At 44.3% G+C, this 143,577-nt stretch overlaps 2 protein-coding genes across 4 annotated transcripts; both read right to left on the bottom strand.

The window, feature by feature from the left end:
• Positions 1–37,736: 37,736 nt before the first annotated feature.
• On the bottom strand, positions 37,737–112,337 carry ATF2 (activating transcription factor 2). Of its 3 annotated transcripts, none has more exons than XM_075284027.1 (12): positions 111,981–112,337; positions 102,747–102,817; positions 100,029–100,125; positions 98,895–99,013; positions 96,380–96,508; positions 95,304–95,479; positions 93,133–93,247; positions 89,183–89,269; positions 77,304–77,453; positions 75,378–75,584; positions 48,831–48,936; positions 37,737–38,504 (listed from the first exon to the last, which is right to left on the bottom strand). In XM_075284027.1, exons 2-12 carry the CDS (start codon positions 102,792–102,794, stop codon positions 38,278–38,280), a joined length of 1,461 nt encoding a protein of 486 aa, XP_075140128.1. In that variant the 5' UTR covers positions 102,795–102,817; positions 111,981–112,337; the 3' UTR covers positions 37,737–38,277. The 3 variants fall into 3 exon arrangements, with proteins under 3 accessions (XP_075140128.1, XP_075140130.1, XP_075140129.1); XM_075284029.1 differs by having other exon boundaries at positions 37,737–38,501; XM_075284028.1 differs by having other exon boundaries at positions 112,191–112,337.
• Positions 112,338–124,103: 11,766 nt separating this feature from the next.
• Positions 124,104–128,376, bottom strand: ATP5MC3 (ATP synthase membrane subunit c locus 3). The gene is made up of 5 exons (XM_075284026.1): positions 128,269–128,376; positions 127,972–128,065; positions 127,378–127,455; positions 126,856–127,049; positions 124,104–124,359 (listed from the first exon to the last, which is right to left on the bottom strand). Exons 2-5 carry the CDS (start codon positions 128,008–128,010, stop codon positions 124,245–124,247), a joined length of 426 nt encoding a protein of 141 aa, XP_075140127.1. The 5' UTR covers positions 128,011–128,065; positions 128,269–128,376; the 3' UTR covers positions 124,104–124,244.
• Positions 128,377–143,577: the final 15,201 nt, after the last annotated feature.

Raw genomic sequence — 143,577 nt, 5'->3', positions numbered from 1 at the left:
GACAACTGCATGCATAGTAATTCCCCATGGCCGCTATTATCTCCCCTTATGTCCTGGTCATTGCACTATACCATAGTCTGATAGACAACTGCATGCATAGTAATTCCCCATGGCCGCTATTATCTCCCCTTATGTCCTGGTCATTGCACTATACCATAGTCTGATAGACAACTGCATGCATAGTAATTCCCCATGGCCGCTATTATCTCCCCTTATGTCCTGGTCATTGCACTATACCATAGTCTGATAGACAACTGCATGCATAGTAATTCCCCATGGCCGCTATTATCTCCCCTTATGTCCTGGTCATTGCACTATACCATAGTCTGATAGACAACTGCATGCATAGTAATTCCCCATGGCTGCTATTATCTCCCCTTATGTCCTGGTCATTGCACTATACCATAGTCTGATAGACAACTGCATGCATAGTAATTCCCCATGGCCGCTATTATCTCCCCTTATGTCCTGGTCATTGCACTATACCATAGTCTGATAGACAACTGCATGCATAGTAATTCCCCATGGCCGCTATTATCTCCCCTTATGTCCTGGTCATTGCACTATACCATAGTCTGATAGACAACTGCATGCATAGTAATTCCCCATGGCTGCTATTATCTCCCCTTATGTCCTGGTCATTGCACTATACCATAGTCTGATAGACAACTGCATGCATAGTAATTCCCCATGGCCGCTATTATCTCCCCTTATGTCCTGGTCATTGCACTATACCATAGTCTGATAGACAACTGCATGCATAGTAATTCCCCATGGCCGCTATTATCTCCCTATTATGTCCTGGTCATTGCACTATACCATAGTCTGATAGACAACTGCATGCATAGTAATTCCCCATGGCCGCTATTATCTCCCTATTATGTCCTGGTCATTGCACTATACCATAGTCTGATAGACAACTGCATGCATAGTAATTCCCCATGGCCGCTATTATCTCCCTATTATGTCCTGGTCATTGCACTATACCCTAGTCTGATAGACAACTGCATGCATAGTAATTCCCCATGGCCGCTATTATCTCCCCTTATGTCCTGGTCATTGCACTATACCATAGTCTGATAGACAACTGCATGCATAGTAATTCCCCATGGCCGCTATTATCTCCCTATTATGTCCTGGTCATTGCACTATACCATAGTCTGATAGACAACTGCATGCATAGTAATTCCCCATGGCCGCTGTTATCTCCCCTTATGTCCTGGTCATTGCACTATACCATAGTCTGATAGACAATTGCATTCATAGTAATTCCCCATGGCCGCTATTATCTCCCTATTATGTCCTGGTCATTGCACTATACCATAGTCTGATAGACAACTGCATGCATAGTAATTCCCCATGGCCGCTATTATCTCCCTATTATGTCCTGGTCATTGCACTATACCATAGTCTGATAGATAACTGCATGCATAGTAATTCCCCATGGCCGCTATTATCTCCCTATTATGTCCTGGTCATTGCACTATACCATAGTCTGATAGACAACTGCATGCATAGTAATTCCCCATGGCTGCTATTATCTCCCTATTATGTCCTGGTCATTGCACTATACCATAGTCTGATAGACAACTGCATGCATAGTAATTCCCCATGGCCGCTATTATCTCCCTATTATGTCCTTGTCATTGCACTATACCATAGTCTGATAGACAACTGCATGCATAGTAATTCCCCATGGCTGCTATTATCTCCCCTTATGTCCTGGTCATTGCACTATACCATAGTCTGATAGACAACTGCATGCATAGTAATTCCCCATGGCCGCTATTATCTCCCCTTATGTCCTGGTCATTGCACTATACCATAGTCTGATAGACAACTGCATGCATAGTAATTCCCCATGGCCGCTATTATCTCCCTATTATGTCCTGGTCATTGCACTATACCATAGTCTGATAGACAACGGCATGCATAGTAATTCCCCATGGCTGCTATTATCTCCCCTTATGTCCTGGTCATTGCACTATACCATAGTCTGATAGACAACTGCATGCATAGTAATTCCCCATGGCCGCTATTATCTCCCTATTATGTCCTGGTCATTGCACTATACCATAGTCTGATAGACAACTGCATGCATAGTAATTCCCCATGGCCGCTATTATCTCCCTATTATGTCCTGGTCATTGCACTATACCATAGTCTGATAGACAACTGCATGCATAGTAATTCCCCATGGCTGCTATTATCTCCCTATTATGTCCTGGTCATTGCACTATACCATAGTCTGATAGACAACTGCATGCATAGTAATTTCCCATGGCCGCTATTATCTCCCTATTATGTCCTGGTCATTGCACTATACCATAGTCTGATAGACAACTGCATGCATAGTAATTCCCCATGGCTGCTATTATCTCCCCTTATGTCCTGGTCATTGCACTATACCATAGTCTGATAGACAACTGCATGCATAGTAATTCCCCATGGCTGCTATTATCTCCCCTTATGTCCTGGTCATTGCACTATACCATAGTCTGATAGACAACTGCATGCATAGTAATTCCCCATGGCCGCTGTTATCTCCCTATTATGTCCTGGTCATTGCACTATACCATAGTCTGATAGACAACTGCATGCATAGTAATTCCCCATGGCTGCTATTATCTCCCCTTATGTCCTGGTCATTGCACTATACCATAGTCTGATAGACAACTGCATGCATAGTAATTCCCCATGGCTGCTATTATCTCCCTATTATGTCCTGGTCATTGCACTATACCATAGTCTGATAGACAACTGCATGCATAGTAATTCCCCATGGCCGCTATTATCTCCCCTTATGTCCTGGTCATTGCACTATACCATAGTCTGATAGACAACTGCATGCATAGTAATTCCCCATGGCCGCTATTATCTCCCTATTAGGTCCTGGTCATTGCACTATACCATAGTCTGATAGACAACTGCATGGATAGCAATTCCCCATAGCTGCTGCACACAAATGCCGCCATAGCAGTCAGCCAGGTACAAAATACAACAGTGACTGACTTGGCTGCTATAGGTAACGGCACCTACCTCCTAAGTGCCCCCCTACATTGTCCCAAGACCCTCTGTCCTTCTCTGCACCTTCCCTGTACGCCACACAAGAGCGGTCCGCTGCCGATTTTCAGTCACGAGGAAATAGTAGATTTGCTGGAGTTCCAAAATGGCCAAAAAAAGCAAAAAATGGGGGAATTCAACAACACATCCACGTTACACTGGCCCTCTCTTGCGCCAAAGATGCAACACATCCCCCATTCTGCACTTTGCTCGCCATTTTCCGCAATAGTGGGAGGAGGACACCTCAGCCCAATATATTTATTATAACATAGTTGGGCTGAGGCCCCACATTGCAGAAATGCAGATTTTTTTGTTGTTGCAGATTTTGTTGCGTTTTTTTGAGCCAAAGCCAATGAATGGGAAATACGTAGAGACTAGAGGGTCCTTATAGTTCTCCCTTCTACTTATTCCATACCTCCCAACCGTCCCGATTTCTGCGGGACATTCACGATTTCGGTGACGTGTCCCGCGGTCCCGGTTGGAGGGATGTCCCGATTTCAACTCAGATCTGCGTCCAGAGGACGCAGATCTGAGTTGAACACATACGCGGCTAAAGCAAGGAGCTGTCACAGTTCAGCTCCTTGCTTCGCCGCTGCACGCCGGCTACTGGCTGTGTAGACGCGATATGATGACGTCACATTGCGTCTACAACTGTGTGCGAGAGAGAGAGCGGCGGGGGAGCGAGGAGAAGGTAAGTGTAATGTGTACACTGAGGTGGAACGTGAAACTGGGGGCAGATGAAGGAGAGGACGGCATGACACTGGAGGCAGAGATGTGGGGACATGAATCTGGGGGCAGAGATGGAGGGGACATGAATCTGGGGGGAGAGATGGAGGGGACATGAATCTGGGGACAGAGATGGAGTAGACATGAAACTGGGGGCAGAGATGTGGGGACATGAATCTGGGGGCAGAGATGGAGGAGACATGAATCTGGGGGCAGAGATGGAGGGGACATGAATCTGGGGGCAGAGATGTGGGGACATGAATCTGGGGGCAGAGATCGGGGACACGAAACTGGGGGCAGATGAAGGGTGTATATGAAACTGGGGGAGAGATAGAGGGGGGACATATAATTTACGGGTGACTGTAGGAGGATTATACTGTGTGCAGGCACATGAAAAATTAATGAGAATGGGCAGAGTCAACACAAAAGTGGGTGGGGCTAAATTTGTCGCGGCGCGCTACGTGCGCCATACATTTTGTCCCTCTTTCAGTTCTTCAAAAGTTGGGAAGTATGTTATTCCATTCCTGGCTTTGGTTCAAAAAACCGCAGCAAAATCTGCAACTAAAAAAAAGGTGTTTCCCCAACGTGGGGCCTCAGCCTTATATAGGAAATCTACACCAGTTCCTAACTGCCTAGATTTCCATTCTGGCACATGGGCGTGGGCCTGATTTATTGAGAGGTTACATACTCTTGGTAAATCAGCACATCCTCGTTGCCCAGCGATGATGATGTCAGGCCCACCCTTCTGACAGTGGAGCTTTGATATCTCCCTACCTGCATTTTGAAAAAATAAACCTTTATCCTTACCTAGAGATGAGTCCATTAAGTCTCCCTGGCCTCATCTCTGGTGCTCCCAGTCCCAGCATACACTGTACAAGTGCCGGAGGTGTACCCTCTCAACAGCAGCACAGTGCGTATAAAGCTTTTTTTTTTTTTTTTTTTTTTTTAATTCTTATTGTGGGTACTGATTTCTTTGTAAAAGTCCGATTTAGGACACAACCTGTGGTCCATGAGGACGTGTGGGTTATTTAAGTGTCCCCAATCGCCCTGACAGATTTTATTTAGTAAATTTTCCCCTTTGTGTACTTTCTATGGAATTTCAGATGTACAATCTGCACAATGTTACTGAATTGGTTTTAGAAAACTACAATTGATTACAATGTATAAAAGCTGCTCCGAATTCTGATCTGCTGCAGATTGTACCTTATTTGTTACAGAAATGTTGCAGATTTTTACACTGGATTTTATTCAGAAAAATATAAATTTTGAGTGTAATTCATTCTCCACCAAAATTAGCAACAAAATCTGTGTGTAATTTGTGGATTGCATTAAAGATTTTGTTACATATATTTAGGATATGTTCACATTTAGGGCCCATTCACACAGAGTAAACGCACGCTAATTTTGGCAAAATACATGTGTAAAAAAAAGACTCCCATTGACTTCAATGACATTTTACACGTGTATTTTGATGTGTTTTTTTACACGTGTAAAAAATGGCAATAAAGTCAATGGAAGTCTTAATTTTACACTTGTATTTTTTACACGTGTATTTTGCCAAAATGAGCGTGCATTTACTCCGTGTGAACGGGCCCTTAAGAATTTCCAGTTTTCTCCATTATATCATATCAGCTAATCCACCTACTATATCAGGGAGAACTGACAATTTGAGATATAACCTAGAGAGGTTCCACTTATAATGCAGAATGAATGCACAGGAATAGTTGCTTGAAAGTTTAGGTCTGTATTAAGTAAAAATATGAACATCTTTACTTTATTACCAGTTTATATGACTATATTATATTGTATATATTATATTGTATTAGGGATAGCATTGAGTACAATAGTTTTTCTTACAGATTTATATCCCCTATATCTTTTATTAATGCTAGGACATTAAACGGAAAGTAAACCTTTTATACAATAAAGTAAAGGGCAAACATCCTTAATCTGCTGAAGATGTTACTGTGCTGTGATAAATCCCTGCAGCTTTCCTGCTGTAGTGGTAACTATACCATATTTAGTCAGGCTATATGACATTCAATACACACACAACTCTTTACCTTTTACGACATGGCTGCAGTACAATAACGTTAATAGCAATGATTGTTGGAAGATGATACCGTGCTGCTCATATAGACAGTGACACATTTTACTGGCCATATGAAAATCTGGCATGGCTTTTAAGGAAGGGAGGTAACCGTTCCAGGAAAAATTACTGTATGAGCAGTGGCCAGTGCCAAAAAGATTGTACATAAGTTCCTAGAAGATTATAAAAACATCTAATCATAACATCTTGTGAAAATATGACTTTGTTCTGCTGGAAATGACTTAGTGTGTTCACCATCAGAGCACAATGGTGGGCGTAGACTCTTCATGAATGAGCTCGCAGATATAATACAGAAGATTAAACCTATAAACTTGGTAATAAGGCATTGACAAATGTATTTCATGTTTCTTATATATGAGCCAGGCCGTAACGCTTTTGGAAATTGTAACATGTCCGCTGTGCATATTTTTTTGCAATGTATGGATGGGATTCGCTATCAGGGGAGCCTTAACACGGAGTAACGCGCCGTTGATTTTGTCCCAAATACACGTGTAAAATCTAGTAAGCCATTGAGTTCAATGTTTGTTTGTTTGTTTTTTCGTAAAACGCGCATAATTTTGCATGGACTGCATGGATTGTTTTTTGCCGCAACGTTTATACCACATGGGGCCCCGGCCTATGGATGACTTCACATACAACAGATTGTTGCAGATTTTTCTGGAATTGGATTGTTTTGGTAGCAAGCACATGAAATCTGTATTCCCATTTAGATGCATGGATCTGATTTTTCAGTGGCAGACATTTCAGCAACAAAATCTGTGATAAGTGTGAAGATAACCTAAAGCTTCATGCACACAACAGTGGAAAAACCGTCCACTGTGTTTTTTTAGAACACAACAGGGAGAATTTATTCCCTATCGTCATACCAGCAGCACAAAGTGGGGTATTTCTGCCCCTCTGTGCTGGTAGGACAGGGGGAATTTTTGATTAGCAATTAATTATACAATGCTGGACTAGGCCCTATAAGAGGGCAAGAGACCTCCCCCCCCTGTGTGTTTTTTTTCTGTCCTGTGGCCGGGTCAAAACTTGTGTGTTACCTTGTTCCCCGCTCCTGCTTGGGGGTCCCGGCCTCTTCTTCTTCTCCTTTGGCAGTTCTCTCCTGTGGGAGAGAAGAGGTTAGTGGGCCCTATAACTGGCCCTTTTTTCCCCTTTTTTCCTTAGGGGCCTGCTGACCTGCTTGGCGGCTTAGCTCCACCCCTTTGGGTTCACGCCAGCCACGCCATCTTGTTTGGCTGGCCAGCATTCTCGGGCATGCGTTTCAGGTGAGCACTTTCCCCGCCCCTTCCGGCCGCGCCCTCTTGGCTCCGGTCAGCTTCTGGAGGCGGGTGCGCTCTGGGGCACTTAGCCCTGCAACTTCCGGCCACGCCATCTTGGGGTGGCTGGCGGTTGGGGTGTGTGCGCTCCAGTGAGCGCTTAACCCCGCCCCTCAGGCCTCGCCATCTTGGATGGCTGGCTTGTATTCTCTCTATGTGTCTTAGGGGTGGGTGCGCCTTAGTGTGCGCTTGGCCCTGCCCCTCCGGCCCCACCATCTTGGGGATGGCCGACATCCTTTCTGGGGGAGTCCTAGGGGCGGGCCCGCTTTAGCTTAGCCCCATCTCTCCAGCCGTGCCATCTTATTGGTGGCCGGCCGGTATCCCTAGTGGGATTCCTAGGCTCCACCCCTTCTGGGCGGGATCGCCCTGCCGGAAACTCGGGCTGCTCTCCTGTGGGGGGAGGAAGTTTAGGGGCACGCACGTTTCTTTATGGTTTTTTCCCCACTGTAGGCCCTTAGTGGCCATCTCTGCTCTGCGGCCACCTAGGGTGGCAGGTATGGCACTCCTTTTCTTTAAAGGTTGTCTTTATCTGCGGCAGCTGGGTCCCCGCCCACTTCCGGGCGGCCTTTTTAAAAGGGGCAGAGGCTGATCACTCTGGGCCTTACTAGTTTCTGGTTTTCCTGTTACAACAGCTATTGCCTTGTTATCAAGCCAAAGGCTTCTCCAGTGTGTGTCAGAAGTCTGCCGCTCGATTCTTCCGTAAGTAGGTCTTGCAGTTTGTTTGTTGTTCCTGTGGTCTAGACCTAAGGTCTTATTTATCCGTAGAGTCGAGTGCACTAGTGACTTCAGAATGTCATCTACTACCCCTCCTCCGGATGACCACAGAGGACAGAAATCGTCTTCTAAGAGGAGACATCTATTGTGCGCAGATTGTGACATACCTCTTCCTGATGGTAAGATGTGTATTCATACTTCTGCAGTTTTCAGGTAATGGAGAGAAACAGGGAAACTGTGTTTTCTTTATGTTTCAGACTACCAGTGGTCCCGCTGCCGTGGTTGCAGAGGTCCTCCCCCTGAGGAAGTGTCCTCCCAAGATGTTATACTCTGGGTAAAGGACTTTGTGGTGAGTTTGCCTGAGGAGTTTTTTTGTTCCTCGAAAAAAAAAATTAGGAAGGTCGGATAATGGTATCCTCCATCTTTTCTAGGAGGATTCCCTAAAGGACTTTAAAGAGTCCTTCTTCCAGGCCTCCAAGAGACGTCATTCAGAGAGGCGCTCTTTATCTCTGCCATCGCTTGAGCGTCTGCAGATGGAGGATTTACCTGTCTCCTCGGATGAAGAGGACTCTAATTCCAGCAGACCTTTGTTCGCCGTGGACAAAATGGGACGTGTGCTGAAGTCCATCCGGTCAGGCGACCAGGATGTTGAAGGGGAAGCCTCCCCATCCACCTCTGGGGGTCTGAAGGCCTTTCATGTGGATGCAGCCTTGGCCAGGCTGATGCAAGCCGAATGGAGACTTCCCGAGAGAGCTCACCTCAACACCAGAATGTTCAAGACCGTGTACCCTATTTCTCCAGCCCAGATGGATCTATGGGGTTTCCCCCCTAAAGTTGATATGACAGTCGCCAAGCTCTCTCAGTATACAGTGGTTCCTCTGGACGACGGTTCAAACCTGCAAGAACTTCTGGACAGACGTGTGGACGGGACCCTGAAGAAATGCTATTCTGTGGCCTCTGCCCAAGCCTCTGTGGCTATAGCCTCTACATCAGTTGCAGATAGCATTCGCTCACGCCTTGCCCAACTCGAGCAGGACATTAATTCTGGGGTCCCTAGGGATGATTTATTATTGTCCATGTCCTCCCTGTTTCTGGCAGCTGTTTCATGGGCGAAGCATCCCGCCAACAGCTTAGCATTGCCTCCAAGAAAATGGCTCTCTCCATAGCGGCAAGAAGACCCCTCTGGCTCAAGCCCTGGAGGGCGTTCTCATCATCCAAATTTGCGCTATGCGCACTGCCGTTTGAGCCTGGAAGACTGTTTGGGCGTGGATTGGATGAATTGATGGAAGGCCTCGCATATACCCAGGGGAAGTCCTTACCTCAGGCTTCCAGAAGTAGACGGCCCTCTGGTAGGGGGCGTGGTTCCACTCGCCCAAGGACCCAATCCCAGAGGCGCACAAGATCCCGTCAGCGAGGCCAAGGTCGTGGTTGCTCCAGGGAAGACCCCAAAAAGAAGTCAAGTTTTTGACGGGAGGCCGCTCCTTGTGGCCGATGGTCCTGTGGGAGGTTGTCTGTCTCAGTTCTTGTCCATGTGGCGCACTCACATTCAAGACCAGTGGGTATTGCAAGTCATAGAGCAAGGGTATGCGATCGAGTTTTTCCAGCTTCCTCCCGATCGCTTTGTCTCAACTCGCCCCTTGCCTGCGGAGCGTCAAACCATCTTAGAGTCATCTATCCTCGAATATATCGAGAAAGGAGCCTTGGAAAAGGTCCCTCAGTCGGAGGAAGGAGTAGGGGTCTACTCCCCAGTTTTTCTGGTGCCAAAGGCATCTGGAGGATGGTCATAGATCTCAGGTTCTTGAACCGCTTCATAAGAAAAAAGCGCTTCAGGATGGAGTCTATCGACTCAGTAACCTCCTTTCTCCAGCGAGACGAGGTCATGGCTACTCTAGACCTCAAAAACGCATACTTGCACGTACCCATCTTCCGGCCACACAGGAAGTATCTTCGGATAGCCATCCAGATTTCCGGTAACAGGGAGCATTATCAGTTTGCCGCTCTATCTTTCTGCATATCTTCCGCCCCTCACACCTTTACCAAGGTGGTGGCTCCCGTCGCCGCCGCCCTCAGACTCCAGGGTCTGTTTATCGTTCCCTTTCTAGACGACTGGCTCATAAAAGCTCAGTCCCCTCAAGTCCTCCTGCAGCATCTGCACTTAGCCATCTCCTTCCTTCAAGCGTTAGGCTGGCTAATCAATTGGGAGAAGTCCGAGGTAGTTCCCTCCACCCAGAGGAAGTTTCTAGGGTTCCTGCTGGACTCAGAGAACCTGCAGATCTCGCTATCCGTCCCTCGGAGGCTGAGGATAGAGGCGGCCGCGCGTTTCCTCTACAGAACACGGAGCGTGTCCATCAGAACAACCATGAGAGTCCTAGGCCTAATGTCATCTTCTGCCAGGGCAGTCCCCTGGGCTTTATGGCATTCCTGTCCCCTCCAGACGGAAGTATTGGCGACCTGGAATAGGTCTTTGGAAGGACTCCACAAGAAGATCGGCCTTTCTCCAAGTACCCGTCTTTCCCTCAGATAGTGGATACACCTGAAAGACGGAAGGTTCTTGGTCCAACCAGTTTGGAACCTGTTGACAATGGATGCATCCCAGACTGGATGGGGAGCCCACATAAACGAGAGGACTGTGCGAGGTCATAGGAAAAACCCGGAAGCAGAATCTTCCAACGAGAGGGAACTCAAGGCGGTATACCGCCTCTATATACAAAACAGAGCAGGAGACGGAAAGCTGCAGGACTCTTTCAAACCCATTTATTTGAATGGATTTGAAAGGTGTCCGGCCGTGAATGCCCCCCATCAGATGTAGCAGAGCCGAGTGTGCATAAGGGTTCTAGTGCACCCTCGGCTCTGCTACATCTGATGGGCTGACCGGCACACGGTGTAGTTGAGCAGAACTGGCTCAGCACTGCTAAGTCTCTGCATACCCATAGGAATGCATTGGCCAGCCTTCGGCCAATCAGCGCTGGCTCTGCTGGAGGAGGCGGAGTCTAAGGTCGGACCTGAATGGAGACTGGTGTGGAGCGATCTTAGACTCCGCCTCCTCCAGCAGAGCCAGCGCTGATTGGTCGAATTCCGTACTCTGGCCAATCAGCGCTGTCCAATGCATTCCTATGGGGAAAAGTTAGCTTGCGAAAATCGCAAGCGGACAGGGATTTCCATGAAATAAAGTGACTTTTATGCCCCCAGACATGCTTCCCCTGCTGTCCCAGTGTCATTCCAGGGTGTTGGTATCATTTCCTGGGGTGTCATAGTGGACTTGGTGACCCTCCTGAGACGGATTTGGGTTTCCCCCTTAACGAGTATATGTTCCCCATAGACTATAATGGGGTTCGAAACCCGTTCGAACACTCGAGCCGTGAGCGGCTGTTCGAATCGAATTTCGAACCTCGAACATTTTAGTGTTCGCTCATCTCTAATAGCGACGTGTCCATAGTCTGTGAGGGGGGATGGGAAGCGTGGAGCATAACACCTGACACCTTTTTATGTTAAAGTTTTTTGCGGGATAATAAAGCTGTAGCCGCCCCACAAAACCCACTCATAGGTGTTCTTGTGAAGTTATTTACAGGGCACATTATTTGGTGCTCTAAGAGTGCAAGGGTCCTGTGCAAAGCTGTGCTAGGCAGTGTGGTAAAGTCAGCTTGTAATACATGCAAATCTTGTGGCCAGATCTGCAGCAGAAATTATCCACAGTCTGGACACTCACAGTATACAGCAGGAGGTCTGGGCATAGAAATTCTACTCCTAAGAGCTTACTGTTTAATATGCAATAAAAACTCTGCTGACATGAACTTACACTTTAATATTTAATAGACATTTTGCCCATAAGAGATTCAATCTAATCCTATCCTATGTGTTTGGATGTTTGTTCCTCAATCACACCTGAACGGCTGAATGGATTTCATAGAAATTTCACACACACCTACATATTGACCAGGAAGGAAAAATAGGCTACTTTAAAAATGTCTCACTCACCCCAAAACACCACCGCGACCCTCAAAGGTTGTCTCCTGCTCCGCTGTCGGCCTGGGCATGACGTCAGCGCAGGTAGTTACACGCCACTCCTATTGGTGCATGGCTGTGTTTGTGCGGGATAGGGAGCCAGCACAGCAGCCCATAGGTTGGCGTCGACTTGTGGGTGTGGCCAGTGCGCGGGGACCCTTTGCTCAACATGGCGGCTGCACGCAGGGGGGAGGGGGGCCAGATTGCACATGTCAAAAGGGGGGGGGGGGTAGATGTAGGAGGTGACTGTAATCTCTAAAGGGGAGGAAGGGGGCCGGAGGCGTGGGTGGGGTGAAAGAGGAGGGCCGGAGGTGCAGCAGCGGGGCTGTGGGGTCCCAAGGAAAGGGTCGTGGGGGGCCACGGGCTGCGCTTCAGGTGGTTCGCGCAAGGGTGAGGGGACAGTGGATGAAGTCGCGGGTTATAGCTAATATATATTAAAGGCACTTCATGTACGGCTTCCAGGTTCGGTTTTGTTCAGGATTTTTTGTTTTTGAAGCCAAACCAGGATTGGATTGGTTTTGGCTTCGAAAACAACACAAATCAAATGTGGAAACAAACCTGAGGCTGAGACCCCAAGTTATGGAAACGCAGCTTTATTGTTGCAGATTTTGCTGAAGGAAAATGGGAAATATGTAGGAAGCTCTTATATCTTCTGCTCAATACACTAATGGCTTTGGCTCAAAAAAACGCAGCAAAATCTGCATAAAAAAAAGCTGCGTCTCCGCAATGTGGGGCCTCAGCCTAAGGGGACAGAACTTACCAGGATTTTTTTTTAAGAAAACGACAAAAGCAGAGAAAGGTGGTAGCTATTGAACAGTCTTAGACACTAAATCACGTTTTCTTACATATGTTTCACGAATGCAAAAAGCAACGCAAATGGATGGCCTTCCACTTACATAGACATCAATGTTAAAAAAAAAAAAAAATCTGATCCATTGCTGCCTGTTTTATTGGATGGACAGAAAAGTAGGGTATACTACGTTTCTGTGTCCTTAACCCCCCCCCCAAAAAAAAAAAAAACGTCAGCTACAGATTCAACAAATAGTCAACAGGAATTTTAGCTTTGACAAGCTGACTGATCAATTTCCCTTTATTTGGTGTCTTCCAAGTCCAGAAGCTTGGGGGGGGGGGGGGGGGGGGTTCAAGAGCTTGGAAGTATCATAATGGGCTGCCTGTGCTTGCTGATGCAAACTGGGGTCTTGCTTGCCCCTACTGACTAGGCCTTAGGTTGACACACCAGTTGACAAGCGTCACTCAAACCCACCACTAGCTAACTACCAGGCAGATAGTTAGCTCATTACTCTCATCTGTCCTTTACTTTCTCCAGCTCTGTGGTATTCTCCGGGTGCTATTGAGTGACTTTGAGGGGTGTCATGTGGCTTGTCCATAACTTTGAAAGTTGAGCGTAGCAACTGATAGAGAACACCGTGAGAATGCAAAAATTACTAGTACATCTCAATAAATTAGAATACCATCAAAAAGTTCTGGACTGTTGCTCAGTGGTCAAAGTTGTTTTTAGATGAAAGTAAATTTTGCATTTCATTTGTTTGGTCCCAGAGTCTGGAGGAAGAGCGGAGAGGCCGCTGTACACAATCCAAGCTGCTTGAGGTCTAGTGGGAAGTTTCCACAATCACTGATGGTTTGGGGAGCCATGTCATCTGCTGGTGTAGGTCTACTGTGTTTTATCAAGGCCATAGTCAGCAGAGCCGTCTGTCAGGGAATTCTAGAGCCCTTCAGGCTTCCCTCTGCCCATAAGCTTTTTGGAGATGGCAGTTTCATTTTCCAACAGGACTTTTTTCAGTTGTTCTTAAATAATATTCTAATTTTCTGAGATAATGATTTTTGGGTTTTCCTTGGCTGTAAGCCAAAATCATCAACATTAATAGAAAGAAACACTTGAAAAAGTTCACTTTGTTAGTAACGACTCAATATAATATACGGGGTTCACTTTTTCAATTGAATTACTAAAAAACCTTTTTAAAAATTACTTTTTGATGATATTCTAATTTATTGAGATGCACTAGTATCTAAAATAGCTGAGTCAGGGGTAAATATGGGAGTGGGAATGCTCCGTGTGCTAATCTTTTATTAGGATATAATGTTGTTTAACAATTTTACATTGGCAAACACGAGGGCTGTAATTTTAGAAAAGACTCGCCAATGTCATGCCATTTTCCTTAGAATAGTATTTCCTGATTCTGAACACTAGATGGCAGACTTGTATGCAGGACCACATTTATTATATTGTACAGTAACGACTTTGCATTACAGCTCAGTAAAGAATGTAATCCTGTTTTTGAGACATTTCTTTAAATCCTATAGAGTAAAATGTATTTTATAAAAAGGAATGCAGATGGTTAAAATCATTATGTTGTATCTAGAGTCAATATGGCAGCATCTTTGTCCCTGTTTAACACATTGTGCCTTATCCTCAAATACATTATGGATACCCTGGCTGCATAGAAAAGATTCCATGTTTTACCAAGTGGCTGACTGGATGGATGTAGTACAAAAAAATATATATCTATAATAATAAAAAATTATTCTTCTGTAACGTCCCCTGCCATCTTCCCTTACATGTTAGCAGGGATAGCATACTAATATCTATATATATCATTATGTGAGTGCTGCTGCTAATCTCTGGCCTATTTCACACACGACTAAGGGCTCATTCACATCTAAGCCCGGCACTCCGTTCTGCAGGTTTCCGTTTCCTGCATAAAACAGAGCAGGAGACGGAAACCTGCAGGACTCTTTCTCACCCATTCATTTGAAAGGGTGAGAAAGCTGTCCGGCTGTGAGCGGCAGTGAGCGTTTTATGCTCTCCGCCGCGAAACCAGGTGTTTTAATCCGGACACAGAGTCGGACATGCAGTACTCTGTGTCCAGATTAAAAAGAACCTAGCGTAAGGGTTTCAGCAGCTCTCCTGTCTCCTCGCCACTCCCCTTCCTGGTTTCAGTGATAAATTGGTGGGCTTAGCCTGTGAGGTGGACAGGTCAGTGCTCTGAGGCTGTGTTTGTCTATACTGTACATTTATCTCTGGTTTTACATACAAAGATAAGAGGAACTGATCAATCCTATTGTTCTAGTGCTTATCAAGGTTTGGTAGCTAAGTTTACTCTCCAGAGCTGACATTAAGGCTAGGTCTTACACGACCGTAATTTAAGACCACAAATGGTCCGCAATTGAGGGTTTTCAATTGCAAACCATTTGCGGACACATTATACTCAATGCGGCCTCTTATACCACTGGATATTTTATCCGTGGTGTGGCCGGGCCGCAACCGAGGTACACACTTTTTAGAACATGTCCGTAATGGCCGCAATTCACGGCACTCCACGGACTCACCCATAGAACTCTATGGGCGAGTGCGGCAGTTTACGGGCATCTGCGGAGTGTATGTTGATGATCAGCAACTAGTGTTGCTGATCAGCAACATGCGGACCGTAAAAGCATTACGGTTGTGTAAGACCAGCCTAAGTAGGAATCATAGTGAGGAGAAAGAGGGACTGATATCATCAGCCCAGCCACTGCGGCTAGATAGCTGAGGTGGTCTGAAACCTAGACAATGAGCAGAATACTGAATACTAAATATTCAGCAGTAGCCTAAACAAAAACTTTAAAGGGGCCCTATCAGCAAAATTTTGCTGTATGAGCTCCACATATGCGTGAATAGCCTTTAAAAAGGCTATTCAGGCACCGCTAATCTTATTTTAAACCCCGATCCCATTTTAAAATAAAACTATAAAAACATATATGTAAATGATACCTTTGCATGCACGGGGGGCAGTAGTGCACGATGCGATGTCATCTTCTGGCACACCTACCTCTTCTTTCTTCTTCTTTTGGTGACGCCCTCCGGTCCTGGCTCTTCCTCGGATTCATCTTCATCTTCTTCCGGCAGTTCAAATTCGATTGGTTGAAATCTGGTGCGTGCGCAGTAGCGCTCCCTCCGGAGCTACTGCGTACACTCCGGCGCCATTTTTCTCAAAGGCAGTGCTGCCAGAGTGTGCGCAGTAGCTCTGAAGGGAGCGCTACTGTGCACATGCCAGATTTCAACTAATCGGATTTGAACAGCTGAAAGAAGATGAAGTCCGGGAAGAGCCAGGACCGGAGGGCGTCGCCGAAAGAAGAAGAAAGAAGAGGTAGACGTGCCAGTAGATGATGTTGCATCGTGCACTGCCACCCCCTGTGCATGCAAAGGTATCATTTACATATATGTTTTTATACTTTTATTTTAAAACGGGACGGGGGTTTAAAGTAAGACTAGTGGTGCCTGAATAGCCTTTTTAAAGGCTATTCACGCATATGTGGGGCTCATACAGCAAAATTTTGCTGATAGAGCCCCTTTAAATATGAGCCTAGACAAGGGAATACTCCTTTAACCAGCACTGGTCAATAACTAGTTGAACCTGTGTGTTGCACTGCAGGAGAAGTTGCTTGTTGCTCCCCATTGATGTCAGACATTGCACATGTTACCCAGTGTGATAATGTTTCTCTATTTAAGGGCCCATTCCAGAGCTTTTGGTGAGTGGGCTGGCTAGGAGGACAACCAGAAAGGAGGATTGCTTGAAGACATCGAGGATACCTTGGAATGTCACCAGCTTGTACAACTTGAGAAGAAAAGACTCCTCTTAGTCAGAAGACACCAAGAACAGATGGGTTGTCTGGTGACAGGTAATGTATCTCCCACAATGCCATTTGTCACCACTCCCGCTATCTTGCCCACTGGGACTGCTACTCGCTACTTATTGACTATTTGCCACTGAAGGATTGTATTCTACATCAATGAGAGGTGGAGTGTCTCTCTGTTTCATCGTTGGTTATTTGCTTTGGGTAACTTGCAGGGGTCAATGTCCGAGCTGTAGCTTAGGGGGGCACAGGCTGCATATTGGTGGTGCATTGACCACAGAGGGGTGTGTGGTTGGCTTTCGGTGGCTTGTAGAGGTCAGTGCTCCTATATTCTTAGGTGCCATAACATAAGCCTCTGTGGCCTTTCTCTTGTCCGCCAGTCACAGAAGCAGCCCTCTTATCAGCCAGTCACAGTAAGCGAATCTTCCCATTCCTATAAGTTATTTGGGATTTTAGGACCTATATGATGTCTACTAGTGACATCAATGCAGGTGGAAGGATCTTCCTGCTTTTCCTACTTTGGTCCGTGATCCATATGGTTCATCAGCCGGGTACATAACTACATATAGAGAAAAGTAAGATGTGGGATTTTCAGCAGTTTTAATGGCCACTCATAGCCTGAGCTATTTTGTGTTTGAGTCTTTAGAGACGGGCTATAAATCACTTCACCCTGAGAGCAATGCTTCTCCAAGATGTGGTAAGAGGAGATTAGCAAACAGTTTGTCATTGTCATTGCCCAGCATTGTTTGCAATGATCACCTTCGTCCTCCTGCCTACGCAACCAAAGGTAAATGAATAGATCTCCCTGGATAGCTCCAGATATAGGCATGGGGGATAGAGAACATGTCCCTCTATATCAGGGGTAGGGAACGTACGGCTCTCCAGCTGTTGCAAAACTACAACTCCCAGCATGCATACTGGCTCTGCTGTTCTGGGAACTCCCATGGAAGTGAATGGAGCATGCTGGGAGTTGTAGTTTCACAGCAGCTGGAGAGCCAAAGGTTCCCTACCCCTGCTCTATATCCTAAGGAGACCAATTAATGTGCTATTGACAGTTTGGGTGGAAAGCTAAAAGGGAGCAGTTCTTTTTATATTTATACCAACTGGACATTTCTTAAAGGGGAATTCCAGCAACAATGTATCGCCCACTGACTAAATGATAAAAAGTTAGATCTGTAGGGGGTTCAACCCTCATTGATCAATAGAGCAGGGACACTGGAGCGTGGGTCCCACACACAAGACGACCACACAGTTGAGAAGCTTCCTATGTGGCATGGGAACCTTCAGGGCTACACTAGGAACCAGTGCATGGGAGCAATTGCAAACTCCGTCCCCCCTATAGCTATTCCCTTTAAATGTATTAGGTAATATTAACCCCTTAAAGACCAAGCCAATTTTCATATTTGTGTATCTGTTTATTCCTTCTCTTTTTTGGTCCACACAGTCACATGATGGCTTATTGTTTGCAGGAGAAATTGCAAATTGTACTTTGTAATGGCAGCATTCAATACCCTGCACAATGTACTGGAAAGCTGGTAAAAGAATGTGGTGGAATTGGGAAAAAAATGCATTTGTGCCAATTTCATATGGGATTAATTTTTATGGCATTCACTATGTAGTACAGATGACAAGTTATATGAGTTCTGTGGGTCAGTACGACATTGGTTATACCAAATTTATATAGTATTGCTAATGTTTTGATATCTTTCAAAAAATGTAAAACTTTGGAAAATAGAAAACATGTTGCGTCGCCATGGTCTGACACCTGTAACCAATGTTCCCTCTAAGCCCTGGAAGCTGCTGAGCGGAACAGCTAGTGAGCTGGGCAAGGCTCCATCAATGATGGGCGACCTGATGGCCAAACAGTACCACCAGTAGTAAACAAGAAAACGCTAATCTAGTGTATAGATAGTATAATGATCCTTCCTTAGTCACCCCCTCCCCCACACACAGATTGGTGCTGAGGAAAGTGACGGGCCAACCCGGCACTCAGGGCTCAGGAGGACAGACAGCAATATGGCGGGTGCCATATTAAACAACCGGTGGTTGCTGCCTGTCCTCCTGAGTGCATACCTCCCAACTTTTGAAAAGTCGAAAGAGGGACAAAATGTGCTGCGCGTGCCACAGCAAATTTAGCTCCGCCTACTTTTATGTTGACTCCGCCCATTCTCATTCATTTTTCACGTGCTCCCACACAGTATAATCCTCCTACAGTCACCCGTAAATTATATGTCACAGCTCCTTGCTTTAGTCACGTTAGTTAGAGGCCTTTGTTTTGCAATGATGCTGGGATTATTACCTGGTATAGTGTCTCAATCGAGGACAGCCGTTTCGATGTACTTGCATCTCGTCAGCTCGATGTAGAGAGGACTATAACCTGGTAGAGGTGAGAGGCTTAGACAGGGTTAATCCCAGCGTCATTGCAAAACAAAGGCCTCTTGGAAGGTCAAGCATGATGCTACAGGGAGCAAACCTTTATTGGGTTATTTCACTGAAATTCTGTCTTCCTAATTACATCAGGGAAGACAGGCTTGCACATTCCAGTGAGCGCCCTCTATTGGTTTCCAACACTGAGGCAGCAGCTGACTTCCTAATTACATCATGGAAGATAGATTTTCATATTCTTCCCATACTTAAAAGTACGGAGCTTGGTATGGCGTCTTTTTATGTGGGACAAGATGGCGTTTTTATTGATACCATTTGAGGGAATTCATATATATACCGTATTTTTCGGACTATAAGACGCACTTTTTTCCCCCCAAATTTGGGGGGGGGGGGGGGGAATAAAATAGTTTAAAAAAAAAAAAAAAGCTTTAAAAATATAAAATAAATAAAAGTTATAAATCACCTCCTGTCCCTAGAATATATATATAAAAGTAGAAAATCATATATAATAAACCACCGGGTTTTTTTTTCAATAAAAGGTGATCTAAGCAATAGATATTCCCCAAAATGGTATAACTAAAAAGTACTTCTGGACCCGCAAAAAAAAAAACACTCTATGCGTCCCCGTACAGCTGCAGGGTCACCTGTCAATGTGGCCTTGCAGCTGTTGCAAAACTACAACTCCCATATATTAAATATTTTACCAGTTTTTGCTTCAAAAATTTTTTTCCCTATTTTCCTCCTCTAAAACCTGCGTCTTATAGTCCAGTGCGTCTTATAGTCCGAAAAATACGGTGTATATATATATATATATATATATATATATATATATATATATACACACACACACACATATATATCATCCAAGTTACATCCACAAAAAGACTTTTTAGGAATCATGAGAGACTATAGTGTTTAATGTTTTTTTTTTTTCCTAATAGACTGTGTGGAAAAATAGGTCCATGTGCACTCTCCTGTATACATGGCCAGCAAATGGACCAAAAATATGGCTGCGCGAATTAGGTCCAACAGAAACTGCATGTCAATACAGTAGACTTGCAACTTGCATTTCTGTCCACTAGATGGCATACTACACAAACATACTGCATTTCCTTGAGACTTTCTCTTGAGTTACAATAATATAAATTCAAAAATGACAAAGCATAAAAATACATTAAATAAGGCTTTATTTTTTTAGTCAATGCACTTGTAGTCACAAAATAAAAATATATATTGTGAAAAGGTGATAGGCAGGGTGCTGGAGTCACAGTATATCTTCCCCAGATTCCTGACCTATGTGTGGTCTCAGTACTTCCTTTGTATTTCCTAAAGGTAATGTAATCATTGACAAAAATGTAATGTGTCATGCGTGGTCTGCTTATACACCCTGGTCTTGCCAAAAGAAGGTGTAAAAGCGTTTCTGCCCTATAAAAAGGTTCTCAGAGGCAACTTTTGGCTAGTATACCTCTTGGTGAGGGATCATTGACTGTTAGATATGTTTCAACACCTATGAAGACATTTTGCCCAGTAGACAGACTTTGAGAGGAAGTGGGTACATCACTGGACTGAGAGAAACAGGAAGGTTATTTTGACAAATTAGGCCATTTTTTCCTAGATGTTAGAAGTTCTTGAAAGCAATGGTTATGTGACGGCACACAGTGAACGGGCCAAGCAGACCGCCAACAAGCCAACAAGTACAAGAAGCTCCCACAGTTTATCGGTCCACCATCTCGGCACAGGTATGATCTTCATTACATATCCCTGTCTCTGCGCAGAACTACATTTGGTGTCACGTAACCCATTACAAGTCCTGCCAGCCATTCTCATCTTCATTTGCAGTGATGTTCTGAATGAGAAATCTGGACTGACATGGACTGGATCCGTATCGTCTTAGCAACAAATTCAGGTTCTGTCTGGGACCTGATGGTGGTCAGGTTCATGTATGAAGTCACTTCCAGCCTGCCGTTGTTGTGGAGCAACACACTGCCCTAGCAGCTGGTGTGATGATCTGGGGAGCCATTGTTTATTACAGTCACCCCTAGTAGTGATAGGTGGGACACTGACAGCTCGGTGATATGTCCAGGACGTTCTGGACAGCCACAAGTGTTACTTCTCATGGCAAGGCTTTTAGTTGGCATTTTTCAGTAGGGTAAGGGTTTCCCAGGAAAGTCTCCACCAAATTGTGACACTTCCTTGGTTTTCCTGGTCAAATTTATCGCCAATAGAGAATTTATGGGACCTGCTGGGATGCCAGCTTTGGCAACATACAGATGCAATATCTGTGGGCTTAGGTAGAGAACCTGTATACCTCCATGCCCAGCCATATCTCATCTTGTATCCAGGCTACAGAAGGCCCAACAATTGTAGAGCTCTCCTCAATAACGTCTCCTTTCGCTTTAATATTGTAATCACATACAGTGTTGGCCAAAAGTATTGGCACCCCTGCAATTCTGTCTTCCAGAAAATGATTGCAATCACAAATTCTTTGGTATTATCTTCAATTAATTTGTCTTCAATGGAAAACCACAAAAAGAATTGTCAAAAAGCCAAATTGGATATAATTCCACAGCGAACATAAAAAAGGGGGTGGACAAAAGTATTGGCACTGTTTGAAAAATCATGTGATGCTTCTCTAATTTGTGTAATTAACAGCACCTGTTACTTACCTGAGGCACCTAACAGGTGGTGGCAATAACAAAATCACACTTGCAGCCAGTTGAAATGGATTAAAGTTCACTCAACCTCTGTCCTGTGTCCTTGTGTGAACGACATTGAGCATGGAGAAAAGAAAGAAGACCAAAGAACGGTCTTAGGACTTGAGAAGCAAAATTGTGAGGAAGCATGAGCAATCTCAAGGCTACAAGTCCATCTCCAAAGACCTGAATGTTCCTGTGTCTACCGTGCGCAGTGTCATCAAGAAGTTTAAAGCCCATGGCACTGTGGCTAACCTCCCTAGATGTGGACGGAAAAGAAAAATTGACGAGAGATTTCAACGCAAGATTGTGCGGATGGTGGATAAAGAACCTCGACTAACATCCAAACAAGTTCAAGCTGCCCTGCAGTCCGAGGGTACAACAGTGTCACCCCGTACTATCCGTCGTGTCTGAATGAAAAGGGACTGTATGGTAGGAGACCCAGGAAGACCCCACTTCTTACCTAGAGACATAAAAAAGCCAGGCTGGAGTTTGCCAAAACTTACCTGAGAAAGTCAAAAACGTTTTGGAAGAATGTTCTCTGGTCAGATGAGACAAAAGTAGGAAAAGGCATCAACATAGAGTTTATAGGAAAAAAAGAGGCCTTCAAAGAAAAGAACACGGTCCCTACAGTCAAACATGGCGGAGGTTCCCTGATGTTTTGGGGTTGCTTTGCTGCCTCTGGCACTGGACTGCTTGACCGTGTGCATGGCATTATGAAGTCTGAAGACGACCAACACATTTTGCAGCATAATGTAGGGCCCAGTGTGAGAAAGCTGGGTCTCCCTCAGAGGTCAGGGGTCTTCCAGCAGGACAATGACCCAAAACACACTTCAAAAAGCACTAGAAAATGGTGGTGAGAGAAAGCCCTGGAGACTTCTAAAGTGGCAGCAATGAGTCCAGCCCTGAATCCCATAGGACACCTGTGGAGAGATCTCAAAATGGCAGTTTGGAGAAGGCCCCCTTCACATCTCAGGGGGGACCTGGAGCAGTTTGCCAAAGAAGAACGGTCTAAAATTCCAGCAGAGCCTTGTAAGAAACTCATTGCTGGTTACCGGGAGCGGTTGTGCGCAGTTATTGTGTCTAAAGGTTGTGCTACCAAGTATTAGGCTGAGGGGGCCAATACTTTTGTCCGGCCCATTTTTGGAGTTTTGTGTAAAATGATCAATGATTTGACTTTTTTTCATTCTCTTTTGTGTTTTTTCAATGCAAGCAAAATAAATGAAGATATTATCAAAGAGTTTGTGCTTGCAGTCATTCTCTGGAAGAAACTGAGTATCATCTGACAGAATTGCAGGGGTGCCAATACTTTTGGCCAACACTGTATATCATCATTTCATTCACACAGAAAGTTTCATTTCATTCTGACAACTACTTCTGGTGCGGTGTCAATAAGTCTATACAGGATAAGGAGTTTATTGGTCCTTTATTGTGTATCGGACGGGCGCCGGTCACCTATAGTGGATACACTGCAAATTTTCTATTCAAATTCCCAAGTGAAAAATCTACATATCACAGCAGCAGCAGCAAACTGAATCAGATCTTAACAGAATTTGACACGCGGCGAGGATTTTTATGTTACTTTAAGCAGGGGATTTCCACACGGTGAAATCTATGGCAAAGTCAAAGGATCAATATCCACAAGAAATTTGTGCAGATTTTTCCACAGACTTACCTTAAAATCCGTAGGAATTGAAGGAATAGAAGTAACCTTAGCCTTCCTAATGATAGCATGCGGCCTGCATAAGCAGTGTCAGCATGTCAGCCAGTCTGCTAATGAAATGCATGAGGATTCATTATTATACAGGAGTGGACGCTCACCAGCACATCTCCAGGCCTGCTGCTACAATCTCCCACATGTACATGCAGTGAATACCCGAATCTGACAACAGACAAGTCACAAGACAACAGGGCATGGTGCTGAGGAGCAATACAAGGTCTGGAGAACAATCAAAGACGTCTTCTCAGTGATGCGTCAGAACCTTCTTTTTTAATGAGGCCTGTAAATAGGTATAATATAGGGTCTCATATATCAAAATGATCTCTAAGGTAATTTATTGTAAGTCAGGGCTCGCTCACATTTGCATTTTGCAGACATGGGGTGTTCATATTATTCACAGACTATACACATATCCAGTAGAGATGAGCGAACACTAAAATGTTCGAGGTTCGAAATTCGATTCGAACAGCCGCTCACTGTTCGAGTGTTCGAATGGGTTTCGAACCCCATTATAGTCTATGGGGAACATAAACTCGTTAAGGGGGAAACCCAAATTCGTGTCTGGAGGGTCACCAAGTCCACTATGACACCCCAGGAAATGATACCAACACCCTGGAATGACACTGGGACAGCAGGGGAAGCATGTCTGGGGGCATAAAAGTCACTTTATTTCATGGAAATCCCTGTCAGTTTGCGATTTTCGCAAGCTAACTTTTCCCCATAGAAATGCATTGGCCAGTGCTGATTGGCCAGAGTACGGAACTCGACCAATCAGCGCTGGCTCTGCTGGAGGAGGCGGAGTCTAAGATAGCTCCACACCAGTCTCCATTCAGGTCCGACCTTAGACTCCGCCTCCTCCGGCAGAGCCAGCGCTGATTGGCCGAAGGCTGGCCAATGCATTCCTATGCGAATGCAGACTTAGCAGTGCTGAGTCAGTTTTGCTCAACTACACATCTGATGCACACTCGGCACTGCTACATCAGATGTAGCAATCTGATGTAGCAGAGCCGAGGGTGCACTAGAACCCCTGTGCAAACTCAGTTCACGCTAATAGAATGCATTGGCCAGCGCTGATTGGCCAATGCATTCTATTAGCCCGATGAAGTAGAGCTGAATGTGTGTGCTAAGCACACACATTCAGCACTGCTTCATCACGCCAATACAATGCATTAGCCAGTGCTGATTGGCCAGAGTACGGAATTCGGCCAATCAGCGCTGGCCAATGCATTCTATTAGCCCGATGAAGTAGAGCTGAATGTGTGTGCTAAGCACACACATTCAGCACTGCTTCATCAAGCCAATACAATGCATTAGCCAGTGCTGATTGGCCAGAGTACGGAATTCGGCCAATCAGCGCTGGCCAATGCATTCTATTAGCCCGATGAAGTAGAGCTGAATGTGTGTGCTAAGCACACACATTCAGCACTGCTTCATCAAGCCAATACAATGCATTAGCCAGTGCTGATTGGCCAGAGTACGGAATTCGGCCAATCAGCGCTGGCTCTGCTGGAGGAGGCGGAGTCTAAGATCGCTCCACACCAGTCTCCATTCAGGTCCGACCTTAGACTCCGCCTCCTCCGGCAGAGCCAGCGCTGATTGGCCGAAGGCTGGCCAATGCATTCCTATGCGAATGCAGACTTAGCAGTGCTGAGTCAGTTTTGCTCAACTACACATCTGATGCACACTCGGCACTGCTACATCAGATGTAGCAATCTGATGTAGCAGAGCCGAGGGTGCACTAGAACCCCTGTGCAAACTCAGTTCACGCTAATAGAATGCATTGGCCAGCGCTGATTGGCCAATGCATTCTATTAGCCCGATGAAGTAGAGCTGAATGTGTGTGCTAAGCACACACATTCAGCACTGCTTCATCAAGCCAATACAATGCATTAGCCAGTGCTGATTGGCCAGAGTACGGAATTCGGCCAATCAGCGCTGGCCAATGCATTCTATTAGCCCGATGAAGTAGAGCTGAATGTGTGTGCTAAGCACACACATTCAGCACTGCTTCATCAAGCCAATACAATGCATTAGCCAGTGCTGATTGGCCAGAGTACGGAATTCGGCCAATCAGCGCTGGCTCTGCTGGAGGAGGCGGAGTCTAAGGTCGGACCTGAATGGAGACTGGTGTGGAGCGATCTTAGACTCCGCCTCCTCCAGCAGAGCCAGCGCTGATTGGCCGAATTCCGTACTCTGGCCAATCAGCACTGGCTAATGCATTGTATTGGCGTGATGAAGCAGTGCTGAATGTGTGTGCTTAGCACACACATTCAGCTCTACTTCATCGGGCTAATAGAATGCATTGGCCAGCGCTGATTGGCCGAATTCCGTACTCTGGCCAATCAGTGCTGGCCAATGCATTCTATTAGCTTGATGAAGCAGAGTGTGCACAAGGGTTCAAGCGCACCCTCGGCTCTGATGTAGCAGAGCCGAGGCTGCACAAGGGTTCAAGCGCACCCTCGGCTCTGATGTAGGAGAGCCGAGGGTGCACTTGAACCCTTGTGCAGCCTCGGCTCTGCTACATCAGAGCCGAGGGTGCGCTTGAACCCTTGTGCACACTCTGCTTCATCAAGCTAATAGAATGCATTGGCCAGCGCTGATTGGCCAATGTATTCTATTAGCCTGATGAAGTAGAGCTGAATGTGTGTGCTAAGCACACACATTCAGCTCTACTTCATCGGGCTAATAGAATGCATTGGCCAGCGCTGATTGGCCAGAGTACGGAACTCGACCAATCAGCGCTGGCTCTGCTGGAGGAGGCGGAGTCTAAGATCGCTCCACACCAGTCTCCATTCAGGTCCGACCTTAGACTCCGCCTCCTCCAGCAGAGCCAGCGCTGATTGGCCGAATTCCGTACTCTGGCCAATCAGCACTGGCTAATGCATTGTATTGGCGTGATGAAGCAGTGCTGAATGTGTGTGCTTAGCACACACATTCAGCTCTACTTCATCGGGCTAATAGAATGCATTGGCCAATCAGCGCTGGCCAATGCATTCTATTAGCGTGAACTGAGTTTGCACAGGGGTTCTAGTGCACCCTCGGCTCTGCTACATCAGATTGCTACATCTGATGTAGCAGTGCCGAGTGTGCATCAGATGTGTAGTTGAGCAAAACTGACTCAGCACTGCTAAGTCTCTGCATTCGCATAGGAATGCATTGGCCAGCCTTCGGCCAATCAGCGCTGGCTCTGCCGGAGGAGGCGGAGTCTAAGGTCGGACCTGAATGGAGACTGGTGTGGAGCGATCTTAGACTCCGCCTCCTCCAGCAGAGCCAGCGCTGATTGGTCGAGTTCCGTACTCTGGCCAATCAGCGCTGGCCAATGCATTCTATTAGCCCGATGAAGTAGAGCTGAATGTGTGTGCTTAGCACACACATTCAGCTCTACTTCATCAGGCTAATAGAATACATTGGCCAATCAGCGCTGGCCAATGCATTCTATTAGCTTGATGAAGCAGAGTGTGCACAAGGGTTCAAGCGCACCCTCGGCTCTGATGTAGCAGAGCTGAGGGTGCACAAGGGTTCAAGTGCACCCTCGGCTCTCCTACATCAGAGCCGAGGGTGCGCTTGAACCCTTGTGCAGCCTCGGCTCTGCTACATCAGAGCCGAGGGTGCGCTTGAACCCTTGTGCACACTCTGCTTCATCAAGCTAATAGAATGCATTGGCCAGCACTGATTGGCCAGAGTACGGAATTCGGCCAATCAGCGCTGGCCAATGCATCCCTATGGGAAAAAGTTTATCTCACAAAAATCACAATTACACACCCGATAGAGCCCCAAAAAGTTATTTTTAATAACATTCCCCCCTAAATAAAGGTTATCCCTAGCTATCCCTGCCTGTACAGCTATCCCTGTCTCATAGTCACAAAGTTCACATTCTCATATGACCCGGATTTGAAATCCACTATTCGTCTAAAATGGAGGTCACCTGATTTCGGCAGCCAATGACTTTTTCCAATTTTTTTCAATGCCCCCAGTGTCGTAGTTCCTGTCCCACCTCCCCTGCGCTGTTATTGGTGCAAAAAAGGCGCCAGGGAAGGTGGGAGGGGAATCGAATTTTGGCGCACTTTACCACGTGGTGTTCGATTCGATTCGAACATGGCGAACACCCTGATATCCGATCGAACATGTGTTCGATAGAACACTGTTCGCTCATCTCTAATATCCAGGGATTTTAATGGGTGTATGCTAACCTCCAATATTTTTCCATGGACCAACAGTGATAAGAGAACAGAGATGTTCTATCTTGGTCCTTTATGCTGACCATGCAGTGGTGGGCCTAGAGGGGTAGGGGACATGTGGCCAGCATTGACATGGCCAGGACCATAGGTTATAAGGCTTTCTCCAACCATTATCTCCGCTACACATCTCAGGCAGCAGACATTGGCTCTCAATTATCTCTGCTACACATCCGCACCACTAATGGAAAGGGGCCTGGCGTTATGTGGTGTGTGTGTATATATATATATATATATATATATATATATATATATATATATATATATATATATATATATATATGTCACCAGACCCCTTTCCCATAGAAACCTGATCAGGAGAGTTGAGTAAAAATAACAAACACTTATATTTACCTCTCCTGGACGTCTAAGCTTGCTCTTCATGTCTCTTCTGACCTGAGAAAGACGTCACGTGCCCTGGGGTCACCAAAGGGGCTTGTGTTTGGGTCTCAGTGGCCACATGGAAAGTGATCCCAGAGGTCTAACATAAATTTCAGGATTTTGCTAAAAATTAATATTGTGCGTCTTTGAAACAGTGAATTAGTAGATTTAATTTGATTAATGGCTCGGCTCAGCTCTGACTGGAGTACAATAGAGGTGAACATTCCTATTCTAGCAAGTTCTGGAAAGGAGGTGTGTTAGGATAGAACACTGTCACACCTATAGATCGTGCTTCAGGCTGTGTTCTGCATGCTTTCCGTTTTAAGCACAATGTGGCGGGAACACTATCAATAGGAACGTTTCTATACCTTTTTGGATTTAAGGTGAAACCAGCTTACGCTAGGTTCACACCTGCGTTCGGCACTCCGTTCTGTGGTTTCCGTCTTCTGCATGCAAGAAGACGGAAACCACAGACCGGGTCCGGCCATGAGCGGCGGTGAGCGTTTTATGCTCTCCGCCGCGAAACCGGTTTTTTTAATACGGACACAGAGTACTGCATGTCCGACTCTGTGTCCGGATTATAAAACCCGGTTTCGCGGCGGAGAGCGCAAAACGCTCAGCGCCGCTCACGGCTGGACATCTCTCTCACCCATTCAAATGAATGGGTGAGAAAGACTCCTGCAGGTTTCAGTCTCCTGCTCTGTTTTATGCAGGAAACAGAAACCTGCATAACGGACACCAGGGCGCAGATGTGAACGAGCCCTTAGAGGAGGCCATAGTTGTCCTGGGTTGGATCTTCGGGACCCTGCTGTGAAAGTTATCAGTGTGATTGTTGATAGCTTGGGGTAGCAGAGTTGGTGCGAGCTTGGCATCCAACACCAAACAGGAATGCGGTGGACGTCTCTAGTGGCTTTGCGAGTCTGATGTGTCCATTGCGACTGAGTCGCGTCACATCAGGAGGCACTTAGGGTGAGTAGGGCACTGATGTACACCATTGGGTTAGTTGGCGTGACAAGAGACATACCCTGTGATTTAGTGCATTCCGTTTATTATGAGAGTCAATCATGGCCAGAGATATCTTATCAATCACATAGTCAGCGAACACCTTATACGACACTATTTATACCGCTTGTTTGATAACTGCAACACCTGTAAGTAAACCATGACTATCTGCTACCGTAGGAGTAGCTGGTGACATATGAAGACAATATATCTCTACCATGAAATTAAAGCAGCCAGATGAGTGCTTTATGTCTAAACACAACCACGCTGACATCATATTCCTGCCAAACCAGCGTGTCACACTCCAAGTGACCACAGAGACGGTCTGATTCTTGGCAGGGCGCACACACAGCACAGTCTATGACCAGCACTAGAAATAATTCACTTTCTGGAGCTTACACTGAAGAGTTATAGTAGTCTGAAATAAAGTATATGACCTCATTCAGTGCAATGGTGAAAAATAATACACAAGCCATCTCATAACACTAAACTATGATATTAAATCTGACCTCAGTATGAAGTGCTCGATTGATTTCTTCTATTAAAACAGATTACAATATAAATTCTCTACCAAAGAAAGTGGGCAGGAAATTGGAAATATGAGACTTGCTTTTTCTTACTATAGCCCAGGAGTGAAAAAAAACATGGAGGGACTATAAAGAGGGCCAGCGCCGGATCTATGATCAATGCTGGGCAAGAAGAGAAAACTAAATGTGATGAGCACGTACAGTAGGGCTCAGTATGGTGCAGAGACATCACTGGAGCTTGGGAAGGTGAGCACCCCATGGAGACCTAAAAGTGATGACATAACAAAACCCCTACATAAGTATGGTAACCCCATAATTAGAATGACCTACTGACAAAACTAATGACTATTGTGGGCTGTTATTATGCAGATGCCCTCAAAACATCATTAAACGCTATATAAAATTACTATATGTACCCCAAAATTGTGTCATCTAAAAATACAGCTCATCGCACAAAAAAATAAGTCCTCATTGTAACTGTTTAATTTCATGGCTGAAAAATATGGAGTTGGCCAACGATCCATTGTAGGTGGAGGCCTCCGACTGACCATTAGCATCTGTGATATAGAAAACACAAATAAATTAAGGCATACATACCCTTTTTCAATGATTTTTTTTTTTAGGGTAAGGAGCTGCCCAGGATGTATACATGAGGATCAACGATTTCCAACCAATATATGTTACTGTACCTTGTATGTTTAGCAATTCCCCCTTTGCAGGCTCTGTTTCTAATTGTCGGTTCTCCCTGAGCTGGTGAGTGAAGACTATCTGCTATGGTGTGGACCATAGAAAAACCTTGGAGATAATAGGTGATTTTGTCTTTTACTCAGAAACAACAGGATCATCTAAAATATTACAGAAAAGTAATGAATAGTGTTGACATGAATAGAGCACTTACTGGTATCTGCAGCAGCTTCTGTCTGTGCCTTTGCTTCTCTCTCACTTGAGCCCTCCTCTCCATAGACATTCTCAGCTGTGTTTCACATCTTGCACACCGACCCATTATATTCTAATGATCCCTTACAAACTGCCAGTGGCGTAACTAGGAATGGCAGGGCCCTGTGGCAAACATTTGACATGGGGCTTCCCGTGACCGATGCCAAAGACCCCAACCAACCAACTGACCCACTCCCCCCCCGCATTCCTGCACGCACTAGTATGCCCCAAAGTGGCCCCTGCACACAGCATTAAGCCCCATAGTGGCCCCTGCACGCACTATTATGCCCCACAGAGGCCCCTGCACACAGTATTATGCCCCATAGTGGCCCCTACGAACACTATTATGCCCCATGGCATACAGTATAATGACCAATAGGGCCCCTGTACGCATTATTATGCCCCATAGTGACCCCTGCATGCACTTTTATGCCCCATAATGTTCCCTGCATGCACTATTATGCTTCATAGTGGCCACACACTATTATGCCCCATAGTGCCCTCTGTACACAGTATTATGCCCCACTGTGGACACCCATGAAAAATTATTATACTCCGAGTATAATAATAGTGGTTGTGGGGCCACTTACTGATTCCGGCCCCTGCCAGGATTGGTAAGTAAATAGGGCCCATTGCTGGCTGGAGTAACTCCAGCCTGTAATGGCCTTCTAAAAAAAAACAAAAAACGCAGCAGTAGCGGCTGGCACCAGGCCCCTATGGCAGCTGCTACCCCGGTAGTTACTCCCCTGCACACTGCAAAGCTTAGAACAACTCTATTCCTGTCCATTTTGCAGTCCAGGGCTCATTGAAGTAAATTAAAGGGGTTATCCAGCTTCCAAAAATTATCTGCAAATACACCCACAGCAGTTCTAAATCCTCATTGTTCTCTTGTGCGCCCTTTGCTTGGCTTTAATTTACTTGTTGTTCTTTGTATCAATGTTAACTTACATGCATGAAACTGGACAAACTACAATTTCCATGACTCTTCTGTCTGCTCTCACTCTGTATACCCATCCCTTCTCCAATCTCCCCTGCAATGAATCGCTGGTAATAAAATCCCCCTCACATCCTAGCTCATGAGCTGCTGAGATGTTTCATTTGCTGGCTGAACTGCTCACGGGGAGGGGTAAGTGAGCTTGCAAATGAAACGTCACGGCTGACGTCAATGAATCGAAAATAAATCAAATAAACGATGCTGAATTTAAACAGGAAATAGATTAGGAAGTGTTTTTTATTGATGCATCCTTCTATTTGGCCCACATTTTTATGTTTATTTACGCCAAAATAATTGAATTAAAATATTACGTAGAAAAAAAATTCACAAGTGGTGCGATTTTTAAAATGTTTATTTCAATGTACATTTATGTGCTTGCCTTCTAGACAGATCATAAAGACATTTTGTAAACAATGGAAATACAGTAACTGAATAAGATTATTAAAAATAAAAAAAAAACAATTTTAAATAATGTCTTATTTATTTTATACATAATTTACTCATGCAAACTGTACCAAGAAAAATGATGGCGTACAGTTTGTGAAATGTTAATTAAATCCAGAGATTAGAAATTGCTACGCATAGACTTGTCGACAAATTGCAAAATGGATTTAAGAACAAATCATTTACTCGCTTATTTTCAGGACACAGATGCACATTGTTTTTTTTTTTTCCTAATATTGAAACTAACACCATTCACCAAAACACATTTTCTCGCCATACTTACAGAATGAGATCTTAATTTACAGCTGCGACAATATTATAATACAAAAAAAATGAAATGTATAAATAAAGTGAGAAGTGTCCGCGTGAGAGATTAAGAACCGAATGGTCACAAATCATCTTTAAATTCGACAACAAATAAAAGATAAAGCTTTCCTGCAGAATTCACATTTGATACAGCCGAGGTTAAATGGCATTAGAAGAAAAACGCGTTGTGTATGCCCCTACAGCTGGAAAAAGAAAAATGAATAATAAAAAAAGGTAGTGCATTGTCTTTACCCTGGATTACTGCAGCTTCATCCAGTGCGTAATTCGTCTTGATTTACATATACCCCAAGACATGACAGATGAAAATCAATTTAAAAGTGTAGGTTTGCTTATAAGATAACTTTAAGACACAACTCCTAGCTACAGTCTGGCTGCGTGGTCTGGACTTTCCCCGTGACAGTATCTGGGCCGCCTTTATACCGGTAATGTGGCTGTGTAGTCTAAGGCGAAGTTCACACAGGGTTTTTTTGGGCATTGTCAAAACCGGACCGGAAAACACGTGAGCGTTTCCTGAGGGGTTTTTCGAGGAGTTTCCTGATCCGTTTCCTCTTGGGATGTGGTCATGAATTATATTTTTAAAAACCGCCTAGCATTTCCTGATCAGGTTTGTGCCAAAAACGCTTCAGGTTCTGCTTCAGGTTTCTGAGCAAAAAATGTGAGCAGGAAAAACCGGCTCAGGGCTCGTTCACATCTGTGCCCGGTCTCCGTTCATGCAGGTTTACGTCCACCCCACCCCCACCCCCGGCTATATGGACTGGTTCTCCCCCTTATATTAGTAGTCTGGCTATATGGTCTGGTTCTCCCCCTTATATTAGTAGTCTGGCTATATGGTCTGGTTCTCCCCCTTATATTAGTAGTCTGGCTATATGGTCTGGTTCTCCCCCTTATATTAGTAGTCTGGCTATATGGTCTGGTTCTCCCCCTTATATTAGTAGTCTGGCTATATGGTCTGGTTCTCCACCTTATATTAGTAGTCTGGCTATATGGACTGGTTCTCCCCCTTATATTAGTAGTCTGGCTATATGGTCTGGTTCTCCTCCTTATATTAGTACTCTGGCTATATGGTCTGGTTCTCCTCCTTATATTAGTACTCTGGCTATATGTTCTGGTTCTCCCCCTTATACTAGTACTCTGGCTATATGGGCTGGTTCTCCCCTTATAACAGTAGTCTGGCTATATGGACTGGTTCTCCTCCTTATATTAGTAGTCTGGCTATATGGTCTGGTTCTCCCCCTTATATTAGTAGTCTGGCTATATGGTCTGGTTCTCCCCTTATATTAGTAGTCTGGCTATATGGACTGGTTCTCCCCTTATATTAGTAGTCTGGCTATATGGACTGGTTCTCCCCTTATATTAGTAGTCTGGCTATATGGTCTGGTTCTCCCCCTTATACTAGTACTCTGGCTATATGGTCTGGCTCTCCCCTTTAAACAGTAGTCTGAATATGTGTTCTCTTTATAACAACAACTAGCCAGGTAGTCCAGCTAGCACCTTATAAAACTAGTCTGACTGTATAATGTGGACCATCACCCTATAAAAGCAGTTTGCCAGTGTATCTTGGAGTTGTCTGAGGTCTATACACATGGAGTTATTATTAGGCTTTCCAGCTATATATTACATCACTGTTACAGATAACCTACACTTTATATCTGATTTGCATATAAAAATAACAAAAACAATAAATTATGTTAGTTTAATATATATATATATATATATATATATATATATATATATATATATAGTAACCATTGTTTCAATTGTTTTAGTTCTGGTGTGGGGTGGCGTGTGGGGAACATTTTTGTAATATTGTTTAACTAGCTAATTTTGCTTCCTCTCATTAAAAAACTGCCCTGAAATTCTCTACTCCGCGTTGCTCTTAGTGTTGCAATGGAGAGCTCATCCCATGCACAGTGTGCACAGCGTATACTATACACACTGCCTACACATCTAGTATGACTTGTAGTGGCAGACTCCTTATCCTGCCTCTGCAGTCCCTGCCCTCATTATATCGTATAGTAAAAATAAGACCTAATGGAACTTGTATTCCTCTGTCCCTGCCTTACACTGCCTGTACTTAGCGACAAACCTCTTTGCCGAGTCCCACGCCTATCTTTCCAGCCGGCTAGTTAAAGAAACGGACGTGGTGTGAAGTGAGACAGGGGTGGAGCTTAGCACAGTGATTAGGGCTGAGCCGATCTTGAGATTTCAGGATCGTTTTTAAAATCCGATTTTCGATCAGTTTCCAGCCGATCCCGATCGTGAAATTTGCTAGTTCACCGATCAGGATCCGATCTTTCCCGATTGTGAAATTTGCTTGTTCGCCAATCAGGATCTGATCTTTCCCGATCGTGAAATTTGCTCGATCGACGATCGGGATCCAGTCTTTCCTGATCGCTCAACCCTAACGTTAGCTTTTCCCATAATGATTGGCCAGTAGCCAAGCATTGTGGGAACTAACCTCTGACCTCGATCCCGCCGGAAAAGATCGGGATCGGAATTCCGATCGCGGTTGTGAAATTTACTCGATCGGAATCCGATCTTTTCCGATCCCTCAACCGTAACAGTGATGTATCGCTCAGAACAGGCAGTGATACAGAGAGACAGAGAAATGTAAGTTATAGCATGAGCCTCATGGGGGTTTTTTGCCTTCCCCTGGATCAACACCGTAGGGGACTGTACGGTTATAGGTTGGACTTCATGGACTGATGTCTTCATCCAACCTCATCTACTATGTAGCTATATATTAGGTCTTCTATTCACTAAAGGATGATATAGAGAGGGTAGGGACTGTAGAGGCAGGCTAAGACATTTGCCTCTGCAAGTAACAGTATACATAGGCAGGGGGTATAGTACACACTATATCCAGTGTGTGCAGAGCGGACTCTCCATAGTAGCTCTCAGGAAGACACTTTAAAGCCATTTTTTAAATAAAATAAAGCAAAAATGTTCCCCATACACCCCCTACACAATAGAAACATAAAACAAGCCACGGTTACGCTTTCCGTTGGGTCCGCAACCACTGAGAAAGTAATATTGTCAAGAGAAAATGACGTAACCCCTACTTGTCGCAGGTATGTTACCAAAGTAACAATTGTATATACATAAGAATTATGAAAAACTGATTCATAGTCAAGTAAACACTTTTCTCTTTCCCAGTGATCCTTGAAATATTGCATTGTGAATGAAAATACATAATGGCACATTGAGAGGACTCAATATCCTGCAGGCAACCTCGATAATGAGAATGTGTACCTTACAATCATCTCCTCCAACACAAACTACCTCACATCATGGAATGTTAGTTATCAATCATTACACACATAAATATATATAGATTTATATACATATACTTTTTATTTAAACCTGCAGTCTTCTATAAAGCCAGCATCACATTGAAGGCATCATAAAACATTCAGGCATAGATTGCTGGCAAAATCTATGGGTTCCACTCTCCCCAGTTCCCTTACACTCCGACTCACACATTACAATAATATTAAAGGGGTTCTCTGACAATATAAAAGAGAGGTAAATAACAAAGCATTGCATGGCCTATAAAACGGTCTCTGCCCTCACCGTTCCAATTCGCTGGGTATATCCATGTATAGGTGTGTCATGAGATGACCAGTTTTTCAAAACAATATGTTTCCATGATATTCTGTCACAAGATGTCTATCCTATATGTGTCTATTATGCAAACACCCAATAGTTTGTTACACTATTATACTGAATTGGTTTAACCAAATTCGAGCTAGGGTAAGGGTGGACACACCTGTGACTGTATTTTTACAATAGTATGATGGGATTTTCCTCTATTTTTGGCAACATGCCAGGCAACATGAAAAAATATAGGGGCAGTTATCCAACAACACACACAGAAAGGAGGTGACAATGCCAGAGCTCCTTACACCTGTTACCACTGGTGGTGTATACTGATGGACCATAAGCTCCTCTACCCCCAGGGGCCAATTCTTCCTACATTTCGGCCACACAAACTAGGTCACGTTTCATAGGAAGTCAATTAAAGGGGTTGTTCAGGGATTACAGCGAAGTCAGGGTTGGCCAGATAGACTGAAAAAAACAAGCAAATAAAGCCATACTCACTTGTCCTCAGTGCTCCATTGTACAGGCCATGGTCCATCTTCCTTCGTGTCCCTAGACATGCAGCACCGCTGTTGAGTGATTGGTGGGATTACTTAAATAAGACACCAGTTCCTTACCAGTGACCACTGATCGGTCTTAGCAGTCATTTGACCCTCTCCGCTTCCGGCTCGGTATGTCCTGCTACAGGAGGGAAAGAGGACCAGGACCGTGCAATGGAGTGTTAGAAATAGGCAAACTTATTGTTTGTTTCTTTTACACTTAGCCCGCCTGCCTCGAGATTCCTACAATTCCTGTGCAACCCCTTTAACTTATCAGTAGGCTTAGAAATCTTAGGCCGGGTTCAGACGGGGTTTTTTGGTCCAGAACCTGAGGCGGAGGCCGCCTCAGGTTCCGGTCCAAAATACGGGTAGTTGCAACTGGATGCCGATGCTGTGAAACAGCATCTAGTCGTGCGCTCCGCTCCAGATTAGGCCCAAATGAATGGGCCTAGTCAGGAGGAGAGAGTGTCTTCAGGTGGATTCGCGAGGCAACTCCACCTGCAGAATGAGCATGCCCGTTCTTTTTTTCCGGGAGCTGGAACAAATGGTAAAAGAACTGACCGGCTTCCATTGATTTCAATGGGAGCCATCTTTTTTTGGTCAGGATTTTGAGATGAGTATGGCCTCAAAATACTGACCAAAATACCCCGTGTAAATTCAACCTTAGAGGAACCAGAGAACCCAGAAGAAACCAACGCAAATACTAGGGAAATGTATAAACTCCAAGGAAAAGTTGCTCTTTTAACCCAGGATCTCAACACTCCAAGGAAAATAGAGCTAACCACCCAAGCCATGTGTTGTCTCCATATTACCACTCATGGGGTCAAAATTGGCAACTTAGTATATTAGGTGGTGAGGATACATCTGGTGCCTTGCTATATACTACATACATATATTGCCAAAGAACGCCTTCCAGACAACCCAATGGTTGTCTCTTCACAAGAAACGTATTAGAGAACCGCTAGAGAATAATGATAGTGCTTACACAAGAGGTTAGTACAACGTAGCTCCCAAATACAATGAAAACGTATGTTGTCTAATGTATGTGTGTAGGTCTTTAGGCTCTTCCTGACCATCAAACACAGTAAATAAAAGCCTGTGGGGCCAGTGGAGCATATACAGAGGTGCACTTCCCGAAACTATCCTGCTTGCTACAAATAAACTAGTGCTCCATGGGGATGGGGGATTCCTTCACTATTTTCAGTAGGCGTGCCAAAAGGAAAAAAATAAAGGCAACTAAAGAATTATTGCACTTAGACTACAAACTTCTGCAAATTTCATATTTCCAAAGTAAAATTGAGGCGATGTACAAACCACAAAGATTTTGTGCAATTAAAAAGTGAAGAATTGAAGAAGTGAAAAGATTGTAAAGAATATCCTTCACTATTCTCCCTTTCTGACTGTGCAAATTAAAAAGAAAAACAAAAAAAAACAGAAAAAAAAAAAAAAACGGCAAAAAGATTAAAAAGCAAAATCGATTTTTGTCTTTCTATCTCACGCCTAGTGCATCATGACCTTAAGAATTAAGATCAAAAGGAACTATGCAACTTTGGTATAAAGGTGACATAGTAATTATTCTGAGCATAGTTTCTGCCCCGGGTCTCAGAAAACCATCCTAATATTGTAACAGGGCTACGATTTTTTTTTTTCTTCCTATAGTCAAACATATGATACATATGTCTTTAGAGAGGAAGATAACACATTAATCCAGTGAAAGCAAAAAAAAAATTACTTTAAAAAGCTATTACAATAAATTAAGAGACACTTGATCCTGAAGAAGGGCAGAACGTGTTCCATAGTGGCTACAATGCAAAACATAAATTAAGAGTTTACGGTATTTTCACCTCTTAAGATAAAAACTGGCCTTTTGCTGTTTTTCCCCCTCTATAGTCACCAATCATCTGCTAAAAACCTGGCATGGGACGTGTTTCTAATCAACTTCCTGAAGGTTGCGCAGGAGGAGGGGCCAGAGTGGCGTGTGAGGCAGCTGGTTCTGTACTCTGGTCTGCCATCTGGGTGAGAACAGATGTCGCTATTGCTTCTGCCACCGAGGTGGAGCTTACGCCATTGGAAGTGCTGATTGAACTGTGCTGGATTGCTTCAGTCTGTGGGCTGCCAGGCATTGAAATGTCTTCTGAGCTTTCATCTTTTTCAGTATCTACTAAAAAATACAAAGATACATAATATATGTTAGGAGCCAAATATACTAAATAATTATACTACTCTGTCTACCATAACATCTATTATATCCATGACCGCATTTTGCCTGTTTGCCCAAAAAAATTACAACTAGTTTCTGAATGTTAGGCTCTAAATCGGGCTTTAAAGGGGTTGTCTACGTTAGGTAACTCCTTTTCAAATGACCTACTAATATATTCTGAGTTAAAAAGGATGTTTCAAAACCTCCACCGATTCAAGTTCTTAGCACCTGTTAATAGTCACTGCTCAACTGATTCCAGCTCAGTTGGAATTTTCTCTCTAGTCCCCACCATTCCTGAGCAACAAGCACAGTTAGTTTTGCCGCCTGATGTGCTATTTAGGCTGTATAATGTCAGGTGGGTAGTGTCAGACAAGGGGTATGATTCAGAGCTCTAATCAGAAGCAGCCAGTGTCAGAGCTCAGAATCACACCCCTTTGTCTGCTCCTGCCTGACACCGCTCTTCTGACAGTACAGAGACTAAATAGTATATCAGGTATCAAAACTAACAGCATTGATTGCTCAGGAACGATGGGGGCTAGAGGAAAAAATCCAACTGTGCCAGAATCACTGGAGTAGTGTTTATTAAATGATAATAAGCTGGACTTGTTGGATATAGTGAAATATCCTCTTTAATAGACAGTATTCCATGACAAATTACCTCCATCATGCCGCCTCTGTAGAAGATACAAAGAAAATCTCTCCCTTTGGAGGACCCAGCATGACTGTGCATTACATGGAATGTTCATTGATGTCAATGAGAAGGAACCTTGTAATGCTTTATTTCCCCTGTGGTGGTGCTGCAGTAAAGCTGATCACTGGTTGTTTTTGGCACAGACTATAGCTGATTTTTGGGTATCCAGATAATGGGTTAACCTATGAGTAATTTGCTTTTGGGAGGCCTTCTAAGAAAATAGGATTCTAAAAAAGCAGAAAATCTAAGAAATCTTGTAGCCTATAGCCTTCAACCCCGACTCCATCATAGAAATGCAGACATTAGCCTAATGGGCATGTTATTATTGTGGCAGGAAAAAGACCCCTGGAAACCACTTTCTTTTCACTGGTGCACATAGTGACTGATTTAAAGGATTTGTACTACGTTTAGCTGTCGTTCCCTATTGATAAGATGGGGGATAACTTCATGATCAATTGGGGTCTGACTGCTGGGAACAATAAAATGGATGTCCAAGAGGGTTCCACTCTGGCAGAATTTGTCTGCCTATTACATGGATGGCTTTCACCTCACTTCCCAAGCCAGATAGCTATCTGCTGAAAGTCCTGGGATCTAGACCTGCCGCAATCTGACAGCTTTAAAGGGGTATTCCCAACTCGCCTGTTCACCAACTTACAGGCTGTGTGCTCTGTTCACTTCCTGGTTTTCTCAGTAAATTGGTGGGCAGGGTTTCACTTTCTGTCTCCCAGACAAAGCCAGCTCTGCTAGCTCTCTTCATAGCAGTACATGTTTGCAGTCAGTAATGAGGGATGGTTGTAAATAAATTAGTATAGTATCACTGGAAGATGTACAATATGAAGCTGATGTAACAGAGCTGGATTTGTTAGGTGATGAGAATCCCAAATTTACATGCTACAGGACCAAGAGTCAGCTTGCAATAAACTCAATTTTAGGTCTGTGTTCACATATAGAGGTAACAGACTCCCGGTCTCAGCCCTTATCAGCAAATTTCAATTAGCGGACTGATAACTGGAAGAGGGAGATAAAGAGCTCAAAAATACAAGCTGCTCCGAGCACTCAGCTCCCCCTCCCCTCCTGAGAGTAGGGAGCTACGTCACTTTTCCTGGCCATAGAGATAAGACCATCCCCAGGTCCGTGGTAATGGAAACTCAGTGTAAACAATGAAGTGAATAATCTCAGATAGCAGCCAAACAAAGCAGTTTTGCTGAAGCAATGTATATATATCTACACGCACACCCTTTCCCGTTACCACCCTCCTACCGGCCCCACCCCCTAGTTTCCACATCTCAATCAGTCACAGGCGGCGTACGCCTTTAAGCCGGAACGCCAGTAAATGAAATCATTTGCCGTGCAGCTTCATTAACGTCCCCCCGGCATCTGACATTTCCTGCTATCAAATTCAGATCAAATCCTGCAGAAAAACAAAACACGTCAACCGCGCCAACCTTTGCAGATAAACGCGCCGCAATGTTGTTCTTGAAAATTTCTACTGTAAAGCGGTTTAATTGAAGTAATGGCGTCTAATTATAGATGTGATGTAAACACACCTTGCGATGATTCCATGGCAAATAAAGATTATTTTTCACATTTATGGGGATGCCTTTCCATTAAGTGCAGCAAGTGATGATGCCGGCACCTGACTGTAATGGTGTGCACTCAGGAGAATAAGCAGTATTTAGAGTCTAAATGCCACCAGCTGTTCCAGAGATGCACAAATTAATTGGGCTCAGGGCACCGAAAACATCCACTATTCCGCACGCTGAATCTAATAATTCAGTCCTTCTGAGCGAATCCTAAAAAGATAATTAAGAAGCCAATGAAAATACATCACTGTAAATTGTAGATGGCAAATGTGCAAATTGCTTTGCTAACCAACAAACATTTATAAATGGTAAGGTAATGATGATGATGTTTTAACACATAAAAGAGTTAAGGCGAGCGCTGCTATGTTGTAAAGAGACCGGCAATCATGACGCCAGCCCATAGCGCTGGCTTATATCGCAACAGATTTTACAGTAATGCTGCGGCAAGGACGCCCCAAAGTAACTTTGCAAACATGTTTCCACTTAATGATTCTTTGGAACTGAAGCCGAATAGAACATTACAGTCAAACGGAAAAATACACTTTATTCTAATCCCCAATTTGGAGATGTAGAAAACGGATGTCTTTGTGGATCATCGCTGAGATATGTAAAAACAGCAAAAATTATTCCCTTATACAAGGTCATTACTGGACAAAATTCCAGGAAGTAAAGACATTTAAAGGGAATGAGCCAAGAAAATGGCCTAAGTTTTTTTTTTTATGTGAAACAGATTTTTAATATTCAATTATTTTATTTTTCATTTTACGTGTTAAAAAAAATTAATAAAAAAGTACTAGATCGTGCAATTTTTACTCTGGCCACTGAGCCTAATAATAGATTGCCACTTGTCAGGTTTCCTTTGCAGCAGTGGCCTCATTTACATCACTATCAGGATCACAATAGAAGATAATACCTCTACAGATAAACCATAGTGTCCCATGACTACATCCACTACAATAGATGATGTCACAGCTTAATTATCCCCCTCAGCCTCCTGAGCATGCCTAGAAAGCTCTCCCATAGACCTCAATGAGTTTGCACCAGTCTACTGCTGACTATGGCCATGATTGTGCTGTAAAGCATATCACTAAATGTTGTTAGTAGAGCAAAGAAGGTCAGGCCAGATTTTAGCCCCCATAAGCACGTACATAAAGTCGAATGAAAAAAATATACCGTATATACTCGAGTATAAGCCGACTTTTTCAGCACATTTTTCATGCTGATAAAGCTCTCTTCGGCTTATACACGAGTCAGGGTGCACGGAGCACAGAAAACTGGAAGGACCTGGAAGGGGGAGGTCCTTTAGTGCTACTGCTCTGTGGTTGGCTTGTCATGAGGTCACGTGACTGTGATGTCATCAAAGGTCCTGTAGCCACTGGTATGTAACATCTGCAGATAAGGTTGAGTCTAAATCCTAGTAGCTCCGCCCACACCAGAGTCTGATCACATGGTCATGACGTCATCAGAGGTCCTTTAGCACACTAGGATTTAGCATCTACCCTGCAGATGAGTGGCCAGGATTCATTGTGTCTTATGGAAGATGTCTGTTGTATGGAGGAGAGGAAGCTCCAGTAACGTGACACACACAGGTCCCTTCCTTTAGTTACTCTGCCTAGTAATGTCAGGCATTTGGGGTTATTCATTTAGGTTCAGTAACTCCATGTGCCTCACATTAATAACAGTTACCCCAACATGTCCCTCATATTAACCCCTGTGTGCCCCATATAAGGGTTACTAATATGTGAGACACATGAGGGAACTAATGAAGGACCTTAATTATGAAGATACCTAATTATTATCTCCATATGTCCCACATATCAGTAACTCTTATGTGAGGCACACAGGGGGTTAATGTGAGGGACATGATGGGGTTAACGGCTATTACTATGGTCCCCATGGGGTTACTAAGCTGCAATGCACATGACCAGACTTTTTATATGCAATGGTGGATTTCCCCCCTCGGCTCATACTCGAGTCAATAAGTTTTCCCAGTTTTTTGTGGTAAAATTAGGGGTCTCGGCTTATATTCGGGTCGGCTTATACTCAAGTATATACGGTAAATATAAATCGGAAAATAAAAAAAAAAAAAAAAATGATAGATTTCAGTAGTTGTCTTTAATAAATAAAGAAATTGGTGATTTTAAAAAAAGTAGTAAGAAATAAAAATAACATACATAAGAATGTTGAGAATCCTGGTTCCCCCCCCCCCTTCTCCAATACACATTTTACTTTGCCAGGAGAAGATGTAGCCAGCTATTTCTTTTCCCTACAGTGGCCACTACAGGCTAAATGAAGTATTACATGTGGACATCCAATTGTATAGACTTCTATAGAAATCCGATCTGCATATGGAAAAGGATTATCATGAGTCATGTGCTTTAAAGACAATTATACCTAAATGTGATATTCTGTTGTGTAAATGAGAAAATAAGTGAAGTGTTTGAGCCCTATGCTGATGTCCAAAAATAAAGAGTACCCAAACCCTTTGGAGCTGCTTCGTCACTTCACATCATCACTCATGTAATTTGCAAAAAAGGATCCTATAAAACAATGAAGCTAATACCACCAATAAACTGGGACCCAACATAGAATCTCTTTAAGAATGTAGAATAATCTTTTGCACTAATATTTAAATATTTTTAATAATAAAATTAATACAGAACCTTAATATTAACGGACTAGAACTTTGTGGCCAGACAACCCAGCAATAGAAATGCCAGGAAATTGGCTGAAGATCTGGCAAGCACCAATTTGTGATATCTTTTATTGTATTCCTTTCTGTGATGTAATTGAGGTGACTGCTGCAAAGAACCCCTACAGTATTTGCAAGGTGGTAACTGTAGACTGTGTCATGGAAGTTAAAAAAAATAATTAAAAATTCTTAAAATAACATTAAAAAAAACTTGGTAAAAGAAAAAAAAAATCATACTCATCCCCCAATGCTCCAGAGTCCTCCCAACGCAGTCCGGTCCTTCTGCTCCTGCGTCTTCTCTTCCTCACGGATTCCTCTTGCTGAAGCCATTGATTGGCTCAGTGGTCATGTGATGCTAAGGCCAATCAGCAGCCTCAGGAAGAGACAGGTAGTGACATCCCGTGCCCTTTGCTGAGGCTGCTGACTGGTCTCAGTGGTCACAAGTGGCAGGGACTTCCACCAGAAGACAACAATGGACTGGGGGGACCAGACTGTGCTGGGGGGGCATTGAAGCACTGGGGAAAGGGGTATGTTTTGGTTTTACCACCCCCTTTAAGTCCTTTGTGATCAAGTTCTTTAGGATTTTCTCAGCACCAGTGGTCAAGCAACTTTGGATGGTTTATGAAACTAGGTCGCAAACATCCAAACCTACAGGATTAACAGAATAGATATAGATACATGTATAGTATTGCACTAGTATCTATCTATCTATCTATCTATCTATCTATCTATCTATCTATCTATCTATCTATCTATCTATCATATATTTATTACACACACATATACATATATACAGTATATCCACAAACACACTTTGTTTTCTTTTTCCGAAATGACAAGTATGTTGAATGAGCAAATTTCAGGAATGATTAGATCATACCGCAGAATTGCACAATATGACAGCACATTTAGCCATCATAATTGCACAACACCGGGGCCTCATTTACTCTGCAGATGAATATACATGTGCCACGTTTACAAGGATATTGGGAAGACATGAAAGGCGAGCCCAGCACACAATGCCAGATATTGGGAGCGTCTATGTGACATTATGTGGGTTTATCAGATGTAAAGGATAATAGCCTCATCCTCCCCGCAATCATTGTTAATACCGCTCTCCCAACATATGCCTATGCCGATCCAATTTACTGCAAAATGTTATTCTCTAGCCCTGTCAAATGACTGTGCCTCCGTGTAGTAAGATTTATCAGATCAGAAATGACAAAATCAGCTCCCTAAATATATATGGCAATGGAAAGTTGCCTTTACCGCTCAATTCTTTTAAATTAAAAAATATTGCCTGTTCTGATAAAACCGCTTAAAATGACTACAAGTAAAGATGGAGGCTATTAAGTTTTATCGCGAGCACCTGAGGAACTGTTTGCCTGCAATTCAGAATGTTTCTTTATCCTCCTGAATTACTGACACTGGCAAATTAAAATGAAGTGGCTGCATATGGCGGAGACAATCTTCACATTTACAAATATCCTGGAATATCATTAAATCATAAAGGAGAAAGCTGTGGGTTATATATTATGAATGTTGCCTAATGCATTCCCAGCTTTGTTATTTGTTACAAATTTGTGTACCAGGGACAAAATTGGCCATTTATTCAGCGGCAGCAGCTGGTTGGAGGGCTGTATATCACAGCCAAAAAAAGAGAGAGGCTCAATTAACCTTCCAAATGCCAAAGAGGTGACTAGTCACATTGTGATGGACAGGCGTTGCGAAGCATCCGCTGTCATGAGCTGTGCATCTCGTAACGTTAACGGTATACACATAGACATGAATAATTAGCACTCGCCGGGATACGTGGGCAATTTTTATCCCAGGTACGGTGCAGTTTTTTCTCATTAGGGCTTACCCTGACATATCCACCATGGTAAATCTAGTGGGGTTATTTTTTAAATAAAAAAAAAAGGGTTTATCGTGTTTTTCCCCTTTAAAGATAATATATCACGTGTAGTTTTTTTTTACTTATTTACTTTAATCATTCTTAATATTTCTAATAATAGACTTTGTCTATTTTCTGTACACAATTATGTACGGTATTAGTGTAGCATGTCTCCACACGTTTTTGCTCTAGTGTAGCATGTCTCCACATTCGAAAAACGAATTTTACTTAAAAAATATCGGATGATTTTGCTCCAAAAAACTCATAGTCAAGGGAACTGTTGAGCAATTTCAGCAATGATGTTGCGAAACAGAGTCTCTCGATGCCACCAGTATTCAGCCAAATGTCCTGGCAACAAATTCGCGAAGTACCACGCATCTTCTGCAGAATTTCCATTTTGACATGACCCCAATTTGCCTCTATTCTCTGGGTGTTGACGCCGGTGAAAGGGTTTACAAAATTTTGTTGATGATTTACAGTACGATGAGTGTACTGAAAACCAGGCCAATTTGGAATATTTGCATAAGCTGCCCACTCGTCCGACCAAATTTACGATCCAGGAGCGATGTGATGCTGAATAATGGCCCGAAGCGTCGGCTCATTTCGGCGTAGGACATGAAACATCCTCAATTTGGATCCAAAGCCATGTATCGCGTTGTTACTAAGCCTGATATTTATACCTACTCTGCACTTTCATGATGTGGAGAATGACAAGGGACCCCCAAAGCAGGCATGGCGGCATGGTACCCCAAAATGTGTGGTAAATTAATAAAATACACTTTTTCTCCTCAGGTTCACTCAGGGAAGTAAAGATAGTGTAAGCTGTGCACTGTAATTCAAATTTCCCGCCTTTTTTCACTTACCTCAGCTGATGTGTAGTTCAGGGTCAAAGGTAGATTTCACTGCTTCTTCTGGAAGATGTGAAGAATGTGGAGACATACTGCACTACGGTACACATTATGTGGAGACGCGTCTAATCATTTTCGCGCGCTTTCGTGATGTGGAGAATGTGGAGACATGCTACACTAATACCATTATGTACTGTCCCACTGAGAGTACAACTAAAGGTTTACGTACGTGTGAAGGTTGTAAATATATGATCACAAAAATATTGTTATCCCTAAAACTAAATGCAGTCTAATTATTTATGTTTCAAACTGAATATGATATTATGTGATAAGATGACGCCAGCAATATCTGGATGTAGCTATAAGATGCCTTTTTGTCCCAGGTTGAAACTAAACTCATAAGTCCATGCTGGTATCTTGTAATCCATTATTGAATCTTTGGAGACAGTAGTCCTCCCCCAGCTGATTTGAGCCGTCTCCATTTGGTTGGCGAGAATGAAGATCTGTCTCAAAGAGCCATCTCTAAGCAATGGTGGAAAAACCAGTTAGGATGTCAAAGCATGAAGAGATAAAATTCAATGAACCCCCAGCCCTCACACATCTAGTGGATGGAGTTCAGAGCTAAGCCAGAGCTGTATACTAGGCTGTATGTATATACTGTAATGCACACATGGGATTGTGAAGATTGAGGCTGCAAAGACATTCCTGTGTGTTATGGGCTTTTGACAATGTACCAGACATCATGACAAAATGGCCTCTATTGTGTCCTCAGGTGTAGGCCCGAACATGCGGACACAAGGAGATTATACAGGGTTTCCCATGAGGAGGACCTGGCACTCCCACAGAAAGTGACATCACAAGAAGTGACATCACAGGAGGCGGATACCTCAACCAACCAATCAGACTCATGATAGAGCTTGCTGTTGTTTACTTCTTGTATTTGGATATAAAAACCTGCACGTTCTGTAATAAAGGTGTCTTTGTGTGCAATGCTGAGGCTAAGGGCTCGTTCACATCTGCGCCCGGTCTCCGTTCTGCAGGTTTCCTGCACAAAACAGAGGCAGGAGACGGAAACCTGCAGGACTCTTTCATACCCATTCATTTGAATGGGTTTGAAAGATGTCCGGCTGTGAGCGGCAGTGAGCGTTTTATGCTCTCCGATGCAAAACGTTTTTTTTTAAACCGGACTTAGAGTCGGACATGCAGTAATCTGTGTCCGGTTTAAAAAAAAACTGTTACGCGGCGGAGAGCATAAATCGCTCACCGGTGCTCACGGCCAGACCTAATCTGACAGGTTTCTGTCTTCTGCATGCAGAAGACAGAAACCACAGAACGGAGACCCGAACGCAGGTGTGAACCCCATTGTAAGTAAGAAGTTCTTATACCAAACTCCTGTGTGGTGTGGAACCTTCATGACTGCTAGCAACTTAGTCTTTGAATTTGGCCAGCCATTGTCACTCACAATGGGCGGAGTCAACGGAGAAGTGGGTGGAGCTAAATTTGCCACAGCGCGCATGGACCTCTAGAACCGTTACAATTTCTCATGTGGCCCATTGGGAAAATTAATTGCCCACCCCTACTCTAAAGCCTCCTTGTGAATGGTGTGACAGTATGCTTGCCTAATCGGCGCTCCATTCACTTCTATGGAGATGCTGGAGCTGTAATCTACGGCAGCGCCCATAGAAGTGAATGAAACACCAGTCAGGCAAGCACTATGTCCCTCCATTCACAAGAAGTGTTTAGGAGGAGTCTCAGTCTCCCATCCTCCTCATCACTGGGGGACCTGGCAATTGGGACCATGTCTTGTAGATAGGGGATAAATGTCCATAACAGCACAACCTATTTACACACCTTATACACATAGTTTACATTTGTTATCTATATCAACAGCAACCTGTAGATTCACAGTAATGACACAGAGGCCATGCTGAGACTTTTAGTCCTACACCAGCAGTGGGGGCACGATCTAGGACAGGCGAACCCCAGGCGATCTACCCGTGACGCACATTAACATTCCAAACACAAGCCGCCAAACAGAAATATTAGACATTTAATTCAAGATGTGGAAATCAATTCTGTCTGCAGCCGGGATAAATCCCATTACAATAAAATCTGTCAAAATATACATACATATAATTTTTTATGTGTTTATTTCACACACTGGAGAAACTTACCCGAGTCTTTTGCATATGTTTATCCTACTGTATATGCGAAAACAGGAGCACAATAGCTTTAGGGATTTTCCGACATACAGTACTAATTAAAAACCGCTTGGAAGGAAAAAGAAGGGAAAAAAAAAACAACTAAATCTGCAAAATGTTTTAAAGCTTTAAGTGCCAGAGAGACTTACACTGAAGTTAATCATGTGCAGCAAGAAAATATTTCACGGCGAGCAGCGCGGAGATTAATCCTATTGAAACAACATCTGAATGCACGAGCGCTAACCTTCCCTTATTTTCTATATTTAATGTTAAACACTAGAAGTGCATACGAGCCTTCCTATATTAATAGTGGCACGGTTCATTTTGGCAGTATTTCACTATGTAGCCCAAGGCCATGGGTAATGGAACATTACTCACTATGATAGCCAGATTTCTTCTGCATGGCGGTTACAGGGCAATCTTTATGAGCCAGAAGAAGCTGTTTCAGCTGCGCCACTTCATTTCTCAGCAGGGTGACTTCATTCTAGAGGTAAAGGGGAAACTTTCTCTTTAGAACCAAATGGAATAAGTTCTCAAAGTTCATAGCAAAGTAATAACATCCATGCAAGTGCTCTATCAGTTTTGGAGGGGAGCGATACACAACGCGCTGACGGAAACCTGACAAAATGGACAGAAGTCAATAAACAATGAACATACAATACACTATTAATATTACATTCTATTGATATATACGGAATAACATGGTGCATATTTCAGTGTTTCCATCTGCATTTGCACTTACTCTCGAGGTTTCTGTCACTTAGCACTTATTCTGACAATAGGGCCATGTACTCGACCATGGAAAAAGTACTAGTTTTATGGCCGAGCGTACATCCGAGGTTAATCCATTTTCATGCATCCCTTTTAGACTTGAATCTAAGGCTTATCCTTCATTCACATCTGCGTTCAGTATTCCATTTGGGGAGTCCGCATGGGGACTCCCAAATGGAATACCGAATGCAACTGCAAGCGGTGTGCCAGTGAAAGCACATGGACTCCATAGACTATAATGGGGTCCGTGTGCTGGCCGCGCGCTGCCCGCACGTATCATGCGGGTAGGAAAGTAGATTGTTAACTACTTTCCTGTCCACATGATCCCTGCGGAGATCTGGCGGCAAGCACATGGACCCCATTTTAGTCTATGGGGTCTGTGTGCATTCACTGGCACACCGCTTGCAGTTGCTTTCGGTATTCCGTTTGTTGGGGAGTCCTCATGCGGACTCCCCTGTATGGAATACCAATGCAGAGTTGAACGAGGCCTTAGTGATTATGACCTTAATAAAAAGTAATAAAATAAAAATTAATTAGGAATTTTACCCATATTACGATTATTTGGGCCAAGTCCCTTTTAAAGGCTACACCCCCCAGAGCAGATTATAGTAAGGGCAAAATGGGTTCAGCCCTTTCGTCCCCATTATAATCCAATCGATAGTCTGACTACTGTTGTGGGGCATGTATGTCTACAAGAGGCTCGTCCAGTGGCTTCGTGCGGACCAAACATGTCCAGGAACAGGAACTGCTATTATTCTCTTCAGACTCTAGAGCAGTGATGGCGAACCTTTTAGAGACCGAGTGCCCAAACTGCAACCCAAAACCCACAAAATTTTCGCGGAGTGCCAACACGACAATATAGACTTAATACTATGCGGATCCACAATTGCGGACAGTTACTGACCAAAAATTACAGTCATGTGGGGCTTTACAGAGCTTTCAATAATACAAACAACGTTGTACTGAAATGTAAAGGTCTCGGCATTTGGTACTTTGAACAATTAATTTTCACTATTTACATCGCACAGGATCTGTTTTATAGTTACCGTGTAATATTCTTACATCCTGTACTAATATCACGTCTGCTATAAAACAGATACTGTGTGATATAAATAGTGAGGGGACCCCAGACAGTATTATATGCTCTGCAGTGGGCCCACCACACAATATTATATTCTCCACAGTACCACAGTAGCCCCCCAGTGTTATATGCTCCGCAGTAGGTGTCCCCCCCCACAGGATTATATGCTCCACAGTGGCATCCACACACAGTATTGTGTGCTTATAAATAGGCCCCCCCCCCCCAGTATTATATGCTCTTTAGTACACCCCCCAGTATTATAAGCCACCCCAGTATTATAAGCCCCCCCAGTATTATAAGCCCCCTCAGTATTATACACTCCCCCCAGTATTATACACCCCACCCAGTATTATAAGCCCCCCCCAGTATTATACACTCCCCCCAGTATTATAAGCCCCATCAGTATTATACACTCCCCACAGTATTATACACCCCACCCAGTATTATAAGCCCCTCCAGTATTATACACTCCCCCCCCCCAGTATCATACACCCCACCAAGTATTATAAGCGCTCCCCCCCAACATCATATACACAGTGAGCCACTCTCATACTCACCCCTGAAGAGCCGCCGGCATCCACCTTCTTGTCACTGGCGGCGCTGATGACGTCATCGCGCCCGCGTCGGGGCAGAGGTCGAACTCTGCAGCCAGTGTAGGCCGCGGTCGCGCGATCCGCGGCCTACCCTGACAGCTTTCAGCTGTATGTGCATTTGCACATACAACTGAAGGCAGTGATCGCTCATCAACGGAGAATCCTGTACCGGATTCCCTGTTGGTGAGCGATCCGGGCGACCGCACGCGTGCCAGCATGGAGGGCTCTGCGTGCCCTCTCTGGCACGTGTGCCATAGGTTCGCCATCACTGCTCTAGAGTATAATAAGCTGGAGGCCCAGGGGAGGTGATCAAACGAAAAAAACAGTGTTACTCACCTGTCCTGGGCTCCGGCACGACTTCCTGTTCTCTTCGGGCCTTCTGAGTGATGTCAGGATCGCTGAGGTCTGTGAGTCTCAGAGGTCACGTAGAGTCTTGATGCTTGCATCAGGGTGCTATGTATCGGTAATTGGCCCTCAGCGGTCCCTGATGTTAGTCATGAGGCTGGAAGAGAACAGGGAGCCGCGCAGGAGCCCAGGAGAGGTAACACTAATTTTTTTCAGACTTCCTCTCCTTCCTTGGGCCTCTGCCTTTTGAAGAGACCCAGAGTATAATAACAGCAGTCCCAGTTCAGACTGAACTGAAAATGAACTGAAAATTCACCCAAGAATCCCGCAGCATGCCGCACATCCTGGTTGTAAAAAAGATAGAAATCTTGAGAGATCCCTGAAAGCCACAAAGCAGATGTGAACAGAGCCTAATCCTAATCTCACATACATATGGATGTTCACCAATATCTGAATGAAGTTCTTCCAAAACATTGGATTTGATACTCTGGAAATACCAATTCACCAATGGTGTACTGGGCTGCATGATCACTAGACCTAACTCCTGGGACTTCATTCTGTAGAACTACATGAAGGACTCCCTGTATCCGCCCCACAACCACAAAATCTGAACAACCTATAACAGTGGAGTCCATATACGAGGATATGACAGCAGGACAGAACTGGACTACCACCTACACATCTGCCTTGTCACCGATGGAAATGATGTTGAACATTTGTAGCGTATAGAAACTTGGATAGATAGTGTCTTTCTGTGTTAATAAAATTGTGTTATAGTCGCTGGGGTATGAATACTGAGGCTAGAATTGTGTACCACCCTGCTTTAGATAAAAGTCGGTTAAACCCAGATTTTTTTTTTTTTTTACTTTATTTATTATGCTTACTCATATAGCGCCATCATATTCCGCAGCGCTTTACAGACATTAACAGTCACTGTCCCATATAGGGCTCACAATCTACATTCCCTATCAGTAGGTCTTTGGAGTGTGGGAGGAAACCAGAGCACCCAGAGGAAACCAACAAACTCCTTGCAGATGTTGTCCTTGGCAGGATTTGAACCCAGGACTCCAGCACTGCAAGGATGCAGTGCTAACCACTGAGCCACCGTGCTGCCCAGATTTCAATACTATCAGTTAATGGTCTATGGCAACAGTATATGGGGCCACCCAATTTTACCACGATGGCAGATGTTGGGGAAAAGATGGATGGGGAAGTCAAAACCATGCAATATCACAGTTATTTTCCAAAAAGCTGTAATTGTGCAATAAGAATGGAAAGCGAAGAATGCCCCTTGGGCCACCAGGGGGGTCTTTCCATGTATGGTTGGGTCTCATTTGAAAACATTTCCTAATGCAAAGGGAGAAGAAGGTTAGGTCATTTTGGATTCTAACATACTTTATCCTTTGATCCTATGGATAGATAAGCCACTGCTGGACGGCTTGGCAGAGACTTATTCCCTTCCCCCAATTAAAAAAAAACATGCACACTCGGCTGAATGTGGATATATATGAAGGAGTTGGGAGAAATAATTGCAGTCAGCAATGATTTGATATGTATGGCCACCTTCTAAGTAGTGGTCGAAAACCCACCACGCACTTATCTTTTATATCTAGTAGACCAATCACATACAATATAAGCACAACAAATACTGTACAGCTCCTGCAGAAAGGACAATATGTCGTAAGCTGTTTTGCCGCCAATATATACCGTAGTTAAATAGGGGTCTGCTAGTTCAAGTCAATATGTAGTAACCATGGTCATACAAGCTCAGGACTAAGCAGTAATTCTAAGGAAGAATCTGAACTAAGGATCACCCATAAATTCCATGTTGGTTAACACCTTATGAGTAGAGATGAGCGAACAGTGTTCTATCGAACTCATGTTCGATCGGATATTAGGCTGTTCGGCATGTTCGAATCGAATCGAACACCGCGTGGTAAAGTGCGCCATTACTCGATTCCCCTCCCACCTTCCCTGGCGCCTTTTTTGCTCCAATAACAGCGCTGGGTAGGTGGGACAGGAACTACGACACCGGTGACGTTGAAAAAAGTAGGCAAAACCCATTGGCTGCCGAAAACATGTGACCTCTAATTTAAAAGAACAGCGACGCCCAGCTTCGCGTCATTCTGAGCTTGCAATTCACCGAGGACGGAGGTTTCCGTCCAGCTAGCTAGGGCTTAGATTCTGGGTAGGCAGGGACAGGCTAGGATAGGAAGGAGAAGACAACCAACAGCTCTTGTAAGAGCTAAATTCCAGGGAGAAGCTTGTCAGTGTAACGTGGCACTGACGGGCTCAATCGCCGCAACCCAGCTTTCCCAGGATCCTGAATGGAATACACTGTCAGTGTATTCCCGTATACCCGATATATACCCCGATACCCGTTCCAACGGTGTGCCCCCCCACCTTCACCCCAGAAATACCCTGCAAGTCCCCTAGCAATAGAATTGGGGCTATATACACCCACAATTTTTACTACTGGTATACAGTGCCATTGTCTGACTGGGAATTCAAAGAATATATTGGGAATACAAATACCCTCATTTCTTGCTACTGCCATATAGTGCCAGTTTCTGACTGGTAATTCAAAGAATATATTGGGGTTACGTGCACCCACAATTTTTACTACTGGTATACAGTGCCATTGTCTGACTGGGAATTCAAAGAATATATTGGGAATACAAATACCCTCATTTCTTGCTACTGCCATATAGTGCCAGTGTCTGACTGGGAATTCAAAGAATATATTGGGGTTACGTGCACCCACAATTTTTACTACTGGTATACAGTGCCATTGTCTGACTGGGAATTCAAAGAGTATATTGGGAATACAAATACCCTCATTTCTTGCTACTGCCATATAGTGCCAGTTTCTGACTGGGAATTCAAAGAATATATTGGGGTTACGTGCACCCACAATTTTTACTACTGGTATACAGTGCCATTGTCTGACTGGGAATTCAAAGAGTATATTGGGAATACAAATACCCTCATTTCTTGCTACTGCCATATAGTGCCAGTGTCTGACTGGGAATTCAAAGAATATATTGGGGTTACGTGCACCCACAATTTTTACTACTGGTATACAGTGCCATTGTCTGACTGGGAATTCAAAGAGTATATTGGGAATACAAATACCCTCATTTCTTGCTACTGCCATATAGTGCCAGTTTCTGACTGGGAATTCAAAGAATATATTGGGGTTACGTGCACCCACAATTTTTACTACTGGTATACAGTGCCATTGTCTGACTGGGAATTCAAAGAATATATTGGGGTTATAAATACCCTCATTTCTTGCTACTGCCATATAGTGCCAGTTTCTGACTGGGAATTCAAAGAATATATTGGGGTTACGTGCACCCACAATTTTTACTACTGGTATACAGTGCCATTGTCTGACTGGGAATTCAAAGAATATATTGGGGTTATAAATACCCTCATTTCTTGCTACTGCCATATAGTGCCAGTTTCTGACTGGTAATTCAAAGAATATATTGGGGTTACGTGCACCCACAATTTTTACTACTGGTATACAGTGCCATTGTCTGACTGGGAATTCAAAGAGTATATTGGGAATACAAATACCCTCATTTCTTGCTACTGCCATATAGTGCCAGTTTCTGACTGGGAATTCAAAGAATATATTGGGGTTACGTGCACCCACAATTTTTACTACTGGTATACAGTGCCATTGTCTGACTGGGAATTCAAAGAGTATATTGGGAATACAAATACCCTCATTTCTTGCTACTGCCATATAGTGCCAGTGTCTGACTGGGAATTCAAAGAATATATTGGGGTTACGTGCACCCACAATTTTTACTACTGGTATACAGTGCCATTGTCTGACTGGGAATTCAAAGAGTATATTGGGAATACAAATACCCTCATTTCTTGCTACTGCCATATAGTGCCAGTTTCTGACTGGGAATTCAAAGAATATATTGGGGTTACGTGCACGCACAATTTTTACTACTGGTATACAGTGCCATTGTCTGACTGGGAATTCAAAGAATATATTGGGGTTATAAATACCCTCATTTCTTGCTACTGCCATATAGTGCCAGTTTCTGACTGGGAATTCAAAGAATATATTGGGGTTACGTGCACCCACAATTTTTACTACTGGTATACAGTGCCATTGTCTGACTGGGAATTCAAAGAATATATTGGGGTTATAAATACCCTCATTTCTTGCTACTGCCATATAGTGCCAGTTTCTGACTGGTAATTCAAAGAATATATTGGGGTTACGTGCACCCACAATTTTTACTACTGGTATACAGTGCCATTGTCTGACTGGGAATTCAAAGAGTATATTGGGAATACAAATACCCTCATTTCTTGCTACTGCCATATAGTGCCAGTGTCTGACTGGGAATTCAAAGAATATATTGGGGTTACGTGCACCCACAATTTTTACTACTGGTATACAGTGCCATTGTCTGACTGGGAATTCAAAGAGTATATTGGGAATACAAATACCCTCATTTCTTGCTACTGCCATATAGTGCCAGTTTCTGACTGGGAATTCAAAGAATATATTGGGGTTACGTGCACCCACAATTTTTACTACTGGTATACAGTGCCATTGTCTGACTGGGAATTCAAAGAGTATATTGGGAATACAAATACCCTCATTTCTTGCTACTGCCATATAGTGCCAGTGTCTGACTGGGAATTCAAAGAATATATTGGGGTTACGTGCACCCACAATTTTTACTACTGGTATACAGTGCCATTGTCTGACTGGGAATTCAAAGAGTATATTGGGAATACAAATACCCTCATTTCTTGCTACTGCCATATAGTGCCAGTTTCTGACTGGGAATTCAAAGAATATATTGGGGTTACGTGCACCCACAATTTTTACTACTGGTATACAGTGCCATTGTCTGACTGGGAATTCAAAGAATATATTGGGGTTATAAATACCCTCATTTCTTGCTACTGCCATATAGTGCCAGTTTCTGACTGGGAATTCAAAGAATATATTGGGGTTACGTGCACCCACAATTTTTACTACTGGTATACAGTGCCATTGTCTGACTGGGAATTCAAAGAATATATTGGGGTTATAAATACCCTCATTTCTTGCTACTGCCATATAGTGCCAGTTTCTGACTGGTAATTCAAAGAATATATTGGGGTTACGTGCACCCACAATTTTTACTACTGGTATACAGTGCCATTGTCTGACTGGGAATTCAAAGAATATATTGGGGTTATAAATACCCTCATTTCTTGCTACTGCCATATAGTGCCAGTTTCTGACTGGTAATTCAAAGAATATATTGGGGTTACGTGCACCCACAATTTTTACTACTGGTATACAGTGCCATTGTCTGACTGGGAATTCAAAGAGTATATTGGGAATACAAATACCCTCATTTCTTGCTACTGCCATATAGTGCCAGTGTCTGACTGGGAATTCAAAGAATATATTGGGGTTACGTGCACCCACAATTTTTACTACTGGTATACAGTGCCATTGTCTGACTGGGAATTCAAAGAGTATATTGGGAATACAAATACCCTCATTTCTTGCTACTGCCATATAGTGCCAGTTTCTGACTGGGAATTCAAAGAATATATTGGGGTTACGTGCACCCACAATTTTTACTACTGGTATACAGTGCCATTGTCTGACTGGGAATTCAAAGAGTATATTGGGAATACAAATACCCTCATTTCTTGCTACTGCCATATAGTGCCAGTGTCTGACTGGGAATTCAAAGAATATATTGGGGTTACGTGCACCCACAATTTTTACTACTGGTATACAGTGCCATTGTCTGACTGGGAATTCAAAGAGTATATTGGGAATACAAATACCCTCATTTCTTGCTACTGCCATATAGTGCCAGTTTCTGACTGGGAATTCAAAGAATATATTGGGGTTACGTGCACCCACAATTTTTACTACTGGTATACAGTGCCATTGTCTGACTGGGAATTCAAAGAGTATATTGGGAATACAAATACCCTCATTTCTTGCTACTGCCATATAGTGCCAGTGTCTGACTGGGAATTCAAAGAATATATTGGGGTTACGTGCACCCACAATTTTTACTACTGGTATACAGTGCCAATTTCTAACTAGGAATTCAAAATGCGCAAGGCTCCCGGAAAGGGACGTGGACGAGGCCGTGGGCGAGGTCGGGGGAATGGTTCTGGGGAGCAAGGTAGCAGTGAAGCCACAGGGCGTCCCGTGCCTACTCCTGTGGGGCAGCAAGCATTGCGCCACTCCACAGTGCCAGGGTTGCTTGCCACATTAACTAAACTGCAGGGTACAAACCTTAGTAGGCCCGAGAACCAGGAACAGGTCTTGCAATGGCTGTCAGAGAACGCTTACAGCACATTGTCCAGCAGCCAGTCAGACTCTGCCTCCTCTCCTCCTATTACCCAACAGTCTTGTCTTCCTTCCTCCCAAAATTCCGAAGCTTTACAGAACAATAACCCAAACTGTCCCTGCTCCCCAGAGCTGTTCTCCGCTCCTTTCATTGTCCCTCAACCTGCCTCTCCACGTCACGATTCCACGAACCTAACAGAGGAGCATCTGTGTCCAGATGCTCAAACACTAGAGTCTCCTCCATCTCCGTTCGATTTGGTGGTGGATGACCAGCAACCCACCCTCATCGACGATGATGTGACGCAGTTGCCGTCAGGGCATCCAGTTGACCGGCGCATTGTGCGGGAGGAGGAGATGAGACAGGAGTTGGAAGAGGAAGTGGTGGATGATGAGGACACTGACCCGACCTGGACAGGGGGGATGTCAAGCGGGGAAAGTAGTGTGGATGTTGAGGCAGGTGCAGCACCAAAAAGGGTAGCTAGAGGCAGAGGCAGAGGTCAGCAGCTTAGGCGAAGCCAGGCCACACCCGGAATCTCCCAAGATGTTCCAGTTCGTACCCAGCCCCGAAAAACTCCCACCTCGAGGGCACGTTTCTCGAAGGTGTGGAGTTTTTTCAAGGAATGCGCCGAGGACAGATATAGTGTTGTCTGCACAATTTGCCTCTCGAAATTGATTAGGGGCTCTGAGAAGAGCAACCTGTCCACCACTTCAATGCGCCGTCATTTGGAATCCAAGCACTGGAATCAGTGGCAGGCAGCAACGGCAGGACAAAGGCCGACTGCCGTTCACGCCACTGCCACTGCCTCTGCCTCTGCCTCTGCCACTGCCACTGCTGACTGTGCTGGCGATGCACTCCAGAGGACGAGCCAGGACACCACTTCATCTGCCTCCGCCACTTTGTTGACTTCTACCTCATCCTCCCCTGGTCCTGTCTTATCTCCTTCTCCTGCACCATCAAAGGCACCATCAGGCGTTTCTTTACAACAACCCACCATCTCTCAGACATTGGAGCGGCGGCAGAAATACACTGCTAACCACCCACACGCGCAAGCCTTGAACGCCAACATCGCTAAACTGCTGGCCCAGGAGATGTTGGCGTTCCGGCTTGTTGAAACTCCCGCCTTCCTGGACCTGATGGCAACTGCGGCACCTCGCTATGCCGTCCCTAGCCGTCACTACTTCTCCCGGTGTGCCGTCCCCGCCTTGCACCAGCACGTGTCACTCAACATCAGGCGGGCCCTTAGTTCCGCGCTTTGCACAAAGGTCCACTTGACCACCGACGCGTGGACAAGTGCATGCGGACAGGGACGCTACATTTCACTGACGGCACACTGGGTGAATGTAGTTGAGGCTGGGACTGCTTCCCAAACTGGCCCGGTGTACCTCGTCTCCCCGCCTAACATTCCTGGCAGGGACACGAGAAGAACACCCCCCTCCTCCTCCTCCTCCTCTACCGCCTCCTCCTCCGCCACCGCCTCCTCCTCCGCCACCGCCTCCTCCTCCGCTGTTAGATTGACCCCAGCTACGAGTTGGAAACGTTGCAGCACTGGCGTTGGTAGACGTCAGCAGGCTGTGCTGAAGCTGATCAGCTTGGGGGACAGACAGCACACTGCCTCCGAGGTGAGGGATGCCCTCCTCGATGAGACGGCAATATGGTTTGAGCCGCTGCACCTGGGCCCAGGCATGGTCGTTTGTGATAACGGCCGGAACCTGGTAGCAGCTCTGGAGCTTGCCGGACTCCAACATGTTCCATGCCTGGCCCACGTCTTCAACCTAGTGGTGCAACGTTTCCTAAAGAGCTACCCCAATGTTCCAGAGCTACTGGTGAAAGTGCGGCGCATGTGCGCCCACTTTCGCAAGTCGACAGTAGCCGCTGCTAGCTTAAAATCTCTCCAGCAACGCCTGCATGTGCCACAACACCGGCTTTTGTGCGACGTCCCCACACGCTGGAACTCAACGTTTCAGATGTTGAATAGAGTGGTTGAGCAGCAGAGACCTTTGATGGAATACCAGCTACAAAACCCTAGGGTGCCACAAAGTCAGCTGCCTCAGTTTCACATCCATGAGTGGCCATGGATGAGAGACCTTTGTGACATCCTACGGGTCTTTGAGGAGTCCACAAGGAGGGTGAGCTCTGAGGATGCGATGGTGAGCCTTACAATCCCGCTCTTGTGTGTTCTGAGAGAATCCCTGATTGACATCAGGGATAACTCAGATCACACAGAGGAGTTAGGGATAGCATCCGATCCGTCACAGCTGGAGAGTAGGTCCACACATCTGTCCGCTTCACTGCGTTTAATGGAGGAGGAGGAGGAGGAGGAGGAGGAAGAAGAGTTGTCCGATGATGTGATGGTGATACAGGAGGCTTCCGGGCAACTTCGAATCGTCCCATTGTTGCAGCGCGGATGGGTAGACATGGAGGATGAGGAGGAAATGGAGATTGAACTTTCCGGTGGGGCCAGAGGAGTCATGCCAACTAACACTGTGGCAGACATGGCTGAGTTCATGTTGGGGTGCTTTACAACCGACAAGCGTATTGTCAAAATCATGGAGGACAACCAGTACTGGATCTTTGCTATCCTTGACCCCCGGTATAAAAACAACATCTCGTCTTTTATTCCGGTAGAGGGGAGGGCCAATCGCATCAATGCTTGCCACAGGCAATTGGTGCAGAATATGATGGAGATGTTTCCAGCATGTGACGTTGGCGGCAGGGAGGGCAGTTCCTCCAGTAGGCAACCAAGTTCTCACCGGTCCACACAAACGAGGGGCACACTGTCTAAGGTCTGGGACACCTTGATGGCACCCCCTCGCCAAAGTGCCGCCACGGAGGGTCCTAGTGTCACCAGGCGTGAGAAGTATAGGCGCATGTTGCGGGAATACCTTTCCGACCACAGCCCTGTCCTCTCCGACCCCTCTGCGCCCTACACGTATTGGGTGTCGAAGTTGGACCTGTGGCTTGAACTTGCCCTATATGCCTTGGAGGTGCTGTCCTGTCCTGCCGCCAGCGTCCTATCTGAGAGGGTGTTCAGTGCAGCCGGTGGCATCATCACTGACAAGCGCACCCGTCTGTCAGCTGAGAGTGCCGACCGGCTCACTTTGATAAAAATGAACCACCACTGGGTAGAGCCGTCATTTTTGTGCCCACCTGTGTAAAGCACCCCAACATGAAACTCCATGTCTGTACTCAACCTCTCCAATTCCTCCGCATCCTCATACTCATCCACCATAAGCGTTGCACAATTCTGCTAATACTAGGCTCCCTCCACCCTGATTTCCCCCAACTCTGCTGGTTAGAGGCTCCCTCCACCATGAATTTGCCCAAACTGGGCTGTTTAGAGGCTCCCTCCACCATGAATTGGTCCAAACTGGGTTTTTTAGAGGCTCCCTCCACCATGAATTTGCCCAAACTGGGCTGTTTAGAGGCTCCCTCCACCATGAATTGGTCCAAACTGGGCTGGTTAGAGGCTCCCTCCACCATGAATTTCCCAAAACTTGGCTGTTTAGAGGCTCCCTCCACCATGAATTTGCCCAAACTGGGCTGTTTAGAGGCTCCCTCCACCATTAATTGGTCCAAACTGGGCTGGTTAGAGGCTCCCTCCACCATGAATTTGCCCAAACTGGGGTGGTTAGAGGCTCCCTCCACCATTAATTGGTCCAAACTGGGCTGGTTAGAGGCTCCCTCCACCATGAATTTCCCAAAACTTGGCTGTTTAGAGGCTCCCTCCACCATTAATTGGTCCAAACTGGGCTGGTTAGAGGCTCCCTCCACCATGAATTTGCCCAAACTGGGCTGTTTAGAGGCTCCCTCCACCATTAATTGGTCCAAACTGGGCTGGTTAGAGGCTCCCTCCACCATGAATTTGCCCAAACTGGGCTGTTTAGAGGCTCCCTCCACCATGAATTGGTCCAAACTGGGGTGGTTAGAGGCTCCCTCCACCATTAATTGGTCCAAACTGGGCTGGTTAGAGGCTCCCTCCACAATTAATTGGTCCAAACTGGGCTAATTAGAGGCTCCCTCCACCATGAATTGGTCCAAACTGGGTTTTTTAGAGGCTCCCTCCACCATGAATTTGCCCAAACTGGGCTGTTTAGAGGCTCCCTCCACCATGAATTGGTCCAAACTGGGCTGGTTAGAGGCTCCCTCCACCATGAATTGGTCCAAACTGGGGTGGTTAGAGGCTCCCTCCACCATTAATTGGTCCAAACTGGGCTGGTTAGAGGCTCCCTCCACCATTAATTGGTCCAAACTGGGCTGGTTAGAGGCTCCCTCCACCATGAATTTGCCCAAACTGGGGTGGTTAGAGGCTCCCTCCACCATTAATTGGTCCAAACTGGGCTGGTTAGAGGCTCCCTCCACAATTAATTGGTCCAAACTGGGCTAATTAGAGGCTCCCTCCACCATGAATTGGTCCAAACTGGGTTTTTTAGAGGCTCCCTCCACCATGAATTTGCCCAAACTGGGCTGTTTAGAGGCTCCCTCCACCATGAATTGGTCCAAACTGGGCTGGTTAGAGGCTCCCTCCACCATGAATTGGTCCAAACTGGGGTGGTTAGAGGCTCCCTCCACCATTAATTGGTCCAAACTGGGCTGGTTAGAGGCTCCCTCCACCATTAATTGGTCCAAACTGGGCTGGTTAGAGGCTCCCTCCACCATGAATTTGCCCAAACTGGGGTGGTTAGAGGCTCCCTCCACCATTAATTGGTCCAAACTGGGCTGGTTAGAGGCTCCCTCCACAATTAATTGGTCCAAACTGGGCTAATTAGAGGCTCCCTCCACCATGAATTGGTCCAAACTGGGTTTTTTAGAGGCTCCCTCCACCATGAATTTGCCCAAACTGGGCTGTTTAGAGGCTCCCTCCACCATGAATTGGTCCAAACTGGGCTGGTTAGAGGCTCCCTCCACCATGAATTTCCCAAAACTTGGCTGTTTAGAGGCTCCCTCCACCATTAATTGGTCCAAACTGGGCTGGTTAGAGGCTCCCTCCACCATTAATTGGTCCAAACTGGGCTGGTTAGAGGCTCCCTCCACCATTAATTGGTCCAAACTGGGCTGGTTAGAGGCTCCCTCCACCATGAATTTCCCAAAACTTGGCTGTTTAGAGGCTCCCTCCACCATTAATTGGTCCAAACTGGGCTGGTTAGAGGCTCCCTCCACCATGAATTTGCCCAAACTGGGCTGTTTAGAGGCTCCCTCCACCATGAATTGGTCCAAACTGGGTTTTTTAGAGGCTCCCTCCACCATTAATTGGTCCAAACTGGGCTGGTTAGAGGCTCCCTCCACAATTAATTGGTCCAAACTGGGCTAATTAGAGGCTCCCTCCACCATGAATTGGTCCAAACTGGGTTTTTTAGAGGCTCCCTCCACCATGAATTTGCCCAAACTGGGCTGTTTAGAGGCTCCCTCCACCATGAATTGGTCCAAACTGGGCTGGTTAGAGGCTCCCTCCACCATGAATTGGTCCAAACTGGGGTGGTTAGAGGCTCCCTCCACCATTAATTGGTCCAAACTGGGCTGGTTAGAGGCTCCCTCCACCATTAATTGGTCCAAACTGGGCTGGTTAGAGGCTCCCTCCACCATGAATTTGCCCAAACTGGGGTGGTTAGAGGCTCCCTCCACCATTAATTGGTCCAAACTGGGCTGGTTAGAGGCTCCCTCCACAATTAATTGGTCCAAACTGGGCTAATTAGAGGCTCCCTCCACCATGAATTGGTCCAAACTGGGTTTTTTAGAGGCTCCCTCCACCATGAATTTGCCCAAACTGGGCTGTTTAGAGGCTCCCTCCACCATGAATTGGTCCAAACTGGGCTGGTTAGAGGCTCCCTCCACCATGAATTTCCCAAAACTTGGCTGTTTAGAGGCTCCCTCCACCATGAATTTGCCCAAACTGGGCTGTTTAGAGGCTCCCTCCACCATTAATTGGTCCAAACTGGGCTGGTTAGAGGCTCCCTCCACCATGAATTTGCCCAAACTGGGGTGGTTAGAGGCTCCCTCCACCATTAATTGGTCCAAACTGGGCTGGTTAGAGGCTCCCTCCACCATGAATTTCCCAAAACTTGGCTGTTTAGAGGCTCCCTCCACCATTAATTGGTCCAAACTGGGCTGGTTAGAGGCTCCCTCCACCATGAATTTGCCCAAACTGGGCTGTTTAGAGGCTCCCTCCACCATTAATTGGTCCAAACTGGGCTGGTTAGAGGCTCCCTCCACCATGAATTTGCCCAAACTGGGCTGTTTAGAGGCTCCCTCCACCATGAATTGGTCCAAACTGGGGTGGTTAGAGGCTCCCTCCACCATGAATTGGTCCAAACTGGGGTGGTTAGAGGCTCCCTCCACCATTAATTGGTCCAAACTGGGCTGGTTAGAGGCTCCCTCCACCTTGAATTTCCCAAAACTTGGCTGTTTAGAGGCTCCCTCCACCATTAATTGGTCCAAACTGGGCTGGTTAGAGGCTCCCTCCACCATGAATTTGCCCAAACTGGGCTGTTTAGAGGCTCCCTCCACCATGAATTTGCCCAAACTGGGCTGTTTAGAGGCTCCCTCCACCATGAATTGGTCCAAACTGGGCTGGTTAGAGGCTCCCTCCACCATGAATTTCCCAAAACTTGGCTGTTTAGAGGCTCCCTCCACCATTAATTGGTCCAAACTGGGCTGGTTAGAGGCTCCCTCCACCATGAATTTGCCCAAACTGGGGTGGTTAGAGGCTCCCTCCACCATTAATTGGTCCAAACTGGGCTGGTTAGAGGCTCCCTCCACCATTAATTGGTCCAAACTGGGCTAATTAGAGGCTCCCTCCACCATGAATTGGTCCAAACTGGGTTTTTTAGAGGCTCCCTCCACCATGAATTTGCCCAAACTGGGCTGTTTAGAGGCTCCCTCCACCATGAATTGGTCCAAACTGGGCTGGTTAGAGGCTCCCTCCACCATGAATTGGTCCAAACTGGGCTGGTTAGAGGCTCCCTCCACCATGAATTTCCCAAAACTTGGCTGTTTAGAGGCTCCCTCCACCATTAATTGGTCCAAACTGGGCTGGTTAGAGGCTCCCTCCACCATGAATTGGTCCAAACTGGGGTTTTTAGAGGCTCCCTCCACCATGAATTGGTCCAAACTGGGGTTTTTAGAGTCTCCCTCCACCATGAATTGGTCCAAACTGGGGTTTTTAGAGTCTCCCTCCACCATGAATTGGTCCAAACTGGGGTTTTTAGAGGCTCCCTCCACCATGAATTTGCCCAAACTCTGCTGGTTAGAGGCTCAATCCACCCTGATTTTCAAAACAAATGTTGGTGCCAACCTCAACTTACTACAAGGGCCAAATTCACTGCTGGTGACAAGCTCTCCTCACTGCAAGTGCCAAATACACATGTTTCAAGGTGTTTTCCTACTGTCAGAGAGGTGGTATTGAGTGTGTAAAGTGTGTAGTTGTTAGGCTGTGATGTTGGGGTAATAGAGGGTCTTTGGTGTGTTAGATGCCCCCAGACATGCTTCCCCTGCTGTCCCAGTGTCATTCCAGAGGTGTTGGCATCATTTCCTGGGGTGTCATAGTGGACTTGGTGACCCTCCAGACACGGATTTGGGTTTCCCCCTTAACGAGTATCTGTTCCCCATAGACTATAATGGGGTTCGAAACCCGTTCGAACACACGAACATTGAGCGGCTGTTCGAATCGAATTTCGAACCTCGAACATTTTAGTGTTCGCTCATCTCTACTTATGAGCCTACACAGCACACATTGCAATGCAATTTATACAGAGGTTTTCAAAGAATAGGCATTTTTAATAGGGCAAATATGGCTCTGCTCCAATGGGTTAATTTTCACATAAAATCTTTATGAGCTGTTAAGAACTGGCTGCAAACTGAAGGTAAATCATTAGAGAAGATGGCAAATACATAGAAAGTGGAGTAGACGGAATAGGCCGGGCAGTAAAACTAATGCATTAAATAATTAGATTTAATCACGGACAGAATCGCACAATGTTACAATGTAAACTATGGTCCTGTTAGAGGAGGTAGAAGGGGTCCCAAAAAAGCTTCCAGGATGATACTGTAGATGCCTTCAGATACTCTGGCCATCCCCTTTAATGACAAGAGTGACCGTCATTGTGCGCCCACAATGTCAGCTGTCAATAGGAGACTGTACCCATAACCAATGTCACAGAATGCGTCCATAGTGTCTGCCGATGTGACCATAAGTAGTGCTACTTAGAGAGTGTGCCCGTAGTGTCTGCCGATGTGCCCATAAGTAGCGCTACTTACAGTGTGCCCGTAGTGTCTGCCAATGTGCCCATAAGTAGTGCTACTTAGAGAGTGTGCCCATAACCAATGTCACAGAGTGTGCCCGTAGTGTTTGCCGATGTGCCCATAATTAGCGCTACTTACAGTGTGCCATAAACAATGTCAGCCTGAGACTGTATCCAAAGTATCCACTAGCGTGAACACAAGCAGTGTAATTTAAAGAACGTGCCCATATATATGTAAGCCAGTGTGCCCACCAGTGGTGCCCATATGTATTGTTCCTTACAGAATGTTCCCATAAACAGTGTCAGGTGGATCCTAAGGAGTTAATAAGCCATTCCTATGCTGATGTAGAAACGGGAGCGGCTCTTGCTCTGGGTTTCCTAGAAGGTGGGTCAAGTTAGTCATTGCTAGGCCTTTAGCCAGCATTTAGGACGGTTTCCAATAGTCTTTAGCATCGTTCGGTGGAGGGCAGTAGTTTGGGGGAGAGCACCTTTAGCTCTTTAGGTTAGTTAGTGGTAGTTAGGCCACAACAAGCAGTCCCACGCCAATGGACCCCATTGCTCTCAGTAACCGAAAATATCCACTGCCAAAATGTGCCTTGCATTTCTAAAATAGTGTCAGAGACAGCGGAGCAAGTCTTGGGGGTCACCCAGATTTTCACAATGAAAATGGTCAGAGGGATTGAGAGAGAAGGGAGCGAAGAGCAGACGCCACTTCCATCCATGTTTGTAGAGTGCCACAAAGTGTAGATTACAGTTTGCTGAAAGTGATTTATGCCTCCATATTACTTTGTGACTGGAAGAAACCTGGTATATAAACTGCACCATGGGCCTCACCTGCTACAATGTCTCCTTTGCATTCACCATTAAGGACACCTCCAAACACCATCACACAGGAGACACATGGCCGGATGTCCCCGAGGGCCCGCTATCACCACTTAAATGCCACTCTGTCAACACCATGCTGCCTCCGGACCTCAAAGCCTCCAAGACATGAGAATTATTGAGTAGCCACCATCTTGGGCCTCCTCCACCTATGCCATTTCCACACTACTATCCCTGGAGCATTGTACAAGTCCATGGTATTTGCGAGTTGCGGTAAATACTGCAGTTTTACTGTGAACAACCTTGAGTTGTGAGTGCACCAATTTACCGTATTTTAGCAATACTTCTATAATACTGTATTATTTCGCCCCTTTAACCCCTTTATGCCTTCTGATAGATCTTTTAGCTACACCAGACATTACATAGTTTTTACAGCTTGTTTTACTCGCTTATTATCTCACTTGCAACCTGTTTCTGTATGACAAAAGTTGTTGCCGCTGTTCGGAAATGGTTATTAATAAGCTTTGCTATATTATACAGATAAAGTGGCGCTATCATAGGAGCTAGCTCTATACTGGCGGGTGATTTAGATGGAAGGATTCAGTAAATCAATTATGTTGGCGGAGGACACAATCATTCCGGTTCTGGTCTAACACCCCTGTAATAGAAATTAAAAACTATATAACTAATATAAATGCTGTCAGCTGTGAGTGTGAACGTTGTAGCATCCATCATCTGTGTAATACACTTACCTGGTATATATTATAGGATTTCTCGCAATAAATAGAAGTGTACCATACATGAAGGAAGTGACCCTTTACTGACATGTTTGTATTAGCTTATGTGGACATGAACGTGCACATGTACATTGCCACCAGAAAAGAGAACTTGGATGATATCTGAATTAGAGATGAGCGAGTACTGTTCGGATCAGCCAATCCGAACAGCACGCTCGCATTGAAATGAATGGACGTAGCCGGCACGCGGGGGGTTAAGCGGCCGGCCGCCGTCAAAGGGGAAATACCAGGTGCATCCATTCATTTCTATGGAACGTGCTGTTCGGATCGGCTGATCCGAACAGTACTCGCTCATCTCTAATCTGAATGCTATCCATCTCCTCCACGGATCCATACATGTCATTGATGAATTCAGGCTGCAAAAAGGACAATAATAGGACACGTCCTGAGTTTATCCTCCAGGCCTCGTTCACATCTGTGTCAGTAATCCGTCCCCTCCATATATCTCCGACCTAATCCCCCGCTACCTACCCACACGTAACCTCAGGTCCTCCAGTGACCTCCTACTCGGCTCTGCTCTCATCCGCTCCTCACACAACCGTCTCCAAGATTTCTCTGGTGCATCCCCCATACTCTGGAACTCCTTACCAAAACACATAAGACTGACCCCCACAATCACAGGCTTCAAGAAGGCCCTGAAGACTCCCCTATTCAGGAAGGCCTACATCCTCTAATAACACTAGTACTACACCACAATCTGTACAGTCTCCCCCTCTCCTTCTGTCTCTACCCCCCTTCCCCCATAGATTGTAAGCCCTCGCAGGCAGGGCCCTCTATCCCACTGTGCCAGTTGATAACTGTTAGTATTATATTGTTTTGTATATCTTGTGTACCGTATATAAACCCCTAAATGTAAAGCACCATGGAATTAACATAATAATCAATAGCACCATGGAATTAATATAATAATGTACAGCACCATAGAATTAATATAGTAATGTACAGCACCAAGGGATTAATATAGTAATGTAAAGCACCATGAAATTAATATAATAATGTACAGCACCATGGAATTAATATATTAATGTACAGCATCATGGAATTAATATAATAATGTACAGCACAAAGGAATTAATGTAGTAATATAAAGCACCAAGGAATTAATATAATAATGTCCAGTACCATGGAATTAATATAATAATGTACAGCATCATGGAATTAATATAATAATGTACAGCACCATGGAATTAATATAATAATGTACAACACAAAGGAATTAATGTAGTAATGTAAAGCACCAAGGAATTAATATAATAATGTCCAGCACCATGGAATTAATATAATAATGTCCAGCACCATGGAATTAATATAATAATGTACAGCACCATGGAATTAATGGTGCTATATAAATAATAATAATAGTGGGAACGCCCCCTAAGGCTAGGTTCACATCTGCATCTCTGCTGCAGATTTCCGAACTTTTCTCTCTGCCGGTTTCAGTATAAAAATGTTGTAAACCTGACGGACTCAGGGGTCCATGTCTAACCACTATTTTAATAGACAGACTCTCCCTTGTTTGGGTCCTCAGCTGACCTGAGCGACATAGAGCCTGGCACTAGTGTGAACCTGTACAAAGGGATTTTCTTGGTACGTATGGAATACATAAAATGTCTTTCGGCTATGCCAAGCACAATCCTGACACTAGGTACAATAGAGGCTCCTCCAGCTCACGGTCTAAATTGCCATGTGAAAGGCAGACCTCCAAACATATTACTTTTACTATTAAATGCAACGTAAAAGTAATCATGGGTCATTACTGCCCACTATGCCCATCAGCTCTGCCAGCATGTCAAGTGAAGAGTTATTAAGGAGCGCGCAGGATTGATTAATGCCCGCACATAAAGAACACTTTAATTATTTCTCTGACATTCAATTTTCTTTACAAGTCATTCTGTTCTTCACAGCCGACGGTTCTGCTGTTGGCAGACAGAAAGATTTCGTTCTCTTAAAATCACCGCCGGTGTGGGCATTTTAACCCCCTCCAGCCTAGCAGGCAATACATGCCTAGCACTGGTAGTTACATGTGGATGCAGCACTACAGCAATACGGGATCAGTCCTGATCTCACCATCATCCACAATGTACAGGGATGATTTTTAACTAATGTCTACTTGTGCATACTGTCAAATGGGCATCTTGCTATTAAACCTGGGGCCTGCAAGCAAAATAGAAGTAAAAACCATTAGACTAACGAAACATTACAGCGCGTCACTTTAAACAAGTCAGAGTTGGCACCGTACCCAAAGGTTTATTATGTTCCAGGGGGCCATGATGGCGACAGAGGTTGTTGCAACTTTCAGGACAATTATTCATTGTAGTGATAACACTTGGAGAATCTACACATTAGACAGTCATCACCTACACCCACCTCTTATGACCCCCGATACCATACACGTGCATTTTTGCATTCTCGATAGGGAGAGGGGAACATGTGGCTGCCAGACACCTATGGTGGCAAAAAGATCAGTCATGTTGGAATCCAATCACCCAATCCTGCCCAACATCTGCCACCGGGGAAGTGAGAGCATTATCATACACGTGATGGTGGCTGATCCCACTGACATTGAAGAGTTCAGTCAGCCTTTATCAAATGTGCATGGCCACCTCAAGGCTCCAATATCAGTAGCATCATGGCTATCGTTTATAACATAAGCTATAGGACTGACCGATCCATTGCCAAATTAACGTTCAGCACAGTAATTGCCGACTCTGGCGGTTTAACCCCTCAGATCAATAGCGATCATTGCATTTGGGTGGTTTGGGGCAAGATCGCCTCCCTCTTCCACCTCTTAGGTCCCCAGCAGGGTCTGAGGGATTGTCATGGCAAATAGGAGGTCGAATAGGTATACAAGTCTGCACTATCCAAAAATAGCATTATTTATCGCATACAGTGAATGCCCCCCCAAAAAGTATGTATTTTATGTCGCCTCATTCCCCCTAAAAATAACAATAAAAAGTGGTCAGAAAGTCATACAAAACAAAGATTCATACCAATAAAAACTACAACTTGCCCCGCAAACACAAGTCTGACATATCTCCATCAACAAAACAGTAAAAAAGTTATAGAAGTCAGAATATGGTGTCCCCCCAAAAAAATCATCCATTTTTGAAAAAGTGATGTTTTATTCGTAAAAGTGGTAAAATATAATAAAACCAATATAAATATGGTATCGCCGTAATCGTATCGATCCATCGGACAAAGCTTTTTAATGCAGAGTGAGCACCGTAAAAACAAAATGCAAAAAATAATGATCAAATCATTATATGTACCCCAAAATGGTGCCAAATGAAAGTACAACTTATCATGCAAAGAATAAGCCCTCCCATAGCTATGTCGACAGAAAATAAAAAAACAAGTTACAAATTGCGGAAGATGAAGGGAAAATATGAAAAAAGTCGCAGAGCATTAATGTACAAGCTACCCCGTGTCATTAAAGGAGTTTTCTGACTCATAACACATAGAACATAAAACATATACGCGGACTGCACATAGAAGCAATAAAATTAAAAAAATAACGTTACTCACCTCTCCCTGGCTCCTCCTCAATTTATTAAAAAAATTCTCGGAGGGATAATAGCGGCACGGAAAATATAGAATGCAAAGGAAAAATGCTCCACAATTGTTATATTAAATACAATGGTAGGCACCAAAAAATAGTCAGGGAGGCGGCAGGTTCTCTTTAAGAGGAAAGTAGCCAAAAACTTGCTCTATGCTAAATTATAAGATTACTGTAAAGGAAACAATTGCTAATATATGTCTTTGTCACTTGGGTAGTTCTTCAATTGTCTGTATTCCTAATAGACTTGGGACATTTACTTGTGTAAATAAGAAGTCAGTAAATCTAGCGGAGATCTTGGCAGGACAACATAATGTGCGTCCCCGCTAATTCCCCTAAGCACTTTGTCTTGCCTTCTTTTATCCACATCGGTGTTCATGATAACCTGCAATGAATCTCAATTGTGGGTTACAGTAACTGCAGGTCTCAGCCAATCATGTAATCCTCAATCTGTGCTACAAGTATCTCAGGGGTACATGTCATGTCTCTCGGGTGTTCGGGTGATTTACTCATGCTGTGCTTTTAATAGGCATTGTACAGCCATGGGGGTAACTTTCCACAGTAGGGGGTACTTGACACCAGATCACTGCAGTTTATCTCAGGTTGTTCTCTGGGTAGACTAGGGAATGTCTATGCAGGAAAGTATAAATCCAGGAAAAGAGAATATCAGTGCCTGCTGGGAGTGACAGGGTTAAGACTTGTAGGGCTCTTAAGTAACCATATGGCTCTTACACGATTTCCACATTGTGCTAGAATTTTTATTGGCAGCAGCTTGTCTGTTTTACTCCTTAAGGTTTGTTCTGCCTCGAAACCGCAAGGTTTAAATTAAAAGTTCCAACATCTCTAAAGAATGTGCCAGCCTCCCAAGAAGACAGTGTGCGACCACAGCAAAACTCCTCCGCCCCTGCTTCTTCCCATCCAATGGACGTACAATAGTATCGTCATCAGTCATACCTGTATACGCTGCAATAAGCAGGGACTGACAAACTCCGCCATTACACCTTGATACAATGTATCGGATTAAATCCACTAAAAAAAGAAACATTTATTTCATGTAACTGTACATAATTCATATTCTCCATTCACACCCAAAATTCTGCAAGTTCCCTTTCGTGCACCATGGGACGGTGACAACCAAGCTGTCAAATTCCATGTAGAAACTTCCAGAAATGGTACTTTAATATTCGATGTTACTGGTGGAAAAACAGTAAGAGTGTTAGATGTTCATATAAGCCTAAGGGAATGTTCACAAGGTGAAATTTGCCGCTGATCTTTAGGCAAATCGCACCTCAAAATAAGAACCAAATTCCACTATAAATCTGCCTCCAATTGTACTGAACAGGAGGAGCAGATTGAAGCAGAACATTGAAAAAATAAGCGTCCTGCGTGATCCTGTCGCAGATTCCATGACCGATTCAGCCAAGGGACACACGGCGCAAGCGTGGCAGAAATCTGGAGGCATGGAAATGGAAGAGGAATCCGAGGCAGAAGGCTCCAATGTCCATATCCTATGTGTGAACATACCCAATAATAGAAAATGATTTGCACACACACACCTAAAAAGAAGAGCCTTATAAAGCCAGATATGTAGGTGTGGCCATGGACACAGAGAACTGCAGCTGCATCCCCTTCCTTCCCCACCCTGCTTGTCTACTTTACTATACTGGAGTTCTGCTGTCAATTTGAACACCTGACCTGGTGTCAGACCCCTCAAATCAGACCTTGATGACCTATTCTCAGAGCAGTCCCCCCCACCACGCCATAAACAATCTGTTATTGATGACCTATTCTAATTATAGATCATCAATATTAATGTTCCAAAAAACCCTCTTTAATGAATAAGGTAATATGTTAAGTCCATTAAAAAATTCACAAATGTGCCTAACAAGTGCTATAGATATAGAATATGCTACATCCCTTCCTAAGCAGGTATGCCACTCAGTTGGTATCACAGTTGGTACATCAAGCTACATGACCACTATCAACAGTACACAAAAATGTTTGTTCTATTTATGCACGTTATCTAACCATGTTCTATACCTAGGGTTACTGTATGGACAAGATCATGATTGCAGATCTTGTCAAATCTAGAGATATGTATACGCATGAATTCTGCAATGTATGGTAATATGCTCAAGTGCCGGACAGTCTGAACTCTAGCTAGCTAACTGGAGTGAGCTTGTCATTGCATATTTGGTAAGGATTGTGATGCCCACTAACATACCCCATCTGGACTGAGAGACTAAGACTCTCAGGATGATCACCTTGAAAGAAGTGGTCATTTCATTTCCCTGGGGTATTGGAAGCAGGATTGTGTGGCCCCCAAGAATAGCTCCCATGTGTCCTGTATGTGCAATATAAAACAAGCAAAGGAGAGCTTTTCACACCTATTAGATCTCTCAGTCTTTGTTACCACTGCAAGTGTAGAATAAACAATGGGAAATGTTGTATCCTCTGGGTAAATAAAAAATAAAAATAAAAAAAAATAAAAATAAAACCTTGGTATGAGCAATGGAAATGCATTGCACTGGGAGTTTCCATATACATATGGTATATTAAAAGGGAGTCTGTCACCAGAACCCAGCATATCAACCCGGCCCTGAATCAAACCATCTTTTCCCCTTCTATTGCTGAGATATCGCTGCTTTAGCGAATACGCATATGAGTTGCTTGGAGCATCGAGGGTCCTGCTTACTTCTTTGGAGCAATGACAACGCCTTCATTGCTCTAAAGAGCTCATTTACATATTGACTAAAACAGGCTTTGATTCTCAAGAGGAAAATGCTGTTTTATTCAGGTGACCCTGACCTATCTATCTGCGGGGTTGGTTTGATTTGCTTGGTTCTGGTGACAGACTCTCTTTAGGTATTGCTTGAGCCCACTACTATTGTATGAAAAAGAAGTTCAATCCAGACTTATGTTGGTGACTCTGAAAACATCCAAGAATAAAAGAACTTTTCAGAGACATGACATTTATCTTAACCAGAGGATGATCGTAGGGCCGCACGTTGTAAGGGGGAGACTGAATGAAGCAGTAGTCTGGCTCCATATAAAGTCTATGGGAATGATAGAGACAGACAAATGCAGCAAAGCCCTCGAGATTCGCAATGTAGTGGCAGGGTATAAACTACACCCCTGTCCCATTTGAAAGGAGTCAATTGCCACTTCTGGCCCCTGGAACTATGGACACTGTCAGAGAGGTGACGATGCAACTAGCTTAGGCCCGGTTCACATCTGTGTTCGGATCATTCCATTCCCCTCTCCATATGAAAAATGCAAGCCACAGACCCCATTATAGTCTATGGGGTCCGCAGGTTTCCTAAGGTAACCACTTTTTTATGTGGATTAGGTTTCCATTCGGCAGTGGCCCCCCCAGATCGTAACCCATGTGCAGATGTGAATCGGCTTCAGACATACCCATGTTGATGTTTACCATGTACAAACAGAACATGGATGTCCTCAATGTACTGTCTGTGCCATCTTCTCACGGACTACACGTGTCCACATAGCCTGAAGGCGGCAATCAAAATCCTCTAACAGCGCCCCCACCTATAATACTGGTGGCTACACCCCATGACCCCAAGGTCCTATTTTTTGAGTTCCTCCTTACGCAAACAAAACCCCCCCATAAAATACATAATGTAATCCGCACACATCAGATTTAGACAAATCAGTGATTGTTTTTACTATTTGCATCGCCAAGCCTGAGCGCGAAGTACACAATGAATTCCGTGACAAATGATGAAAGTGTCAGCGTTTTATGCCGTCCCTGCGAGGCATGTCTCTGTTTGCTTTAAGGACTGTAATATGTTCTTATAATGAATGGAATAAACCATACACGCTTTAATTGCCTTAAAAAAAATGTATTAAGAGCGTTCATTATTGGAAGTGTGTGAAGATCCTGTTCCTACACTGGCGGTGTCTCAAAATACGTTGCAGCCGGTTATGGGATGAATTAGCATAATGATCCCCTACCCAAAAAATATGGTGTATGAAAGACAAGCTGCAAATAAAACACGCCAGCGAAATGACAACTGTCATCAGCCCCGCCGTCTAATTGTGAGATTCATCCTATAAGGCATTTCATTAAACTGCAAACCATTTATATCCTGTCAACTTTACCAATAAAGCTTTCACATTCAATGTATCAAACCCGTGTTTTATTTTTATTTTTTGTAGGGATTTTAAAAGGAATTCCATTTTACATATGGGGGAGAAAAACATAAAAGGCCGTTCCGTCGTCTTCTAAATTATTACCAGTTTACGAGATTGAAAACACATCACGTTGGAATGAGCGTAGACAGAAGGAATGGAAAATGAAAACTTTTCACTTCGCACTTAATGTGGCAAAGTTTTTTCCAGGTCATCCATACCTGTAGCTGCACATTAAATGAACTCAGATCCTCGGCTTTCTTTTCCAAGGATTGCACCCACACTTTCCTCTTCTGTCTGCACCTGGAAGCGGCAGCGCGGTTCCGTTCTAAAAACTTCCTCCTCTTCTCATCTGGGTCATCGCTTGCTGCTTTCCTCCGACGCCCCCCTGTGCTTTGAGTTTGTGGTGCGGGGGGAGCTGGAGACGCCTGTAACAAACAAGGACAAAGTAGTTTGGTGTCTGGCTGATTTGTATATACAACTTTACGCCCTGCATTGCATCAAAAAAGCTGAAAAGCAAAGGAAAATGTAAGCATTAAACAAGGGAGAGAACAGCTGGCGAAGCAATCTCCCAGAACAGCCTTCTGTTCAGTAGATATTGAGGAAGTGCACAGAGCAAGAGGGGAAAATTGCTCCTTTACTGCAGTAAGACAGCATGTGCGATTTCAGACATCGTAAAGCAGCGATAACACATAGCACTCACATTTATGTACAATGTAAGCGATCGGAATGTCTCCGTAATGTAGGACTTTACACGTAAGGTATATCTCCAGACTGAACTTAAAGAAACACAGCAGAGACAGGAACTCACAGCAAACCTCTCAGGCTAATATGATGGCCTATAGAAGCCAAAAGGTCTCAAAGTCCACTGTATTTCCGAGCAGAATGCTCTCTTCTTCCTCTAAGCCTGGTGACTGACATGTTACGGTCTATATGTCCATATACATCTGTATGCCACCTGCAGCCGTGATGGCGGGGGAAGCAGGGAATTGTATATAGACAGTGGCGTAACTAGGAATGGTGGGGCACCAAGGCGAACATTTGACCCCAGAGTATAATAATTGGATACCAAGGGGAGGATACAAACATAAAAACACTGTTATTTACCTCTCTTGGGCTCCTGCACTCTCCCCGCTGATGTTGGCCATCTTTAATGATGGAAGAGAAGTCACTTGATCCGGGCTTGCGTCGCAACGCATAAGGATGCAAACCTGGCCCACGTGAGATCTGTGACATCACCAAGTAGGCTTGAAGCCTACAGGAGCCCAGGAGAAGTAAGTAACAGTGTTTTTTAAGTTCCCTAACCTCTCCTAGCTCTCTGATCATTATACTTGGGGGTCTCGAAACAACCCAGAGTATAATGATAGCCACCTCCACAGAAGGGGAAGCGCCGGCAGCCGTGAGCAGGAGACAGGATTGGTAAGTAAATACGGCCCATTACCTGCTGGAATTACACTCACTAATGAACCTCAGATCTAATTCATTTGAATTAAGGCAGTCAATGAATTCTGCGAGCGATGTCTCTGACCCCCTCTATAGTACGAAAATATCGTCGATGTACCTCAGCCAGAGGCAGATCTGATCCTGCCACCGGCTGAGGCCATCTGATCCATATTTGTTGAAGTGCACTCATGATCCCTGATATTAGGTTGCAGTTTTGGCATTTTTTTTCTACCCTAAATCACATTCAGGGTATTGATAATGCGTTTTTGGATGCGGTTTTGCATGCACTTTGTTATCATCGGCCGGCGATTAGCTTTAAAACCCATTCATCTGAATAGCTTTTTAAAGGCAACTGCCGGTGTGAGTATTCAGCCTCTCTGCCTGGAAACCGGATTTTTTTGTGTGGACACAAAGTACTACATGCAAGACTTTATGACCGCGCAAAAAAAACAGTTTCCAGACAGAGAGGCTGAATACTCACACCGGCGGTCGCCTTTAAAAACCCATTCAAATGAATGGGTTTTAAAGCTAACTACTGGCAAGATGTCTGCTGTCCGGTTTCCCCGGGGTTTAGGACGGACACCCCGGGGCGGTGTGACACTTTAGCTGTTGTAAATTGCAATTTCTGATATGCACAATGAACTCCATCTCTTAGGAAGGTATATACGAGAGTATTTATGCATTCCTGGTTTTGGCGCACATACCGGTGTTTCAGTAGTCGATGTGGCAGGTTGCTGTAGTGACTGTGGGTGCGCTTCCTCTGACTGAGTCTTTGCAGTTGCACTTGTCTGCCCCTTGGCGGTTTCACCGTTTGTTACCTGAGGATGCTGCTGGGTCAGGGCAGCTTTTAATCTCTAAAAAGTAGAAGAAAAAAAATGTCGCCAATCAACAAAACTGTAAAAATTTACAATGAAACTAGCAGAGGAAAAATGTAAAATTATATAAATCTGATCACAGACACAAATTGTCCGCATAGATCCAAAATATCTATTATTAGGAACCATTTTGCCTATGGTACTAATAAAGGAATCCTAATATTATAAATGTGAAAGTTTGTGTGTTTGGATGTTTGTGTGTCTGGATGTTTGTTCCCAAATCACGCCGAAGTGCCCCGACGGATTACAGTGAACCAGGGTTGTGCCAGGAGAGTGCGGTTTGGGGGGGGGGGGGGGTTGGCCACCAGGATTGCGGCTGGGAGCCGTGGGGAGGTGGCGGCCGTAGTCGCAGTATGAGTCGGTGGTGGTGGTGGGGCGAGAAGGGGAGACCAGGGTGGCGGGGGTGAGGAGCACGGGGTCGCGGGTAGAGGCGGGGCAGGGGAAGTGGGAGGGGAGGCAGGGGTGTCGGGGGGGGGAGGCAGGGTTTCGCGGCAGGGGGAGAAAAGGGAGGCCAGGGCAGCGGCAGCTGCAAGGCAATAGGGGAGGGGCCAGAGCCGCGCTGCAGGTGAGTTGCGCAAGGAGGGAGGGGGTCGCGGACGAAGTCGCGGGTATGGCTAGTGTTCATGTAAACCTGATCACAACACCTTCGTGATTTGGTGATAAACCACAGGCAAAAATTGTTCAAAATGCAGATTTATTCTTTTATGCCCTTTCCAAAATAGTGGCCTGCGCAGCCATTTGCCTTGTCTCATTCACCGACACTGTTGATTCAGGTGATCCAAGCCTATATGTTGGGTTCTGGTAACAGATGAAATTTTGCCGTTTTCACACTGGCCACAAAGCCTAATAAAAATCTGTCCTGTTTTGTACCCTTTACTTCTAAAAGCAGTAACCCCATTACAGGCAGGATAACAATGACATGTATACATAGATAACAAAGCATCCACCATTCAGAATAGGTGATGGTCACAGTTTATCTGTTCCCCCTTCCTGCACAGTGTCCTCTGCAAACACAATCCCACAACACTCTCCCATGCACGTGAATACATCTCCAGACTTCAGTTCCTGATGTCCATGTGGCTGCTGTAAAGCAGATCTAAAATGATAGCAAGATGTTTACCCTGTATAATCAGATATAGAAAAAAATAATTAGCAAAAAACAGATAAGAGCGGGTTCACACCTGCGCCTTTGTCTTCGCTTTTGTATTTCAGTCTTCTGCCCTAGAAACTGGTGCAATCTTTTGTCCTAGCCCCTGCCTCATCCCTACAGTGAATTCTTAATAGTGATGGTTACGGGTACTAAGGAGTTTAATCCCCCTTAGTGTGGTTCGGGGAATCTGTGGGTCTCCTTGGCTTATGGGCCAGATGGAAGCTGCAATCTCAATACTGATGCCAGTGTTTATGGGCCCCGGTGTAACTGAAACCTCTGCACCCCCTCAAGTTATGCCCCTGCTTAGGAGCTTCTACCGCAGAATATAAAAAAACTTTAAAACCAAAACAGAACTGCAATGAACCCCATTATAGACATTGGGATATTTGGGTGTCCATTATTTTAAACATTCTGTACTTCCATTGCTATAATGGAGCAGAACAACGGAAGACCGCACAGATGTAAAGGTAGCATAAAGCTTTTGCTAAGTCCACATGTGAGAGTTGATTTGCCATGTAAGTGATTCTATTAATTCAATGAGTTAATGCAAAAAATTAAAAAAATTGCTCACAGTATGTTACAATTTAGCAAATAGGGTTGTGTGTTTGCTTTACCCGTAGAAATTGGTAACGTCTAACATTTAGACTTCATAAAAAATTTTGGATTTTTATTTTAGAAAAAAATATTATCATCATGATCATAATATATTGAAAAAAACCCAAAACTTACAAGTTGTAGCCTTTTAATAGTCAATATTTGTATAGCAGTAGATCTCGCCTTCCAACTGTGCCTGTACGAGGTCCCTGAGAAGGCCAAGAGGATCCGTCCCTTGTCTGCGGCCATTACCGTAGGTTTGTTATTAAAAGTAGGCACGCTCTAAGGAGTTATGAGGTTAAGCATTTGTCAGTGACCTTCTTCTTGTTATTTCCAGGAGCTGACATACCGAGTTTCCTAGTTATGGGGTGAAATCCATCATGTAAATGGCCATTAAGTCCATGCTATGTGTTGTACATGGTCTTGCACATAATGTAGGTCATCTACATCTCCAGATGAATCTCACTTTGCCAATTAAGGTGATGATTTAATCAAGGTGCAGAGAATTAATTAGACCTTTTGAAATTTTATGCATTAACATATAGGAGTGTGTGTGTGGCGTAGGGTTTACTAGTGCCAGGTGGGCACGGACCAATTTACAGGAGTAGGAAACAGTCATCAGAATGGCGTTATTAACAGGTCAGCGCCATCAGTAAAATGATTTTAATCTGCTCTTCATTGCCTGTTTTACATGCTAATAGCAAGGATGACACACAAGGGTGGTGCTAGAGGATGTGCGTGTGTATGTATGTATCTATAGGTCAATAGTCGCCTCATGCTTCCACTTCAGTAAGTGAAATATTGTTGACTTCCAGGACCCTCTATTCAAGTGAAATATACATTAGAATATAGAATAGAATATGAAGCAGGTTAGACTATATTGCACTTGAGAAAGGGCAGTGCCCGAAATGCGTTGTGCGTAATAAAACTGTTAAAGGAATTTTCCAGAAGTGTTTGGTTGTGTGCGCCCGCCCCCTATCTCTCCTTTCCTATTTGGTTCGCTTTGAGGAAATCTCTACTTGGTTCCCCTATTCAAGTGAACAGTGCTGCAATACCAAGCAGAGCCACTATACAATGTACGGCGCTCCACTTAGTGAGCAGCGAGGAGACCAAGCACTGTGTTATGTTTCTTTTTCATACAGCTGATCAGTGAAGGTGCCGGGTGTTGGACCACCAGGATATCATACTACAGTGAGTTGAAGTCACTTGCTAATTTCTAGGTTTAGATACACATTAAGAGATCAAACCCCTTAAATCCTAAAGTAACCAGAAAAACCATTAGATGTGGTCAGAAGGCTAAAGAGGAAACTAGGCAAATTATACAGATACGACAATGGATGTGTCTAGAATACACATACATCTTAAAATCTGTTTTGTATAGGTATATACATCGGCCATTGACTATTCTTAAAAATTTTTTATTAAATATATAACTAAATATATATATCTGTATTTATCTAATATAAAATACTAAAAATATAGTATAATTAGTATAATAGTACACACAGTATGTGTGTGTGTGTATATATATATATATATATATATATATATATATATTTATTTTGTAAGCCGATGGCTGGTCAGGTAATGGAGGGGGTGTACATCTCACCCAGACTACTAAGGTGGGTGAGATGAGAAAACTCCAGAAAGAACATTTCTCAGCATAAGATAACTATTGTTTACTGAGGGTTATTTCAAAGTTCCGGTTACTGGGCTGGATTTTTAGGGATGACAGGTAGGTTGGTAGTGGGATCTGTCATTCCACCTCCCTCCAGTCCACACTTTGGGGATGTTCTGGCAGCGACTCAGCTGTAGAGAGAGTCTGCTCATCAAGGAGGCTTAAGAAGTTGCTCCGGCAGCAGACTGGGGGCAGAGCTTGGCTGGAGAGCTGACAGAGAGGTCATATTTTTGGAGCTGTGTCCTGAATGACTCTACTGGCTTATGATTTCTGTTATTCTAGGTGAGGTAACCTATTCTATGTTTAGTTAGAGCCTAGCCGGGCAGGTATTTATTATTGTATTCTTTCCTTTGTTGCTGCACTACCTTTTTGAGTAAAAATAAGACTCTACCTTCGTTTTGGACTAAAGAATCTGGACTTGTGTGTCTATGCCACCCCACCTAGCAACCCCAGACCCTGACAACATATATATATATATATATATGCAATCTGATCCAATGAAGACAAAATATTAGATATATAGATCAATCTATCTTATATATAATACATCACACACACTAGATATGGGATACGATTATCCTGGTTTATCAATACAGTGGATTACTTATAGTATACACTACTGAATGATTCCTGCTATGTCTCTGACCACTTATGACATACATTCACCATATACAGTCCTAGTAATTCAGAAATAAGCCAAAATAGGCCCTAGATATAAAGCGTGTTCAGAATCCCTCATGCATTCCAGTGAAAAATACATAAAAATCATTCGATTGAAGAATGACTGCAGGGCGAGGCGGTAACCTCATGCAAGGAAACAGCAGCCATGATTTCTCATCATCTCCTCGTGTGCCCGGATCACACAGCATATACCGTATGGTCTTGCAGACATGAGCTATATGTCACCGTCTCGCACAGTTTAGGAGAACTGATTAGGTGTGACTTAGCACTGCAGGGTAAAGCACAGAATAGGATTTGCCCCCTTAAGATTTGTTAAATGAAATAAATGTACACAATGAGATTTGTTTAATCCTGAAACCCCTCCAGTGCAATATGTTGTAGGTCCTATTGGGAACAGTTGAGGGTTAATGGCGCTTACAAAACGGTGCGTAGGGTTTAATACAAACACAAGGGCGGCTTTGGAGAGAGGGGGGTTTTATTCGCAAAAATGTTACTTGTTGAACACACTTGGCAATAGATCATAAAGATACGACGACGCGCACAGTAGTACAATATACATACACGGAAATTTGTAATATGGCTGCAGATTATGTTGTAAATTATCCAAGCACCCTGTATCTATTGCCTGAAGGCAGTTGTCTATCCTCGCTTCTCCACTATGTGGCGCTGTAGTCATGGACTCAGATAAACTTAGATAATTGCTGTAGCCACATGGTCAATGTCTGAGCACATTGGATTTCAATATTCCCGATGCATTGCCTCTAGGAGATAAGTGGCACCAGGTGCCTGGCCGCTGCTTATCCTCCTCTCTATATGACCATATATTTATATATATATATATATATATATATATATATATATATATATATATATATACATATATATATATATATATACACACACTCAGCTGTTCCGAGCATACATACTTATGGAGATATCTCATCTCTCTGTGCTGGAGGCTCAGTGTGCATTCACATGGTGCAGCTAGACAACACTAGCAGTTTTGATGCGGTTTTCATTGCAGTTTCTTAATTTTACATATCAAACACACATTGATTATATAATTGAAACAAGTTAAATAAAAGTGCACCAAAAACCACATAAAAACTGTATGCAGCACATAAAAACTATGCAGTAAACTGCACCATGTGAATGCACCCTGAGAGTACATGCACACATCAGGATTTCCATGCATTTTTTTTGTGCAGATTTTTGTGCAGATTTTAACATATGTACATGCAAATTTCAGCGAGGACTCTGAAGCCTTTTGTTTTAAATTGACATATTGTGGATTTGGAAATGTCACCATAGTTCAGTTTCCACGCAGACAAAATCATGTACAGGTACCCAAATCACACAAATACTTGGCCCAGACTCCGCTCGACCATGTGTATAGAGCACAGGCCTCGCTTTCCATCATAAATGCCCGCTGCAGTGCCAGACCTGCCGCATGACAGATACCAGCATAGCTGCAGGGACTGATGGATCCCAAACACTTAAGCCGGGTTCACACAGGCTTGTTTGAGCCGGATTTTGATGCAGAATCCGCATCAGATTCCAGCTCAAAAAAACCTGCCTCCCATTGAATTCAATGGGCTCCTTTTTTGTGAGCGGTTTGTTCCTGCTCGAGGAAAAAAAAGAAGCGGCATGCCCTTTCTTGAGGCGGATTGTGGGGAAGAATCTGCCACAGAGTCCAAGTGCGACACCTCCCTCCCGACTAGGCCCATCCATTTGGCCTAATCCAGAGTGCAATGCCGCGACTGTATGCCGGTGCCCTGTATGCACAGCACTAGCATCCAGTTGCAGCTAGCCATTTTTTTGGACTGGATTCTGTGCCGGCCTCCGCCTCAAAATCCGGTCCAAAAAACCCCTGTGTGAACCCGGCTTTATACTGAGGTCCGTGAGGTTACACTCAGGTGTCCATCATTGTGATGGCAAAAAATAAAGCTGCATGCTGTTAGGTTTCTCAAATCAAAAGTGACAGCACTTACTATGGAGGCGCCAAACACATCAGGCAGTGTTAATGGTAAAATAGACCTGCACACATCACTACTTTCCCATTGAGATAACAGACCTCATTGGAACCATCCAGACCCTGTAATAAGTCAATAGAGTGTGTTGTGTGACAGATCCTTCACAACAGACTAAAAGTGCTTCTCCCGCTGCCCTATAAAAAAAAAACACTCAGAGGCTACCTTTGGGTAGTGTATGCCTTGCTGAGAGATCATAGATATGGCCGTACAAAACACTCAAAACTGTTATGCCCAGTTGACAAACTGAGAGTGGGCACATCATTGGACTGAGAGAAGTAGGATGGTCATTTGTCCTATTGTCAGTCATCTAGGTTGTTCTTACCTAGAGGTTAGGAGGTGCTGGGAGCAGTAGTTCCACAAGAGAGTGCGCATGGCAAACAGGCTCAGACAGCTCCGATAGACAACCAGTAGAAAGAATCCTCTGACCTGCTGACAAGCACAAGCCACAGTTTCCTCGTCCACCATCCAGACAGCGATCGACCCCTCATTACACCCCTTGTCTCTGTCCAGACCAAACATTTGCCTAAGAAGGAAAGCCATTACCCCTAGTAGTGACAGACGGGACACTAAGGCCAGGTTCACACAGCGAAAAATGAAGAGAAATTCCTCTTCATTTTCCGCCACAGGATTAACCACAACAGAATGCAGATGTCCCCTCAACTCGTGGCTTTTACCACGTACCGCTGCCATCTCTGCCTCCCACTGAAAGTAATGGGAGGCAGATTCAGGACGGAATACATTCCCAAATCCATGGCGATTCCTACATGTGAGCCTAGCCTAACAGCTCGGCAATATATAAATGACATCCAGTAGCCACATGTGTTGCCTTTCATGGGGGAGCTTCCAACTAGCCAGCTTGCAACTCACAAATGTGTAAGATCTACAGGCCCAGTTGTATACCTCCATGCCCAACCATATCTCATCTTGTATCTAAGCTAGAGCTGGCCCAACATGGCCCGATAGCATCCTTTTACATGTACAGATTCCCCCCAATAATCCTCTCTTTTTGCTCCATTACTGTCATCACCATTACATTCACACATAATAAGTTTCATTCCAATCCAACAACAATTCTGTGACCCGGGCCCTAGAATTTATAGCGATGTCTCACAAATTATATAAATATACAGTACTTTATGGATATTTTTCTGTCCTCCACCACCACATAGTTCTGTTCCCTCCAGCAGATGTCTCTGAGACCGCTCCCTAGAATAATTTGAGAGATTTCCTGGACAGCAAACCTTTCCGTCTCCGTACCCCTAGGATATAGGCCATATGGCAAACGGGCTCATGCCAGTAACATGGCACCGGCCTACCATGCCTTCAGAAATATGGGTGGGTGCCATCATCTAGGGATATATTGCTTTATCTATTCAAGCATCTGTCCTACGGATAAAAACAAGTATTTGGAACTAGGCCACTGAAAATATCCCAAATTCTGGAAATGTTGTTCTCATTATCATTGATACGCGGAGAATTTTGTTAGTTGTGCATTAAGTACCCTTGAAAACAAAACCCCTCAGACATCTGTCAAAATTTGGTAGGAATAGGTCGCTCCATCATCAGCTTACAGAAACCAGGTAATATTCTCTAGGAAGAACTCGGGGAAAAGTCAGATCCATATTTCATATCTGCCACAAAAGCTCATCAGGGTAATAACCCTCCTCCTCCTGGGTGTTATCCGACCATCTGCCGCTCTATTACTTATCTTTATTTTGCAACTAATTAACAGCATAATCTTCTAAATTCAGCAAGTTAATTATCATTATTGTGGTCTTTGCAGCATCATCAGTCCTCATGAAGTCTTGTCTCTCCTTCCCCCCCCCCCAGAGGACACAGGGAAAATGAAGTAGCTTGGGGTTGGGGTCTGTTTAGAGGGGGGTTCATTAGGTGTTTGCTGATGAGCCTGGCATGCAGAGAGGCAGGTCAGGAGATTTCTGCTGAACACAAGGTTCCATGCCGGGCTCAACCAAGTTAATATAGCTTTCTGAATAGTTGCCAACCTGCCCTCTGTCAGCTCTCCATAGAAGCCTCCCGCCGTCAACCTACCGGCGTCATACTGCGCCGAAAGATAATTCACAGTTTGTCACACAAGTCTTTACATGGTGGATCCCACAGGGAAGAACTTCATTTAATGTTCTAGTGATTGTTCTTTCTTCCCTTCCAGCTCTTTCTTAAGTAGAGCGCTCCGGTATAAATAAAAAAAGAGGAGATGTACACTTACCGTCACTACCTGGAAAGTGACACGCATGATGCCGCGAATTGGTTCAAGGTTTTCTCCCTGATGGATTGTCACGATAGGAAGACAAAACTAAAAAGAGGAGGATGCTGAAGACCTGAGCTAAATACTAAGAACTAGGCTCGCCATAATTTCCACATGGGCTTACAGCTAATAGGATTAACAGAGAGAGGCCTCAAAGGACCTGTACCCATTCTAACTTTAATAGGAACTGGAAGAATAAGAATATTTAGTAATAAATAATAGAAGTGAGACTGCCGGACACCATCCTGGTCCTTTATACTGATATAAAGGGAGGCAAAAAGAGTAATTCTGTTTGATGAAATAAGATATCAACAGTATAATAAAGAGGACCTTTCACCACCCCCAATAACACTAAATCATTTAATAGGTATCAATTCACTGAATCCAGCACAGCTGGAATTTTTTCTCTAGCCCACACCGTTCCTGAGCAATAAGTGCAGTTAGTTTTGGCACCTGATGTGCTAACTAGACTCTCTAATGTCAAGTGTGTGATGTCAGGCCGGAACAGGCAAGCGGGTGTGATTCTGAGCTCTTACATGGATGGCCTCTGACTGGAGCTCTAAGTCCTGCCCCCTTGCTTGACACTACCTATTTGACATTACAAAATCTAGTGTCAAATCAGACAAGAAAACTAACTGCCATGATTGCTCAGGAGCGGTGGGGTTGACAAAACAAATTCAGGTTTCATGGAATCGGTGAAGAGCAGTCTATTATATAATCAAAAGGTCCTCTTAAAAGAGTTCATCACCTTAGGTGGGATATGATAGAGGAGAAAAGCTGAGCTGTGTCATATATAGGGTTATATGATAGAGGGAGAGAAGCTGAGCTCTGTGATATATAGGATTATATGATAGAGGAGAGAAGCTGAGCTCTGTGATATATAGGGTTATTTGATAGAGGAGAGAAGCTGAGCTCTGTGATATATAGGGTTATATGATAGAGGAGAGAAGCTGAGCTCTGTGATATATAGGGTTATATGATAGAGGAGAGAAGCTGAGCTCTGTGATATATAGGATTATATGATAGAGGAGAGAAGCTGAGCTCTGTGATATATAGGGTTATAGGATAGAGGAGAGAAGCTGAGCTCTGTGATATATAGGGTTATATGATAGAGGAGAGAAGCTGAGCTCTGTGATATATAGGGTTATATGATAGAGGAGAGAAGCTGAGCTCTGTGATATATAGGGTTATATGATAGAGGAGAGAAGCTGAGCTCTGTGCTATATAGGGTTATATGATAGAGGAGAGAAGCTGAGCTCTGTGATATATAGGGTTATATGATAGAGGAGAGAAGCTGAGCTCTGTGATATATAGGGTTATATGATAGAGGAGAGAAGCTGAGCTCTGTGATATATAGGGTTATATGATAGAGGGAGAGAAGCTGAGCTCCCTGATATATAGGGTTATATGATAGAGGAGAGAAGCTGAGCTCCCTGATGTATAGGGTTATATGATAGAGGAGAGAAGCTGAGCTCTGTGGTATATAGGGTTATATGATAGAGAGAAGCTGAGCTCTGTGGTATATAGGGTTATACGATAGAGAAGCTGAGCTCTGTGATATATATAGGATTATATGATAGAGGAGAGAAGCTGAGCGCGGTGATATATAGGGTTATATGATAGAGAAGCCGAGCTCTGTGATATATAGGGCTATATGTCTCGGAGCAGAAATTCTGAGTAAATCCTTATGGTGAGAGTCCTGCTTCCCCAACTCAATAATAGCTTGGATTCCCCCCACGGATTTCACCCTTCCAATACACAGGGGGGGAAATTGAACATATAAAAGTCTGTGCTAGAAACTGTCCGGCATATGTGGCCATAGTCTTCGAGCAAGTGCAATCGCTAGGATTTCCATTCTTCTATAGAAAAACATTGCAATTGTTCAGCCCTAATCATACGTTGCCATAATTCACCATATGTGCAGTAGTATGAAGAAGTGTTACCTAGCAGTATACAGTTTATTTAGTCAGCTGTGTTATACTACAGACATCAGTGTAATCCTGTCATATGGCTATAACTATAGGTGGTCGCAGGCAAGCTGAGCTCCGCAGCAGGCGGTCTGTGTGATGGAGAGATGACCACGTACGGACAGCAATCATCTTCTCATTACACTGCGGATGATATACTGGGGACATGGGGGAGGATATAACTATGCAGCTCCATGAGCACCGTCATCTCCTCTAATAACTCTGCCGGCACAGTCCACAAACCACATACAACAGTATAGGGATAGACTCGTCTACTGCCAGAGCCATTGTGTGCACCGCAGTCATTGCCACCATCTTGCTGTCTGGGCGCTCAAGTGCATGTGGAAAACAACTGCAAGTAAGATTTATGATGGGTATCGTAATTGAGCTTCTCGGCAAACAAAACATCTCCTTACAAGAAGCAGTAACTTGAGGTCTTCTGCACTAGTAATATACAGGATAGAAAAAATACTATATCCGGGACCGCCAATATTTCACTCTTCCAGCAGTCATGGCCACTACGTTACTTAGTCCCTGTCCCTCTTGTCTGTACTCCTTTCATCCCTTTAATTCAGCGTGCTTTGATACTGCGTTCATGTGCCGCAAAGCTCTTAAATAGCCGATGTACACTAGATAATGTGTCCCAAGCCAATCCCCAGGAACCCTCGCTATAGAAGGAACCTTTCCGTTTTTAGCTTGCTTTTCCAGTGATTTTCGTCCACCTGTATTTGATCATGGCCCTTTTCCTGATCTTGGCCTTGCGCTGCTTGTCCTGACTTTTGCTCAGATTACTGACTACGCAGGAACTTTCTTTACCCTCGGCGTCTACCACAGACTATGCCACCTCCTTTTCACTTGATGCCACATAAACCAGTGTCTTTGACTTGTCAGCTGTCACCAACACTAGAATTACTTCAAGAGGTAGTGACCTGGTGGTCCCCTGCAGCTAAATCCAGACCCCCATACTGGGGTTAAAAGGGTGAAAACCAGGGAGGCCACTTACACAACATCCTTAGGCGTGACCCTAAATCAAACCAGTGATACAGTGGATCCAAACCTACTGCCTTACATATGCAGTGTTCAGTGTTCAGTGAGCTCAGCTTCCAAAGAAGTCCATTGTACAGACTCCTCAATAGGGTCTAGTCCCCAAAATCAATCCTGGAACCATAATGAAACAGTAGGGGTATTAAAAAGCTTCCGTATTTTTTGTCCTGAGAAAGATAGCTGCTATTCTTTTTCTTACTAGGGGAAGCTTTTAATGGTTGCACACTGAAATATTCACAGCAAGAGACAGATGTAAACCATACAAATAAATGAAGAATATATATAGGTGAACAGTTACCAGTTTTGCCTCCGACTGAACTGGTGGTGGAGATGGAGGGCCTGGAATCCCTGGGATAGTAGGCACCACGGTGACTGGTCGGACAATCTATAAAAGAGCAAACACAGCATTGAGAACGATGAAAAGACTCCGCACTAACATCTTATAATAGAATACTTAAATTCTATTACATAGGCATCTAATAGTTTGAAAGCTCTTGTAATATGAAAAGGGTAACTGAAGGAACTCAACAACCTGCTTGGGATCCCCGCTCCCCTCTCTATAAAGGGTTCTAGCCACAGAACAGGAGAGAAATGTTCCAACGCTGGAGGCCAAATGATGGGTCCTCCAGTGATCAGGAGGACAGAGGACCGAAAGGCTCCTGAGACCTCCTTGTGAATGGAGCGCTAGTACACTTGCTTGACTGGGGCTCCACTCACTTCCATGGTGCTACCGGGATTGTAGTGCTTGCAGTCCCATAGAAATGAATGGAGTGCCAGTCATACAAGCATACCGGTGCTCCGTTCACAGGGAGGCTTTCGTTCCTTCTGGTCACAGCTTTGGGCCCCTAGTGATCAGACACATCCTCTGTTCCGTGGATGGGGGTTAAATGTCCATATCGGCACCTGGAGGTTTTAAGTACAACCATAGATTACAATCACCCACTCACATAAATGGGTCCCACGTAATACTCCATTTTCCCCTAGCAGCACAGCTTAACCAACGACTAGTAGGCCTGCATCAACAAGAAGGTAGCAATACTAAGATTCATGTTCTCATACCCTTACGATAGGTCATCACTATTAAATTAGTGGGAGCCCAAAACCTGGGGTTCAGCTGTTTAAAGAGACTGCAACATTTGGGTAAGGACAGCGCCTCTTCACTGCTCACCAAGCACAGTGTCATACATTGCACTGGGGCTGGGCCTGGTATTGTAGCTCAGCCATGAATTACTTGAATAGGACTGAACTACAAACAGGCCACATGACAAATGAATGTGACATCACGGGCCCTGTGATGCAGAAGGGACACTCATCTGTGCACTGCTGCTATATTGAGCAGCTGATCTGTGTGTGTCCTGGGTGTCAGACCAATTCTATATCAATGACCTATCCTAAAGTCATCAATACTTAAAGAGTAACTAAACTTTTGGAAAACTGCCGATTTTCTGGCAGTTTTTGTGTCATAAATACATTTTGTAATATACTTTTTAGATCCTTTCTGTGAAATCCTGCAAATCATGCAAACAGGGGGAGAACATACAAACTCCTTGCAGATGTTTTTTTTGCCCTTGTCGGGATTTGAACACCAGGACTCCAGCGCTGGAAGGCTGCAGTGCTAACCACTGAACCACTGTGGCCCCAAATCCTGCATTTTTTTCACCCTTTCCTTTGCTTCTGTATTGAGAGCTGTTTCTGCCTCTCACTGAATATTACTGTATACAGAGTACATGATGTATAATATGTAGCGTATATGAGGTAGGGGAGATTTAGGGGTACAGTGTAGAGCAGCAGTGCTCAGGTGTCCCCATAAGTTCTGGCCACGGGGTTCAAGATGTGGAACAAGTTCATATGTTAGATCCATAATTAAGGAGTGGCGTCCGTGTCTGAAGTCCTCATCAAATCAGATATGTGGATGGGGTTTTTGTTATTTTCCTGGGTGGATTTTTGTTCGTACAATGGGAAAAAAAAAATCTACAAAACTAAGAAACACACAGAAATTGCACGGATTAGTCCCTTTGAATAATAAATCCTGGTGCAGATCTGCAGACCAAAGACTGTGCAATGGCCAACAAATGGTGACCTGGTGAATAATGTAACCACGGACAGAGTCCTATTAAACCAAGGTAGGTTTTAACTTTGTAAATGAGGAAATAAGGAAAATCAGAAGAAAATAAACTAATTATTATTATTATTATTTATTTATATAGCACCATTAATTCCATGGTGCTTTACATTTGGATTTTGTGCAAAACATATCCTATTACTGTATATCCAGCTCCTGTTTAATGCAGACACTGGCCACTAGAGGGCGAGCTGTACAAAGAAAAATGAAAAGCAAGCTCAAAAATAACAGGCAGTGTGTGTGTGTATATATATATATATAGTATATAATATAAAAATACAGTGTTCTGCAGTGTGAATGAAGGGATCATCGTCTATAGTCTTCAATCAGAGGGTTTTTATTTATTTATTTTTTGACTGTATTAAACCTTTTCAATTTAAGTATAATTTTTAAGTTTTATTTATTTATTTTTTCATTTAGACCACTGCGGACTTGAGGATAAATTGACCCAAGTCTGGGTTCTACTGTATTATCCAAACATCTTGTCAGGGTTAGGATAGTCCAAGTCATCATAAGAGCGCACTGTCACCTGTCTGATTTTAATAGTGACCTTCCAAAGATACTTTTCCAGGACTCCGTTTTCAACCAGTATAAAAGGAATAAACCTACAAATTGTACAGCGCTGCGGAATAGGTTGGCGCTATATAAATAAAATGTATTATATTATTATTATTATTATTATTAACCTACTGACAGCCGAACTTGCCTATTTCAGTGAGTGTGACATAGAAAGGTATATAATATTCGTCTAATGTGTATGTTCACTTAATACAGTGTAAGAAGCCAGGAGAGAGAAAGAATAATAGTGAAGCTTGATAACGTCTGATCATTGAATTTATAGATTACCCAACAATAGAAGAAGCAGCGAGAATTACCTATTATATTGTCTACTTTCTATACCAAGGAAAGGCCTGGTTTGATTTTCATCTGCATTTCAACCAGAGATTGTAATACCCTACACAAACCAATGTACTTACAATACCAGCCATCTCAGATGTCCTAGCTGTACAAGACCAGGTATAGAGGGCGGCACCCCAATACTCACATAATGAAGGTGAAGGCCTCTGCCCTCATGGTTATTCCAATCACATACTCATAGCAATCTGTAAAGCTGAAGGTATACTGAGCCCTGGGTATTCTGTAAATTAAAGGGGTTGTACACTCCCTTTATGTTAGACGGGTTCTTTGACAAACAGCCTGACCACAGAATATCTTGTTGCTGGGAACTCCAACAATCTGCCATAATCTACGTGGGGACTTGTCAGTAAGCGTTCGACCTTCCCTGCGGGGCCATCACAGGAAGAATAAAGAATTACATGGTGTCCACTGAAGTTAAAGGGTTGCCCATGTAATGCATGGACCTGTCATGTCCTCCTGAGATATGTTTTGGCTATCAGATAAAGGGGTTGCCCAAGACTCCATGTCTATGGGATACTGACCTATTCATCAGTATCTGATCGGTGGGGTCTGACACCTGGACCCTGTACTGATCAGCTGATCCGGCTGCATAAAGGGAATACAGGTAGAAGCAGCTCAAGTGAATGGGAGCAAAGCTGAAGTTTACAGACGTCACTTCTACTATACGGAAACTGCAGCTCTGCTCCCATTCATAGATAAGGCTGTATACCATGTATACAACTTCCAACAACAGAATTAGCTGATCAGTGAAGGGTCCAGGTACCCAGATACCGATGACCTGTCCTTTGTATATTGATCCTATTGTTAAAGGGATTTTCCTAGTTCAGAATTCTGATGGCCTGAGTCAGAACTGCAAATATCTGATATCGGTCACCTGTATTCAGAACACACATTTTAGCATGTAACAAGGATTATACTAAGTTGATCTGGTCACTATTTATACAGTGATTATTGCTACAACCTGACATAGCACAAATGCTTCATGTACCTCCAGTGACACCAGTACTGTATATGTATATCCCCCCCAAAGCAGCAAGAAAGTAAAAGAAGAAGAACCATTTCTGTTCTGCAGTTTCTAGTCTTACACAAGTCAGAAATGAGAATGGTATGGTGTGATGAAGACAAGGGAAATGAAAGAAGTATACAGCGAAGACTGTTCTATCTACACATCAAGACTACAAGGAGAATTCACACACATACAGACTTACTGGGACTGAAGCAGGTATGTGTACATTGGAATTTGTGATTGAGGCAGGAATAGCAACAGGCATGGTTTGTCCATTAGGTAGATGTAACAATAGAGGAAAAGGAGCTGGAACTGGTCTGAGGATAGAAAAAAGCAGGGTTCCAACCTTAAAAATACAAGTCAACCGCAGACTTGGCAATTTAGAAAGTTTGGGCATATTATAACGTGAAATTAAAGGGAGTCTGTCAGTAGAACAGTACCTATTGAGCTGGGAGCATAGTTGGATACTCAGGGTTCACTTGAATATAAGTCTTTTTTTCTGCTTTCCGATCGGTGCCTCCATTACTGAGATATTAGGATTTCTCCTGATATGCCAATGAGCTGCTTGGTGCAACAAGGGCATTACCATGGCTCTACTACACCAGAGTGATATGCTTTCCAGCACCCAGTCCCTTCATCCCTCCTTGCCATGATTGACATGTATACAGCACTGCTCTGTCATTGATGGCGGGGAGGTAGCTCTTTGGTGCAATGAGAGTAATGGAGACTCCCTTGTTGTACCAAACATCTCATTAGCATACGAGGATAAAAACTAATACCTGGGGAAAGGAGGTGCCGATCGGGAAGAACAAAAAAGTCTTTTCTAGGCCTGGTTCACATCTGTGTTCAGTATTCCATTCGGCGAGTCCACTTGGGGACCCCGAAATGCATTAAAAAGCAGTGAGCAATGAAAGCACACGGACCCCATACACTATAATGGGCTCTGTATGGTTTCCGCCCAAATCATGCGGAGGGGAAAGTAGTTCTTGCAGTATTTTTTTCTCCGCAGGTTTTGTGCGGACACCAGGTGTGCTTTCATTGCTCACCGCTTTGGATTCGGTATTATGTTCAGGGGGTCCCCAAGTGGAAAACCGAACACAGATGTGAACCAGGCCTCACATGAGCCCAAGCTATCTGACTGCTTACAGTTCACTGGGGACTGTCCTGGTAACAGACTCCCTTTAAACACAACATTTGTGAAGTGAAACGCTGGGCAAACACTTACAATCCTCTATTGTCCAGAGTTAGGAGCTCTAGCAACACCCCGTATCCTCTAGTTATACTTCCCCAGTATACACAGACCCTGAGATCACTGCTGCCTCCTTGCAGGCCTCTTCTGTATTCTGCCCCATCACTTCACTCCCAAATGGCGATTGTCATAAGCTACCTAAAAACCTGCTCGGTGCAGAGAGTTATTTCCCGTGCAGGTTCCCAGGTGGCCTCTAACAGAAGGAGCGGGTTTTAGGAGACGCCAGGAGATCTTTGAATCAGAGAGGACTCGGGGGTGGCTAGAGCTTCTAAAAAAGAGGAAAGATCTGATGTTTCATCTTTTACCCAAAACACTAACATCTGCCCCATATTTTACACTAAATACTCACTAGACTCTCCAGTTAGTTTCCTAGTGTATCCCCAGTGCAGTAGAGGAGGGATGTAAATTGGGGTTATTTATCCAGTTACAATTGTAATTTTAGGTCAATGTAGCCCACAAATCAGATTTGCACACATTTAACACCTTAGAAATACAAGTGCAATATTTAAAGGTGTTTTCAGGGATGAGAATATTGATGGCGTATCTGCAGGGTTGGTGGAGGTCCGGCTCTCAGCACCTCTGCTGATCAACTGCTTGCGAGGGCTCCGGTTTTCCGTTGAGCCCTGTAATTGCTTCATTGCTCAGATGGGTCCGTCCCTCTGTGCACCCTCTACTACAGGATATTGTAACTTGGTCGCAGTCAGAGCACCTATGTCCCTAAAAACAACTGATGGGGGGTGCTGAGAGTCAGGCCCCCAGTAATCTCATATTCATGGCCTTTCCTAACAATAAGCCATCAATATGGTCGTTCCAGAAAACCCCATTATATGCATTTTTATAATTAGCCGTGAAATTAAATGTATTATAATAATCTCATCCATTGATATTTAGTATGGCCATCATTTCCAGAAATCAAACAGCAAAATTCTGATATTTTGACATACAGTAAATCCTGGGAATCCAGAACGATCAGAATTTTGCTGCACCAAATCTTACAATGGATCTTCTATAGGTTTACCATGATAAAATAAATAGCTTTAACATGTAAGTGTATAAGGCATCTGAACAGTACTACAGAACAGTGTTATGTGCAGGGGAAACAGCATGGCCGTCAGGGTACTCACACTATAGGTCTGTTGGAAGGTGGCGCTTGGGTTATTACAGAGCTGGATGTCGGTGAAGGTATCGCTGGTTGAATAATAACACTTGAGTCCGAATTTGTAAGCAGCACGTTAGGAACTTGAAGTGATGGAGGCCGGACAATGGTAGATGTGGGCTGTGCAGTTGGCAATGGCACTTCCTACCAAACAGAAACAGAAATATCATATAGTTACAGTAATATTACAGATCCGCAGGTAATTGATCACAAAAACCTAAATGTGAACTATACACTGGGCAAAAAATAACTGTATTTAGTGTGACCGCCCTTTGCCTTCAAAATAGCATCAATTCTTTTTTCTCCAATCCTTCTGTCTTTTTATGTAACCCCAGACAGACTGGATGATAATGAGATCAGGGCTATATCTGTGGGGGCCGTATCATCACTTCCAGGACTCGTCCTCCAAAGGGCAAAGGTCACACCATATATTGATGGGTTTTAGATTTCTCTTTGCCTTTGTACAGACACAAAGTCCTGCATGTCCGACTTTGTGTCCATGCAAAAAAAAACAAAAAAATTTTCACCGCAGAGAGGCTGCACATGGACACTGGCGGTTTGCTTTAAAAACTCGTTCAAATGAATGGGTTTTTAAACTGACCGCTGGTAAGCTGTCGCTCTTCAGTTTTTTGGGAATTTAAGTGGAAACACAAAGGGTGGACAGCAGCGCAAGTGCGAACGCCATATCACGTGTCGGCGGCACTCCAGTATCCGCGGCTGCTGTCCAGTCCACAGTGCGCTTTGCCTTTGCAGCAAGTCATGTGCCATACGTGACTGCTGGGGGCAATCAGTAGGAACAGGAAAGGAACTGGTGACGCCAGTGTTCACGTGCAGTGCGGCATTTACACTAGCAAAGGCACGGGCACACACTGGACCAGACAGTGGTGAAGGACGTCCGATTTTTTTGTTTGTTTTTTTCACCTTTCCTTGTGGACAACCCCTTTAACACGTCTATTTTTTTTAAAGCATTTTTACTTTGATGCTTTTTTTCCCCACACCTGCCTATATGATTTGCACGATACTGTACATGGCAGGCTTACTGACCTTTTCGTCACTTGTGGTGGACTCTGGATGAGGTAATGGACTGTCCTGATGTGTGGTTTCAACAATAGCTGGTTCCTCAATCTTGCTTCTTATAACAGGTGTTGCAAGAGGAGATAGATCCAATGGCATCTAGAAGCCAAATGATCAGATACTGTATGAAATCTCTTACAAAAGGGGAATCTGGGTTTATCTATTCATCTAGACCATTCCCCAACACAAACATAATAAAGGGTAGTGAATGTTTCAAAAGCCTTCACATGAATCAATAGTATAAAGTGAGTACATGAAGAATAACACAGTTTCTGACCATTAAAGGGATTCTATCATCGGGATGAAGCATATTAAACCAGCAACACAGGTAGATAGGTCAGGCTTACCTGAATGTAACGATTTTTACCCCATTAAAACTGGATCCTCCATTGCAGAAATATTCTTTTATTTCAGGCTGGGTTCACACCAGCGCTTAAAGGGATCCTATTATTCAGATGGAATTTTTTGCCCATAACTCTTTGGAATAGCCTTAAGAAAGGCTATTTGTCTCCTACCTTTAGAACTGTTCTCCGCGCCGCCATTCTGTAGAATTTGCCGGTATGCAAATGAGTTCTCTTGAAGCACTGGGGGTGTCCCCAATGCTGCGAGAGATCTCTCCAGCGCCGCCTCTATCTCCTTCAGGAACGTTCTCATCCTGTGTCTTCTTTCGGCGCAGGCGATGAAACTTGTAGGCCTTGGGCAGAGCTGACTGCGCATGCCCACAAGCCACAAGAAAATGGCCGCTTACTTACTGTGTAAACAGCCATTTTTCTTGTGGCCGCGAGAACTCATTTACACACCGGCAAAAACCGGGATTTCTATGGAACAGCGGCGCGGAGAAGACATCTAAAGGTAGGAGACGAATAGTCTTTCTTAAGGCTATTCCGACGTGTTAGGGAATGATAGGATCCCTTTAAACTCCGTTCGGGATTTCTGTCCCCAATCCCATTAAAAAAATGTGAATAGAAAAGCACTGCAAGCAGCGCTTTTCTATCCACTTTATCGCCCTTTTCGGGAAGAAACCCAGTGGACCCCATTATAGTTTATGGAGTCCACTGGTTTCTGAAGGTAACCATTCGGAGGTCCGCTTGGGGAAACCCGAACGCAGATGTGAACCTAGCCTCTGAATATGCAACTGAGAGGGCGGCTTCATTGCTCCAAACTTTTGCACTAAGCACCATTCTAATATGCCCTCCTTTCTTCTACCCTACAGGGCCATGGAGCTTAGGACGGGTTCACACCTGCGCCCGGTCTCCGCTTTGTGGGTTTCTGTCTTCTGCCCGAGAAACTGGACAGGAGATGGAAACCGGCAGTCAGTGTCTGCCTGTGAGTGTCTTCTGGTCTCCATGGCAAAACGGTTTTGTTTTTTTTAACCGGACACAAAGTCCTGCATGTCCGACTTTGTGTCAGGTTAAAAAAAAAACTGTTTCACCGCGGAGAGCAGAAGACGCTCACGGGCAGACACTTAGCAAACCAATTCAAATGAATGAGTTTGAAAATAAACTGCCGGTTTCCGTCTCCTGTCCAGTTTCTCAGGCAGAAGATGGAAACCTGCAAAGCGGAGACTGGGCGCAGGTGTGAACAAGCCCTAAGATGAAATCTTGCCTGGCCCTGTCACACAAAGAAAGGAGGGGGGTGACAAAGGGCATTCCTGGGCTGTGCGGGGCAAGGCAGAGTGCGGTAACTGAGCTGCCCTCAGTGGCCAGATTGTTAATTTGCATAATCTGAAATAAATTAACATCTTGGCAACAGAGGTAAAATTTTTCATGATCCTGACCTACCTATGTAGATGATTAAATATGCTTCACCCTGGTGACAAACTCCCTTTAAAGGGTTTTTTCTGTACTTTTAGGAAAGGTCATCAGTTGAAGGTATGTGGGGGACAGACACCCAGTGATTGAACCCTATGGATCAGGTGGTTGAAGAGGCAGCAGTTGCCCTAATATTTCAACTTATCTATCTACAGAATAAGTAGAAAAAAATGCAGAAGCAGCACAGCGTACAAACCGGGTGCAGAGCCAAACTAGAAGATGGCTATCTACAAAATAAGGGATAAGCATCTTATTAGTGGAGATCCAACTGCTGGACCTCCGCCTCCTAAACCCCCACTGCCAAACTGGGCTTTGGTAAGCATTGGTTCTGCTTCTCAGACCATATGATGCTACCTTCATCAATCACAAGGCCATTCAAGTGAACATGGTCAAGCTGCAATATCAAGCACAGCGTTTTTGGTAGTGAGGAGGCCTCTTCAAACAGCTGATCCGTGTGGGAGCCATACTAGTGCTGAAGACCTAAGGATTGCTATCTTGCTATATATTTTGCCTAAATAACATGACCTACGTGTCTAAGGATAGAGACACTTGCACCATTTGCATATGTTCGCGTATAACAAGACAGAGCGGTTGAGCCAGAGGACACGGCTTTGTCTTCTCTCAGATGTCAGTGTGCCCCGGCTCAGAGATTCCGCACGCAATAATTTATGTACCTTCTTAATGTCGTCATCTGACGCCTTCTTGAAATCATTTTCAAATGGACTTGCAAGCTCATTGAACAGACCAACTTCTTCACAGTTCTTCAGGAACCGAGTGGGTGTTGGTGTTTGATCTAGAAATTCAATTTATAAAAAAGTTAGAAAAGTAAAAGAATTAACCATTCCATTCCAATGATCACAGAGCAGGTCCTGTCTGGCTCTATGTTATCGAAACGCAACACAACCGAGTTCACCAAATCTCAATTGTGTGTATGGGGCCTTACAGAGGTTGTGCCATTATGGACACTTATTCCTTGTCCTGTAGATAGGGGTTAAGTGTCCGATTGCTGCAGGCCTGAACGCCATTGTTGCCCAGTGATCAAGAGAACGGGTAGAGAAAGTCCCAATAAGGCCTCCATGTAATTGGGGTATCAGTGCACTCGGGTGCCTGAAGCTTCATTCATTCACTGCCATAGACTGGAACGCCGGTCACACAAACGCACTGGTAATCCGTTCACAAAGAGGACTTAGGGAGACTTTTGGTCCCCCATCCTTCTGATCACTGGGGGACTCAGCGTTTGGGCCTTCAATCTGACACTTATCCCCTGTCCTGGGGAGGCTCCAATATTTTTTTCTCATCTTAACCACTTAATATTAGAGCAGTTGTACTAGTAGTTGCCTTTAATTAGAAAAATTTTAGGTTGCAATTTTCCTCCCTTCATTTTTTTTCAGACCCCATGATATATAAATTGATACCTGCTGCTAACACATCATTGTCATATAAACAAGTCCTCTCCATAGTACATGATAGATGTGGAGGTGTCCAAGAAGCTGCGGCCTTCACTAGCTTACAAGTATACCCAGCACTTCCCTCCTGGACTGATTTCTTATTCTACTGCTCATAATGTGATTCCTTCTTACTCTTGCAGCATGATGTGAATTCTCTCCTTCCTCTTTAGTACATTGGTTACGATCTATAAGCTGTCATCTGCCCTCTCTGAATATTTGGAATCTTTTACCACTCTCCACCCTCCAATCTGCTTTATACAACCTTCTGGAGCTATGTAAGAAGCAGCAAGACAGCCATCTATGCACAGCAGTTACACAGACTCTACAACAAAACATTTTACATTGGCAAGCAGCACTGACCTGCAACAATGACACTGTCATTTCGAGCAGGGCCAAACTTCAATGTCATCTCATGTTTATGCTTATGTACGGCCAAGTGATCTTCATTAGTAAAACGCTGTTGGTTAAAAACAACATCAATATAAAGAGACAAAATTTGCAAAATGTTATGTTATGACATCACAAATAATTTTAATGATTGTTACAAATATTGCAAATTCATGAGAATTCTTGACTCTTATTGAAATTAATGGGAGAGTTGGGAAGGGTTTTTTGAGGAAGATTTTAAGGCACATTCTGCATTCTTAAGGGTGTGTGAACTCATCCTTAAACAAACTAGCCTCTAAAGTTACTCCCATTGTTATTCTCATTGTTATACATTGTAGGTACTTGTCTATTCCATCTTCTTATTGTAACACACTGTACTTTTTTTTATGCATATTAAATCTAAAATTTAACAAGATTGTCTTTTGTCTCTAATGTTCCCCCCACTTCTGAAGTGTTAATATCAATAGCTCTGTTACCCTGTTGTGTTCTAGTGGTGCATAGTGTGTGGGCATACTGGTATCTCGTTGTACCTTTGTGTGGATGCATGAGTGTAAAGGGGAACTTTACTTTTGTGCAGCCTGGTAAGACGGACAAGTTGGAAAAGAATGTGGAATCGGAGTTTCCTTTTATGATTGCATTTGGGTCCAATAGGTATGCGTGGTGAATAAGCATCCCGAACAGATAACCCCCAGAACTGGTATACAGTGAGTGGATATATTTGTAGAGTCAACTAGAAAACAGTGATGTAAAATTATGGTCAAAGGTTTTGTCCAGATAAGAAAAGGTGAGCACAGCCATGAGTCCTGTGTCATGCCAACAATAAAGCGTCCTGAGACCAGGTGTGGGGTTGCTTTTCATCCAAAGGGGTTGCCTAAAAACACTGCCATGAATAAAGAATAGCAACTAAACATTCTACATGAAAAACTGCTCCCAATGGTCCAGGAACAACGTGGTGATAAACAATGCTTATTCCACCATAATGGAGCACCATGTCACAATGCAAAAGTGATAGCCAAGTGGCTCATGAGACAAGAGTAATATCTATCTAAGTAGCTTGGTGAACAAAACATTGAAAGGTTGGGTTTCATGTCCAGGAAATTCCCCAATCCCATTGAGAACCAGTGGCCAATCCTCAAAAAGAGCAGGTGGACAAACAAAAACACAAAAATTGTGATAAACTCCAAGCAGGGATTAGGCAAGAATAGGTCATAGGTCAGGATGTGGCCCACAAGCGGATATCAAGCGTGCCACAGGGAATTGCAGAAGTTTGCAGAAATAAGCGTCAGCTCTGAGAACACTGAGTCTTTACATGAACTCGATGTATTTGTTAATAAAAGCGTAAAATCTTAGAATTGCAACTCAGTAACCAAAGAAACAGAAAGAATAAAAGATCTAAAGACAATGAAGGAGAAAACTTTGTGAAAACCAAAATTTGTGTCAGTCTCAAAACCTTTGAACGATTAGGTGAACATTCCTAAAGAAAAAGGCATTTATATAACTTAGAATTTTTTATGGATGGACACAATATTATGGTATACTACCATGTATATGGGGGTCTGCCAACTGTCCCCTGAAAAGATGTATCAGGCGTGTTACCAAGGGAGATACACTCATGTGTTTAGCAGTGTCTCATTATTCTCTCCCTAGGGTCAGGGGATAATCGTACACATCAGGGAGAGGGTGTGCCTACATAGGCAGTACGGAGACTTACAAGTCATTCCTGCTCCGCTAGGGATTCTGGGCAAAAAATATGCAAATCTATTCTCCAGGATGTAATTAGGAGAACAGTGCCTCTGTATGCCGCCCTCTAGAGGGCAGCATCCTTAACATCATGCATGACTCAGTTAAAAAGTCTATTTAATTGCCAAATTAGTATTTCTATTCCAAAAGGAACAGATTCCCAGCTATGGACAGCACTGTTACGGCCTATTGGGCCATCCTCAGCATAGCGCTATGCTGAGGATGGCCCAATAGGCCGAAACAGCGCTGTCCATAGCTGGGAATCTGTTCCTTTTGGAATAGAAATACTGATTTGGCAATTAAATCCACATCATGATTAAATAGACTTTTTAACTGAGTCATGCATGATGTTAAGGATGCTGCCCTCTAGAGGGTAGCGTACAGAGAGCACTGTTCTCCTAATTACATCCTGGAGAATAGATTTGCATATTTTTCACCCTATTCTCTCCCTATTGAGATAACATTGCACATAACACGCTATTGAGCTAAGCCTACACATTTACGGGAGAGTCAGCAGAATCAGCTCAACAAGCCATCAGTAGGTCTTATGTAAGTTTGAAGTAGTCACTTGATGTACCCACATGACCATGTAACCATATCCCCTGTTGTCTATGTTGCATCCACTGGTGCCCACCAGTAGCAGAACACATCTAGCGCATGCGCAGATATAGCAGACTCTGCTGCCTTTACAATTTTTCATGGTTGCCATTGCTGCTGACCCCCTCCCCTCTCCACCACATCCCGAGAACACTAAAGCGAGCCATGACTGACCAACCAGCTCACAAGCCGGAAAGCAAACAGAGATAGGGGTGAGGATCGGTGAAAAATTCTAAAGAGGACGTATGTTATACAACTTAAAACTGTTGATTTTACACTATTTTAAATGACTCCTTTAAGACATCAAATACAATGTCCAGGGCTGTGGATTGAGGGAGGAGGATTGTGACTTACCTGGCCACATCCAGGGGCGGTGCATACAAATGGTTTGTCATCACTCATATTCTACAGGTCCTTGTGATTACCTGTGGGAGACAGACATGCGCCATTATATGGACAGGAGGACACACAGTTTTCATTTTCTGATAGCATTTACCATTAATAAATATTAGAATATACTTTATGAAAACATGTAATGTATTATTTATTATTAATAAAAAATTAAAACGTTTCTGGGAAATCCTGTGAAACTCCCCCTTTGTTGGTTTCTCTATTGCTAGCTGAAATCTGTGTACCACTTAGGCCCGGTTCACATCAGCGTTTGGGTTTCCATTCGGGGAGTCCACTTCGGGACCCCCCAAACGGAAACCTATATGCATTAAAAAGCGGTTACCAAAGAACCACATGGACCCCATAGACTATAATGAGGTCTGTGTAGATTTCTGCAAGCAGCACTTTTCTCTCCACATGTTTTGTGCGGAAACCGAGCAGAAACCACACGGTCCTCATTATAGTCTATGGGGTCTCTGTGTTTTCTTTGGTAACCGCTTTTTAATGCAGATAGGCTTCCATTTGGGGGTTCCCCAAGCGGACTCCCTAAATGGAAACCTGAATGCTGATGTGAATCGGGCCTTAGGCTACGGTCACACTAGCATTGTGTGACCATTCGGGGACTCAGTCTTCTATTTCACTTAAAATATGTGGAGAGAGAAGTCCTGCAAGTAGGATTTTGGGAAGAAACCTGGGGGACACCAATTTAGTGTATGGGATCTGTGGGTTTCCACGGATAACTGAGGTGAGCCGGGCTTGCGTCATTACGCGTCACCACGCAAGCCCGGCAAACGTACAGTCTGGTCCATCATTGAAGATGGCCAACATAAGTGGGGAGTGCACTAAACAAAGGGAGAGGTAAATAACTGTGTTTTATATTAATTGTTAATTGTTCATGGGTGTCTACAAAGGGACATAATACTGTGTGAATAGACCATTATGGGGCATAATACTGTGTGCAGGGGCCACTATGGGGCATAATACTGTGTGCAGGGGCCACTATGGGGAATAATACCGTGTGCAGGGGCCACTATGGGGAATAATACTGTGTGCAGGGGCCACTATGGGGAATAATACCGTGTGCAGGGTCCACAATGGGGGATAATACTGTGTGCAGGGGCCACTATGGGGGATAATACTGTGTGCAGGGGCCACTATGGGGGATAATACTGTGTGCAGGGGCCAATATGAGGAATAATACTGTGTGCAGGGGCCACTATGGGGGATAATACTGTGTGCAGGGGCCACTTTTGGAATAATACTGTGTGCAGGGGCCACTATGGGGGATAATACTCTGTGCAGGAATTTGGTTTGTGCAGGGAGATTTGAGGTCATGGGGGAGGGGGCCCCATGTTTAAATATTCGCTTTGGGGCTGCGCCATTCCTAGTTACACCACTGGGTATATAATATATACGGTATACCTTAAAGGACATAAAAGGTCTTCTATAAGTGACTCCCTCATCACAACGTCCTCTGATGGCAATATCCCCATACTCACTGCTCTTACAGTAAAGAACCCCCTTCCATGTTGGTGTAGAAACCAAGGTGTAGAGGATGCCACCTTGTTATAATTGCCATTGGCTAAAGGATATGTCACTTATTGCAACTACTCAATCAGTATTACCAATACATAAATAACCAAAATTCAGTGTCATCGCGTGTCATATAAATATGGGGTATGGTATGCAAAAAGGGGAGTGTCCTAGAATAATCATTCATTAATTGTAATTAAGCTAAAATGTTCAGTTGTGATTTTGTTAAGGCCTCAATCTCCCAGCCCTACAGTCTTCTTGTATACATTGTATAATGGGGTGTTCCTTCCATCCCTCTCTTGCTTGTTTTAGAGATATAGGTTAGAGGACAGGTGGGAGCCATACTCATAGATCCTAGAAGACGGAGGAAGGAAAACGGGACTAAACCAGCAGAAAGGAGAATGGAAATATAACGAGAAGTGTCAATGTCTAGCAGCTTATTTGGATAAAATGTGCAAATGAAAAATGTAAATGGTGACTGGTGGAATCCGGAAAACGGCAAGACAAAGGCAGAAAATGGTTTTACATAGAAATAAAAAGTCTTTTCTTTTCGGTTAAGTTTTTATTATTATTGTTAGATGATAATTTTTGGGAGAGAAAGATAAGAGCGGCTAAGGCTGGGTTCACATTGGAGTCTCCAACGCAGATTTAATCAAGAAATCTTGAACACGATAACAGAGCAAACTGCACTAATACATCTTGCAAAAGACGCCATAAATGAAGCCCGGCAGACCTCATTATAGGCGATGGGGTCCTCAGGAGCCACTGCGGCATGTCCGGGACGGAGCCATTACCATCACAATTTATTTTTTTCCTCAAATAGAACAAATGAAAAAGTGAAGGAAATGCAAATGTGTCTAAGAACTCTGTTTATTTAACTGGATACGAGAACTTTCAGACCAGGTTCTGGGGATAATATAACTCCTTAAGGAGAGAGCCCCTTTACAGGCGTATGGAGACTTACAAAGCCATTTTCGCTCCATTGGGGGATTATGGGAAACATGCAAAATTTTTTTCCAGGATGTAAATAGGAAAACGATGCGCGTATTTCCCATTCTGCTCAAACTTTGTAATATATGTCATATATAATAACTTTAAGGGTTTGTAATGTATAATAACATTAAGGTTTTTGTCCCTTATATTCAGGACTGTTTATGTTGCTTTACTCAATAACACTAGGTTCACACCTGCGTTTGGGTTTCCGTTCTTCGCGTCTGTTTGGGGAACCAAAAACCAGAAACCCAATTGGCAAAAAAGCAGTTGACTATAATGGGGTCCACCCATTTTTCACCTGAAAAGTGCAGGGAAAAAAATCCTGCTTGCAGGACTTTTCTCTCTGCTTTTTACAAGCAAAATGGCAGATGGAATCCCCAAACAGGCAACAAGCGCAGATGTGAACCCAGCCTAAGCCTGCTGCACTAAACCACAAAGAGCACATGTGATCCCAGTATACCCCGGCGGTAGCTACAGCAGTGCCCATAAAGCAGGGCACCTTACCACAACTCACTGCAGTGCCCATACACTAAGGCACCTTACCACAACTCACAGCAGTGCCCATACAGTAAGGCACCTTACCACAACACACAGCAGTGCCCATATACTAAGGCACCTTACCACAACTCACAGCAGTGCCCATATACTAAGGCACCTTACCACAACTCACAGCAGTGCCCATACAGTAAGGCACCTTACCACAACACACAGCAGTGCCCATATACTAAGGCACCTTACCACAACTCACAGCAGTGCCCATATACTAAGGCACCTTACCACAACTCACAGCAGTGCCCATACAGTAAGGCACCTTACCACAACTCACAGCAGTGCCCATACAGTAAGGCACCTTACCACAACTCACAGCAGTGCCCATACACTAAGGCACCTTACCACAACTCACAGCAGTGCCCATACAGTAAGGCACCTTACCACAACACACAGCAGTGCCCATATACTAAGGCACCTTACCACAACTCACTGCAGTGCCCATACAGTAAGGCACCTTACCACAACTCACAGCAGTGCCCATACACTAAGGCACCTTACCACAACTCACAGCAGTGCCCATACAGTAAGGCACCTTACCACAACACACAGCAGTGCCCATATACTAAGGCACCTTACCACAACTCACAGCAGTGCCCATATACTAAGGCACCTTACCACAACTCACTGCAGTGCCCATACACTAAGGCACCTTACCACAACTCACAGCAGTGCCCATACAGTAAGGCACCTTACCACAACTCACAGCAGTGCCCATACAGTAAGGCACCTTACCACAACTCACAGCAGTGCCCATACACTAAGGCACCTTACCACAACTCACAGCAGTGCCCATACACTAAGGCACCTTACCACAACTCACAGCAGTGCCCATACAGTAAGGCACCTTACCACAACACACAGCAGTGCCCATATACTAAGGCACCTTACCACAACTCACTGCAGTGCCCATACAGTAAGGCACCTTACCACAACTCACAGCAGTGCCCATACACTAAGGCACCTTACCACAACTCACAGCAGTGCCCATACAGTAAGGCACCTTACCACAACACACAGCAGTGCCCATATACTAAGGCACCTTACCACAACTCACAGCAGTGCCCATATACTAAGGCACCTTACCACAACTCACTGCAGTGCCCATACACTAAGGCACCTTACCACAACTCACAGCAGTGCCCATACAGTAAGGCACCTTACCACAACTCACAGCAGTGCCCATAGACTAAGGCACCTTACCACAACTACACAGCAGTGCCCATACACTAAGGCACCTTACCACAACTACACCGCAGTGCCCATACAGTAAGGCACCTTACCACAACTCACAGCAGTGCCCATAGACTAAGGCACCTTACCACAACTACACAGCAGTGCCCATACACTAAGGCACCTTACCACAACTACACCGCAGTGCCCATACAGTAAGGCACCTTACCACAACTCACAGCAGTGCCCATAGACTAAGGCATCTTACCACAACTCACAACAGTGCCCATACACTAAGGCACCTTACCACAACTACACAGCAGTGCCCATAGACTAAGGCATCTTACCACAACTCACAGCAGTGCCCATACACTAAGGCATCTTACCACAACTCACAGCAGTGCCCATACACTAAGGCACCTTACCACAACTCACAGCAGTGCCCATACACTAAGGCACCTTACCACAACTCACAGCAGTGCCCATACACTAAGGCATCTTACCACAACTCACAGCAGTGCCCATACACTAAGGCATCATACCAGAACTCACAGTAATGCCCATACAGCAAGACACAGAATTCACAGCAGTGCTAACACTCATGAAAAATAGAACAAAAATATCAAAAAGTCACAGCTTTTTGCACAACGTATACGAAAGCCCCTTTCCTAAGAGTAGATTTGATAAAATAAAGCATTACTTCCATCCATTCCAGACTATAGCCACAGCAGTTTCCCTCTCTCCCCTACTATTCATAGCAAACTCCCTTCTCTCAGTAGTCATCATATAACCTCACGCTCAACAGTAGTCCCTAAGGCTAAGGCCCATGTAGCGAGCCGCAGCCACAAAACATTACAGAAAACACTGCGGCGGAAATGCCTCTGTGGACTTTCTGCCCCTATTATACCTATTGAGAAAATGCGCACGTTTCCGTAGGTACAATTGTCATGCTGCGATTTTCAAAAATGCAAGCTTGTTTGAAAACTTGGCTTTTCCGCTGCAGATTTTTTTCTGGAAAAAGTGGATGGGATTAGCCAGAATCCCATCCACTTTGCAGGTAATGAAAAACATATCGGCAAAGCACTTTCTGAGATTTGCTGATGGAGTGTCTAAAGAGAATCTATCAGCAGGAAAATGGTGATGCAACCAGCCCCAGTGAAGCGGTGAACAGTCTCACAAGCAACTTCAAACCTTTAACTTTGTGAATCTTGTCTTTACTTGCACATAACTGTGTTTTCCCTGATATCAAAGTTAGAATAAAGTGCTTTGGGGCATATCAGAGTCTGGGTCGGCTCCGCTCAGCTCTACCCCCGATAGTTGGTAGTTATCCTCTCTGCTTTCCTGGATCTTGCCAGGCTTGTGAAGCATTGAAGATATTGTACTGACAACAATCCACTCTCTACTTACCAATCCTATGCATGGCCAGCATCACATTATACACTATAAAAGCCAGAGAGCTGGCTACCTAGTTAGGGCGGGTTCACTCCTGCTCCTCGCTTTGCAGGTTTCCGTCTTCTGCCCGACAGACTGGACAGGAGACGGAAACTGGCAGTCAATTTTCAAACCCATTCACTTGAATGGGTTTGCAAAGTGTCTGCCCTTGAGCGTCTTCTGCCTCTCTGCGGCGAAACGTTTTTTTTTAACCAGACACAAAGTCCTGCATGCCCAAAAAAACCTGGTTTCGTCGCAGAGACCAGAAGACGCTCACGGGCGGACACTGACTGCCGGTTTCCGTCTCCTGTCCAGTTTCTCGGGCAGAAGACAGAAACCCACAAAGTGGAGACCGGGCGCAGGTGTGAACCCACCCCTAGTGTATAGATTGAGGCATACACAGATTGGAGCATACATAGACAAATGAGTGAACAATGAATCACCTTTTTCTATGCATTTTTGGAGTGCTGCAACTTTTTTTCTTTTTTTGACTGTGGATCAGGTCCTTTGCAGGCACCCATACTTTATTTACATGCGGAGTGCTGCTTATTTCTCTTATTTATATGTTTAAAAAGATAGATGAGTACATTGGCAGATACATAGACACATATATAGATGCATCAATAGATAGATGCATAGATATGTGCATAAACAAATGAAGAGATGCATAGATGGATAAATAGATATATGCATACATAGATAAATGCATGCAGAAAGTCACAGATAGATGCATAGTTAGAAATAAAGATGGACAGATACATAGAAGGGCAGATACATGGCTGCCTCTATTTCTTTATGCATTTAAACAAACCAAAAATGTAGTTAAAAAATAAAATAACCCTAGTGAAGCGCAGAGACTGTCTCGTATTTATCTCTTGCATAGGGTCGATAGGACTCTACAGAGACTGTTCCGTATGCATATCCATTCTGATGCCAAATGCCCCCGCTGTAGTATGGAACCTGCACATCTCCTTCATATGATGTGGGAGTGTCGGGAGTTAGCCAAGTACTGGAATCAGATACTGTCCTTGCTTGGCCGGGTGTATTCTATTGCCCTTCAGCACTCACCATTAGTTTGCCTTCTAGGTAATTTGGGGGAGGGTGTGGACCCTGAAAGCCCAGAATTTATAGGGTTGTCTAGGGTATTATACCAGGCAAGAAAATTGATTGCTTATCATTGGTTGGACCCAAGCCCTCCTTCTCTGGTGGAATTGATATCTAGAATTAATAATACTATTAGGCTGGAGAGGGGAGTATATATACAGAGAAAGGCCCAAACTAAATTTGAAAAAATTTGGGGGGCATGGTTGGACACACCTGGTCTTCCATCCCAGTCTCTGATTAGGGATAGATCTCTCATTTCTACTTTAGCCGTTTCCCTGAGCGCTATTATTTGCTATGAAACAAAAGATTAAATAAAAATTAAAATAAAAATTATCTGATTTAATAAATAAATAAATAAATAGATTTATTCCAAACACAATGTTTCATTCTTTCATCCATATAAAGTATCTATCTTTCCATCTATCTAGGCAGCTACTGCCAACAACAGCGTAAAAGACAGGAGAACAGAAAGCGGATTTCAGATGAGAATTTCGAAAAGTTGACAAAATGAGTTAATAAGATATATTCCAAACTTTTTGATAATGACACAAATGCTGCCAGAAACCATTTTCAGGATCACTGCTTGCTGTCATTGGATAGAAATAGTCTTGTTCACATCTGCACAGGGGTTTGCATTTGAGGGGTCCACTTGAGGAACCCCTGAACATGAAACCTTAGAATAGACTATAAAGGTGTCCATATGTTTTCTATTTGGTTTCCGCATGAAGCCCCTTTAAAGCAAGCTCTGCTTAAATTTAGGTTTTGCTTATAAAGTGACCCAAAGTATAAGCAAATATCCATAGAACCAACTAGCATAATACCTTATACAGCTATTCAGTCTTATGAAGCCGCAATGGCAACAACAGCCATGTCCAGTTATATTAACCTGCAGGTAAATATTTGCAGGGAGCAGCATCATAAAAGGTAACAAGCGAGGAGAATCTGAGCAGGCAGTATGGTAAATGCTAGACAAGGAAGTATGGCAGACATGTCTGTTTATTCAATGACACAGATATCATCACATATACAAGTAGATGGCCGGTATCTGGCACCATCACACAAATCCTTCATGTCAGGGTTCAAAGATACTCGCAATAGAAAAGAAATAAACAGTAAGACATCCTGAGCTAGGCGTACGAGATTTACAGTGATCAGATGGCGATCACACAGATCAGCGATCTACAACAGGCAGACTGCGGCCGCCATCTAAACTGCACTGACCTGCCGTCCATCAAATATATCTATGATATCTGCAGTCAAGGTGACTACCAAGGGACCCGCGCAGTAGCCGTGCTCAGAGCTTTGGAGCCTGGAAGTGTTAGACACCTGGGAGAGATAAGTATAGTTAGTCTGGTGTCAGATATAATCTTAGAGGTCTGACCTCGGATCTAATTCATTTTAGGGGTGTGAACAGGGGTCCAATCAATTATGGGGTTCTTGCCTGAGGTCTGATTAATCAATAAGATATGTCCTGATGTATGATTCATTTTAGGGGTCTGATCAGAGGACCCATACATTTTAGGTCTCAGAACACAGACCAGACCTCTAAAATTAGACCCCAGAACAGACCCCTAAAATGTGTAGGATTCAGGGGTCTGGGGTTTTGACTAACTGTAGGGGTGTGAATTCATTTTGAAAGTCTGGTCTGGTGTCTTCTTCTTCTTAGGGATCTAGTCTGGAGTCCAAATTAATTTTGGGATCTGGTGTGAGGTCTTACTTTCAGGGGTCTAGTCTTTAGTCTGATTATTTTAGGGGCTGGGTTTTTACTAATTTTAGGGATCTAAAGTAATTTTGCAGATCTTACTTTTAGAGGACTATAGACTGGGATATGAATAGTTTTAGAGCAGGTCTGGGGTTTGAGTCATTTTAGGGGTCTCCCCATTTTTAAGGCTCTGGTCTGGTGACTGAAATGTCTTCAGGGGTCTCATATAAAATCATTTCTGGTCTGTTTTACCCAAAATAGTAATAAACAGTTCTGCAAAGTTTCTGACCTGTTAACAAGATGGCATCTTTACTGCTGGCAGTCAGCGGACTCATATAGTTGGTCCTTTAATAACACCATCTTCTATCATACAGTTACAGTATAAGAGATATCTTACGGGTATCAAGTCACCCCTTTAAGAGACTGCATAGAAGAGCCTAATGGATGGTATAGGATGCAACTGTATATATATATATATATATATATATATATATATATACACACACATACACATATACAAGGCATATACAGGCAGAGAACATTCTAGATACCGGAGTCCCTGTACATATCACTGGTGTGTTTGGTCCAGGGGGCTAGGAGAGCCAGGATGCTGTTGCCATGGTAAGCAGACATCATGGCAGACAGCGCTGGGTGTACAAGGCTGCAGCCTAGGACCCTGAGCAGCAGCAGCGGCTGTCAATCATCCATCCTACCTGACATCAGTGCAGTACGGGGGCAGGTTACTGTCCTAGCAGCTCCTTTAGCACCTGAGCAGCTCCGATCTCCCGCACTGCTGACACACACATTACGCTTCTCTACGCTCCGCCATGTTACCGTGCGCTCCCCGGCAGCCGAGACCCCAGCGGTGCAGGTTCTATCGCGACAGGTGATCGGCCGTGCAACCTCCGTGTTTACAAACTTACCCCCTAGAAGGGCTGAACCTTGCTCAAGGCCAAATCCCACTAGCTCCCTGTCAGATTATCGCGATATTTCGCTTGACAGCTGGGCGGGTGGGAGTTTGATCGCTGCTTGCTGCTCCGGCTGTGGGGGGAGAGCCAGCAAAAGGGATTACGTCATTGTAATCAGCTACTGGCATGCCAGGAGCGGCAATGGCGGCGTTACAGCTGTGCAGGGGCGGAGCCAGGACCGGACGGCATTGTCTTTGCTTCCTGGTTGAGAGTCTCCACCTATACACATGCGCATTTGAAACCATGGTTACCTTACTACAGTAAATGGAGGTGACGTGAACTGTACTTATAACTGGTCACAATTCACATTGACATTAGTAAAACTGAAATAAAGACTATATATTTAGCATTGGGGACCAGGAGCTTCAGTTTATGTCTGGCACCCAAACTATAATGCCCCTCTACACTATGTATAGTATGCACTCCTGGTGCTGCCACACCATAACACACAAAAAAGCTAGGTTCACACTGGCATCGCCTCCATTGGAGGACCAAAATAACAGAGAGGTCGGACTGCTAAAATAGCGGCAACACACGGAGTCTGACAGATCCCATTGACTATAATGGAGTCCATCGGGTGTCCGCCAGTTTAACACTGGAATTGGCAGAGGAAAAGGTCCTACATGCAGTCCTCTGCAGATTTTCTGACAAATATTGCAGTATAATCCCCAACGGAGACTCCTGTACAAATGTGAACGTAGCCCAATACTTACCTCTCCTGGTTCCCCTGTAGAACCCTCTGGTCTTATGGAACAGATGTAACAACACTACATTACCCTGAGCAGAGATGGGGGCCGAATGTTGAAGCAGCTAGCAGACAGCAGGGCCTGATTTTCCATATTTACTTGTGGACAACTGCAAGTACTCGGGATCTCTTCTCAAACTGCAGCACAATGCTATCTCTTTGGCTGTACTGCTAGGTTCACACCTGCGTTCGGGTCTCCGTTCTGTGGTTTCCGTCTTCTGCATGCAAGAAGACAGAAACCACAGACCAGGTTCGGCCTTGAGCGGCGATGAGCGTTTTATGCTCTCCGCCGCGAAACCGTTTTTTTTTAAACCGGACACAGAGTACTGCATGTCCGACTCTGTGTCCGGATTAAAAAAACCAGTTTCGCTGCAGAGAGCACAAAACGCTCACCGCCGCTCACGGCCGGACATCTTTCTCACCCATTCAAATGAATGGGTGAGAAAGAGTCCTGCAGGTTTCTATCATACACCACTATCATACACATATCATTATGATAGACACCATGACCCAGAGAAATAACCACCTGTGATGTCTGCTGTGCCATGACCACTGAGACCAATCATCAGCCTCAGCGGAAGGGATCGGAACGTCACAGCCAGTGAGGAATTTCATTGCAAGAAGATAGCTGAGCAGAAGAACTGGATCGTGCTAGGAGGACATCCCGGCGCACTATTTTCAAATACTGCCCATCATGCCCCCTCAGTGTTTACAGCTCATTACCTATACATATCCATATCCAAGTGGGTCCCCAACATAGTTATACCGATATTATCACTATACAGTGACCAAATAGTTTTAGATACCGGCTCTACACAGGGCTCTGCAGACAATTTAGATGAATACAGTGCAGTTACATTTCGTGACTTATAGATGATGTCTATAGTTGTAATTACTCACATTTCTTCCTTCTGGACCACCATGACCACTTCTTCCAGACATGATTTGTCTCTGTAACGTTGTCAACACATACATCTTTGGCTCCTCACTTTTCCAGGAACCCAGTCCACATTGTCCTCACCTACAGGAAGTCCCCATCCTGCTTCTTCCCCCTGTTATAAATTATATAGTAAGCTAGAGTATAGAAAATCCCCTGTAAATGAATTATACCCTTGTATGTATCTTTAAATTAGTACCCCGTTGGTTAATAATACCTCCTGTATGACCTCTTAGAGGTTGTCCAGGATCAAACATTAAAGAGGACCTTTCACCACTTTTGGGCACATGCAGTGTTATATACTGCCAGAAAGCCGACAGGGCGCTGAGTTCAGCGCCCTGTCGGCTTTCCCGATCTGTGCCCGGTGTAAAGAGCTTACGGTGCCGGTACCGTAGTGCTCTATGGTCAGAAGGGCGTTTCTGACCATTAGCCAGAGACGTCCTTCTGCCTCGCGGCGCCTATCGCGCTGTGCTGTGGAGCAGGGAGGAACGCCCCCTCCCTCTGCTCACACAGCTCGTCCATAGACGAGTATTATCAGGAGCGGGAGGGGGGAGTTCCTCCCCGCTCCACAGCACAGCGCGATAGGCGCCGCGAGGCAGAAGGACGTCTCTGGCTAATGGTCAGAAACGCCCTTCTGACCATAGAGCACTACGGTACCGGCACCGTAAGCTCTTTACACCAGGCACAGATCGGGAAAGCCGACAGGGCGCTGAACTCAGCGCCCTTTCGGCTTTCTGGCAGTATATAACACTGCATGTGCCCAAAAGTGGTGAAAGGTCCTCTTTAATTGATGAAGCAGCGGATGTTTCCTGTGCTGGGCCACCTGTCACATTCACTACTTTGTATACGGAGCAGCGGTAGCAGTGATGTCAAGTTAACGGGACCTCTACAGCCAATCACTGCACCCAGTAGTATATATTGCTCTCTCCCTTGCTGCCTGCATTAAAAGTTATGACCTGGGAAGACCCCTTTAAATTAAGTGTCCTTCAAAATATTGCCCCCTGTGTTCCCCCTAATTAATAATACTCTTTCATATTCCCTAAAGGGATTGTCCAGGGTAAACCATATTTGGCAAGGAGGCTGAGAAAGTTGGGAAGGAAAAAAATGGGGCCAATCAGCAGCCTAAGGAAAGGACACAGGACATCACAGGTGACGTATGTGAGTGAAGTTATGGCTCCATTCCTTAGTCTGCTGTTTGGCCTCAGCGGTCATATGCAGCAAGGACTTCCACCGGAAGAAGCATCATTGACATGTAAAGACGTTTTTAGGTTCTTTATTTACATTTTCCATCCCCTTGCCAAAAAAAACGTTTATCCTGGACAACCACTTTAAATTTAATGCGTTCAGGGCCGCCACCCTCCATAACCCCCTGCTATTTATGCCTCTGTCTAAATACCTCTGGTGATGTCAGTCCCCATTCCTGCCAACATCTGTTCTGTCATTGATGGCTAATGGAGCCTTATGTCAGCTCTGCAAAGTGCAGTTAGTTGCTGAACCTTGATAAAGTCTAGATCCCAATATTGTGGTCTGGTCAACAACCTCTTAAAGACTTTAATATCTTAATCCTGCTAATTCCCTTTAACCATTGAATTATTATACTTAAAGGGGTATTTCCATCTCAAGGATCATATTCAGACCTGTAGCCTAAAAAGGCTGTCCCTAAAAAGGTTGTCCCTCCAAGCAGGGGGATAACTTGAGGGAGTGCAGAGGGTGAAGTCGCATCGGGGCCCAAGAAGCTTAGGGGGCATAAGCACTGGCATCAGTATTGAGATCACAGCTTCCATCTGGAAACCTCCAGATTACTTTAACCACACTAAGGCCAGTGGTGAACCTAGCCTCTCTGCTACCTGAGGCAGATAATTGTAAGACGACCCTGTTCCTATTTTTGATCGTCCACCTCAGACAGTGGGGACACACACACACACACACAAACACACACACTTTACAATAAATACAATGCAGTAATACTCACGGGAGACGTCTCCCCATATTTCCCGTCTCTTCTCTGTGGACCGCCATGACCACTTCTTTCAGCTGTGACTTAACTCTGTGAAATTTGAAGCATAGACATCTTTGACTCCTCACTTCTCCACACACCCAACCCATATATATACCATATGTATATACCACAGTGGCCCCTGCAGCTTATATTATGCCCCACAGTGGCACAATAGACTGTGGGGCATAATAGAAGTTGCAGGGGGGATGTTGTGGGACATAATAGAGGTTACAGGGGCCACAGTGGACTCTTCAAGCTCCATTATTATACCCAGGGGTCTTTTTAGACCCCCGAGTATAATAATCGGAGCCCCAGGGGAGATGAGGGAACATAATAAACATTAATACTCACCCCTCTGGGATCCAATGTTAAAGAGTACCTTTCATGGGTTTGGGCAAAGGCAGTTTTATATACCGCTGGAAAGTTGACCATGCACTGTCGGCTTTCACAATCTGTGCCCTGGGTGAAGAGCTATCGTGCCGGTAGATTGTGAGCCCCATATAGGGATCACAATGTACGGGGGGGGGGGGGGGGAGTTTCGTTTTTTTTTTTCATTTACGTATGTTTTTGTAGAAAGGGAGGGAATCCACGCAAACACGGGGAGAACATACAAACTCCTTGCAGATGTTGTTCCTAGTGGGAGACGGATTACATGTTATGATAACTATTGATCACAGCATCTAAAAGGTTGAACTGCTGGAATCAGAAATATCTCTAATTTTTTCTTTACATTTGTACCAGCACTCAACCCACTTGGTCCCTGTGATTTGAGGTCTGTTCTCATAGATGCTGCCATTGCTGTGGTGCTGTGCCTGTGGCGTACAGCAGGGGTCCCCAACCGCAGGTCCGCGGACCAGTACCGGGCCATGGGGCATGTTGCACCGATCCGCGTACCGGCGCCGAGGAGTCAGCAGCTGCTGTGGCCAGCCAGCTCCACAATACTGACGCTTGGTTCTTGCTCATCGGGATAAGGTGAGCAAAGTGCAGGGTTGAGCCGGGACCCACTGTTATGTCCGGGATTCTAGTACTATGCAGGATAAGCAGCGGATATTGGCTCCACCCTGCACTCGCCTACCAAACTTTGGGCAACTGCATTACACGTTACTTGTCCCTGTGACGTGTAATGTAGCTGTAGTGAGGCTGTAGTGAAGTTAATAGCAGTATTAGGAGTGATATCCGTCATCAGTAGCCATCTTCATAACAGTGTCTGACATCGGTAGCCATCTTCATAACCTGCAGTGTCCGTCAGTTTGCACTTTCTCTTGTGTTTTCATATGTACATGATTCTAATCTACACCCCCGTGCTTAACCCCACCCCCAACAGGCCATAGAAAAATTGTCTTGTTGAAACTGGTCCCTGGTGGAAAAAAGGTTGGGGACCATTGGCATACAGTGACCCAGAACCTTGTAGCTTAGTCTGGAAGCAAGGGTGCAATTGGGGTGCTAGATTGCTTCCCTGTGCGCGCTAGGCTACACTGGTGGCATTTGGTATGAGTGGTTTCACCCAATTGGCATACTGCAAATTATTTTAAATACAAAATCTGTAGCGGAAATCTGCAGCATGTATTAGGACTTCTGCTGCAGATGGATAGTGTGACATGGCGCATATCTGCTGGAATTAGCCCTATTGAATGGGGCTGATCTGTGTCTGGCTGCTGCTGTCTGTGCAGAATCTGGAGGGATAAAGAACACGTTAACTATCTGAGCAGATTTTTTTTCTGTATGCCAATTTTCTGTTGCATTTCAATGGGGATTGTAGTCTATTTTATGTGGATTCAGCATGCGATCCTTGCCAAAAAAGGGATTTATTAAGACTGGGGTTTCCCAAGGCAGTTTTAATCCATTCCCTCGCTGGCACAAGAGGCGCCAAAATTATTAAAGGAAAACCCAGAATATTGACAGAAACAGCGATATCTCAGCAATGGAGGCAGCAATTTACAAGGGGAAAACATGGTTTGATTCAGGTGAACCTAACCTATCTATCTTTAGGGCTGGGTTGATATGTTAGGTTCTAGTACAGTGTCAGGGACTGGTGTAGATTTCTGGTATGACTAGATAAAATGGACCTTTCGCATCCTCCAGCTTCAGCAGTATTTTATACCGCTAGAAAGCTGACAGTATGCTGAATACAGCGCACTATTATGTGTATTAGCCCATGTGCTGGAGGTATAAGGGGGCGTTCACACTACCGTCGGTGTCCGACAGGTAGTGTCCGCTCAAAATCTGTCACGGACATTAGGAGCGGACACTAGCTGTGTCCGTGACACCTGTCATTCACTTAAATGGCCATCGGGTGCGTTCTTTTGCACTCCGTGCCTGTCCTTCCCTGTCCACAAGTGAAGATGTCCGACTTCTCGAGCGGACAGAAGAACCCTACATGTCGGGTTTTTCTGTCCGCTTGAGAAGTCGGACATCTTCACTTGCAGACAGGGAAGGACAGGCATGGAGTGCAAAAGAATACACCCGATGCCCATTTAAGTGAATGACAGGTATCACGGACACAGCTAGTGTCCGCTCCTAATGTCCGTGACAGATTTTGAGCGGACACTAGGAGCAGACACTACCTGTCGGACACCGACGGTAGTGTGAACGCTCCCTAAGTGTTGTTAGTTTCTGCACCGATATTCCTTCACTGTCAGAAGGGTGGGCCTCATTGCTTGGCAGTAAGGAATGCCTCCATGACATTACAAGACCATTGAAGAGCACTGTCAGGGGTGGCATTCCTTACAACCCAGTGATGACATTAGGCTTTAAGGCCCACCCTTCTGACAGTGGAGGGATATCAGGTCTGAAACTAAAGGCACCTATATCTCTATATCAGCAAATCTGACAGTGCTGAATTCGGTGCACTGTGAGGTTTTTTTTTAGCTGTATATAAAGCCACCGGTGCCACAGAACATGAAAAGTCCTCTTTCATCGGATGGGCTGAGGCACTTCCATGGTGCAACTTTATACCTGTCCCACTCTGGTGAGTAGGGTGCAGAAACAATAATGCACAAGTAGGGGCCACATCTATGCCAGTCTTCTGTTACAGATGAGATAGTGAATTGTCCCAGTATATTTTGCTGCGCACTATATGTACATTTTGCTTCTTGGTCTAATAACTGTGTCTACATTCAGTCTGCTGGTTGCTGCTTTATACTAGGCCAGTGAGAGGCCCTGCTGACTACTCACTTAGCTCAGTAAGATTTCACCCAGCTGTACAGTAGCCCTGAGCAGAGTCGCTGCCATAACAAGTCCAGTGGGTTCCTCTTGGATTCAGATAAATGTTCTGTGATATCCAGGTCACTTGCATCATTTACTACACATCATGGGCACTCTCTGCTTGCTCTGCTTGTAAATAGCATGCTTTCTGCAGAAAATACCCTATAAACCAGTGTAATCACTTTGGCTACAACTACTCTCTATCATTACGGCATTTTGCTTAAATACATCCCGTGTTGTGTAGTGCTACAGATACAGATTGTTGGTTGTTTGTTACTCCTTCTCACCGCACTTTCAAAGTTAAACTGATAAAAACATCCAAAAATCTAAAATGTCTTCTAAGCCGAAAGGCCTAATAAACATAAATGGTCCAATATGGAAATTTCTTTTTACGGAAAGCCTTATTCACATGACAACACCATGTTTGATGCATCTAAAGTCTATATTTGATGGCTCTTTTGCATCCATATTTTAAGGCCAATTGTCATCCATATTGCAATTCCTTTAAAATGGTCTGTCTTTTGTGACCCAGCCCATTGATTCTGTTGAAATGGACATCATCCATTAAAAACAGAACCATTGTTTTCTATTGGGTCTGTCACCCTTCGTTCATTTCTGTGTTTGGCAATCCGTTCGGGGAGTCCGCATGGGGCCCCCCGAACAGACTACCAAACACAATTGCAAGCGGTTTGCAGTAGAAGCACATGAACCCCCACAATGGAGTCCATGCAGACAGGAAAGTAGATTGTGAACTGATTCCTGTCCGCATGTTCTGTGCAGAGATCTGGCGGCAAGCACACAGACCCCATTATAGCCTATGGGGTCCGTATGCTTTAACTGCACAGCGCTTGCAATTGTGTTGGGTATTCCATTAGGGGGATCCCCATGTGGACTCCCCCAGACGGAATACAAACGCTGATGTGAACCAACCCTTACACAGTGAAATGGACGATAGAGCATGGCCGTTTTTTTTGACAGCCATAAATAAATGGTCAGACATGTGAATAGACACATTGAAATCAATAGGACAAATTTATTAAGACTGGCGTATTCTACACCATTATTAATAAATGGCCCGACTGGTGCAAGGCCTTAAAGGAGTTGTCCCATCACAAGGATCCTATCTATACTGCTTGTTAATGTGTGTGTAAGACTTTTCCTAAATACACTGCTTCAGCAAAACTGCTTTGTTTGTCCACTATCTTACTTTATTCAATTCATTGTTGACACAGCCCTGACTTATCTGCTCAAAAGTCAAGTGATGTATCTGCTGCTCTCAGGGGGGAGGGAGGAGGGGCTAAGTGCACAGGAGCGAGCCTGTGTATCTAGCTATTCCTGTGTCTACACCATGTGACCTAGCTTCCTGCTATCAGATAGGGGAGAGGAGCTGCTTTCATTTCTGAACATCTTCTGTTCTCCCAGTTATCAGGCTAGCTAATTCAATTGTGTTCATTATGGTAGAGAAAGGCAGTCTCTGTATGTAACACAGAATGGAGTTGCTCCTGCCTGTACTTTATAGTCCAAATGATACAAGAAACCAGGAAGAAAGAAGACTTTACAGCAGTGAAGACTGGTGAATATGCGACGTGGGAATACCCCTTTAAATATTTATGAAGAGGCTGAGGCCAGTCACATGACCGCTGAGGCCAATCAGCGACTTCAACACAACTCCAGAAGAGGACACGGGAGACGCCGCTGGAGCAGAACCAGGGAGTGCGGGAGGACACTGGAGCATTGAGGACATGTGGGTATGCATTTTTTATTTTTCCCACTGCCCCCAGCAGATTTAAACATTAAAAGGTTTGTCCATTTTTGCCAGGTCATCATAGATGTGTGGTATTATATTAAATTCAGAGCACTGTTCGCTTCTGCAGTATGCACCCCGGTGCTGGAGATATCGGTACCATTCATTTTACCTTTCACAGTTCCTGTTACCAGTCTTTCATGACATCCCATTTCTGCTCGGGTCACAGCTACAGTTATCCCTTTGTTTTTTTGTGTATTTCATGTTTTCTGTCTGTAGGCAAATTTTTAATAGACATCAGAAATTATCCAGCATACACATTTCTTCTTTACTTATGGAGTGCCCAATCTTTAGGATAGGACATCATTTTAAGATTTGTGGGACCCCTGCAGTTTGATGTGCCAGCAGCATTCTATGAGTGCTGCTTGCACTTTACATTCATTGGTCACACTGCCCAATTGCAGCTCAGTCCCTTTTAAGTGAATAGGCTGAGCTGCAATACCAAGGACAGACATTGCACAATTATGGCGCTGTGCTTGGAAAGTCCTGAATAGGCTGCAGCATCTGCAAACAGCCCAGCTGTTGGTCCTCTGACAATCTTCAATTGATGGCCTCACCTAAGGCTATATGCCCATGACTAGTCTGTGTCTGGGCCATAGTAACCCAAACTAAACATGGCGTGTGCATAAGAGTACATACATCAGTCATTTATTATGCAGTGAACTCTCGAACAGTCCGATCGCTATGGTATTCAACTGACATAATATCCGTTCATTACTGTAGCAGTCAGGCCATTTGTGAGCTTACTGCATGATGAGCGACTCCTATGCCCACGGCCAAGTTCAGTCCAGATTTTATTCAGGGGAAAGTTGTGTTTAGGAGCTAGGTAGATACCTAACAAAGCAGGAGAGGAGATGGAACAACTCTGTTGTGGTTTCTGATCACATAACCCAGGGTTGGAACCAGGCTAGAAGCCCCAGATTTATTAAAGTGAAGTTAAACTTGCTGGACAACCCCTTTAGGCAAACTGACAATGACTCATTCTAATGGTAGCCAAGCACATTAGACCCTTCTTGCCAGTCATTTTTCATTCCCCACTTTTCAAAAGCCATAACTTTAATTTTTGTTCAGAGCATTATGCGGGCTTTCTAGACAAATTAGATTTTCTAATTGTACCATTTAATATTCTGTATGGTGTACTGCAAAGCTGGGAAGAAAAAAAAAAAACTTCAGCAAGGGGTGAAATCTTGGTGTTCGTTTTTACAGTGTCCACTGTGCAGCCAAAATTATAAGTTCTTTATATTTTGCAGGACAGTATTTTTGTGGCATTACTAAAATTTAGTTTTTGCCAAGTTTAAAGAGGACCTTTCATGGTTTGGGGCAAAGGCAGTTCTATATACTGCTGGAAAGCTGACAGTGCGCTGAATTCAGCACACTATCAGCTTTCCCAATCTGTGCCCCGGGTAAAGTGCCATCGGTCCCGGTACTGTAGCACTTTACAGTCAGAAGGGTATTCCTGACAGTCTGTCAGGAACGTCCTTCTCCACAGCAGCGCCTATAGTGCTGTACTGTGAGAGCGGGGGGGAACGCCCCCTCCCTCTGCTCATCCATAGATGAGTATTATCAGGAGGGGAGGGGGCGTTCCTCCCCACTCACACTGTACAGTGCTATTGGTGCTGCTGTGAAGGATGTTCCTGACTGACTGTAAAGAGCTATGGTAACGGGACTGATAGCTCTTTACGCAGGGTACAGATCAGGAAAGCCGATAGTGCGCTGAATTCAGTATATAGAACTGCCTGTGCCCAAATCAGTGAAAGGTCTTCTTTAAGGGCACTGGTCAGGTGGTTTTCCCACCCTAAACTGGTCCCAGGGAGTGCAGCATCATGTAATGAGTTATGCTATGGTGCAGTTCACTAAGCTTTGTGTTACTGAAAAGTCAAGCTATAAGCTTCTGCCATTTCTGCAATTTTTGTATTAAGGGATTTCCCCATTATAGACAGTCCCTATTCCCAAGATGCAGGAGAAGTCTCATTGCTGGCGGTCAGACTGCTGGGTTCTTTGTATCCTTCCTGTAACTAAAGCACAAGTGGACTATTGTGACCAAAGCGATGTTCTGATACAGTACTGCCTAGACTACAATTTCTGGCAGCCCCATAGAAGTGACTGAAGCACCAGTCATGTAAGCGTACGGGCACATCACTTGCAGGAAGGAGGTGGGGGTACTTTAAGTCCCTGTTCTCCTGGCACTTATCTTGTGGATAGGGAATAAGGGTCTGTAAATGGGACAACTCCTATAAGTTCTCCACAGTAAAATAGTTACTTTACAAAGCCACCAGATTAGCCTCCCACCATCAATTCCTGTGTATTTGAGGGGGGGGGGGGATTAGAATTTTTGTGCAGAAAGTTTTTTTAGGTTGAACTTTTATTTAAAAAAAATAAATAAATTAGGTTATCCACTCTTACTGATGGCCTTGAATATTAAATCTGAGGGGTTTCAACAGCTGAGAACCCTGCAAATCATCTTTTGAAGGAACCCATGCCCAGATAGAACAGTTAATCTGAGGAGGTCCTAGCTATCAAGAACAAAAATGCCAAGTGATCAACGCAATGCTTATGTTTTAGCTGTACCAGGTAGAGTAGATTCAGACTATACCGAGTCTATTTTCATAGACTATACCGAGTCATACTATATACCTTCCAGGACCTTACATAGATTAGGTTGGATGTAGACACCGGTTCATCAAGTCCATCCTATAACTCTACAATGTTGATCCAGGAGGAAAGCAAAATGAAGCTCAGTTACTCCACATCAGAAGAAAAAAAAAAAAAACAAAAAAAAAAAAAAAACCCTTGCTCTCCAACTCCAATCCATATAAAACCCTGGATCAACTTGTCCTTAAAATCTTAGACCCATAGCCTGTAAGTTTTGTCTTTTACATGAAAAACTGTTCTCTAGATGGATGCCTGGTGTGTAACAACTGTATGAGCCTTTTCGTACCATTATAGGAAGCTGTACACATTTTGGGCAGCCCTGCCTTGGTTATTGGCATCATCCTTAGTTCCTTTACAAGACGTCATAACCCACAGACTTACCGACACTACAGTAGTCGCACAATTACTGTTGTAAGTTTTAATGCATTTGTAAATTACAGGTAAATTGTAAAATTAGTGTCCATGAACCCAGCGGAGTCCTCCCAGATGACAACCATTCCTGTGCAAATGACAAATCAGTACAAAACTTTTGTATCTAAGTTTTACCATTTTTAATGAAAGGACTTTGGAAATATGGTACATTTCCTTGACAACACAACATTTCTCGGGAGCCACAGTAAAATATTTTTTACAGCTGATCAGTTGAATGTCGACATTCCCAGTATCATTTACATGGCGAATAAGATCAGGAAAGCAACCATCAAACAAAACAGACCCATAGCTTCAGACAGGGCAAATCCCAAGATGGCGTAGGAGAACAGCTGCTGTTTCAAGGAAGGATTTCTGGAAGGGAAACAAAATTTTTTTACTCCAATATTCTATGTTACAATCCAGTTAAGTTAAATGACTTGCTACATGTATATGCTGTGGCTACTTTCCCTTAGGAAAGGTCATCAATATAGGTGATCAGTGGGAGGGTCTGACACACACACTTAGACCCCCCCCCCCCAACAACTGATCACAAGATACAGCTTCTTCATGGTATACCAAGTACAGAGCCACACATTGCATTGGGGTTTAACTTATTGCAACTCAGCCCCATTCTCTTGAAAGGGACAAAGCTGCTACATCATGTGACAGTCTCATCCCTACCTATCAGCCTTTTCTTAGGGTAGGTCACCCATATGCAAGACCTGGAAAACCCATTTAACATGTGGCAAAGCAAACCCCTTAATGTTTTGATGGATAAGACATTGCTGAAGTGCTTGCAAAAAAGCCATCTTTGCATCTCAGCAACTAGTGAACTTTTAGGAAGTAAATTTGGAGGGAAATCATTAAGAACATACAAGGCCTGAGCAGGTCAGATCAAACAGATGACCCCAGTGTTGCCAGGAGCCAGCTTAAGTGTTGACCCAAGAATGTTTCACTATGGGAAAGTGGTCTTCATTGTACTTCTTGCAGAGGTGATAAACTGCTTTATGCACACATTCTGTGACATCACCATTGCCAGTTATTGCAATATTTTAGTACACTGTGGCAAAAAGTAATGCATAAGATGCAGTGCTGGCTACAGCACCAGCTCAGATCTATAGAAGTTTAATGCATTACAATCCTTCAGCCTCTGGTAACCTTCATTTGTTGTCTGCATTTCTACCATCAAAAACCCAAGTGAATATGCACCACCAAAGCAGATGCTAAAGACCTCTAGCACTACACATTGAGGTGTTTTTTGGGTTTATAAGATTGGTCATCAATTAAACAATCAGGACCCCCACAGAAAAGATGTCTGAAGAGACTACAGCATTTCTGAGTGCTGCTGCCTCTTCACTAAAGGTGAAGCTGTGCCCCACATTGTAATATGCTTTGTATTACAGCTCAGCCCCATTCACTTATGTGTAGCTCTGCTGCAAACAGGTCATGTGACTAAACAATGTCACAAGGGGATGTTACTTCCGACAGCATATCTAACATCCCAGGTGTCAGACCACTGCCAACATCCAACTATACCTGAACTTCGAATTGGCTGTTTGAAGTGGCAGCAGCAATTCACAGACCATGTCACATCAGACCCATTCGCAACTCAGTCCCATCAAGTGATTGGCACTTCACAGTAATACCTAGCACAGCTACTATAGTGTATGGTGCAGTGCTTGGTTTTCAGATCAGAGCCCTCAGCACTCATCTGAATGATTGTTTCCTCAAACAGCTGGTCCTACCGCCACTGTTTTAATTCATGGCCTACTTAAAGGCTAGGTCACAGGAAAGATCACTTAAGCATGGGTTAACCAGAATGAATATTGTGCCTCCAGGTGGATCCCATGAAAAGCAGTGAGTCTATTAACACCTTATACACCATATAGATAGTTTTATGTAACCAATTGGATTACAGCTTATTCTGTTTGGTAACAACTGCTTCTGCTAACTATTGTAAGTCATTATTTTAGGGTCCATTTAATATGTCTAATTGTATTACTTTCAACAGTCTTAGTTGCAAGACCTAATAGGTAGGAATATTATACACCATATCCAGCTTGTTGACCTTTGAAACCAAGATAATAACCCTCTTCCCATTAGCCAGCAGTAAAGCACCCTTGTTCTGTACCAGTAAAATGCACCTTTATAGAGTACCATCATGTCCTTACATTTAAGGTTGTGAAGACTTAAACTCACTACTACAGTATATAAGGCAAGTATCCAATTAGTGGATTTCCAATGGATCATGAGGTGGTTTTGTGCCCCCATTTGAGCAAAGCAGCATACACACTAACAGTATCACTGTATAGGACAGAACTGGAAAGCCAAGCACTGGATGTAGCTTCTCTGTAGTCCAAAAGATGAATGGAGCATGTTCGATCGCTGCTCTGTTCAAACATGGAGACAAAACCCGTATTCTTTGAAGGGGGATCCCATTAGACCACTGAATGGACACAGCCGTGGAATTAAGTTTTGGAACTCCCTTGCCCTTCATATAACCCCGAGTCACTGTCACACTGCACCAACTGTTAATGTGAATATGAGCATATATAAAGAAACCTCAAAGTGTAGCATTAGCCACCAGAGAACCCCACCAACGTATAAAGGAATATACTTTTCAGTTTCTACGTTATGGTCTAATGCAGCAGATACTAGCATAATGTAGGGGGAAGCCATCAATGTAAAAAATTTTTTTTTTTTTTTTAAGTGTCCGTTATATGGTAGACCCCTAATCAATAGGATTCCCTATGAATGACAAACTGGATTAAAAACCCTGTGTGACAGATCTAGGTTCTCTTATTCAGGACTTGTAGAATTACACCACATTTCCCCATTATATGACTTACAAGACAATGAATAAGTTACCTGGCATAACCAATGATGAGGCTACCGAAAACTGTTCCGATACCAGCACCAGAGCCAGCCACACCTACTGTGGCAGCACCAGCACCAATGAATTTAGCAGCAGTGTCAATGTCTCTGCTGATCGCACTGGTCTGGAATTCCCTCAGTACCAACTGGGTGCAGGGGTTGTGTGTCCCACTGAGGAGTGTGCTTCCCTAAAAAGAAAAATATATATAAAAAAAATTAACACTGAAAAGGTTCAGAATACAGGATATTGAGTTAATGAAAGAAAACTTAAGGCATCTTGTGCTTACAACCAAGACAGAGGTTATGCCCTTGAATTAACCCAATGACCCACAGTGAGGTGCCCTTCAGGTTAACGGCCTGTAGAATTCCAGGCATCAGCTTTATCAGGGTTAACCTGGAATAGGCTACAGGAAACAAAGGCCTGACCTATCCTTGAAGGTTGTCAGTGCACTATAAGAACATTTTACAGTAACATAACATAGTAAGCTATGAGTACAATGCAATAGATATAGTTACCTCTCCAGTTCGGACCTCTGGCCGAGACAAGACTGATGCAGAGATTGGTCTGTACACAGCTCTGGACCCAGCACGGATCTGACAGGACAAGAGAAAGACAGGCCATGATCTCCAATACACATCGTTTTATGAAAATCTGTGCAACCCACAAATAAATCACTGCTAAGCATATAAGGGGTTAAGTGTAATCCAGCATTTATCATATTGCAATACTAGAACCAAAACAAGACCAAGATAAAATGTAGCAAATACCAAAGTGCAAAACTAAACTGATACAACGTAACACAATGTGTATCCAAGACTGCTCAGGTGCAAGCCATACAGACTGCAGCAGGGATGAATGGCGGCCTGCTCATGTCCTTGGGCTGTCAGCACAGGTCACAGACAAGAAGGCCGCCCCTATACAAAGCGCCACATTGTCAGACCACAGCACCCGGACTACTACAAGGCAATGGTGGGTGCTGCAGGATTAAACCACAGCCCCGCAGGGCGGGGGGAGAACGGCTAAGAAGACATTGACTTGACCTACAAAGGCCCACGGAATAATCCAGTAGGCCCCGTCTCCTCCTCAGCACAGCGGCCGGGAACACTCACCAGAGAAGGGGTAGACACGAACTTGGCGCAGGCATACATGTTGTCGGAGGTCTTTGGGCTTCGGCTGGGAGTCGGGTCAGCTGTCTCAGTCCCTCTGCGGGAAGACAACGGGGAGAAGTCAGACAGGCGGAAATGTCAGGAGAAATAGGGGGAGACAGGAGGAAATGGAGCAAGCAACGAGGCGTCCGAGGGGAGCCCGAGGGAAAGCCCACAAGAGGGGAGCAGTGCAGGGTAGAGGGGTAACGGATGGCGATGGATTAGCAGCACCCCCGGGGCCCAGCGGCTCCCTCCTCTTACCGGCACCAGAGGTCGAACTGAACGGAGGACAACACGCAAGCGCGCTAGGCTCTTTATAAAGAGGACCCGGATGGAGGGCGGAGAATACACTCAAGGTCACTTTGTAACAACTTTATTGAGGCTGGTTGCAAGTACAAAGAACATTTACTGGCTGATAGTTGAAGGAGGGAGTGTAAATGACCTTAGTGTCACATGAAGGCTGTCATACTACCGGCACGCAATGTCACTTCCACTTCCTGTCCTGCCTGGACTGTCATAGGAACCTTGTAGTTTTTGTTCTGTATTGAAAGCAAATATATATTTATCTATCTATCTATCTATCTATCTATCTATCTATCTATCTATCTATCTATCCTGCTTAATAATGAATCATTAATCTGTGGCAATAACAAATTTAGTATATTTATAACCAAATAAACATTTGTGCAGGGATCTTTGTGAAGTAAGTAGCTGCCATAAAGGCGATCATCTCCAGCACCCACAAGGGTCATTTGTTTTATGGGAAGCCAATTTACCCCAGGCCTCGTTCACATCTGCGTCGGTAATCCGTGTCAGGGGTATCTGCACGGGGACCCCCTCCTTCCCGAACGGACTACCGAACGCATTTGCAAGCGGTGTGCAGTGAAAGCACACAGACCCCATAGACTATAATGGGGTCCATGTTCTTGCCATGAGATCTCCACAGGGAACATGTGGACAGGAAAGTACTTCACAATCTACTTTTCTGTCCACATGACTCTTGCGGAGATCTCACGGCAAGCACACGGACCCCATTATAGTCTATGGGGTCTGTGTGCTTTCACTGCACACCGCTTGCAAACACGTTCGGTAGTCCGTTCAGGGGGGTCCCCATGCGGATTCTCTGAATGGATTAACAAACGCAGATGTGAACCAAGGGTAAGAGTATATTTTGGACACATGGGAGGAAACCCCCTCAAACACAGGGAGATGTTGCCCTTGATCAGATTCAAACCCCAGGACCAGGACCCCAGTCGTTTTTATGGGGCTGCGTAACTCAGCAAAATTAAAGGAATATTGTAATTAAATCTGTTAGGATCGTTTATACTCATTTAGTCAGATCAACCTGATACCCAATACGTAAAAAAAAATAAAATTAAAACATAACTTTTAATAAGAATAATAGGATAAAGGTAGAAGGTCAAATGAGGTATACCAATATTAAAAGAAAATTGCAACCTGTTACGTTCGTGTCTATGCCCAGACCCAGAATCTGGACTGCAGACTGCACCGCTGAACAGGGGAAGGAGATTTTCCCTGACGCTATGGCAGCTAGCTAGGCCCTGCCTGCGTGTGGTGGTCAGCTGTTCCCACGCTAGCCTTGGCCCCGACAACTCCTGGCTCTCTAACACAAAGGCCTAGCCGACAGATAGAGAGTTAGGGACTGGGGATACTAAGGTGGTCACCCCTGCAGAAACCAAGGTGCAGCTGCAGACAAAACAAACAGGATGGGATGTGCTGGACAACAGACACGCAGCACAACACAATACGCAACAAGAGAATGAGGAGAGGGAGAGTGGAGAGGTGAGGAAAGGGTTAACACAGGAATGGGGCAAAACAGACTGGAACCCAAACCTCACAAATAACCAGATAGTGCCAGGCAAACAGAACTGAAGGACAGGGTAGAATAGAAGTGTGGATGGGCAAACCAGACTCACACACAAGGCAACACTCACACCACTTCCTAGTCAGTTGTAATTCCACAAGACAATACTCCTCACAGAGCCACAAATTCCAGTTGGTAACAACAAAAACCAGCAACTAGTGAAGTCAGCCCTCCTCCTAATAAAGGCCCCAGAATCGTCCCATAGGATAATGGTAACAACCAACACCTGAGGTTCGATCCAAAAAGCCTCAAGTAAATTCTGAAGACCGATACTTAATGCCCAAACAGATGGCCCAATGGCAAGGAAACCACTAGAAGACCCCAGACCACCGGATCCAAACCCCACCAGAAAAACACACAATTTTTATACAAGTCTTCAGGTCGTGACACAACCGTCTTACTGGTTGGTGTTGTATCATACAACAAAGGAGTGGACTATATAACAGTTGAGCGCCAGGGTGGTTCACATAGGATGACTACTGACCCTCAAACTGACCTCTGAACCCCGGAATCCAAATACTCCCACCCTCGCAAGGGCAGTACCAAACTTCCCTAAAAATAACCCTTATTATGTCTCATTAATGTGATGCATTCTGACCCATGAATAAGGGACCTCATGAGAGGATATAGAGTAGATTTCTGGCAATCCAGAAAGAGGGTTCTCATAGAACCAAACCCTGTCAAGCAGGAGGCTGTGGCCAGTCCTGCAGTGGGGGTATTTGGATTCTGGGTCATTTTGTGGATCAGTGGTTATCCAACGTGACATACCCCAGGCTCAACTGTGATATATTCAAACCATTTCATGAGTTGGGGCACATGCAGTTTTATATACCGCTAGAAAGTCGACAGTGCGCTGAATTCAGTGCACTGTCAGCTTTCACGATTTGTGCCCCGGGTGAAGAGCTATCGATGCCGGTACCGTAGCTCTTCACCGTCAGAAGGGCATTTCTGACAGTCAGTCAGGAATGCCCTTCTTCACAGCAGCATCTATAGCGCTGTACTGTGAGAGCGGGGAGGAATGATACCGGCATCAATAGCTCTTCACCTGGGGCACAGATCGTGAAAGCCGACAGTGCGCTGAATTCAGCGCATTGTCGGCTATCTAACAGTATATAAAACTGCATGTGCCCCAACTGATGAAGGGTCCTCTTTAAGCCACTTTGTAACCAGTTTGGCAGTATGCTTCGGGTCATTGCCCATTTGGCAGACCCATTTGCGCCCAAGCTTTAACTTCTTGCCTGATGTCTTCAGATGTTGCTTCAGTATTGCCACATAATGTTCTTTCCTTGTGATGCCATCTATTTTGTGAAGTGCACCAGTCCCTCCTGCAGCAAAACAACCCCACCACATGATGCTGCCACCCCCGTGTTTCACAGTTGGGATGGTGTTCTCAGGCTTCTCCCTTTTCATTATGTTAAAATAGTGGGGAGGGGGGGTGCCTACAATAAAATCTAAACACGCTCATAGCTGCTGTGGCCTAGGCCTTGTTCACATCTGCATTGGTATTCCGCTCGGAGTCTGCATGGGGAGCCCCCGAACGGAATACCAAACACATTTGCAAGTGATGTGCTGTAAAAGAACACGGATCCCATAGACTATAATGAGGTCTGTGTGCTTGCCGCCAGATCTCTGCAGGGATCACGGGGACAGGAACGTAGATCACAATCTACTTTCCTGTCCGCATGATTAATGCGGGATGTGCGCGGCAAGCACACGGACACCATTATAGTCTATGGGATCCGTGTGCTTTTACAGCACAGCGCTTTCAAATGCATTTGGTATTCCGTTTGGGGGGGTCCCCATACGGACTCCCCGAACAGATTACCAACGCAGATGTAAACCAAGCATCACAGATATTACTTAACCAAGAAAACTGCTGTAAAACAATGGTAAGTCTGGCGGGACTGTAATAGCATGTCCTTGCCACACTATGTTTTTTGGAGAGTGACAAGGTCAACCCAAGAATGTCACTTGCAACAATTTTTGCTGCAAGTGGTATTGAAAACATTAGGTGGAACCGGGAAGATGATAACTTTTCCTCAGTATGTATCTGTGTTCAAAGGCTGCAGAATTCCAACATTATGTGAGCACAGCTGTATGATAAACCACACATATATGTGAATATGAAGGCGCTATGTAAGTAAGCAAAATAAAATAAGAATATAGTGTTTATGTAAAAAAATTCATAATGGGGTGGAATTGGAGAAAAACTGTATTTCATCGGCTTAGTTTTTACTATGTAGCCAAAATGACGTCACCTGTATTCTGTGTATAAAGTAAATGCTAGTTTGGCCTTTACCATTTTTTTCACTGCAGTGTTCTAGGTATGTAGACTGGGTGTTTTCAGACACAGGTATAATGAATGCATATGTGTTTCATTTAATTTTTTTAGTATTATATGTGTACTAGGGAAAGGGGGCTGAGTTAGAATTTTTACTTCTTTTCTTTCTTTCTTTTTATTTATTTTTTTACTGTAATTATTTGACCCTATAGAGGTCTTGAAGGAGGTCTGATCATTAATGCAATAGAAGGTTATACCAGATAATAGTCTCCAGGCTGTCATGACAATAGATCACCAGCCTTAAATCCCGTTCCAGAGACTGGAGATCCTCTTCAAAATGGTCACGCCATGCGTCATTAGGAGAATGGTGTCTTGAACAGCTTTCACCATGATCAATGTTGGCAATGGGTTAAAGAGGACCTTTCATGTCCTTGGGCACATGCGGTTTTATATACCGCTAGAAAGCTGACAGTGAGCTGAATTCAGCGCACTTTTGGCTTTTCCGTTATGTGCCCTGGGTGAAGTGCTATCGGTGCCGGTACCAAATAGTTCTTCATTGTCAGAAGGGCGTCCCTGACAGTCTAACTGGGAACACCCCTCCTGACAGTACTGTCTGTAGCTCTGTACTGTCACAGGGGTGTTCCTTAACAACCAGCCACGACGCTGAGTGGTGAGGAACGACCTGCCCTCCCTGACAATACTCATCCATAGACTAGTACTGGGGGGCATTCCTCACTGCTCAACATCATGGCTGGGCGGTTGGAAATTCCTCCTCACAGTATAGCACTGCACACACTACTGTCATGAGCTTTACCTGAACATCAGGCACCCAAACTAACTGCACCTGTTGCTCAGGAATTGCTTGGGCTAGAGAGATTCCAATGGCGTTTAAATCATTAGCTGAAATTCCTCACCATTTTCATCCATATAAATGAACCCTAAGAGGGGTCTTAGTGCTTTTTCAGAAGTTTCAGTGGTCTGGCCATGTGGTGTTTCTGTCCCTTGTGAGACATCATAGAAAGCAGCCTATTGCTTCACAAAGTACCAGAGGCCTAGCCCTTGGGTGCAAGTGGAAGCTTCCTCTATGAGAACACAAGTGTCAACCATCACTTGAACCCTCGGAAATTGCCGTTGTTGCTGTGGAGTACTATAACGTTTGTGTTGATGGATATTCAAGACAGTAAACTTTGGTTCCAGTATATGAGTTTTTAGGTGGTTCTTTCATGCACACTACAATGTACCTGCTGGATGTAGGGAGACTACTTTTTGGCATAGGCCCACCCAGTTACATATAGGGAATAATGTCAATTCTGGCAAAACCCCTTTGACAATAAATCATTGTCCATTTCTCTGTTATATACAGTAGTCTTATTTTACAGCTAAAGTAGCAGGTTGTGATGCCACTGGATAGGTCTCAGACAACACTGTATAATCATGATCATTAATGTTACCAGAACTGCTCTATATAATAGAGGATTGAAAGATCGTTTTTAAAGGGAGTCTACCACCATTAAATCCCTTCTATATCACTTTTCTCCCAGAAAATTATTGCAATTACATGTTTTGGTTGCACACCCTTTGGAAAAAATATCTGAAATCAATCGCTTGTTATAACCATCAACAAGCTTCTTATACCTCTCACCTGAAATTTTGCAAATTGCTTCAGGTCTCTCATATTTATTTGGAGGACACATTTTCTATTCCTAACAGCAATTTTAAGATCTCTCCTCAACTGTTAAATGGGTTTAGATCCGAACTCATTTCTGGATGCTTTTTGAAGTATGTCCGGGGTCATTGTCCTGCTGGAAAATCCATGACCTAGGACACAAACCCATCTTTGTGATACTGGGCCCTACATTGTGACCCAAAATTTTTTGGTAATCTTCAGATTTCATGATGCCTCGCACACTTTCAAGGCATCCAGTGCCAGAGGCAGCGAAACAACCCCAAAAGTTCTTTCAACCTCCACCATATTTGACTGTTGGTATTATGTTCTTTTCTTTGTAGGCCTCATTCCGTTTTCGGTAAACAGAAGAATAATTTGCCTTACCAAAAAGCTCTGTCATGGTCACATCTCTCTGCAAGACGTTTTCCCAGAAGGATTTTTCCTTATGTATATTTTGGAAAACTGCAGTCTAGTTTTTTTATGTCTCTGTGCCAACAGTGGGGTCTTCTTGGTCAGGGCTGACTTCAGGTTTGTGTAGGACCTTGGGCGACAGAGCCCCAGTAGGCTCCTTTTGGAGTGACTCATGCACAATGCAGCAAAAAAAAAAAAACAATCGAAATTGGGTGTTTTTTTGCTGAGGTAGACCAAATGGAGTGGAGTGAAATACAGTCCGTTCCATGCAAGTAGATACAACCTGTTCAGACATCAGAAAGTAAAGTGGAATTTGAGGTGGACATCTGCCTCGGATTCTTCTGTATTTTCTGCTCCTAGTACGTGGTGCAGAATATCTGTATTCTGTTGCTGCTTTCCACCATTGTTTAGGCCCAAATGAATGAGTGTAACCAGTGGGGAGTCTCAAGCCGCAACCTCTGAATCAGGTGGAGAATTTGTGGCAAGATCCAGCAGGACGCTTTTTTCCAGCTTCCTACTCCAATTCGGCAGAATGATGGAGGAATCTGCTGTTGATTTAGTTGTGAATTCCACTGCAAAATCAGTGCCCAATTCCACCGTGTGAACAGGGCCTGATACTGTTAATAGTTCCACTCCACAGTAGCCCCCACACAGTATTATATGCCCACAGTGGCCCCCACACAGCATTATGTGCTCCAGAGTGGCCCTCACACAGTATTATATGTTCCAGAGTGGCCCCCACACAGTATTATATGCGCCGCAGTGGCCCCCACACAGTATTATATGCTCCCAAGAGCTGCCTCCCAGAGCTGGTGCTATTATTATAATAATTAATTTTCTGGAAAAATTTCAGGGGTTCCAACACAAACAGCCATGATTGTATATGCTGTTGTGTGGAGAGGTTAGTGACATAGTAAGTATAAAGTTCAATTCAATACAATGTAAATGAACACCTGTAACATGCCATATATGTCAGAGCCTCATTTAAGGGTTAAATTTAGGCAGCTACTGCTCTTATGTCCCCCATTCTAGTGCAGTGTTGCTTGTTTTGTCAGTCCACTCCTCCTTTACCCAATGGGCTAGCTAAACTCTGCTACCTCTTGTGTAACCCCTTCTACCTCATAGATTGTAAGCTCTTGCGAGCAGGGCCCTCAGTCCCATTGTGTGAAATGACTTTCTTTGTAATGTATCTTTCTGTCTGTATTTGAACCCTACAAATTTTACAGCGCTGCGGAATATGTTGGCGCTATATAAATAGCGCCAACCATCTGACCAACCATAGTCCAACCATCTGAGACTTCTGTTTCCCTCTTGTGAAATTTCACAATGAGGGCTCGTTCACATCTGCGCCCGGTCTCTGTTCTGCAGGTTTCCGTTTCCTGCATAAAACAGAGGCAGGAGACGGAAACCTGCAGGACTCTTTCTCACCCATTCATTTGAATGGGTGAGAAAGCTGTCCGGCCATCAGCGGCGGTGAGCGTTTTATGCTCTCCGCCGCGAAACCGGGTTTTTTAATCTGGACACAGAGTCGGACATGCAGTACTCTGTGTCCAGATTAAAAAATCCGGTTTCGCGGCGGAGAGCATAAAACGCTCACCGCCGCTCATGGCCGGACCCGGTCTGTGCTTTCCGTCTTCTGGCATGCAGAAGACGTAAAGCACAGAACGGAGACCAGAACGCAGGTGTGAACCTAGCGTAACAATTATATGACTTGTATTATGCAGTTTTTAGTAGTTACTCCCTCTGTATACTGTATCTCCAATTTGCAGTCCTCTTTGATCTGTTGGGTGCAATACACTGCATATAGCGAGTGTAGGAGGCTGGACTCCATAATTTTCACTCACTCACTCACTCACTCACTCACTCACTCACTCACTCACTCACTCACTCACTCAGAAAGAGTCATAGGAACAAGCAGAAGTACAGAAGTACAAACCTGCACTGAAATAAGTAAAGTAAAAAACTAATCTTACATGCAGCATTGCTTCCCAAGCATCTCAGCCTCACTTCTGTATTGCATAACCAGCCCATCTCCATAGGCCAGCAAAAGTGAGCAAAGGTTTTTGAGCTGTGTGCATGAGAACTGTACCTGTAAATGAGTCACCAATCCATCTGTCACATTTGACAAGAGCTAGCTCGTGTAATGTCAACCATTCTACTTGGTGGACTGGAAGATCCCGAAAAAAGATAGTAGGAACCTACAGAAAACACTAGTGCCCTAGTTCTCCTAAAGAAATGCAGTCTTCAGTCTGTACGTAAGAAGAGGGGATGTAAGTATGTTTGGGGAAATATGATAATGCTTGCGGTTACAGCCACCAGGGTACGCACAGTCTCTGCTGCACTGATGTGCTCGCGCCTTGCTGCTGTTTACACCCACTTCTTCCCACTCCTTCTGGTGTGACTTCTGCCCAGCTCTTAAAGGCTTCTACTTATATAAGACATCTTCACCACAGGTAGGTAACTGGACAATTTTGGTTACTAGCTTACTAGTCCCTGGGAACATATTCCAGTTTTGTCCATTTACTGTCTAGCCATGACTGTTCTTGGCCTACTACTTTACTCTGAACCTGTGCTGCCTGTCCTGACCTATTGCTTGAATTACTGTTATGCAGGAATTCTGACAGCTTTGACTTTGGCCTGTCCCTTTGACTGTACTGCCTGTTTCCTTTGGGCTCTTGACCAGTCTGGAGCAGCTGCTACCAAGTACAGGACTACACCTGTAGTTAGTTACCTGGTGCCCCAGCAACTAAATCCAGATCCTCACACTGGGATTATAGGGCATAAACCATGCAAAGTTTTGGTGACAGAGTAGATCCACACTTGTTGCATTACCATTTTCTGAGGCCATGGACCCACTGGAAACCCAAAGCGCAGGACACAAAATTTATACAAGGGTGCTTACAAGCCAGCAAACCCACCAGGACCAGTTGCCTCAGTATTAGTACACCAGGGGTGCTCACACTTTTTCAGCATGTGAGCTACTTTATAAACTGACCAAGGGATAAGATCTACTACCCACTTCTTGTGGGCGGGGCCTGTTGGCGGTGCCCGGGCAGGGCCTGTGGGCGGGGCGGAGCGTGAGAGCAGGAGACAGCTCTCCGGTGACTGCTTGTTCACAGCGCAGGCTGAGAATCATCTCTGGACACTGGCAGGCTGGGGCCTTGCACTTGTTTGCAGTCAGGGCTGCGGCGGCCCTGCCTGCAAGTGTCCGGAGATGACTCTCAGCCTGCGCTGTGAACAAGCAGCACCCCGGCCCCCTTCATCCCTAAGAGCGGGGAGCGCGTCATCCCCCAGAGCTGCTGCTGCCTGGCCTGCAAGTGTCCGGAGTGCTTGTTCACAGCGCAGGCTGAGAGTCATCTCCGGACACTTGCAGGTGGGGCTGCCGCAGCCCTGACTGCGAACGAGTGCAAGGCTCCGGCCTTCCAGTGTCCAAAGATGATTCTCAGCCTGCGCTGTTAATAAGCAGACACTGGGGATCCCTGGCTGCATCCCGCGATCGACCTATACGTCCTTCGCAATCGACTGGTAGATCGCGATCGACGTATTGGGCACCCCTGTTGTACACCATAGCTACTTACCTGGACACCTTGGCCACACCTACACCTTCTCAAGTCACAGTTTTGCCTCTGCAACCGCAGTGAAGTCACCGTGCAGACCTATCATTGTAAATGATTGTATGTATTTTATGTATATACGAGAGGACCCTCTAGTGGGCCAACGATTTGTCAACCAGGAACAACATCTGCAAAGAGTTTGTATGTTCTCTCCGTGTTTGCGTGGATTTCCTCCCATACGCCAAAAACTTACTGATAGGAAACGAAAATGTACATTGTGATCCCTATATGGGGCTCACAATCTACATTAAAAAAAAATTACATTAAGGATTTGACACCTGCATGGGCCCAAAAGTCAAGCATGAGACAACCCCATTTGGAGGTGACATTGGCCCCCTTGTTTCTAGGGCCTATCGCTTATTCATAATCCAGTTAGGCAGAGGTGTAGTTATAGGGGGCGTAGAAGTAGCAGTTACTACTGAGCCCTGGAAGCTGAGGAGACCCCATAAAATATAGCATTATATTAAATGGTGCATGGTAGAAAGGAGCCCCATTATAAATTGCACATTGGGGCCCAGGATCTTCAACTTATACCTCTGCAATTAAGAGCAGGCAATGGACATGTGTAGCTGGCTGTATCACTGCTGGTGAAGGATAGGTCGTGCAAAGTCACAAGAGGTGGAACTAGCAGACGGTTCACCAGATATGGCTGTTGGCATGCACCGGAGTGGGCAAGGAAGATAACATAGAAGCCACTGGAGAGGTCAGTCGTGGTAGGCTATCGTGGGGGGCTCTATAAGTGCAAGAGAATAGGAGGAATGTTCTTGCCTGCAGAAATTGGACTGCTATATTCTGCATTGCTGTGTGATGATTCTGTGACTTGTTCCTGTACTCCAACACTTGACAGTAAACGATAAAGGGGTTGTCCAGGATCTAAAGGTAATATGCGCTGATGACCAAGCCACAGGGTAAACCTTCAGTATCAGATTGGTCAGGGTCGACACGTGCACCCCATCCTGATCATTACCAGAAACCTCAGGTGAAACACATTAGGTCTTCGGCTATATAAGGGTTATATCTTTCTAAGTGGAAGAATGTAATGTAAGCTCTCCCAGTGGGATGAGGGAGTCCGGATCTCTTCAGTGAGGAGACTATGGTCGGCCGGATGTAATAACATGGGACGTTTCAGCTGGAGATGAAGCGGTATAGTATTCTTATAGGAGGAACTCTACATAGATTCACATGTGTAGGTTTTATATTTATTTCTCCCTCTTAGTCTGGTGTGCAATCAGACTTAAAGAGATTGTCAAGGCATGTTTTTAATGCCTGGACGACCAGGGAGGTGAAAAAATAAAATAAAATCATACACACTTGTCCCTGGTGTCCTCCTAGAGTATTCTGGTCCTCCTGCTCCCGCGACTTCTCCCCGGGTCTGTTCCTAAGTTCCACTGAAGCCGCTGATCGGCCTCATTGGTCACATGACCACTGATGCCAATCAGTGGCCTCAAGAAGAGACCCATGATGTCACAGGTAGTGACATTGCAGGCCCTTCGCTGAGGCTGCTGATTGGCTTCAGTGGTCATGTGTGGTTGGGACTTCCACTACATGTTGAGAAGACCAGATCGCGATGGGAGGCACCGGAGCACCGTGGAAAGTTGAGTATGAATTTTTTACTTTTTTTTTTTCACTGTCCACGTCTGATTTAAAACTTAAACAGGTTGTCCATTTTTTCCTGGACAACCCCTTTAAGGGAGACAGAGAAATAGAGCCTTATGGACCAAACAACATTAAGTTATTCCATCATATAATCCCTTGAATATTATAAACTAGCTGGTACCCGCGACTTCGTCTGCGGTGATTGTAGAAGTGGGTAAATACAGGCGCGGGTAAGGTTTTCGTACTGTGTATAAGGTATGGGATATGAAATGTAACTTTGTATCTTGTTTTTTCTGTAATTCAGAGAATACGTGAGACTTTTGTGTTGAAGTTAATTTGTATTTGAGCTGCTATATATACGGTGTTGTGAGAAACATTACATAGTGACTTTGGGACAGAAGTATTTGAAGTTAACCCTTTCCCGCCGATGGCATTTTTTGATTTTTGTTTTTGACTCCCCTCCTTCTAAACCCCATAACTTTTTTATTTCTCCGCTCCCAGAGCCATATGAGGTCTTAATTTTTCCTGGGACAAATTTTTCTTCATGATGTCACCATTATTTATTCTATATAATGTACTGGGAAGCAGGGAAAAAATTCAGAATGGGGTGGATTTGAAGAAAAAATGCATTTCTGCGACTTTCTTACGGGCTTTGGTTTTACGGCGTTCACTGTGCAACCAAAATGACATGTCCCCTGTATTCTGTGTTTCGTTACGATTCTGGGGATACCAAATTTATATGGTTTTATTTACATTTTGACCCCTTAAAAAAAATCCAAAACTGTATTAAAAAATTATTTTTTGAAAAGTCGCCATATTCCGACAGCTGTAACTTTTTTTATACGTGCGTGTACGGGGATGTATAGGGCGTCTTTTTTTGCGGGACCGGGTGTACTTTGTAGTTCTACCATTTTCGGGAAATGTTATTGCTTTGATCACTTTTTATTCAAATTTTTAGCAGAATCAAAACAGTGAAAAAATGGCGGTTTGGCCCTTTTGACCATTTTTCCTGCTACGGCGTTTACCGAACAGGAAAAATATTTGTATAGCTTTGTAGAGGGGGCGATTTAGGACGCGGGGATACCTAACATGTATATGTTTCACAGTTTTTAACTACTGTTATATGTGTTCTAGGGAAAGGGGGGTGATTTGAATTTTTAATCCTTTTTATTATTTTTTTAATTTTTTTAAACTTTTTTTTAAACTTTGTTTTTTGCATTTATTAGACCGCCTAGGGGTATTGACATGGGTGGGCGGTGTCGCGGATTGTCAGAGTGGTGGGGGTCGGCAAACATGGCTGCTCCGGAGTGTTAAAGAGAGCCTCCTGGAGTATCGTTAGGGTGAGGGGCAAAGTGGTAAAGTATATGTATATGTGATTGTGTGGGGTTAGGGACGAGGCTGTAGAGGGCAATATGAATTTTGTGGCTTGCTATGGTCCAAAGTGTGTGAGATTGCAGAGATAGTGGTGTGAGTTTGGGTTTTGTGGGGGTCCTGGCACAAACGTATGTGCGCTATTGTGATGAAAAGTAGCCTATTGTTTAATCGAGTGTAATGACTATGTTTGTGGAAAATTTCAGCCAAATCGGTGCAGCGGTTTTTCCGTGATTGAGGAGCAAACATCCGAACATGCAAACATCCAAACACACAAACCCACAAACTCACAAACTTTCACATTTATAATATTAATAGGATGTGAATGTTTGTATGTTTGTATGTTTGTTTCTGAATCACGCAAAAACGGCTGAACGGATTTGAATTAAATTCGGCACACGGATAGATTGTAACCTCGATTAAAATATAGGCTACTTTTTATTCCTGTAAATGACATGGCTTCATGACTGTTATGATTTTATGTTCACATACTATATTACACTGCTCTTAGCAGCACCTTATTTCAGCCAGGGCTGTTATCACTCTGTGTAAACACACGCTAACCCTCAGTGTGTAGACACATTTGCATATTATCTGATCTGCTCCAGTGCTGATAAAAGGACATGGGCAAACACCTTTAATCCAAATTGGCACTTTGCTAATTTTAAACAGGCCTGGAAAAAGAGAATCTAATTTGTCGGAACTACGACATCTATGAAGGAAGCCAGAAGTCACACAGTTCTCCTCAAGTGCAGCTGAAGGGGATCATCAACACCAACAACTCACTCATTATATGGCGTCCTAGCGAGCTGCTGACATGCCAGAACAATCACGGGCACAGCGCAAGTAATAAGGTCAGCGGCAGGCCAGCTGCCGAAACGCCGGAGCAGGTGGATCATCAACACCAACAACACGCTCATTATATGATATTCCAGCGAGATGCTGAGATGCCGGCATAATCACAGGCACAGTGCAAGAAACAAGTTCAGCGGAAGGCCAGCTTCAGAGCTGCCGAAACACCGAAGCATGCGGATTATCAGCGCCAACAACACGCTCATTACATGGCTTCCCAGCGAGCTGCTGAGATGCCGGAACAATCACAGGCACAGTGTGAGGAACGAGTTCAGCAGCAGGACAGTTTAAGACCTGCCGAAATGCCGAAGCAGGCAAACCACCGTCGGAAGCAATTTGCTGAATATAGGCAGATCATTGAAGCCAACAACACGAAGACGAAGTCGGGGGCAGAGACTAGTTTGTTATATTTCTTGAGGCTAAAATCTATTTTGTACCCTAATTTCTTACCGATCCCTAATATATTTTGCACAGCTTTATATGTACAGCAGGACGCTGAGCTAGACTATTTCAGTTCATACAATACATGATAAATTCATGAGAAATGAAATGCAAAATGCTAGCATTGAAAAGGTCTGTGGATGTTTTTCAGGCACCTTTATAACACTTGTGAAAGGGCAAACACATACCATAAATTTAAGAACAGCTTGGCCTACATATTGTGAAGTTATGGATCATTTGGCTGGATGGAAGAAAATGTTCAATTACCATGATCTTTGACTTTTACAAACAACATATATTTATCAATGTTTAGAGTCAGTTTCCATTTTCACCACTAGAGGGAGTCATAAGGTTCTTTTATCCATAATTCAATAAGCGCTCCATAGCTGTAGATCTTACATCTCCCCAATATATTTGCTACAGTTTTCAATCCCCAGAAAACTATAATGTAGTGAATAAATCATATAAACAAATCAGAAATCCCAAGAAGACGGCGCCGGGGCTTTAATCCTGGTAGTGTACAGTGGGTTAGCAATGCTCAGTGGTGGTTTCTGATTCCCATTGTATAGCGGGTAATTAGGATTGGGTGGAATTATGTGCAATTTATGCAATCCTGCCGAAGATGGGCAGTTATAGAGAGTCACTTGGGGGACATATATTAGGTAATGTAAATTGCAAATATCCACATACAGGAGAAACCAATTTTCAATCAGATATATTCGGTCCCAATAGAAAAAAAAATTCTAATAAAATTAATTAGGTCTTAATTAATTGCATTAAATTAAATATAATGATCAAGCTTGTTTAAGGTCTTGATCTGTAACTGTAATTAAAGGGCTCTCTCATATTAAAGGGTTTGCTCGTGTTAAAGGCCTCACTTAGTAGACATGGTCGAATCTTGCAAAGTTTTGTTTAGTGGATATTCATGAGTTTTGTCTATCTGTTTCAATTCACCTGATTAGGGTGCGGAAACATAATAAATATTTATATACACATCCCTCAGCTCTCCTGGGGTCCCTCGCAGTGGCCGGCGCTCCCTCGGGGGTCCTCTTCTGGATCCTTCTGTCCACATGCGGCAGGATCACCACTGAGGCCTGTTATTGGGTCTCAACAGTCACATGGAAAATGTCATCAGGACACTTTAATGCAAAAATCATGTCATTGGCGCGCCCCATGTGACCGCAGAGGCATCCATAATAGTCCACCGGGTGCATGGCGTCATTCAGGAGGCAAAAAGAGGACCCTGAGGGAGTTCTGAACACTGCAAAGAAGCACAGACAAGATGAGAGAAGGTGGATATAAGTGTTCATAATGTTTCTGCACCTCCCCTGGGCCGCCAGTTATTATAATCTGAAGAGACCCGAAAATATAATAGTGAATTCATTGGTAGCGAACCCCAAACTTTTGGAAAATTTGGGGCAAATTCAGATCACTCATCTGTACACATTAATAA

The sequence above is a fragment of the Leptodactylus fuscus genome, chromosome 8, assembly GCF_031893055.1.
Source record: "Leptodactylus fuscus isolate aLepFus1 chromosome 8, aLepFus1.hap2, whole genome shotgun sequence".
NCBI lineage: Eukaryota > Metazoa > Chordata > Amphibia > Anura > Leptodactylidae > Leptodactylus > Leptodactylus fuscus.
The sequence above is the reverse complement of the archived record's forward strand: the minus strand, read 5'-3'. Positions and strand labels throughout refer to the sequence as shown.

Coding starts and splice junctions, on each gene's coding strand:
- ATF2 (XM_075284027.1), bottom strand. CDS start 102,794: ATGAGTGATGACAAACCATTTGTATGCACCGCCCCTGGATGTGGCCAG. Junction 96,509..98,894: donor CAGATGACGACATTAAGAAG/GTACATAAATTA, acceptor TTTGGCTTCTAG/ATGCCATTGGATCTATCTCC. Junction 95,480..96,379: donor CCACCACAAGTGACGAAAAG/GTCAGTAAGCCT, acceptor TCTGTTTGGTAG/GAAGTGCCATTGCCAACTGC.
- ATP5MC3 (XM_075284026.1), bottom strand. CDS start 128,010: ATGTATGCCTGCGCCAAGTTCGTGTCTACCCCTTCTCTG. Junction 127,050..127,377: donor CAGAGGTCCGAACTGGAGAG/GTAACTATATCT, acceptor TTTTCTTTTTAG/GGAAGCACACTCCTCAGTGG. Junction 124,360..126,855: donor CTCATCATTGGTTATGCCAG/GTAACTTATTCA, acceptor TTTCCCTTCCAG/AAATCCTTCCTTGAAACAGC.